At 40.6% G+C, this 115,657-nt stretch overlaps 1 protein-coding gene across 4 annotated transcripts; it reads left to right on the top strand.

The window, feature by feature from the left end:
* Positions 1-20,695: 20,695 nt before the first annotated feature.
* Positions 20,696-108,671, top strand: RAI14 (retinoic acid induced 14). Of its 4 annotated transcripts, none has more exons than XM_074932261.1 (18): positions 20,696-20,809; positions 30,698-30,789; positions 73,660-73,790; positions 88,995-89,083; positions 90,857-90,921; positions 93,513-93,570; positions 94,049-94,119; positions 95,561-95,667; positions 97,877-98,055; positions 98,727-98,755; positions 99,719-99,805; positions 100,465-100,551; positions 101,269-101,329; positions 101,675-101,793; positions 102,318-103,844; positions 104,624-104,773; positions 106,316-106,381; positions 106,640-108,671. In XM_074932261.1, exons 2-18 carry the CDS (start codon positions 30,754-30,756, stop codon positions 106,715-106,717), a joined length of 2,940 nt encoding a protein of 979 aa, XP_074788362.1. In that variant the 5' UTR covers positions 20,696-20,809; positions 30,698-30,753; the 3' UTR covers positions 106,718-108,671. The 4 variants fall into 4 exon arrangements, with proteins under 4 accessions (XP_074788362.1, XP_074788363.1, XP_074788365.1 ...); XM_074932262.1 differs by having other exon boundaries at positions 101,272-101,329; XM_074932264.1 differs by lacking the exon at positions 99,719-99,805.
* The last annotated feature ends 6,986 nt before the right edge of the window (positions 108,672-115,657 follow it).

A 115,657-nucleotide genomic window follows, 5' to 3' on the forward strand; every position in this document is an offset into this window, starting at 1 on the left:
AAAGTTGCCCAGCTGAAATGCTTTGAAAATAATTGAAACATGCCCGAGGTCAGAGTGTTGGTGAGAATCCAGGTTTCTGATTCTGGCTCCTCTCTAATTTAAACCCTCTATTTGATGAATTTACTCAGAATAACAAAGGCTGAATGCTAAAAGGGCCTGTGGTCATGCCTGGAAAGCAAAATATTTTTTTTTCCAAACCGTGAAGAGTTTATATTCATCATACTAAGAATTTAGACTGACTTCTATCATTTTTAAGTACTACCATGTCAAGGAAACGGGACAAGCTGAGTATTCTACTGTATCTCTAATAAAAGATATCTGACAACTGAAAATCAGCTTAAACAGGGATTATCTAACTGTAATATTCCCAGTTAATAGTAAGTACATTCACATTAGACAGCTAATGGTTTTAAAGAACAACTCGCTTGCACACCCACACAGAACTAAGCAGTGTTTTGGCACACTTTCTGGCATGTCTGCAGTTTTGCCAGGGCTGCGCTGACAATGAGTTTCCCAGTTCACAAACGCATGGTGCCTGACTGAAGCAATGCACGACGAGCTGACCTGCCATGTGAACTTTTCATGGTTGTTTCTGTGATGTCTGGACCCTGTGGAATGTGAAAGTTTCCTGTTTCACCAGTGTAACATGACTTGCATTTTGGGTAGAGAAAGACATAAACATAACTAGATGGCTGGCAGCTAAAATTCGCTTTGAAAATGCAGTCAAGCTCTGTGCCTTTCATTTCTATTTTATTTGGGATGGATTAATCTGATATTGTTAGAGACTAACTTGCCTATTGCCTTAAGAATTTGGGATTTTTCCAGCACACCATTTATATGTTGTATGTGCCTGTCTGTCCAGAGTAAGGGTGAAACAAAAATTGTATGAGTTTCACAAGTCAAGCACTCTTGACTGTGCATGATCAGAAGATGCAGTGTGTCATCTAGCTTCTTTCTGGCTTTGCTTCCAAGTAGCAAGACTTACAGCTTTTAAATACCCACAAGCAGCAGGCTTTCGTAATGCAAAAAACATGTGTATTTCCCAGTTGAGGGTGATGAGGTGAAAACAATAATTCTGCTTCCAAAGCAGCCTCATCCTCTATCAATGCTGCTGTTATTTGTGGCGAGGCCAAACTGAATCAATGTAAGGCCAATACATTATTGATCACCTTCTGGGTAGGCTTGACAACATGCAGAGCCTCAGGGGCTGTAGGAAAAGAAAACAGAGATTGACAAAGGGCAAGGTCTGTAGCTGAAGGTCAGCAATTCCCTCCTGTAATTAGACAGACACACACATACTTGATTTTGCTAGAAACTACAGACAAGTAATTCCCTTTTCGCCCACCTCTCGCATGGTACGATAGGAGATGCAGACTCCTCGTGTCACTGGCTTTTATGTTTCTCGCAATATGAGGACGCTGGTACTTGTCAGGACTCTAAAAGTGGTTCTTCATGGCAGGTTTCTGGAACGAAATCAGGATTTACTGTTCTGTCCATGATGAGGGGAGGAGTATCACAGACAGATCGATTTCAGTGTGTCAGGAATTTCTGTCTGTGGAGCCTGTGATTACTTTGAATGGACAGAGAGGCGTTTCTAAACTGTTTTTCCAGAACATCAAGGAAGGACTTAAAAACTAATACGCACAATGAGAATATACCAATTTATCTTCAGTCTCTTGCAAAGCACTCATAGGTGAGTTCTAGAAGCCAGCCTGTGAGACTGCTTGACAGCTGGTGCCAGGCATGTGCATTGACACCCACGAAACCCAGAATTACTTTCTTTAATTTTTAATGCTTTTGTTGCATAATACTTTCTCTTCTTATGGTACTATGTTCAGTAGAAATGCCATGTGTACTGTTTTATTTAATCTTTAAAGTCTGTTTTCTCCTTTCCATTTGTCAATTCTGCACATGTATTATGTCTGAAGCCCCTTTATTTTAATGCTGACTGTTAGTAACAGATCAGCTCCAGCTTGCTGTTTGATTTGGGAATCTGTACAGTTACTGACTATGGCCAAGATTATTTGCTCAAGCAGTTATCAAGAAACACTTATTGGTAAAAAGGCACTAAAATCTTTTGACCTCATTAAGTATACTATACAGGAGTGTATTTAAGAAAAAAAAAACAACAGATAAAACCAGGGCAGAAACTAGTTGCTGTGAAAAGTCTGTATGAGTGAGCTGCCTCAGCTGCAGATTTCTACCCAAAAGATGGACGTGTCCTTTATAGCCTAACTTCTGGGGGAATCTTATGCACTCACTCTGCATCCACACTGGGTATAAGGATCAGTGGGGAAACCCAGCAATGGGCATTAACCACACCTTGAAAAAAAACCCCTAGAGGCTCGTGGGATGTTTGCATTAGTAAACTAACCACAGCGAAAGCACAGACCTGAGCACTGGACCGAAATCTTGTTTTGCTTCAGTGTTTGCATGGCTTCAGCCTGCATTAACAAAGGTCTATGTCAGACTGTGCTCACCCTTACGCCGGTGTCTGAGCAGTGACCACTCCTAACAGGCAGCTTGGCCATGAGCTCTTTCAGGCACAGCCCCTGATAGGCGTGCAGTGACTACAGGGTGCTCTGTAAAGTCACAGACAGCTCAAGGGAATGGAAAAAAGTGAAGGATGTGTAAAAATGGTAGGAATGCACGGTTATGTGGATCTAACCTTTTTTTCTGTAGTTGTATTATTAAGAACACCTCCAACAAGAGGGAATGCCAGAAACCAGAGGAAAAGGGACAGTGTGTAAGAAAATATACAAAGAAGGGACAAGGAACCAAAAAGAAAAGTCATGAAACATGATTAGGGAGCAAAAGGAGACAAATTTTGAAAGGGACCATTTGGAAAACAGAACAACAACAAAATAAAGAAAATAATTCTGAATCTGTGTTCAGTGCACACATGAGCTGAGATGTCACATATTCGAAAGATTATTATTTGTTCTTTCACACCCAAAAACAATCTCCCACACCCACTTTATAATATATTCTCAATGTTAGCTGGATACAGTTATACTCACAAACAGGCTGCAATAAATTTCAGGTATGCACATAAGAGAAAAATATTTGCTTTAAATATTCTGATTTTTCTGACCTGCTTAAATGTTAGGGAGGTTAAAAAGTATTAACAGAAAGCTACATATTTTCAACCTTCTTCACACCCTTCCTTTGCCTCAAAATTTGTGCTACAAATTTTCATTTGCAGTTGATTATGCTTTGTTCATAAACCAGACATACGCACAGCTCAAAAATACACATGGACATCAATTTTTAAGGCAGAATTACCCATCTTTCCCACTTTTCCTCAAAGGCATGGCCAGTATAGACTCTTCATTGCACACTCCACCCAGCACATGGGCCCACAGCTCACAGCTTCCCCAGCGGAGCTGATACAATTGCTTGGGAAGCCAAGCTCTACACATTTTTGCAGTGTTTATGGAAACGATCTAGGTAAAATCTTCCCTGCTTTTCAAAGGCAGAACACTTTTTCAGTCCAACATGGAAGTTTTACTGGAGTATGACCTTTGCGTTTTTATAACTGATCCAGATCAGGGTAGTGTGACAGATGCACTCAACCTCCCCTTTTCTTTAAGGATTCTTTAATGATTCTAAATTGCTCATTCCTGACAGGTTATCATTAGCTTAAGGGTTTCCAAACATGCTATCCCAACCCTCCTGCTTCTCTCAGGCCACTAGCAGACTGCAAAACCTTGTAACAGCCACAGAGGGATCTTTTACTTGAGGCTGTGCAGGAGAATTTTCCATTGCAGCTTCTAGCTCATATTGCACCCATTTTGCTTATCTACCCAGGATGAAGACTAGGAAATCCCAGTCTCGACCTAAGTTCCTAAGGAACTTCTTTTTGTTGACAGAAAAATAAATCACACTTGAGTGATGTCTTTACAGCAATAAGAGAGGTTTTCCAGGATTATCTGTTGTTACTTGCACGTTTTTATTATTGCTTTTAAAAACATTTACAGAGCATTCAGACCATAATCGCAGTTACCAAGTATTCCTATCTCCCAGATTGTTACTCCTCAGAGACAGAGGTGGCTGGGCTTGGAGGGATAGAGGCAGATACTGCTTAGTGAAAAGAAGTTTTGTACCTCAGAGCAAAGTTAATCACAGCACCTGAATAGCAATGATTTTTATAAGAGACCTGGATAGGAACATGAAGTTTCTGTGCAAAATCTGCTTTGGAAACATCAGAGTTTATAAATACAAAACAAGGTTATCATGCTCAGAGTTACAGTTCCTCACACACTTTTTCCTCCTATTAAAAATGGTTCTTGATATAAATCCTGTTCAAAGGTACAAGTGAATCAAGCAAAGAACATTATTCTCCTACCATTGAAAAAATGCTGTATCTTTTAGAGTTGTTTGCAAACAAACAAACAAACAAAAGATAAAAATCTACAGAAAAAAAATTAAAGATGGATGAATTTTTATGGTTGTAAGTGGCCACTGTGAGCATTTAGTCTCATCACAGGTGAAGCCTGCATCACGGAATTTCACTCAGTTTTACCCAGTCCAGTAACTTGCAAGAGCTAAAGCTCATCTCCTGGAAATTTATACATCCATTCTTGAAAATTCCTTCCTGAATTTGTGCTGAATTCCAGGTGCCAACAACCACTTTCTTCTAATGCTCCATTGCATCAGTCTGAGATATTTATGTAATTTACAGCTACTCAGAGGTCCCCTTTCATTGGCAGAGCAATGTAAAGAAGGTTTACTATGAATGCATAAATAACTAAAATTGCAAGTATACATGAGGTCAGCTATAGCTACCTAATGAGCTGATGAAGAAGCCCAGCAGCAAACTGTTCTGTTCAGCCCTGGAAAACGTGCCCACTTTGGCCTGATAGATGGTGGAAAATTATCATCAGCTTTAGGATTTTGTTCACATTTTTTTGACCTTCAGGGCATGCTGAAGCGCCCTTCTGCTTTCCTAGGTAATTAATGGGGGGAGCAAGGAGATCTGGGCTCCAGGAAGGTTGTACACTCTGGAAAGGTAGTATGGTTTGAGCAGTGATAGCTTGTGTAATTGATAGACAGTTTTCTTTTTTTCTGGCTGTCTGTTTTACAATATAACATACTTAATGTAGAAGTACTCAGACTTCAGTATAAATCTAGATATAGTAATTAAAACATCATCTTTAAAAAGATCGATCCATGATCAGAGGCCTTAGAAAAACTGAATCTCATCACTAAGGCTGCCCTCTCTGACACATACCTGGGAAACAAAAGATTTATGGAGGGAGAGAGAATGGGGGAGGAGAGAAACAGTGTTAAAACAAGAGTGGGAAAAACAGAGGCAAATAGAGGGGAGTGAACCATGCAGGGAAAAGAAAACACAGGTCATGGAAGAGAGCAAAGGGATAAAGGGTAGCTGTAAAGGAAGAAATCCAGGCAAAGAGAGCAAATGGGCCGGAGTCTGAAAGACAAAAGGTGTGGGGGAGGGTGAAGGGGAGAAGGAACTAGAGGAACCTATTTCATCAATTATTGTCATTATTAATGGAAATTATTTTTAAAACCTGATGGATGCAAGGTCCTCACAAAAATTTACACATGTAGCATGGGAAGGTTTTGAATGCAGGGCATTTCTCTACATGCATGACTATGAAACCCAGATTGTCCTCTGATCAGTGAAAGGAACTGTCAGAGTTAATGGCTGGTCTTGGCACTAGTAATGATTTCCTGCACACTTGATTTATAACCCTAAGGAGATAGTCTGTGAAAGAATCTTATACACTGAATTTCCAGTTTAATAGACACTGCACCAATATTCAAAAGAATCATTTCATGTTCTTAATATACTCTTCTTTTTTTATGAATTTCATCTCATCTCATCTCAGAGCCATAAAACCTTAGGATATAGTCCTACTGATTAAAATGTAAATGAAACATAAATTGATCTTATTGATTAGCTGATCTAGAGTCTCAGCCTGCCGCTGCCTGGAGATTTGATAAGAAGCGCTCTCTTTTGCACATCTTCAGATCACTTTTGTAGCAGGGAAAGGAAAAGCTTAGACTGATACATTTTATGAAATAAAAAGCTTGAAGAATATGACTATGTGTTGGAATGCTTTCAGCTAGACGTAATACACATATTGCTACAGGTCTATAGCAGTATTTATGTTTTTATGCATTTCATCCCTTTCTTATATCTGTAATCTGTTTTACTTTACTAGAACTATTTGCGTGAGAAGAAGCTATCTGAGTAAGTAAATGTTTCCAGGATTGGCCCCTAACTGCTTTTAGTATGGTTATCAACACTGGCCATCTGTGTTTTTTCATTTTAATTCCATAAATGAATGCTTGCCCTTTGAGAATTTCAAGGACCAGGAAGTAGCAATAAACTTCCAGCTCCAGACTGAATACTCCAACAATTATTAGTTGATGGGATATGCAGTAAAAAGAATTATTTTTGACAGTGCAATTTATAAGCATAATTTCCTTTTGCTAACAAGTATTATAACATTTCTGTGTGAAGATGTGGCTGGCTTGTTTAACCAGTTTTGAGCTAGTCTTTTGTGATGCAGCCTAACCGAAAGAGCAAGTACATAATGAGGTAAGTAGCTCTGTGTTAGTAGTACATCCTGATTTTGGATTATTGGGGTTTCCACTTCATTTTATTTTGTTTTAGAGACTGTAAATTCCAAGATTTTATTCTGAAGGTGGTAAGGAGAATTAAAAACCCACAACCAATGAAAAGAAGTGGTTCAATCTGCCACCTATAATGGTATGACTGGAACGCTGGTAAAGGATATAGTCATGATCTTATGATTCAGCACTTACTCAGCTTTTGTTAACACTCCCATAATTAGTTTTAATAATGAGATAATAGCTAAGAATCCAATCTCTATACTGGTTTAGTGTTACTGGTAGCTGTAACCATGTAAATGGAAATAGATCTGGCTCCAGGACCAGGTACCTACTTAGTGTTAGCTGAAGGAAAGAATAGAGCATATGGATAGATTCTTATTTGCCCTATGGCAAGTAAAACAGTGAAAATGTAATTAGATCCTCTTTAAAGGAATAAATGACCTAAAGCACCCTTATAGATGTAGTTGGGAAGGCAAGCTATTGTATGAAATTAAATTCGCACAAAATTAAGATTCGTAATTTTTCACAACATTCTTGACTAATAAACACCCTCATCAAGAAATAAAAAAGTTGATGTTAATAAATGAAATTCCCATGTACAGCATGAAGCCCACAAAGCAGAACTCTGTGCTAATGTTCCTACACGGAGACTGAGCACAAACTGACAATAAACTGAAGGGAAGAGAATGTTCTCTAACCACGAAGAAGAGGAAGAAGTGAAAAAACAAAACAAAAATAAAAACAAAAACAAAAGCATAAAGAATAATAACATGTATTATTTTTCTTACTGAATTCAGGTATTAGTTGCAACATAGTTAAGGATTTTTTAAAAATAAATGATACTGTTAGCTCAATTATGCCTTTTATGAGGAACACGACATTCTTTGCTAACCTTCTGGACTAGTGAAGCATGAAGCCATTCCTGAAGGACAAATGCTTCTTTGGATACCAGTTGTATATGACAATAAATGCTACTTCATAGATTAAATTCTGCTAAATACTGATGGCAATCTCACTGCATCATGAAGTGAACTGAGGCTTAAAGGCCTATTGGCATGGCATGAATTCAATTTAATTTGAAACAGTTTTCATACACGGATACACATCATGCAATCCTAGCCCCTCACATGCAGAGAGGGGATTTGGGCAGGCATTTGCTATTGTGTAGCAACATAAAGGGACTGTCCTGCTTCTGGTTCCTAAATCAAGTTAAAGTAAACAAATTTAAAATAAGTCAGGAAGCTTTGACTGTGCCTACATTAATATTTTAGTTTGGTCTTGAGAGTGAATCTCCCATCATGTTGGTTTGAGTTGCAGAGCAACTTCAGTGCACATGAATTAGCTTCAGAAGAAGCTCCATCCCAGATACCCATTAAACATGCTCCAACACCTTGGGGAGTTCGGGGTATATGGGTCTAATTCAATGATTTGTAGTTTGTATGTCTTTGAACCACCTGTGCTGGGGACATTTTGCTCAGGGGACAAGACTGAATGTTGTCTGAAAGAAAAACTCCAACTCGCATGTTTGCCTTTGTTTGGAGCCTAAGCTCCAAATGGCTTGCTAAAGCAGGCATAGGCCGGTTTTGTCCTGGCTTGGGAGATGTCTCTCACTGAGCCCTTCTATTCACTTGTATAATATTCATTCCTCACTGAAGAAAAAAATTCTGATTTGATATATTCTGAAGGATGGCAGGTGGGATGGTCAGGTTCCTGGAACTGAGAGTAGAGCCTTGAGAAGGAATGATGCTGAGAAAGAGAGGAGAAGGAAAGTTCAAAAACTGCATGAAAGCTCTGCCAGAAATAAAAACAAAAATGAAATTCAAAGGCAAGACTGCCATTCCCAAGGGAATTTCTCATTCCATGAATTACATTAAGGACTCTAAAGCAAGTGGACCTATTTCCTTTCTTCAGAAAATGCAGTGTTGCAAACATATCTTTCAAAGCACTGAATATGTTGAAGGATAAGACAGTACCAGAGACTGTCTTCTTCACCAGGCAGCATCTCACTGCAAACACCTTACCATCTCATTGCAACTTCTGAAGAATACATTTTCCAGATACAATCACTGTGAACGTGCTTGCAATTTCATTCTGCGTACTGCTTCATATACAAACCAGACTTACAAGAGCCAGAGAAGCAGAGCAAAACATACCACAGAATCATAGAATGGTTTGGATTGGAAGGGACCTTAAAGATCATGCAGTTCCACCCCCCCTGCCATGGGCAGGGACACCTTCCACTAGCCCAGGTTGCTCAAAGCCCCGTCCAGCCTGGCCTTGAACACTGCCAGGGAGGGGGCAGCCACAGCTTCTGTGGGAAACCTGTGCCAGGGCCTCACCACCCACACTGTAAAGGATTGCTTCCTTACATCTAACCTAAATCTACCTACCCTCTTTCAGTTGAAAAACATTACCCTTCATCGTATCCCTACACCCCCTGGTAAAGAGTCCCTCCCCATCTTTCCTGTAGCCCCTTTAAGTACTAGAAGGCCGTTATAAGGTCTCCCCAGAGCCTTCTCCAGGCTGGACAACCCCAACTCTCTCAGCCTGCCTTCATAGGGACAGCACCCTGATCATCCTCATGGCCTCCCTCTGGACCTCCTCCGGACATGCCAGGGCCATGTCTTTCTTACACTGGGGGCACCAGAGCTGCCTGTAGTACTCCAGGTGGAGGCTCACAAGAGTGGAGTAGAGGGGAAGAATCCCCTCCCTCACCCTGCTGGTCACACTTCTCTTGATGCAGCCCAGGACACGGTTGGCTTTCTGGGCTGTGAGCACACATGGCTGGCTCACAGTGAGGTTTTCATCCACCAATACCTTCTCATCAGGGCTGCTCTCAATTGACACATCCCCCAGCCTGTATTTGTGCTTGGGATTGCCCTGATACATGTGCAGGACCTTGCACTTGGCCTTGTTCAGTTTCATGAGGTTTGCACGGGCCCACCTCTACAGCCTGTCCAGGTCCCTCTGGATGGCACATCCTTCCCTCCAGTGTGTTAACGGCACCACACAGCTTGGTGTTGGAAAATTTTCTGAGGGTGCACTCAATCCCACTGTCCATGTTGCCAGGAAAGATGTCAAATATCACCGGTCCCAATATAAACCCCTGAGGAATGCCACTTGTCACTCTCTCCACTTGGACATTGAGCTGTTGACTGCAACTCTTTGAGTGGGACCATCCAGCCAATTCCTTATCCACTCACTGAGTGGTTCATCTGTCAAACCCATGTCTCTCCAATTTCTCTCCAATTTAGAGACAAGGATGTCACACAGGCAGTGTCAAAGGCTTTGCACATGTCCAGGTAGATGACATCAGTTGCTCTTCCCTTATCCACAAGTGCTGTAACCCTGTCATAGAAGGCCACCAAATTCATCAGGCACGATTTTCCCTTAGTGAAGCCATGTTGGCTGTCACCAATAACCTCCTTATTTTCCATGGGCACTAGTGTAGTTTCCAGGAGGATCTGATCCATGATCTTGCCAGGCACAGAGGTGAGAGTGACTGATCTGTAGTTCCCTAGGTCTTCCTTTTTTCCCTTTTTAAAAACGGGGATTATTTTTCCCCCTTTCCAGTCAGTGGGAACTTCACTGGAGTGCCACGACTCCTTAAATATGATGGATAGTGGGTTAGCCATTTCATCCGACAGTTCCCTCAGGACCCACAGATGCATCTCATTGGGTCTCACGGACCTTCGGATTCTTTAGATGGTCTCGAACCTGATCTCCTCTGGTGGATAGTTCTTCATTCTCCCAGTCCTCATTTTTGCCTTCTGCAACTTGGGCAGTGTGGCTGGAGCACTTGCCAGTGAAGACTGAGACAAAAAAGTCATTGAGTACCTCAGCTTTCTCCATGTCATGGGTAACCAGGTCTTCAGTTACCTTCAAGAGGGGGCCCATATTTTCCCTAGTCTTCCTTTTATCACTGATGTACCTATAGAAGCTTTTCTCGTTGCCCTTGACGTCCCTGGTCAGATCTAATTCTATCAGAGCTTTGGCTTTCCTAACTTGATCCATAGCTGCTTGGACAATTTCTCTGTATTCCTCCCAGGCTACCTGTCCTTGTTTCCACCCTCTGTAGGCTTCCTTTTTGTGTTTGAATTTGACCAGAAGCTCCTTGCTCATCCATGCAGAGCTCCTGGCATTTCTGCCTGACTTCCTCTTTGTCAGGATGCATCACTCCTGATCTTGGAGGAGGTGATCCTTGAATATTAACCAGCTTTCTTGGGCCCCTCTTCCCTCCAGGGCTTTATCCCATAGTAGTCTGCCAAGCAGATTCCTGGAGAGGCCAAAGTCTGCTCTCCTGTAGTCCAGGGTAGTGAACTTGCTGTGCACCTTCCTCGCTGTCCTGAGGATCTTGCACTCCACCATTTCACAGTCACTGCAGCCAAGGCTGTCCTTGAGCTTTGCACTCCCCACCAGCCCCTCCTTGTTGGTGAGAACAAGGTCCAACATAGCGCCTATCCTTCTTGGCTCCGCTATCATGTGGAGGTAACATCAGCACATTCCTCCTGGATTTCTTATGCCCTGTTGTGTTTTCCCTCCAACAGGTACTGGGGTGGCTGAAGTCCCCCATGAGGACCAGGCCTGTGAACATGAGGCTGCTCCTATCCATCTATAGAGGCCTTCATCCACTTGGTCTTCCTGGTTGGGTGGCCTGTAGCAGACCCTCACTATAACATCTCCTGTCCCTGCCTTCCCTTTAATCCTGACCCATCAGCTCTCGGTCGGCTCCTCACCCATCCCCAGGCAGAGCTCCCTGCACTCCAGCTGTCACTGACATCGAGGGTGACACCCCCTCCTCGTCTCCCCTGCCTGTCCTTCCTAAACAGCCTGTATCCCTCCTTCCAACACTACAGTCATAGGAGCTGTCCCACAATATCCCCATGATGCCAATAAGATCGAAGCCCTGCAGATGTACACACAACTTGAATTCCTCTTGTTTATTCTCCATGCTACACGCATTTGCAGAGGGGCATTTGAATTTACTCACAATGAAGCTGACTTACTGGCTGGAGTGGCTGGATTCTAGAATAAAATACCAAGGTTGAATTTAAGAGTGATTTAGTGAAATTATAAAAGTGATATGCTTTGAGATTAAATTAAAATTGTTGGAGATTTAATGAAATCCAAAGAGGTATATGAAACTTATTCCAAAAGTCAGAATAGCAGAATGTAAGACTTTTGTCCAGCATGAAATAAATTCTGGATAGAGAACAAATATGGGCCCAAGTAATGACAGAAAATACAAATATATCCACATGCAAAGGTTTTATCATCATCTCATCATTTAAAAAATTTACAATTAATAACTTTAATATACCATTTAGCAATCTGGTTCAATTATGAGGCTAACCTCATGGATAGCTCCATAGAGAATTATGCTGTTGTAGAGTTTGGAAGGCAAAATTTGGCTCACTTGATCAAAGGGGGAAGGTGACCTAGTCTTTTTTGATACAATGGCAGAAAATGATGGTTTACAAGACATTCTGTGAGCCTTTGTATACACAAATGTTCTCAAGACTCTTTTTTTCTTTGAATTTTCTAAGCAAAAACCTCTTGGTTTCACAAATGGTTGCAGAAACAAATGCTGAGAAAAGGCAATAAAAATTATTTTAAGGTACTTGGTATTTACTTCATTCCAACAAGCACCAACTATCTAATGTTCAAAGAAAAAATGTTTGCTGTATCCATCTGTCTCTACTCTTCAGTATCCATTTGCAGCTATACTTTTGCTATTCAACTACTTAAAATGGAATTGACAACATCCTTACTGCAAATATGTAGGCACCGTTTATTTGCAAAACAGATTTGTGTTTTAAAATGGCAAAGTAAAATAAAATGGCAAGCAAGGACCCAAGTAAACAATTCTATCTTAATTACTTTCTGTGCTTTATTATTACATTTTATTTAAATCGTTCCATTCCTTCCAGTAATAACTTCAACCTGAGGCTACATTTTCTTGGCTTTTATTTTCAAATGCACTTAAAAGTTGATTAATAAAGTGTATCCATATCTCTCAGTAGTTGTGTTCTTCTTTCCAGGGCAACAGAAGGAAGTAACTAGCGACTGACTAGAAACAAATGTTCACTTTTTATATTTAATGATCTTTATTAAACCTGAAAGCTAAAGGAACTGGAAGAAGCACCAGACTGTCAGCCAGGCTCTTGCTCTCATGTCCTGCAAGAACAGACTCCTGTGCCCAGGACAAAAGCTAACAGGCTCCAGAGTCAGGCTCCATATTTCCTCAGAGGTTGGTACCACCAGACCCTTTGTAAGATCAGATGTTTCTCCATAAGTTGGCACTCTTGCAAAAAAGGTGTTCTATTCTCCTTCCTTGGACAGCTGTTTAAACTCAAGAAAAGTTTGAAACTGAAAGAACTGGCATGAGCAAATTGAAATCTGTACTTTCTGTTTATTGAAAGACAACAATAAGATGCTCCAAGATGTTGCTGATCCCAAATGGAAGTTGTAGGTGAGTCTTACTTCTAGGAACTCTGCATACCACCAGTTATAGCAGGTCATGGTTTCAAGGTAATTATTAGTGGACTTGTGCATAGCTAGGCACCTCTCAGCACAAACATGATCTGCCTTAAATCTGAGCACATCTAACTTGGCATCAGATCAGCACAGCCAGCACACTGATGTGCACACAGAGTGCATTGCTGGGTATCTCTTGTATTCCACTATCCACTTAGCTGACTAATGCACTCTGGAAAGGGTCCAAGCCTGTAGTGGGTTGCTGCCTGCCCCCACCCCCATCATGACCATTCATTTTGTTGAGTCCTTTCGCATTCTTTCCACTTCCAAATTCTCACTAGCTGTGAAGAAAATGGTTGCTGCTTGAGTGTTTTCACTCTCAGGTGCCAGGTCTCTCCTCCTTACCAGATAGAGTCTTATTTGGTAGGAGAGTGTTGGTGATAGCCTGACCCAGCTGTCTGCCCCAGCTCTCCACCTGGAAGGTGGTGAGAAGCAGAGGAATGAGTCCTAGTGGTTCCTACAGAATAAAGGCTCATGGTATGCTTGGTGTAATTGGAAAGCAGCAGAGGGGCTTGTGGTGAGAGCATGTTGGGACTTCTGTTGCACTGTTTCTCTGACTGGGGGAGAAGGGTGAGATTTGGCCTAGACTCAGTCAGGGACACATGAATCCTCAACTGGTCATGAAGGATGGAACAAATTGTGGGAAGGAGAAGGGGGGATCTCCCTGTTGGTGACCACTGACCTTTTGATACAACCTTCACACAGGATGATGTGATCTTGTGAGTCATTCCATGGCAGCAAAATTATTTCTTCCCTCAAGGCCAGAGGAACCTGCTAAACAGATGGATTGAGGCTACTTTGGTGGTAGTCAAAGAAATGTCTGATACTGAACATTCAAGCAAAAGAGCAAGTGCTCTGTAAAGCTGTGAGAATGGTGGACATTTCAGCCATGGAATTGTACAGATACATGATACTTCTTTTGGAAAAAATTCTACTGGATGGAAGAAATAATTTTACACAAATCACATTGAAAATGTATAAATGATTTCTGTTGAGTGGAGTGAATTTATACTGGTTCCCCCCTCTGGAGAATGTGGCTTTGGCTTTTTTTAGCCTTGATAATGCCAAACCCAGATCTCATCACTTCATGAAACTCTGCTCTTGGGTCCATATTTATAATCTTCTATGTACAGTTGCATTCCTCTGTGATGTTTTGGTTTGTCATTATCTCTAAGAACTGGTACAGCATATAAAAAATTTACTCTCACTCCTTTGTTTGCTACATATTTGGTGGTAATTAGGTGCTTCATTTGTAGAAGTCCTTATGCAAAGCCTCTCTGCTGGAGCAGGATTGCACAAGATTTATATCTGGTTTTGCTCAAAGTGCAGAAATCTCCAAGGTCTCCACATGAAATCGCAGAGTCTTAACCTTGGATCCCATCCCACTTTCCAACCCATTGATGTTTTTTCTAGTTATCCAGGATAAATGCAATAGCCATCTCTGAGAAGTAAAAAGGAAGGTCTGACACTCATTTACACCAACCCCAGCAGAGGCAAGGGGCTTTACATGCAAGTATGAATCAGACCCACACAAACTGATTATACTGATAGAGCAGAAAGAAATCTTGGATTTTCCTTTCCTTTTTTTTTTTTTTTTTTTTAACAGGTTTTGATTTATACATACAAAAGAAAGATTGTAAGGCCACAAAATAAATGAAGAATCATAGAGGAAAAAATACGGTCTGAAAGTCTCTGTATCAGAGGAAGCATTCAAAAAAAAAAAAAAAAGAAACAAAACAAAACAGATGACTGACATAGTGAGATGTGGTTCTTCTGGAGATGTAAGGAAAGTTCTTTTTCAAAAGCTGGAAGAGTGACAATAAAGACAGAATGCATATGGGATTTTGCACCTCCACAACAAAATCATCAGCAGAAACTGCCATGGGAATACAGCGTGGGACAGAACTGAAGTTTTAGCCTGCAGATGCCAAGTACTTGAACAAATCTAGTAAGGGACAAAGGCAAAAAAATATAAGCAGTTTGAAATGCCATTTGCAAGGTGCTTGGTTTCTCTGTAATGCAAATAGTCATATAAAATATGCAGGAATGTGGATTTCTTCGGTTTGAATGGGAAGAGGAAATTGATTTACAAATTCTGAATGGAATAGAAACCTTAGAGCAAGGATAGAGACAAAGCAACTGCCTGCACGGTGTGGAGTAAATATGGCATGTTACTGCCTCTTTCTGTGGGAACTGCTTGTGCTATAACAACACAATCAAGGTGCTCTCCTGTGTAACAGCATACTGGGAATTTTACTGTTTAGTGATCCTCAGTTTAGTATAATCTTCTTCTGGGTTGTTCTTGGGCAACTGGCCTTTCAGGACTTTCAGTGGTGTTCCTTCAAAGAGCCCTTTATATTTGTGGAGGGGTGAAAGCCAGCTCTCCGCAAGGTGTGCTCTGCCTGGCCTCTGGTAGTCCGGTGGTTTCGCCAGACGTTCCCACCAGGCTTTTGTGAAGTCTCGACCCTCAAGCTTGCAAGGAAATCTCTAGCTGGGAAGCAAGGGATTTGCTCATGAGTGATCTTAGTCCCCAGCTGTATCTGTGGAGCCGAGTGGAGAAAAAATCTTCCCCTCACTTGTGGAAGAGTGGAGGAAAGTTGGCAAGCCAAAATGCACAGAATTCCCATGGCCCCATGCGGGAGTGATTGTGCAGGTGAGATTGAAGAACCCTTGTTAGAAAAAACAGGGCAGAGGATGATACACAAAACCAGCACATTCGTGGCATAGACACCTGAAATATGCCCTGTTGATTCTGGGATACATTTTTAACAAAGCTTTGTTCTTTGCTTCCAAAGATCTTGTTGCCTGTTTGGACAGTTGCCTTTCTGCTTGCTGAGCTTTTCTGTAAGAAATGAAGCACTTTTTCTTTTTTAAATTATTCACATAGATGTGCTGCCATTTCAGGCACAATCTGTTTGTCTAAGGAGTGCATAATCCTCTTTTGTTTTTTCCATGGACTTGTGCTTTTAAAATAATTCAGGAATTAAATATGTTATGGAATAATTCTGAGGATGAGTCTCTGTGGGAAAGCCGCATTAGATCATCAAGCCCACTTCCTTGCAGCTCCAAGCTGTGGTCCCCACAGGGAAGATGTACAAGATAAATTTATTTTACACTGGATGTTAGTGAAAAGGCCAAGAAATTATTGTTCTCCTAGTCAAACTTACAGAAAGCACATTCATATCAAAGACACTAACATGTAAGCATAGATTTCCATAATAATGTGAGAAAGTGAAGAAAAAAAGAGGATTTTTAGTCTTTGTGGTTAAGAAGGATTGCATTAATTTCTTTTGTATATCTCAGTGGCTACAAACTAAAATGAAAAATATATCCAGATGCAGATAATGTTCTTCCTCTCATAGGGAGAGAAGAGTTCTGGGAGACTGTTCTCTTTCCTAACTGGAACTGATCTTTTCAGTCCCACTCAGGCTCCCCAAGGTCTATCTGATCTCTGCTGTGAAACCCTTGAAGGAATTAGCAACAGTGACACAGGCAGTCTGGCCTCCTCCTTTGGCTCCTGATTTCTGCTCCTATGGCAGAGGAGGAATGTTCAGATTTACGAGGCCCAGTTGAAGGCATCCTGGCCTCACGGTGCCTCTTGCGGCCGTGGCAAAGCAGGGCCCTGTGGCACAGGAAAAATTGCAAGAGCAAAGCAACTGAATTTCTCTGGACCTTTCCTAGAAATGCCATCTGGGTCATACAAATTATAGGCTGTGACTCTATGCAGAAAGTGTGAAGAGTAGAACGTAGATGTAAAAACCATGAAGAAAAAGGAAGGTTGATGGAGGCTGAGGAAATATCCATCTAGCAAGTGAAAGTTGAAATAATATAGACAATTCCCTGCAACTATTACTAGATTTTTTCCTTCAGCCCTTGAAAGATTAATTCAAAGTAAAAGAAATCCCTAGGTAGACTTTCCTCTCTCTCAAAATTTTGTCAGTTAATAACCCTGTTTGAGCAGCTCCAGTTGTGACTTTCTTTAATTTTTAGTGTTTTCCTGTGTTGACCTTGTCAGGCTCATTGCTGTTGCTACACAAACAGCAAAGAAACACTAAAGGAGAAAAATTCCCAACCAAGTTTTCTGAAACATGTCATATTGTGAAGAGGCATCAAGTACCTCCTTTCTGTGTTAACAAGTTATTAAAAAAAGAAAGCGCTTTGGTGGGAGCAGATATAAATGACACTTTTTAACTCTCTCACTTGTTACCACAGAGATTCCTGCATTTATGGGGGACATCTGTTTCAAAGAGTGAAAAAAAGCGCATTTTACTGTAGTCAAAGAACAGCCAGGGAACAAAATCATGTCTCAAAATCTAAAATCATACTTTCTTTAAATTGTCCTTCAGCAAAAAATAACAGGCAGGATTAGCAAAACAAACTATATTCTGATTGGAAATAATAAGACCAGAACAAGACCAGCAAGGGGAGAGAAAATGTGGCACTTACAGCTCATAGAACAGGTTTAAGACGCTTGAAGGATTGCAGGGAAGTAATTAGCCAGCTCAGGAGTGTGATTTCCTTTGCAAATAATTTCTAAGTGGAGATGTGACCAGTGTTTTATGTTCTGCAGAGGGCAGTAGCTAGGAGCAGCAAAAAAATTTTAACTACTAGCCAGAAGCAGCAGAAAAATATTAACAATGCCAAGTAAGCTAAATGGCAGATGCTATCAAGACAGTGCCACAGAGTGATAAGGTGTGATTAAAGACATCTTTAAGCCACTTCCAGGCTTCTCCCTTCTGGAGAAGTAGCTAGTACAGGTGACGCACAGTGCAAATGCTAACCACCCCCTGACCGATGCCTGAGAAGCCATCCACCCCCAGCCAGCTCACCCCAGTTTATGTACTGAGCGTGATACTTTATGGTACGGAATATCCCTTTGGCTAGTTCAGGTCAGCTGTCCTGGCCATGCTCCCTCCTGGCTTCTTGTACATCTGCTCAATGGCAGAGCATGGGAGACTGAAAAATCCGTGACTGAGGATAAGCACTACTTAACAACTGAAACATCAGTGTGTTATCAACACTATTCTCACACTCAGCCCAAACCAGAGCACTGTATTAGTTACTAGGAATAAAATTAACTCTGTCCCAGGACGAAACCAGGACAAAAGGCATGGGTGTTTTCATTACATCTTCACCGTGGGCAGCTGCTCAAAGTCAGAACTGGCTGCAATACCCCAGCTTTTCTGCGAGACTGAAAAGAGGATATTCTCTTCCTCTCCCATCCTTGCCTTATGCCTGTTGTACAAAGGATTGGAGGGTCATGGGAAGGGCAACACACTGCTGATGTGCCAATACTTAGATTTTGAGAGAAGCTGCTTGTGTATGATGTACTCCACCTTCTGCCTCTTGCAGATTAGATTCTCTCCATGTTCTGAACAACTTCTGTTAGTTCACGCTAAGCATTTAACAAAACCCTCAAGGAGTTGTTCTCACCCCATAGATAGACAGTAGAGTCACTGGTGGAAAAACATGACTATTGCAGAGTCCCACAGCACTCTTGAGGGCAAAATTTGAAATAGAGCTGAGATCTCCTGACTTCCAATCTTGTGCTCTGCCTGCAAGAGGCTTCAGCCACAGAGTTATGCAGAAGTGTTCTGACTGAGTGTTGATGCCCTGCTCTTGAAGAGGGACCCAAAAGGGGGCCCAGGAAAGAACAAAGTGCAGTTTTCCATGCAAAGAGACTAACCTAGAGGGCAGTCAGGTTCTGTCAGACAGATCGGTTTGGTTTAATGCATTTAAGCTAGCTGCCACTACAAACCCCAAAGCCTTTAACCTGGCCCACACTTTACCAGATGATGAACAATACTTCTCTGGGAACTAGGAAATATGGTATTTCCCAGTTCTCAAGAACTTAATATTTTATACCATAGCCAAAAGGCACTATTTATTATTCATGCGGCATTATATGGGACCATCCCATGCAAACATACACAAACCTCATCTTTATGATATGCTGGCATTGAGAATGGAAATAAAAATCCTACATGGTCAGGTATTCAAAATTAAAGAGGTAGTACTCACATAAAAATCATTTTCATGTTAGTCACATGCGATTACACGGAATTTTGCTGGTATTGGAAGAAGTGGGCAAGATACTTTCTGAACATATTGTACGCATGAATTTGGCTTTTAAAACTAACTGGAATTAAGAATAATTGCATAATAATTGCAACATATTTTGTAGCTGCTTAGCTAGCATTTCTGGGGAAGTTTAATTTTCTTATTTTTATTGTTTTTTGTGCAAATTAAATTCTCAACATTAACTATATTAGATTAACATTGGTGCGCGTGGTTTTTATAAGGAAAAAAGAGAGGAAACAGTTCTGGCATGATTATGGCTGCTCTCAGAGGTAAAACACATGCAAAACAAATTGACCAACCTAAGGACTGCAGATTAGCAGAGGAAAGTACGCTTCTGGTGATAATCAAGTGTATTTGTTTAATAACAATACTTGCCACTACTACAGTAATGACCTAAAGTTTTGAAGTACTCGTTTCCTCCCTGTACTGTTTGCCACTTTAGAAGGTGTGGATATGGTTGAGAGCAGAGAAGATAAGAGCAATCCCAGAGATGAAAGGAGACCTTCTCTGGTCGGGAATGTGGTTGTGGTGAGTGGGACCAGCAGATGGGCATAGCACAATGGGAAGATGACTAGCAACAAGGGCAGGACTCGTGGTGGGATGATAGGCAGAGGCTCACCAACTCACTGGACAGTTGGTCGATGAAGTGTCCAGAGTTCTTTGTGCAGGTGAAGGCAACTGCGATCTTTTTGGTGAGATGCTGAGGTGATTTGCTATCAGCTTGCTGGAAGACTCGAGAAAGGGCACTCTGGAGGTTGTCTTTGAGAAGAGGGGTTTGGCCTACACAGAAAAGAGACTTCTGGAGCACATCCAGTGAAGCAGTACCTTGGCACGGCTATAAAGACCACTTGTGATTTTTTTCTGGCCTCTCAGCTCCTGTGTCACCAAACACTACACCACTCATTAAATCTGGATAATTAAACAAGTGCCCCACTTCTCTTTCTCCTGAAGCAGTCCTTCCCACCTAGGGGTGTCCGAGCAAGTGGAATTCAACGCGTGGGGACGTCTCTCACACACTTGAAGAACTCGACATATTTTCTTGGTTCCCTCCCCCCCCTCCCTCAGCTTCCCCCAGTGGTGGAAGGGACTTGGCACCCACCTCCCGCCGTACCCTCCTCCTCACACACACACACACACACACAAGCGAGCGACGGGGGGGCTCCTGGAAGCATCTCCCCCCTCACCATCACTCCGGGTGACAACACCCCCAACCTCTCCCCATCCCTTCCTCGCAGCATGTCGCTCCTCGGAGGGGGAAGCCTCGGCAGGCGGGGGGTGTGTGTGTGGGGGGGGGGGTGTTGCGCGGGGCTGCGGCCCCCCCGCGGGGAAAGGGAGGGGCGGGGAGGGGGCAAAGCCCCCTCCCCGCCCCTCCCTTTCCCCGCGGGGGGCCGCAGCCCCGCGGTCACGTGGCCGCGGAGTGATGTCACGCCCCCCCTTCCCGCCCTATCCGCGCGGAGCGGCCGAGTGTCCCGGGGCAGGCGGTGCCACCGCTCCGCCCTTCAGCGGCGACGCGGTTCGGTGCGCGGTTGCCGGCGGCGGCGAAGGAGGAGGAGACGATCGTAGCGGGACGCTGTTCCTCCATGAGGTGAGGGCGTCTCGGCGGGGAGAAAGGCGGGAGGTTGCGTGCACGCAGGCACGGCGGCGGGCGGTGTGAATAGGGGCTTTGTGTGCGGTGCCCACCTGCCCCCCGCCGCCGGCCGCGGGAGGTTGATGCCGGCGTTGTTGCCGCCGCCGGCGGAGCCTGAGGGGAGAAACCCCCTCCGCGGGGCGCAACAGGAGGAAACTTCTTCCTTCTGCCGGAGGGAGACTGGAAGCAGCGAGGGAAGGGAGCGCAGCCCGCGAGTCGTTGCCGCTTGGCTGTTTATTGACTTACTTTATAGTTTTACGATTTTTTTTTTTTTTTGGTTGTTGTTTGTTTCCTCTCGGTGCGTGGCGGGGGGTGACAGCTGCTTGCGGCGGTGAGCGGGAGCACCTCGGTGCCGTCAGGCCGGCGCTGGCTCACCGCCCCGCACCCCTACCCGCCCCTCGGTAGGGGTCTCCGCGGGTCCCGCAGCCCCTCGCCGCTTCGGGCAGGGGGTCGCCCGGCCCCTGACAGCGCGGGTCCGGCTGAACCCTGGGGGCAGCGGTGCCGCCTCCTCGCCCCCTTCTCCCGGGGGACCCTGACAAGGAATTAAATCCGCCCCCGGGGGAGGGCCCTCCTCCCCTCGGATTGCATCGCTCCCATGAAGAAGGTGGCCCCCAGGACGGCGCTGTCTCGGTGCGCTTGTGGGGCGATTTCTCTCCGGGGTTTGGGTGGGATCTCGGGGAAAGGGGGGCTGGCTACCGGGCTGCCCCGGGGGGCGGCGGTTGGGCCGGGCTCCGGCGCGTCCCCCCGCACCGCTGCCGGCCGCGTCCCCCCCTGCCCCGCGGGCACGCACCGCGGCTACGCCCGCCTCTGGCAGCGGGGGCTTAACAGATCAGTATTCCTTGTAGCTGTTAAAAAACCAAATAATTAAATAGCCAGCTTTAGGAATCGCATCAAGTTTAACCAGGAACCTGTGCATCTAACTTCCCACAGAGCACACGAAAGACATTGCTTTCCCTTGCACAGCGTTTGGCAGCACAAGCCTTCTGCAGTCTGCTCTTGCCGCTTGTGACATTCTTAATTTTCTCCCTATGAAAAGACTAGTTAAATTCTGCTTTATCAGCATTGCAGGATCTTAAGAAATTCTTCCGTTTGTTTCTATAGTGAGTGTGAGCATGCTTATTACAGAACTGGTATAAAACTCTTGCAGTCTAGTGGAGTGAGTGCCACTTTGGTAGAAGCTGAAGTTTTTCGGCTTTGTTTTTGTTTTGTTTTTGTCCCAGCGGGTTGCAGATTAGTGTGTTATTTTAAAAAAAAAAAAAATCATATTCTGAAAGCTACACATACATCATTTTAGAAAGGCCTTCTAATGTCCTAGATTAACTAGGAGTAAATGAATTTAGTAAATATCTGTCAATGACCCGCTTGGCGCTTGTTTTAGGACACTCATGGAAAACTGTCAATGAGATTTTATTTACTAATAGAAGAATTACATAACGGCTGTATGAACCAGAGGGAAAGCATTTGAGTGGAACAAGGCTTGATATGAGCTCAGGGTTCTCTTGAGTTAAAGCCAAGCTCAGTGCCAAGAAGTCACTATGCAGTAGCAGACGCCCGCCCTTCCAGTCTCTAAAAATATTGGCCCTGTGCTGTTCTCTTCCCTTTTCCAAGAGTGCATCTGCTAGCAAAGCTATAAAATGCTACCTCTTCCCCTCTCCTTCCCTCAGCCAAGATGGGCAACGTGAAATGGGAAGGAGACTAGGAGGGAGGCTGCTGGTCTCATGAAGCGATTTAAGCATTTCACAAGGCAGTTCACTCACTTGCCTCATCTCTTTTTTTTTTTCTTTTTTTTTTTTTTTTTCCTTTTTATGTGTTTCCCACTATGTTACTTTTCTTCTCCCTCTCTCTGAGAAGGATTTTGTGCTTCTCTTGAGGGAGAAGCAGTGCCTGGAGAGACATGAAAGCTAAATTCTTTTGTGAGATGTTGGCAATTTCTGAATCCTACTGCAGCAATACCCTAATCACATTTGGTTTTAGAGCTGATTGTGGGCTGGTTCTTTTTGCACAGGGATAGTTTTTGAAATAACCACAGAGAAAAAAAACCAAAACCAAACAACAATCAAAACAAAGCACAACAAGGAAAACTAGAACAAATCAGTTCAAACCTTTAGTGCCTTGCTTAGTGGCAGAGGTAGTAGACTACTGAAAATCCCAAGATGGGACCATAGCAATCAATAACGTCTTCTGGAGTTACAGATTCAAGTACCTTGCTCTCCTGCTGTGTGCATACTTCCTTCGTGTCTGAGAAGTTTATTCTCTTGCCTACATTCCTTGGAGTTGCTGTCTAGGTGCATGTGAATGCACACAGGTGATAACTCTACGTTTGCGGTGGCTGGGGACTTGTTTTCAGAGTTGTCATTGCTTACATTTTGAGGGTCATCGAATAATGCACTTGTAGGGTATAGAGGAAGTAGTGCAAAGAGCTGTAATTCAGGTAGTAGATTGGAGAGAGTTTATCACTGTCAAACTGCCAGAGGCAAATGCAAATCTGGTGAAGTGTGGAAGCAGCTGAAGATCTCCACTGGCACTTAGGACGAGCTACCAGTCCAGGTACTTGCCAAAGACTGCTGGAGTGCAAGCACACACCAGTGAAAGAAAGCATCCTCCCCTTGTGTTGAGGTCTAGAACAGGATAGCCAGTAATGCCTGGAGGTGATGATGGTGGTTGCTGTGATGAACTTGAGAACACCTCTGGAGGAGAGAGTCTCCAGCCTAATGGTTAGTGCATTTGCCGGGGAAGTGTTAGATCTTGGCTTAAGTCCTTCCTCTGCAGATAGATCTTGCATTTTGGATGAATGCTGTAATAACTTACATATATTTTCTAAAGCTGCCATAGTCTCCTTTTGGTTTTGTGCCTGAAAGCCATTGCTAGTATTCAAAATACTGTAAAACTGTAAAAGATTAGTGTTTTTTTTCAACTGAATCTGTAGAGGGGATGGGTAAAGTGGAGAGACAAGTTTGTTCAGTCATTACAGTAGAAAAAGCATTTGTACACTGGTCTGTCTATGACTTTATAACTTCATTAGCTGAGGATGTTCCACTTCTCCTCTCATGACTGCTGACACACGGGGAGCTACTGTTGGTTATTGCAGATGTCTGGATTCCCAAAGGCACTGGGACACCGTAAAGTGTCTTTGGGGAGTTTGACACTTGAATGCTTTGAGGACCTTGTTTACAAGGACTTTGTTGAGACACCAGCATGATAACTCTAAGGGCTTGGTTGGGACACCAGCCTAATAACTCTAAGGGGCTTATAGGGGTTCATAGGTCTCTGAAGGCTTGGACAAGTATCTCAAACACTAGATCTTCTCCAGTATTTGTATGGCACCTGCTGCTATTGAATATGTTTCAACAACCTGAATAAAATCAGATAAAAATCACTTGATTATCACTTAAGATGCAGGTGTTGATCTTGCTGATGTTCTGCTAGTTGATAGCATTGATAGTCTTCCAGGACAGAAAATATCTGAATTCCTAGTACTTTTTTTTTGAGGGGTGAAAACACACCTAACTCTCTTTTCATTATTTGGTAATGTGTAAAAAGGTACTGCATTTTCATCAGCTAAAATGTTTTCCCTACCCAAGAACTTGGAAGCTGAATAAGGAAGTTGTGTTATCATCAGAGTCTCTGAAGGTATTTCTAGACTACAGGAGTTTCTACACTACTGACGCAGATCCCCTTTGAGTAGTTTAAAGGCAGAGTTTATGGGAGTGAGGCTTGGAGAGTGCCTTAGGCAAATTAAATTGATGTTCCTGTCTTCCTAACTCCTGCCTGATAGGTAAAAGTTCTGCCTTAGGCTATTTCAGAATGTTCATCCATAAAGTATTGGATATGTCTCTTCATAGATTTAACGTTGCATCTGTACAGATGGTCGTGTTTGGCCATTCTGAAGAGCATCTAGTGGAACAGTTGATACAGAATATTAGGAAGGCAGTTAAGTATAAACAAGTACTAGCTGGTGTTATCCATGCGGGTTTTTCATTTAAGAACTGGCATTTCACAAGTGGGACTCTGCGTCATTTTTCTCTATTTCTAGTTGTAGCTGGATGTATCAGTTCCAATCTAGCCCTGTTGGACTAAGGAATGAATATGGAAAAGTCTTCAGGACTGCAGCATATCTTCTGTATGATCAAACCAGAGAATATGGCCTCAAAAATTGAGGGGCACACAAGGGTGGAGGGGCTTTTTGTTTTAGAGACAGGAAAATTGAAAGCAGAGAAAGACAGCAGTATGTCCCAGCTCATGCAGCAAGTCTTGTCTGTCTTACTGTGCTCTTCAGTGAGCTGAATGTGTGTTGACAGACACTTCTAGACAAAAGAACTGGAGTAAGAACAGAGTAAAGTTGTATGTAACGAGTGAATGACAAATTTGCCCCGACTTTGCTTGAGCTAGGATTTTGCCTGGAGTGCTGTCTAATATGCCAAGTAAACAAATCAGGGCAATGTCACATTTTGCTTTTTCTCCAGTCTTCTCCTGTAAGTCGCTGTGTCTAAGGCTTTGTTGATGCACGCTCTCTCCTATCTGTCTAGAACTGATTTTGAAAACGCGGTTTAACAAGCTGAACATATCCCCACATTGACAGTCTTGCCTGGATTTGTACTGGCTGTATAACATTCAGCTCATGGTATGAGCTGAATCCATTAAAGATGGAGTTTAACATTTGCAAGTTCTGAATATCAAAAGGAAGTTTAAGAATAGGGAGTTGATGCAAAGCATTCTGGAGGGAGGAGCAATAGCTGTAGATTTGTTAGTGATGCAATATCTATGGAGCTCTAACTTTTGGGCTGAAATGCTTGAATTTGTACAGTTCAGCACATCCTTGCCAGTGATTTGTGAACGGATGGAGGGATTGTACTGTTACCCAATGGCCTTGCTATCTCTGATGTCTGATTCTGTTTAGAGTGGGATTAACTGTGTATAAATCACTCCCACTCTTGTGTAGTGCTTGGGCTTCTCAGTGCATTTTTCAGTGTGTTTTCATTAGTAAGTAATAGATTAACCAAGCCAAGAATTATTTGTCTTTATAGGTGACATTAAGTTTAAAAAAATTCTGTTCCATTTGTCTTTTCCTATGATAGGAAGATGGGTTACTCAAGATGGAAAAACTGAGCTGTGCTGATAAAGAGTAGGGAAATGTTCCTATTGCTTTTGGTCACATCATACATGCTTGGTCGCGCGGGCCTGAGCAATAGAGAGAAGAATATGCTCAGCTGGATGGAAATGAGAAGGTAGTCAGAGATAAAGTATTGGGTAGATTTTTTTTTTTTTTTTTTTTAGGACAGCATGGGCTTGCTGCATTTATGTGCAAACAACCAAAGAGGCTGGGCAATGGCTAATGCCTCCAGGTGGTCCTGTGGTTTTGGCAGTGCTAAGGAGAGGCCCAGGTTTGGGCATGTTCTTGGTATTGGATAGGTCAGGAGACCTCAGGCATGTGAAGCTTTTGAGAAGTTGGTTACTGAAGATGGGCAGCAGAAGAGATGCTGGTAGTGTGGATGCCTCTGGCTGTTGGCAGTGCTGGCTGCTGCAAAGGCTTGTGCTTCTGGGTCAGAGCACAGCTTGTGATTTAGAAAGTGGTCATCCAGAGAATAAATGGTGGTGGTGTGCTCTAGGAGAAGACACTTATGTGGCCCCTTATTTTCCACTGTGAGTGTAGGTGTAATCATACAAAGGAAGATGTAAGCATGTCAGCAGTGGTATTCTTCCAGACTCTTTTTTTTTTTTTTCTCTTTATGTTGCCAGAAATTGCATGGAGTCTCTAGTTCTTTTCTGTAACCTCATAAAGTTACAACAAATTTTTGACGTATTTTTGGGAGGGGAAGGGGAAACGAGTTGACAACATGAATTGTGCTTTGCTGCAGAAGAGCATTGTCTGAGATGGAGGCTTCTCAGGGTGTTCTGAAAGATGTGCAAGATTTTTGACACCTAAATTAATGGAATTCATCACTTACCAGTAAAGGTTAACTGTCACTGGCATGAATAGTGTGCATAGTGTATTGTTTTACTTAGTAAAACTAAGGCTGTTTTACTGTTGCATCACTGGATCTTCGGTCATTCAAGGAATTAACTGATGTTGTTTGAAAGGCCTTGCTCCGCTTTTAATGCAATTTAATGAAAGGAAAAAATATGTCAGTATTGTTGTTTACTGTGGTTTGCACAAATCTCACTGTAAATCAGTGGGCAACATTATCCTAATCTGTTTCCTGTGTTTAAACCTGAAGATTGTATTGTGTATTAAAACACAGTTTCAATGGAATTATTGAGGTTGAAGATTACCACCACTTAAGTGTCTCTTGTTCTAACTAGATAGGTTTACCACCAATCTGAAGATGTTTTCAGTGGCTTGTATTCCTGAAAGCTATTTCTTAACATTAAGCTGAAGGAGGATGAGGTAGAGAACTAGCTGTTTAAATTTTGGAGCTAATGTTTAAAAGCATGTGATTAGCATAGCTTTTAGAATCCCTGGAGTTAAGCTCTTCTCTGGTGCTAACTTGCTGCGGCTACAAAATGACAGCGCTCAGTGTTTATTATCACATTTGTTCTGAAAGTGGAGAAATGCCACTATTAGCAGAGATTGCTTCTTGTTAATACCTGTGATATATTGCAGGAATACAGTTTTGAAGTGCCTTAATGCTCCCTAGTGAATTTCTATTAGTTGTTTCCTATCTTGTAAAACAGGAGTGTATTAATGACACTTCCTTTATCCCCCTCTATGGCAAATGAACAGTTGTCATAGAGCTCTGCTGAATCAGGATGCTGACCTCTTTTTGCATCAGTTCCAATAATTACACCGTTTGAGAGGTGACTTCCTCATTTAAACAGTGCCAAGAAAAGGCAGCCCTCACCGCTTCGTGGGTTTTTATCTCTACAGCTGAAGGATTATGGGCATTATGATACACTAGCTGTAATCTTAATGTTTGTGTTTAACTATCTCTTATGAAAAAAAATACAGATGTGACACACACTAAACTTGGGAATGCTGGTTTTGTGTGCTTGTGCATGCTTTTTTAATTATGCTGAGGACTTCAGTTTCCCATTCAGTGTATAAAACGCGCTTACGCAAGAGGTGAAGTATCCTGTGGGAAAAATAAGTTGGCTTCTAATAGAAACACAGCTCACCTCCCTTCTTCCTTCCTCAAAAGGGGAAAAAGTAGCATATTAGGAGTGCTTGTAGATCTTGTTAATTAGGTTCCTCACAGAGGAGAGTGCAGCTTTGCTGCTGTTCTGTGCACATACCTACAAGGAGGTGTCATCTCTCTCTTAGCCCTGTAGTTGAGTACTTTATTTTTCATGGGAGCTATAACAAATCTTTTGTTTGTGGGAGCCAAAAATGCTGAGGGGGTGGTAAGGGGAAAGACAGTCTATAGCACACAATTCTTTGGCAATCTATGTGAGGAAAGATTTCTTATTTTCAGTTTCCCATGCACAAGATTTCTTTATATTTTATTAACTGATGTGATTAAACTGTATACCTTTTTTTTAATGTCAAATATCTTTTAAAATAAAAAAGTTAAGTTTTTATTGTTAAGTTTTGGATTTTGTGGGATATTGTATGATGTTTCTCAGCTTTTAAAGTTCCTTTAAATTGTGGTTTTGTTTTGGTTTTCCCAAAAGTATTTAAAAGAGTTTGGGTTTTTGTCCTCCATTTTCTTTCTTTTTTTTTTTTTTTTTTTTCTGGCCTGGTATGTAAGGGCCAGATAAGTGTAATGTTATTTGTCTTGTCTGTACCCTGGCACTGCTGATCTTTGCAATGCTCGTTGTCCTTGGTGTTGCTAGAGAATGATTTAGGAGATTATTGGGCTCTTGCTGAGGTTCAGGCTCTTTTCCAGTGCAGGTTATGACAGCTGTTGTGCAATTTAAACACTTTCTCCAAAGTTTGAGTAGGTGTAGCAGAAATAAAGTGGTATGCTTCTCTAAGAGCAATTCCTTCATTTTGATTGTTCAAAACTTGCTTTTTAAAATTTTTTTGTTACTAATTTGCAAATACTCCATTCAGCCCAGGAAGAAGGTAAGAAATTGTCATTTAAGACAGGGAGTAAAAAGCTTCTGGGATTTCTTTTCTTCTTTTTTTTTTTTTTTTGTCTTTTCCTTTGCATGCTAAGGGATTAGACAAAATGCCACAAGCCATTCTGCTTGAGATGAAAAGCGAGAACTTAGAATGAAACCCCTTGTTCATATACCTGAAAGCAGTCAGGAATCTGATATGACTTCAGAATGACTGTTTAATTAGATTTAGAGTCATTTAATTAGATTTAATGATATTTTAACAGCCTACAGAATTACCCCATCCAGTTTACCGACTGGAGGTGTGTGTTCTGTGGGAAATATTTGTGTGTATGTAGTATATGGGATTTTTTGTTTGTTTGGGGTTTTTTTTAAGAAATGTGCTTGTGTTTGTCTTGAATGGCTGTCAGATAAATACAGGGTTGAACTAAATGACGTGTTTACTTAGCACTAATTGCTACTCCTGAATGTTACTTCGTGTTGTATTTTTTGGAAGCATTCATACATATTCTACCAAGCATATACTGCATAGTTGCATTTTAAAACGTGCGGTAGAGTGAACATGTATAACATAGATATTTGCTTCATAATAATGATTTTCTCTTCTGAAACGATTGAATCTCACTTATTAAACTGTAATCTACTGTTTCTGAAGAGTGATGTGAAACATTAGTGACCCTGCATGACCTATTTGAATTTATTCTCCAGTCCTCATTTCAGTTATTTATTTATCTGGCTAAACTTGTGATATTTTTTCTCCTTTTTTTTCTAGGGTGGAGGGAGGAAGTTTATACAGCTGAACATCCTTTACTTTAAACTGTTCCTTCAGAAGGAATTTGTATAGCAGCTAAAACTTGTAGATGAGAGTGACTGGCTATTCCAGTGAGCATACTGTAAAACTAGAAATCTGGAACATTTTTGCATAGATGGCTTTGGCCAGTTCAGGTGTATGTTGTTCTTTCATTATGTTTTTCTGCTGTGCTCTAGGAAAAAACACATTGCCATGCTACTTCAACATGCTGTTCGCTGTTACATTTGTCTGGTATATTGAAGCTTTCTGTAGGAGACTTTGCCCTGGGCACTGACTCCCTGCTCCCCTGTGAGAGCTTGCAGCTTGTCTGCAATGTTAGTTGTATATGTTTGTGCAACTGCTGCTTTTCTTCACTTGAAAAGAAGTTGGAACATGACTGTTTGTGATAGTTCACTGTCAAATTAAAACCAGCGATGACTTCAAGAATACACATACAGCTTCTGATGGGGAAGAGTATAAAACAATTCTTCTAGTGATAACCTCATTCTTGCTCAAATGGTTCTATGTGCTATGTTGTGTTGAGCTGTCCTAGTATGTGTCATGCATGGTTTAAATGTAATTTTGACTTTGGTTAGTTGTTAGACTTGTACATACGTAGTGGTGGGACTTCTGCTTCCCAGTGTAGACCCACGGTTGTAGGATAGTGAAGTTTTAATTAATGATTTTGCATACTTTTTTCTGCTTTTCACACTTTAGAAACAGCCGCCCTGATGGTAATGTTAAAATAGGTGGTGTATGAAGTGCTACGTGTATGAATGTGTTGGTGATCTAATTATGTTGAGAGGTAGCTTGTACAATATGATACACACTTGAGTTTTTGGTAAGGATTTGTTCTGTTCTGCTGTGGTCAGATTTAGGCTTGCTTTTAAATTTGGATAAACAGAAAGTTTCCCTTAGCTGGCTGTTAATCTTTTTTTAGAGCTTGAGGGCTAAATCCTCAAAGGGTGATATAGGTATGCAAATTCAATTCAGACTTGGCTGCCACTGAACTGAATGGTATCAAGTTGGAATCTTATTTTTCTTTCTTTTTTGTTTAGATATTGAAGAAGGATAAAAAGCTCCTTAAAGGTTTGGAAGGTTGAATGTGATCAGCATGAAGAGCTTAAAAGCAAAGTTCAGGAAGAGTGACGTAAGTATTTCTGCTCAGTTTGACTGCTGGTTTCCATGCTGGAAACAAATTCTTCACTCCCACCTTGATAAGGTTGTAGGTTAATGAATTACAGAAAAGTTTTTTCCAAGCAACAGCTGAGTATGGTATGGAGTAGGCTGTTTCTATTTGGAGTGCAATTGTCTGTTATGCAAATTAATAGCATTTCACTACCTTGTTCTCCATGACTGAATCATGCTCATGTGTGGCGTCTGCAGAACTTCCATTAGATTGTGCTGGTGCCCAGACTGAAACTTTGTTCTAGGTATAGGGTTAAGCCTAGTAAGGATTTTACTACCCAATCATATTTCTGTCTAAGCATAATACCATTCTTATCAGTGTGGTGGTTGAGCACTTAACAAAAGGTCTCCTCAGTCTGTGATAGGATTGCTTTGTCAGTAAGAATACAGGAACCAGCTATGCAATTACGGCAGCTGTGGCTTGTCAATTCTAGTGTGAGAGGAGAGGTGAATATGAGGCTTGAGCAGTAAGGATGATGGACATAAATATGGAGTCCCTACAGGAGACTCTTCAGAACTGCATTTAGAGAGGCATTAGGCTGCACGTCATACGTTGCCTCTTGCTAGCAGTAGTAGTATAAGTGGAGACCGAGGCTTGAACTTGTATAGTAAGCATACTTCCCTCGAAGCAGCAGAACTGTTGTAGTCTTGTCCTGTTCTTGTCTGTCTTTTCGTACTACTCATTGCAGCTTTTTGTAATGCATTCATCTTAATGCTTATTTGATATTACAGTGAGCAGTCAGTGAAATAGGTGACTTTGTGTTTAACTGACTTTCCAGATTTCCAGTGTGGAATTCATGACAAATCTCCATGATCTGTATGTTCCACCCTTCATTCTGAATTTTTGCCCTGTTTTGAAAGAAGTGATATGTTGTTGTTTGTCATGGCCAGATTTGCACCGGGTCCCGGAGCAGCAATATTTGGTGAAGATGATTTAGGTTTGAAAATGGAGCTTCTTCAAAAGTTTTGATGTTTGGGAATAAAATAACACGCTGCATTCAGGAGTAGTACAGGCTATGCTTTCTTGGTCTCATGGCACACCATTAGAATGGTGTCTTTAGCGGGCTTGTAATGCACTTCAGTAGCTGTGAAGTAGGTAGAGATGCTGTTATGGTGTAATCTGCAGATGTGCTGGTTACTGCTTAGAAAGTCTTTTGAGCTACAGGTTTAACATTTGGTGCAGCTGCTGTACTGGCTTCCTAGCAGCAGCACTGGTGGATGTCCCTTGGGTTTAGCAAGAGCTTTTGAAAAAGACTACCTCTACAAATGAGGTATAATTGTATATTATTGACGTAATATAAATATGTCAACCAACCTTTGGGAACAAAGGGAAACTTTTTAAACTATTTAAGCAGTGTTTGGCTTTTGCTAGTCACCAGGCTGAATCAGCAAGTGGCACAGTGTCTTGTGCCACTTCAAACAAATAAAAATAATGTCATAAGGCTCTGGTGTCTCATCTAACTGAATATGCCATTCAGTTTAGAACTGCTAGAATTTTGGGATCAGATATTGTTGCTCCTGTTGCAGCGAATAGCAGAAACTGCTATTTTGAGTTCACCTACACCAGTAAAACTTTTTATAGGCATCTGCTTGGGTAATGAGAACAGTCCCTTGGCTATATGAACACACTTGCTATTATGGAAGTTAGGTGTGCCTGTATGTTGGGATGACTTCATTCACACTTTTATGCCTGTTGGCTGGGCTGCTGCTCTAGAGCAAAGGCTAAGTGACATGAGTGATGCAACTGGATCTTGCTGTAGCTAGTCCACCCACTGTTATAAATTGCACTGGTTCACTTATTCTGTACTTATCTATGCTTGATAACTCGCTCACGCCTCTCCCCCAAACTAAGTGGAGTCTGAAAGTAATTGCTGTTTTGATACTACTGCTGTCTACTGGCTGGAGACAAAGTTGACCACAAAGAATTTTTCAGATACCTAAAATTTAGATATGCAGCTCTAAGAGCACAGCAGTCTAAATCCATGACAGTCTGGTTTCCTCTGTTTTGAAGCCAAACCTTAAGGGCATAATTCAAAACAGCCAACAGGAGCTGTTCTATATTTTGTGCAGGATAAGCAAGCAGAATTATCCTTCTCCTTAGTTTCCAGAAGCTACCATTAGCTATAATTTGTGAGGAGGGGGAAGAGGAGGTGGTTTTAATTGGAATTAGTCTTATTTGTATCTCAATTTATAAGATGTGGTAACTGCTTTTGAATTGGGGATAAGGGTAGAGTCAGTAAGGATGGAAGGACTCATCCCACCTTCGTTGTAATTCTTTCTGGAGGAAGTCTTTAATGTCTTATTTTATAGAACTGAAGGTGTCTTGGACTAAAGAATGATACCCTTCTCTTTAGCCTCACTGTTAGCATAAAAAACCAGGAAGAGGCGGAGGAGTAGGAATAAGTCTTCAAGGTGTATGTGAGAAATAGGAATTACACAAACACTTCTCCAGTAGTAAGGCTGATAACAAAACCGTATGCTGGAATGAAGACTGTGTAGGAAACAAAACCGTATGCTGGAATGAAGACTGTGTAGGAAACTTCACTGGTGTATTAAACCTCTCTAGGCTGTTCTGGAGTGGCTGAATTGAAAGTAGGCACAACTGGTGATATTTGTGTATATGTCTCTGTCCTTGCTGCAGGGCTTTGCTTTGGTGCTGTAGCTACACCAGTCTTACAGCTTGCAAAGGAGTTGTCCCTGTTCCCTCTTCTTTCATCTCTGTCCTTCTGGTTTTAAGGGTATCTGACCCTGCAGTGAGCCAATTCAGGGACATAAAATGATGGAAGATCACCCTTTGTGGGGTGAGTTTTAGCTGATTAACTCACTGCTCTGTCTCACTGTAGGGTCAACCCTGAGATGAATGGTGAAAGTAGGAGGAGCAGGAGGACATCCCTTTCTGCAGCTGTTTCTTGGCTTAGCTGCACTGTCAAATCACACCCTGAATTTATTGACCTAAAAAGCACAGGGATGGGCACACCAGCAAAATTGTTTCAGGAACACACAAGTTAATAAGACTCCTAATTCTGATATTTAGCAGAACTGATACAGTCCACAGCTGAGAGATGGAAGTATAACTCTTCTTAGATGGGAGAGTGATTCCTCACTTCATGCTTTTGCTGCTCAGCTCCCCTGTACCTCACTTGATTCACTCTCTGTGTGCACAAGCAGCTCCATTAACTGGAGAATCTTTTTTCCTTGACATACTTAACTGCTGTGAAATCCTTCCTGAGGGTGACTGTTGCCATGTGAACATGTGTATTTGGTGTGGAGGAATGAGATTTATCGCTTTGTCATAAATGAGTATTGTCAAAGAGTGATGTGTAGTTACAGGAGGATCCTTGTAGACCATAAATCTGTGAACAGGATGCCTAGGTGGGAACAAATGCTGAGATTGGAAGCTAAGTAGTGCACGCTTCAAGAGTCTGTAGACAAAGCAAGAGAAACTTGAGCTTAGGTCTTGACAAAAACTAGTCTCTTGATGTATTTTCTCCCTTTTTCTTCACCTCTTGTTCCTCATTATCAAACTCAAAACCTATTACTAGTAACACCTAGAAGCTGACAGCCTAAAAGGATGACAGTTTTAGTTGTTGCAAGAGACTATTACATGTAACACTTGAAAGAGTTGGTGTGGTAGTATCAGAAGCTATCACTTCAGAGCTTGAATTTGTTTATAGACTGTCTGTAGTTTATTCACGATAGAGAATGAACATATCCACCCAGTAAGACAGAAGTTCTTCACTGTTTCTGCTTGGAAAATCAGGGTTTGAAAGAATCCAATTAAAACAAAACCAGTGCTACTCATGTCTGATTAGGTTTCTTACTAGTATTTGAGATTGGACTGTTTTTTGTAATAACTAGTCAGTTTGTGGCCTGACTTCAAAAACATCTAGAATCTCAGGCAGATGAGGGCTGAGTGCATTTTCAAATGTGCAGAGATACTAAACCTGTCTAAACATGTTTTGTCTGCTTCTTAAATATGACAAGATACTCATCAACATTTTTAGGCACCTACACACATTTAAATATCTAGCTCTTTGATACTAAGATGTTGTAGGAACTTAGGTGATGTTTAGGTAGATTTGGTTTTAACTCTGTTCTTGATTACTCTAGAAAAGGCATAATGTGTCAAGGCTGTGATGGGTTGGAGAAAACTGAAAAGTTTTGGAACTAATTTCTGCGAGTACTGAAGATCAGCTGAAAAACATGTCTTGCAATTTGACAATGGACAGATTTTATTTTAATTGTTAGCTTGTTGACTGGACAAGATGAAGATTAGAATTGATATTTGCATCCAAATATCTTCAGTACTGAATATTAGAAAACTAGAGTGTCTTTTAAAATTGAGAATTGACTGTGCAGTTCAGCGGCAAAAGTAACTATTGTCAGAAGCAGAGCCAAGACAGGCTGGGATTTCCCAATGCTAATTGCCAGCTCTAACTTCTGGTATTTCTGGAAATGCCTATTTGTTGTACGGTCATGCGGGGGTTGAAAAGTTTGCAGTTCTTGTGAAAATTCTGCTTTTTGGCCTGTGGTGTACTCATTGTTCTATAAATCTTAAAATGAGGCAGTTAGGTATGTTGTAGTATAAAATCTCAGTCTTAATCTAGACACTGTGCTAAGGCTTGGCACTACTTTTTAATGCCCAATGTTCTAGGTAGGCTCTCATTCAACAGTTTTTAAAGTATGAAAAGATACATGGGGGTCTGGAACAGAAAGATTGCTGGGACACATTCCATTGAAATCACTGTGTTCCCATGTGCTTTGGACTGAATGTGTGGGAGAACAAAACTTGGGTGGGGCAACTTTAAAAATAATAAAGCAAGATCTCCTTTAAACAGCCCTTAAATTCTTTTATCCACTAAAAACTACAATTAACCTAAAAAGGAGCATGGGGTTGTTGAAAATTGCACTATCCACTCAGTGTACGTGTACTACTTTCTTTCAGGGTGATTGTGACAAAAAAACCCACATAGAGAGTTCACTCTGGCTAAAATGTGAAATAGCAGTGTTGTCTGACATCTTTAACTATTTAGAAAATGAACTACTGAAGCTTCCTTTTATTTAGGTGTCCTTCTCTTATTGGGTGTTGAATTAAATTGGCCTGAAACACATCACCATGATTGCAGCTTTCCCTCCGTTTACTGTGTTCTTCAGTAATAATTTTGTGATTCCCCTATACAGTGTGTAGGGGAGGACTTGTTCTCTGGAATGTATAGATTGTCCTCAATCACCTCTTCTTGAGTAAACAGGATTTAGCCGCCTCTCCTTCTTGAAACAAGTGCCATGGCTCCTGATTTTTCCTCCCTCTGTCAGGAGTCAAGGATTCTAACTCCATCCCATTTTCTGCTCCAGAGCTATTTGACTTAATGCCTCGAGTTCTGGACAACGTAAGGCTCAGCTCTAGTCAGCTTGCTCTTCCAGACAAAGCTTAAATGTTTTGTGCAGGAAGGAAGTTAAAAATATTGAGTCCTATAGTAGTACATAGAGTAAGACCTGCTGCCAGTTGTGGTTAGTTCAGTGTGAACCTCTTGCCACCAAGCAGTGTCTTTTCTTTGTTATTGACAATAGGAGTGTGTTCAGAGTACTTGTAGAATTACCTTATTGAATGAACGATAATTCTTGTGCACTTGAGCACTCTGAGGGAGTCAATATCAGCCCATATATAGCATCTCTTAATATGGGGGAAGGAAAATCTAATAGAGGCAAGTGAAGACCGATAGATAAGGGTGGGGGAAAAAAGAAAGGAGAAAGAGCAGGTCTGAAAGGGAGGGGAGAGGAGGGACAGTTGAAGCTGTAGTGTTAGAGTTACTATTTTGGTAACTCTTCTGTGAGAAGGAATAACTTGTGGGATGCCTGCTGATCGGCTCTCTGTGGGTGGGAAAGTACATAGATTTGGCAGTGTTTGAGGCAAAATAACTTGCAGATATTCTAGAAACCTGCAGCATCTCCAGATGGTTGGGACAGAAAGGAAAGGGAATAGGTTAAATGAGAACTGTGCTGTGGTGTTCGGAATTATAGTAGAGAAACCTGGGTTTGGAGTTGGCTTACTTTGAATAAACACATAGTTATTTCCTAAACCAGGATTACAGTCTGGAGTATAGCAGAGAACATCTTGGTTGGGTTCCCAGCCAGTCTTCGTCAGTTTGTACTAAAATGTCATTGTCAGTTATAAATTAATGATTTCTTTGTCTGGTTCTAGTCCCATGTCTGTTAAGTGTGCAGTGTTCATCCAGAGATTGGGTTGATCATGGACAGTTGCAGTCCTTATCAGCCAGTCTTATAATGTAGTTGCCCAGCAAGTTCAATGCTATTAAACCCTTGTGTTTGAAGTCAGAAGAAGCTTTGGGGATGAATCAGTGTCAGGGCAAACCTACAGGGCTGACCTCACTCACCCATTTGCAGTTTCTCTGTCCTGTTGGTAGCATGCTGTGCTCATCTGGGCTGTGCTTTCCACACCTGTGTTTGTCCCAGAATCACTGCCCTAAGGAAATGACATGCAGCTCCTGCACTGATTTCCTTTTGACTTCCATCTCCACCCATGCTTGTGCCCCAAATTAGGTGAAGAATAATATCTCCCATTATTATTGGCCCTAGAGCCATATTCTTACCAACACAGAATGACATGGGACTAATGATTCTTCTGTAAATATAGGTTGGGAAAAAGGAAAGGTGACTCCTTTTCCCAGGTGGTGCCTGCCTAGACCTGTCAACTTTGTTATTCCAGACTCCTTGCTTGCTTATCCACCTAGAACTGGAGTAAGGGTTGGAGGCTTTGTGAAAGGAAACATCGATTAGTCACTGGTTGGCCACAAACACTGGTCTGCCCTGCCAGCCTGAGTGGTGCCTGGCAAGCTGAACACTTTGCATCTGTGTTCTGATCATGCCAAGATGGCTGGTTTGGCCATCTTTATGTGATCCTTCATTAAAAGGAATGTATGTAAAACATTTGCAATGATGAAGACAAACCCTCCCATTACAAAATTGTTTTAAATGGAGATAAACCCTGTAGTGTTACAGGCAGCAATATATAAAATTGTAGCAGATAAGTGCAGAAACACCACAATTTGAAGCTAGCCAGTTTGTTGACAGTTCATTACTAAATCAAATACCAGCATTAAGCAGCATGAAGTGGGGGTGGTTAGGAAGAAGAAAGGCAAATTGGCATATTCCAACTGGAAAAAGTATTTTTAAATATACTGGTAACAAGAAAGGAATCTTTGTGTAGAAACATGTCTTTTGTGTCGCTTTAAACAGAGCACAAAAGTTCAAAGGCCTGAGTTTGGAAGAGTTGGAAAAAAGCAATTGTAATTTTTTCATTTATTTGTTTATCTTTAGTAAGATTTAAATGTAAAGTAAAATAAATTAAAAATATGATAAAAGAACAGTCTGTGTGTTCTTACTGTAGTACACTATATCCTCTCTCTTTTTGGCACTACTTGTGTCTAATCTGATTAAAAAAAATAAAATAATTCTGTCCAGCCTTCAGAGTTGTCAGTTAAAACTCATTTAAAGAAGAGGATTTAATGAGTGGTCCAGTTGTGTGTTTGAAGACTGTTGTCTTGGCTTTACTAAGAACAAAAACCGATTTGCTGTGTATAGGTGCTCTAGTATTATCTAAATAATATAACACTATATGTTTTATTTTATTGGAGATTTGGGGCTTTTCATCCTATGCTTATATTTTGGGAGCCTATACGAGCAGACAATAAATGTTGAGGAGTTAATTAAGCTGAAATAGATGTATTGTTTGTCTTATTCCAGCAATATTTTCTAGTCCTGTTCGGCAATTGCCCAGCATTGGTGTCCTTGCTAATACATTAGTAGTGTAGCTGCCTGGACTTGTGTGGGTATTCTGACATGTGAAAAGCTTTTTAATGAGCTATTTTTCCTACTTCTGGACCTAATCTGTCTAGAAGTAGCTGCAACCTTAAGCTTTTAAAAATACTATTAACTTTGTGCCAGTGAAAGGTGTTGTAGTTGAATGTCTTAGCTACAGCTGCAGGATGTCTTAGTTTCCTAGACTTGCAGCTTGTATTCACATGTATTCTTACCACAGGTACTCTACTTTGCTTGTATTTTGCTTGTTACATGGACTTCATACTTTACCTTGAAGTATTTCGAAGTAGGAACCTCTTTCAGTGGTATTCTGGTGCGATGCCTAACACTGGTGCTACTTTATACGATTTGGATTTTGAGAGGTGACATGATACAACTAGCAAAGCATAATCTGAAACTCAAGCTACTCTACAGCTGTCTGAGGAGTCTCATTCCCAAGATATGCTGCGTATCTCAGATGAAATAAACAGTTAACTGTCCAGAGCACTTGCATTGACTTGATGATGATGATGATAGAAGCGAAGGTGTTTTAATAACTTTGCAAATTCTGTGGTTATCACTGCATATGCATGTGACCGACATACCTAGTCTGCTCTGTTCACAGGTGCATACCTCTTTTCTTTCATCTTTACTACTTTGCTCTGTGTGGTGGAAACCTCTTAGGAATCTTGCAAACTTGGGTAACCTGTGTGCTTGTCCAGAGACTGAAACAGTGCCCTTTGAAGTCAGAAGAAAGACTTCAATCTCCTCCACTGAGCTTGGAATCAAGAACCAAATCCAAAATGCTGGCTCCATGGAAGCATATGGCAAGGCTCCAGTGAGGCATGGATTTCCCCTGAATCTAACATAGAAATACAAGTGGCTATTGAGGATGCTCACATTGGCAGGGTATCCCATAGTGGCTTCTTTTTAGGGTCTAGAGTGTGTTGGGTTTTTGTTGTGATTTCTTCCCCCCTTTTTTTTTTTGCTTTGGGGGGGAGGGTCATTGCTTATGATATAATGTGATTCTGTTCAGTACAAACAATGGCAGCCCCTCAGTGACCTTCCCCTTTGGATGTGTACTTCAGGTCTGTAATTTATAGATGTACAGGAAGACTTAAGTGAAATGCACCACTTGTGAACTTGGCGATCTTCCAGGAAGTAAGCAACAGCATGAGCTCATGGAGTGTTAGTGAATGCACTGCTTGTGAGCAATTTTATTGCACAACACAGCTGCAGAAAAATTACTGCATTTTGAGAGCAGAGGAAGCTCCCTCATGCACACTTTATTAATGATTAAGAAAAGGTATGTGGTAGGTCAGTGAGGAGAAGCTAGTGCACTGTTAGATTCATGTCTTTAGTTGTTTTGCCTTCATTGCTTCTTGTAAACATGCACAAAATGGGGAAATACATTATGTAGTAATCGAATCAGATTTGAAATTATAGATCTGTATACAACCCTTGTAATGGGAGATGAGGGGATTGGGTTGAAGGCAGTGATTTGTAAATACAGGTATAAAAGCTGTTTGTTAGTAATAAATGTGTGCTTGATTCGGACACTGATTCTTAAAGGCTGTTGTAATGCCATATAATTATAGAATGGTTTGGGTTGGAGGGGACCTTTAAAGGTCATCTAGTCCAACCCCTCTGCACTGAGCAGGGACATCTTCAACTAGATCAGGTTGCTCAGCGCCCTGTCCAACCTGGCTTTGAATGTTTCCAGGAACACGGTGTCTACCATATCTCTGGCCAACCTATTTCTGTGTTTCACCACCCTAATCCTAAAAAATATCTTCCTTATATCTAGTCTAAATCTACCCTCTTTTAGTTTAAAACCATTACCCCTTGTCCTGTTGCAGCAGGGCCTACTAAAAAGTTCTCCCCATCTTTCTTGTAAACCCCCTTTAAGTACTGGAAGGCCGTTATAAGGTCTCCCCAGAGCCTTCTCTTCTCCAGGCTGAACAACCCCAACTCTCTCAGCCTGTCTTCACGGGAGAGGTGTTCCAGCCCTCTGATCACTGCTGTGGCCCTCCTCCAGACCTGCTCAAGTAGAGTCCATGTCTGTCTTGAGTTGGGGCCCCAGAGCTGGACACAGCATTGTAGGTGGGGTTTTATGAGAGCAGAGTAGAGGGGCAGAATCCCCTCCCTTGAGCTGCTGGTCATGTTTCTCTTGATGCAGCCCAGGATGTGGTTGGCTTTCTGGGCTGTGAACACACATTGCTGGCTCATGTCCAGATTTTCATCCACCAGTTACCCCCAAGTCGTTTTCTGCAGAGCTGCTCTCAATCCCTTCATCCTCCAGCCTGCATTGATACTGGGGCTTGCCTCAGCCCATGTGCAGGACCTTGCACTTGGTCTTGTTGAACCTCCTGAGGTTCACAAGGGCCCACTTCTCCAGCCTGTCCAGGTCCCTCTGGATGGCACATCCCTTCCCTCCAGAGTGTCAACCATACCACTCAGCTCGGTGTCATCTGCGATTTGCTAAGAGTGCACTCGATCCCACTGTCTGTGTTATTGATGAAAATATTAAACAGTCCTGGTCCCAGTGCGGACTCCTGAGAGACATCACTTGTCACAGATCTCCATCCAGACTTTGAGCTGTTGACTACTACTCTCTGGATGTGACCATCCAACCAATTCCTGATCCACTGCATAGTCCATCAAATCCATATCTCTCCCCAGTTTAGAGAGAAGGATGTTGTGGGGGCCCATGTGTTGACCATGTTATTTCTATGTGTTTATCAGGAAGCTGGACACTTCTCTCTAATTCTTCTGGCTGTGCCTAAGGGAACCTGAACAGCATATCATGTGCTTATGCCTTATGTAGTTGTTTGAGAAGGACTGCAAGTTCTAGGTGTCTTGGAGTGTGTTAACTGAATTTACCGGCACAGTAGTAGCATACTTAAGGGTGGGTTATTTGTGGATTTCTTGTTGCCTACCCAGTTATGTTTCTGTCCCACTTCTCCTCGTACAAACAGCCTGTTGCTGTCTATGTTAGCTGCATTTGCCTCACAACTGTCTCCCATCATGTGTCAAAGTGTGGTAAGTACAACAGGCAGCCAGTGTGCATCCTTGTTGTTATGCTGGAGTAGGTCTTGCAAACAGGGCTTTGCATGTTAAGTACTGTACAACAAGAAGCTGCACTAGGTTTCGTCTTGGGCAGCAATTTTTTTCCAGTAGTGAATACCACTTCTTAATGCATATGTTGTTTGCTTGTAAACTTGAAGTTGCTCAGGGTGTTTTGGTTTTGTTATTCGTAGTGTATGTTCCTTGTTTGCAAGCCAGGTCTCGCTTCAGCTGGATTGCTGTGCTGGTTATTTAGCATGTTGTGCTCTCGAGAGGAGCGTTGTGTTATGCGTGTGTTTGTGAGGACCATCAGCTCAGATTAATGTTAGAGCAAAAAATTCTTGAAAATTTCCTGTTGTGGTGCACTTCAGCTATCTCCGTTTACTCAGATGATGGTAAGATGCATGAGACCAGATGAAGGCTGGGTTGTTTTTTTTAGTGTTTGTGAGTAACGTTGTTTTCCTTAGAGGATTGTTTGAGAGAGAAAGTAATTTGTATTTATATTGTTTGTTAAACTGTGATGTAGTGAATGGGACATGGCAAACATGAGCAGTGTGGGGGGAAAATTGCTGCAGGTAAATTTCCTCAGGCCTGTTGAAGAGTGACCATCAGTTTCTGTTATATTGACTAGGACTGTGGGATAACGTATGGTACGTTTTTCTCATTTTTAAATGTAAATTCTTGCTCAGTCATTACATATTAGTTGGCAAACACTAAACTTTATTATTTTTTAATTTAGGCTAGCTGGGGGAACATGGGATTATCCTCTGGCCATAGAAACTTGTTTCCATGCTCTTCTGATTCACTTCATTGCACAGCTTGGGACAAATAAGTAGCTGTGGCTGTTGTTTCAGCCTGTAAAATACATAGTATCCAGTTTTTGTACCTGTGCAGTGTTGTTGAAGGGAAGGCACCAAATCCAATCTGAGATGTTCTGATATGAAATGGAAGAACATTAAGTAAGTGTTCTTCAGGGACCAGGAAGGCGAGTTTAAGTTAACGTGTAGCTGAAATGTACTTGGCATTTTTTAGTGTTTTTCTTCTGGTAGCATAAGAATGTAATTGTTCTGCCATGCTGTACTTTTTCCCAATCCCTACAAGGGAGTTTCTGTGCCTGGAATTTAGATTTATAATCTGCCTTTTTTTTTTTTTTTTCCCTCTAATGTATCCTGGTACTTTTAGATTAAGGTCAAGTCACTTTATAATTTATTCTTGAAATGCTATGTTGCCTGTTTCCTGCAATGGTGAGTTGGGTTATGTCCACCTATAAACCAACAGAAAGAAGCCTGCTATCCAGAAATTATATATAAATATTACTTAATGACAGATTTCTTCCTGCTCTTCTGCAGTGGCAATTCTTGCACTCATTCCCCTCTTCTGTCTCCTGGATTGCTCTCATAGGTTTAATGACTGCATTTAAGGCAGCATTTTAATTTTCTTAGATTTACGTTTCTGTGTTTAACAGTAAGTTTTGTGTTTTCTTTGGTCTGTAAATAACCCATATAGTGCTTAGTAGCTTCAGTTTTATGAATGTAGGATTGCATTAGCTCTCTGTACATACAGCAAACACAATTATGAAAATATGTTCTTTGATATAAGAAAAAACAATTAACCATTGTTAAGTAGCTTGTACTTGCACTGAAGGTGGCTGTAAACAAACTTAGTATGGTCTCATTTAGGAGGAGGGGAGCAGATACTGTAAATCTCTCCATTGGAGTTGACTTCAGCTGCTAGTTGAACAGCATAACTGCCAAGCTAGTGCAATAAAGGAAGGAAAGGTTAGAAGATGGGAATAAGGGCTCAACCCGTCCTCTCTCAGTGCAAGTTTCTGTAATCTTGTGCAGGGGCTTGTTAGCCCACATCATCTTCAAAACAAGGGAGAGGTGTGTAAGAATATTTACATGGGGTGATTGTGGTGGATAGAAAAGTAATTCCACAGTGCTCCGATACTGCAGAAGCATGGGGGCTGTGTAAATTCCCTTAAGGGGAGACAACCAGCATCTACCATGCCCAGTTTAATTTCTTTCTCAGCTCTACATAGCTTGAGACTCCTCAGACTGTTCTGACCTTGGTATGTCTGCTGGCTGTTGTTGTAAACTTCCATCTCTTCAGTTTCCTGCTGTTTAATATATGTAGGTAGTTCGCTGAGGTGCTGCTGTTGCATGCTGGTGGAGATTTGACCTTCCTTGCAGGACACTTGAGTTTGTCCCAGATGTGTGCAATAGGACTGCATGAGGTTTGCATGGACACTTCTGTCAGTAAGATTGAGGAGTGATTTTTAAATATGGAAGCCACAAGTGGCCCTGAGGATAGTCCCCCTCAATGATCTTTTCTGAAAAGTAGAGGCCTATGTTCCTGGTGATAAGGTACTCAGGACCTTGTAGGACCAGTTCTTTTATGTTTTAATACCTCGGTTGTTTTCAGTAGGATTGCTCCCAGTTTTTGTCAATGCATGATCACAGTCTGACTGAGAACATGCTGCCGCCTCTTCTGTTTCCAGTGTGCGGGGGATTTTGGATGAATTGTCAGTTTTCACACACAGCTGAAATGCATCTTCTTTTCAAGTATGTTTGAGTAATCCATAGTGATTAAGCAAAACAAGTAGGAAAGAATGTGATCTTGCTATATGCCATGATTGTAATGACCCCCTCTTTGAAATAAATCAGTTGTTTGTCAGAAGACTCATGTCTGCATAAGCACACGGCATTGCTGCAGACAGGAAGTGCCCTAGTCTGTTGACCTTGTCTCCCAGGGAAAATCAGAGCTCTCATTAAATTAAAAACAAAACCAACAGAAAACCCCCCCAAACCCGAACTTGTCCTAGTGGAAGACAAAGGCAATAATATGTATAACAACTTTTTTTTTTTTTTTTTTTTTTTTTATAATTTATGAATGTGCAATCTGATATTTAAGTTGCTTTTAAAACTTCTTTAAATGCAGCTGAAAAGAGTGAGGTCAGATGTATTTTGTTAGGGCTATATTACACTCTACAAGGGTGAACAGGAAATGGTTTAAAGGAATGCCAAGAAGCCCCTATTCCCTAACCAATTCTCTTGTCTTCTTTCAGCCAGCTTTATTTCACATTGCATGCTTCAGCTGCTTGTGAGCATTTCTGGGTTGAGAATAAGGGAAGGTTTTAGTGTGTTTTTAAGTTACATCATCCAAGTTACTTTGCCTGCAATTTAAAGAAGAAAACTGACTGGATTTTACATACAACTATATACAGACCAGGTGTGGGGAAACAGGTTTTGCTATATGCATCTCTGATCTGTTAGAAGTGGTGGAAGTGCTACCTTATTAACACTAGAAATGGTGATAGTTTAATGTGACAAGAATATTCATGGCAATTTTCAATCATTACCACTGTTTCCAGGAATTTGCAATTTGAATTTATGCAGTACAACCCTCTTTTATTCACTTTATTCCATGGATTCTAACTTTTCTGTTTCTAGCTAGGTTTTTCTTCAAAGCAGCCTTTTTTTTTCTTCGAGTCTCCTGCTGCAAAAGGAAGTAAGTGTAGAAAATAGAAATAAGCAACTTAAATATTATCAAATCCATGCTTTTACAAACTATTAAAAACAAATAAAAATGAACAAAACCCCCAAATCTGGATTTTTATTAAGTGTTTCTGCATAGTACACTCAGTGAAATATTAAGACTATGTTTATATCTCCTTGCTGGTTTTGCTTGTCACCTTGAATGTCCAGTTAAGAAACACAAAGGAACATCTCCTTGTGGAAAAGAGAAATCAAAAATAGATATTCTGAAGAGGTGGCGGGGGAATAGCTTGCTTTCTGGAGGTGCAGTGGTGGTAGGGAGGTACACACCACAATCTTGGAGTTCCTGTTAGACATGGGCGAGGATTACTTGCTAGAGCAAGTCACCTCTTTCTGAAGCTTTGAACAGGTTTAGTGAACTCTGTCTTAACACCTGGCTTCTAGTCTGAATGCTTGTAAACCTTTTCATACCCAATATGGCTGTTACTAGTGCTGTATATGTTGGTCATACCTATTGTCTAGTTAATAAGGCAAATCTTGCAAATGTTCCCTATGTTTGCCAGAGTGCTGCCACACTGAACATGCAAGGCTAAACCAGCAGTGTACTACATTCCTTCATAGAGTGTGTGATTGTGAATTTTTAAGTCTCTTCATGAGTCATTTCAAACACACACGCATAAGTGTAAGTTCCAAAACTAACCTACTAATCTTAAAATATCCTTAAATAGTCACATTAGCCATTATCCTGGACTCTTTCAAACTTGGATATCAGCTCAGGATGTCTAAAGTATGACAAAACTAGATAAGCTGACTAGTAGTATTAGTACACATTCAGGAGTTTAGACTTACTGATGTTTGGCTTCTGTCTTACTCAGAGGATACAGACAGATATAACTTCTGCAACTTTCGAACAAAGTGATTTGACTTTCCAGAGTTCAGCAGCCTTGCTGATTGCCTAGCTTAGACAATCTTGTACAGCAATGTTTACAGAAGTTAGAAATATTTGCACAACACTAATTATTAAAGAGAGGACTAGGAGCTCTGGTTATGAAATCCAACACCTATAACAATAATTAACACTGAATGGTTGGGTGGAAGGCATGTAATGCTAAGAATCTACAATTAGGACCAAGTGCCTGCTACATGACATCAAAACCTTGGTTATTGAATACTGTAACTCATTAGGCATGTGGGCAGGACCTTATAATGAAATTAGAGGGTCTTCTCTAGTTTTTCAGACACTCATAATTCTCGACTTAATTGGTTTTCCATGCAATTAATCCTTATCAAATGTGTGATTTGTTGCAGCTTTGGTAAGGGGAGACTCGAAATTATAGAACTTAACGGTGTTACGCCCCTCTTCTCCACCTGCATTTCTGTTCGGTTTTCTGTTTGTTCCTGGGCTGTTTTGGTAGGGGAAGACATTAAGAGAGGAGACATCCTACCATTTTTCTTTCTACTTCAGGACTACTCTGGCAAAGTCATCTTGAGACCATAGCTGGATCTTTAACACTGCTTGTCTCCTGCAGAGGTGGGGAGGTCACTTCTGTCTTTCTTTGTGGGAAAAGGGTTGGGACATTCAAGATTGTCTACCACTGCTGAGCCCTGGAGAAAAGTTCTTGGTTGGAAGCAAAAGAAAAAAAAACACAAAGGAAAAGAAAATATGTCTATTGACATGAAGCCTCAGTTTTATTTGAAATAGAAAAATAGGAGCTTACACTGACATGATTCATCATCCGTGTTCTGTTCCTTGTTTTCTCTTTAGCTGATAGTGGGTGGAGTTACGAAGTATTTCAAGCTAAACTAACTTCAGAAGACACTAACTTGGAAGAGAGTTACCATCAGCCTGGGCCTCCATTGTCCTACTGCAGCTTTGAGGATGTTTTTGGCATTTCTTCATGTGGCTTTTTCACACTGCCCTTGAGGCATTGTGCTTACCAATAGATCTTAGTTGTTGTTGTTACTGCTATAATGAAAAGCATCACTGAGAAGCTGTTTCTTCTTCTCTCTTTCCATATCCCTTTGCTGTTCCCTGCAAGCTTGTTATGTGTCTGTACCATAGAAAGCTAGTGCTGGGCCAGGAGCTTGCTATGATTAGGGCTATTCCCTCTTCTTGCTCTTGCAGCTTGAGGGGTTCTTCTCTTAGAAAGTTTCATTCTAAAATGAAAGCCACATTTCTCTCTCATAAAATACCAAATGCAGGGATCATACCTAAAAGAGCCACCGTGCTTGTTTGTGGAGTAGTGGGTAAACATAATTTGTGCTATGCAGACTTGCTGAACATGAATAAATTCCAATCACCCAAGTTGATGAAAGACACACATTATCTGTTGCTGGCAAGAATTATATTGCATCTAATTAGGCCCAACTTTAGAACATAGCATTTCATGAGCAAAGTTAATTACAATGTTCTTAGTCTTTGTTACAAGAAAGCCTAGTGTTGGGGAAAATCAGCAGTTGACGTTAATTTGTGTTCTCTTACTTAATGCTTAACTGTCTCAGTCTTTCAGTATGCGAGCTTGCCAGACTTGCCCCGCACTGCAGTTGCTGGGGAGAACATAATTTCAGCTGATGAGAACGACAGGGAAAGAATCTTATTTCTAGTAGTGGAAGGCAGTGTGGTTAACTCTGTAGTGTTCACACAGTTCTTCATCTTCAGTGACTCAATAGATAGAGTGTTTTTATGGGAGTTAATCAACAGATTTTTTTGTATGCAAGATGATGGGGTGGAGTTACTGTGATTGCTGTTAAAAGTACCAAACACATTCCTTCTGGGTCTCCCTTACTTTCCTCCTGATCCCCCAAATTAAACTTCCTTTCCTAGTAAGAAGTCTACCTGATTTATGTTATAAATATGACTACATATTCTGTAAAAGTTACAAGAAAATAAAGTGACTCTCTTAAGAAACATCATATAAGCATTTTGCAATGTTTCTTGAGATTGGGCAGTCAGTCAGATTTCACAAGATCCTTTGTGAGCAGCAGAACTAAGGAAGTCTGGCATCTCTGGTTGTTTTGTACTCCTTCTCCACCTTATCACAGTACCTGCGGTTTTCCCACTCTGGCCTTCTGTGTCTGCCCTTTCTGCTCTTTTGACATATGGGTATTGGCAGTTCTCTCCCATGTCCCCCATGTGCCTGCCAGGCATCAGGCAGTGTGTGCTGGGCTGTTCCAGACTGCTAAAGCAGGTAGTGTAGTTAGCTGTTTGGCATTTGACAGATCAAACAAACCAGCTAAGCTCATGCTGCAGCCTTTGGTGGAAGCATTGTATTATTCTTGTCGACATAATCGCTGTTTTTCATGAAACTTGCATGAGCTTATTTATCTTGGAGACTGCTTCCTAGCTTTCAGTAATCTTAAAGTAGTGTACTGGTATAGAATGGTTGCATAAACCTCTTGGTGAGGTGGTGGGAAGGAACTGACACCAAATGAAAAGCTGTTTTAAAAGAAATAATTCTGGAACAAGAACAGGACCCTCAAACCTGTATTGCTGAGTTTGCTAAAACTAGCCTTACCAAGGGCTGTGGGTTTCTTTGACACTTGGTCATGAATACGAGTAGTGCTAACAGAAAGCTACCAGCTGCAAACAGTTTTTAAAGCTGACAATTTATATTCAGGAATAGGGATGCCTATGCTAAATAAACTTATTAGGAGATCTAATTCCACTCTGTAAAATAGGTGGAACTCTAAAAGTAGTGTCACATTGAACTTATTTAATAAAGCTACTTAATGTGGCTGTTCTGGAGACTGTCTTTATTTCAATAAGCATCTGGCTATAATTGCAATTTGAGAATAATCAAGGGTAGATTGTTTTCTCTAGTGCTTTGTGCAATGGCACTTTTAACTGTGACTGAGGCCCTGAAGTGTTAGGATAATTTGAACTCTTGACAGGCATCTAACTGCACAGTTTCTTGTAAGACAAGTAGATATCAACCTTTTGCTACATTGCAATAGTTTTTTTCCTACCTGACATCATGCATGTGTTGATGGGTGTAACCCCTGCCCAAAGGGTACAGTCATATTATGTCACTGTCATTGTTTTGAGAACTTAAATGGTAAATCTTGCTTGCTATTTCTTGCTACTTTTGATGCAGACAAGAAATGAAAAATTGAGAATAGGGCATTCTGTCATTATCATAATCCTGCTTCGTTATAAATATTATGTAAATTTTTTTGCTTCATCCTTCAGGGATGGAGATTATTGACTCTTAGGTCTGAAGATGCAAGTATCTCACATATGCAACAGTCTGGGCAGCATTCAGGAATGCTGTCTGCCTGGTGTCTATTCTGTCTGGGTTTCTGCCTCCTCCAACTTGTCAGAGCAGCAGAGGTTTTAGGGGGAAATGTGTTGAGCGCTTTGCCTAAAAGCACGCAGTAATTAGATAGTTTACATGCAAAATGTGCATGTTCTGTATGGGAGATAGGTGTAGCATTCTTGCTGAGTTCCTCAGGAGCTTTTTCCATGAGCCTGTTACCTAAACAAGATGCTGTAATCTAGTGAACAGTCAGGATGTGCTACTTTATTAGCAAGTCTATCAGACAGATTCCTGCATCTTAGACAACTACAAGTGAGGAATGGACAAATTGATTCTCTTGAATAGTGTGAGATGATCCGTCTTTGAGTGTGCACTTCTTGGTGATCTTGTTTCCCTTCCCTTGGCTTCCCATCCATCTTCTGTGAAGACCAGCAAGCAAGATGATCCACTACAGGGTATTGATATTGTACAGATGTACAATGTATTGTGCAGTGACTTTCATAATCTTTGTCTCTTAAGCACAGACGTGAATCTAAGTGCAAAAAAAGGTTGTTTAAAGCAGACAGACCAAAACAGTGGTGGGACTAGGTGCAAAGAGATTTTTCACTCTTCTTTGAGGAGGTGTTGGGACTTGCACCAAAATGTTTCAAACCACAGTCTGCATAGCTCTGAGGAATAGAATACAGTGTTGCGATACCATCTCATTTGAGCTGTACTGTTTCTACTTGTGTTTCAATAGTGCAGTTGTTTTGTGAGCCTGGGATGCCCTCTGGAATGATGCAGAGCAGGTGATTGCCTATGGAGTCCGCTGTGGCACTGCAAAGGCTATGGCAGGAAAGTATGCTCTAAAGCAAATATTGAAAACTTGCATTCAGTGATGAAAACAGAATGCAATGCTGCCATTTGTAAAACACAAGCAGTGGCCTCTTCATTAGTAAAATGCCTGATGCAGGGCACTACAAAGACCTTACTGCACAGACTTCTTTTTCCTTCATTACTGGAAAGCTGGGTTGGGTTTGCAAGAAAAAGCTCTGGTTCCCATTTTCATCTGAAATATGAACTCTGCTTTACATTCCTGACCCGTAACAGAGCTATTCCAAAAACATGCTTTTTCTCCACCAAAGCAGCATGTGTTGAATTATAATGGCCCATCCTGCAATGTAGACATTTTAATTTTCAACAGGCATGAACTTCTGCAAGAGGGTGAAAGTTCGGGGGGAGGGGGGAGGCTAACTCAGAAAATATGAACAGAAATACACTTCTTTCCCAACCCTCTGTTCTTCAGAGCATTTTCACTAAAAGAAATTAAAACCAGAAAGAATTTTAAAACGATTTTTATCTTGAGAAGAACTTGATGCCTTTTTGAGGTTTTGGAATGTAAGGAATGAATTAAAAGCCATCTTATGTCTGTGTATAACTTCGTAGTATTTAGATGGTGGAGGAAAAATGCACCTTTGTCTGAGGGCTAAAAATAGGTCTGTAATTATGTATAATATGCAAAGATAACTGTCTGTCTTGTTTAGCCTTGGCATTTTGGTCTTAGAGGAAGGGGAGCCTTCTGGCAGCCAGTGCTTTCCATTGAAAACACCGAAATTCTTCATGCCTTGTAAAGCATGTTGTCTGCAAGTTGTATGCATGTTGTTGAGCTGGTTAATTTTGGCTCCTGCTGTATCTGTTGGTCACTACTCATCTGGCTCTGTTCCAAGCAGAAGCTGAGTAGTTTGTCCAATGGGATATGAAGTTTTTGCTGGGATTCAGTCTGGTTGCAGCTTTCTGTAGCTCAGGGATTGAGCAGCCTAGGAGGCAGCTGCTCTAGTAATAAATGTACGAATTGTGCTGTATTTCTGGAAAAGACTTAAGGATGGAGAGTTTGAGGGGGAAGTTGGATGTGACTATCTGAAGAGCTTAAATTGTGATGATGGATTGCCTATGGTAGAGTGCTAGAATCCTCTACTTGACTTCCTCAGAAAGGAACATCCACATCTGTTTTTTGGTTTTCTTTTGTGATCTGTTTTTTGGTTTTCTTTTGTGATCTGTTTTTTGGTTTTCTTTTGTGATCTGTTTTTTGGTTTTCTTTTGTGATCTGTTTTTTGGTTTTCTTTTGTGATCTGTTTTTTGGTTTTCTTTTGTGATCTGTTTTTTGGTTTTCTTTTGTGATCTGTTTTTTGGTTTTCTTTTGTGATCTGTTTTTTGGTTTTTTGTTGGTTTTTTTTTTTGTTTTTTTTTCAAAAGCACATGCACCTTGATATACGCGTTACTGAAGTAATGCTATGTGCCATTAAAGCAGTAGAGGTGGTGTGTACCACTTCTTGTACGTCCTCAGTCAGTCTTAGGAAGCAGGAGGATGTTGTGTATACTAACGTAACAGGAAGCACATCTCTGTTGAAAGGATCTAGAAGTCCTGTTTGACAATGCCTTGTGCAGAATTAAAGTGAGGCAGTGGAGCTGTCTGTTTTCCCAGAGTCTGATTTATGCAGGAATTCACTTTTGACAGAATTTGGTGGTAAAGATTACTTTGCTTTAGAAAAAGAAAAAAGTGCAAGTGCCTTGTCTGATTTGATTTGTGAGTAGGTGAGCTGTATAGATGCAGTGAGGAAAATCAGAAACTTAAATTTGGATCAGTGTTTGTGTCTGTTCAGCACAAATGCTGAAATAGGAGGAAACTGTAAAATCAATGTAATGAATTCTAAACAACTGATGCCTTACTTGTCCTGACCAGCCTGTAATTTCTGTTGACCTTGTCAATTACTTTGGTTTATTGATCATCTGTGAGATGTATAGAGATGCTTGTATCTTAATGCTGGGTGAAATTTGTGCTCAGTCTCCCTGTGGCAGTTTCAAAATACATACGTGAAAGTGTGTTGGTTTTCTTCTCTCTTTTTAATTCAGTGGTTATAAATTTTCCCTTTCTTATCAGTGTTCATAGAGTGACCATGAAGTGAATGCTTTGAAAAGTTAAACTTTTTGAAAATTTAATCTTTTTACCTTTTTAAAGACTGCTTGTGGCTGACCCAGCTGTATGGAATACAGGTAAATACAGTTAATCCAGCTAAGTCTAGTTGATTGAGGAACAGATCACTATGATAAAATGCTCCATCCTCCCACTTAAACAGTTAAGGAAACTGGAATGCTTTAACCATGTAAATCAGATATAAGTGTACTCTTTGAATGGATTCTTTGCCTTTTTTTATTTTTTTTCAGCTGTTCGTGCAAGAAATGCCCTTTTGTGCTGTCTTCAGAAACAGAACAAAAGTAATCTTGAATATGGTGCATCGTCATACATGTGTTGAGCTCCTTTTCCGTAGCTCTCTCCAGTTCTTATGTGACTGTATTTATTGCAGGGCTCCACAGCGTATTTCTGAGATACAGATGATTTCAGGCTCAGTTTTGAAGGAGCAATTTCAAGATGAGTCTGCTGTTCTATTTTAAAAATAAACCTATTTGTTCCAGCATGTGTCCCTTAATACCAACTCTTTTTCTGTCCCAGAGATTGTTTTAAACTAATGAAATAACTGGTACATTTTATACATTTGGTGGGGAGAAGCTGTACTTAGATGAATGTTTTCAGTATGATACATACTTGTTATCTGTACAATCCCTAAGAAAAGCAAGCAAACAAAAAAAGCCTTTGTGTGCAGCAGGCTCCTATCACACCATGGTGTTAATACTCCCATATATACTGGGATCTGGACACAATTATTTTCTCCTTCATGTTGAAATTCAGCTATGCTGGGAGGGTAGTTTAACTAAGTACTAACTAGTTTGATGGTGGTTATCTTTTGTGGCCTTGTGTTTTGCTCAAAGGGGTAGAAATTGAGGGACTGTATCCAACAGAGATACATTTTGGTAAAATACTTCTTGTGAGTTCTTCCAGTGCTGTCTGGGAGTGGTCTCCAAGGTAACCAGGCGTTTCCTGGCATAAGTCAGTAGCTCTGTCTAAAATAAGTACTGGTAGTGGCTGCCTTGGTGCAGTAGCAAGAAATGCATCATTTTTTTCTTAGACACAAATAATTAGTTCTCTGCTTATGGACCAGTGTTTTATTTAGACATCATCCATCTGAGACAGGATCTGTCACCTCTCTGACAGGGTTTAGAGTTCATTCCCAAGCTTCCAGGATCGTAAGAGACCACATCTTGAAGTGTGCTCAACTTCTGGGCTTGAGAATAAATCCTTCTGTCCTCATCTCCCCAGTGATTTCTTCTTCAGCCAGCTAAAAAATGGTATTGACTTACTCTGGTGGGAGGTACATATGCAACCACTGAAATATATAATGAAACCTGAGGTCTTACATGCTCCTTTTTTTTTTTTTTTGTCAGACTAAATAAATATTTTTTAAACACAATAATTTTTGATGGCTTAAAAATAATAAAAATGTTGCACTACAACACTTAATTTTTCTAGGTCTATTGACGTGTGGATTTTTTTCAATGTCCTTTTACTATGTGTTGCAGTCTCGTGCAAGCAACATATGGATCATAAACAGCACAGTACATTATTTTGGACTTTACACTGAAATTGTATTGTTTCTGTTTGCAAAATATGATGTCTCTTAAAATAGCAGTGGCATGACTAGTTATAGTGCTTGCAGTAACACCGAGCATGTATAGTGTGTCAGGATGTATGGAGTGTGTTGATAAAGCTCAGTTAGACTGGCTGTCATCCACTTTCCACTTCAGTTTTCCTGTTTGATGTTAAATGTTTGGAAAACTTTTTGCATAGGCATAGAAAAAAAACCATGACGCATTCTAAATTAAAACAAAACTAAGGAAGTGACTAGGTACCCATGAAGCTCAATATTAATTTAAAACTCCTAATTTATTTCCAAATAATGTAATATCCTCAAAATGTTTTTCATTTGCCAAAATGTTTGCTGCCTTCATTTAAAAAACAACAAAAAAACCCAAACCCAAAGAACTCAAAAAAACCCCAACAACCCCACACCAAAGCAAAACCCCAAAACAAAACTAAATTGGAATGATGGAATTCTCCTTGCCCTCATGTATGCCTGATATTGATTCTTTGTTTTAATTTCCAGTGCGAAAAGCTAGCTATTTTTAATGTGCCATGGAGGCTGCAGGTAACCTTCCAGCAATTGTGAAGCCTTGGCCCAGTGTTTCATGTCTCGTGCCGTCTGCAGCATTTGCACTAATCCAAAGTGTCACTGGAGATGGCCAGCCTGTAGTGAGAAAACAGCCCAGTTTTGCAAAGGGGAGAGCATAGTAAAACCAGTTCAGTGGCTGGGGAGGCATTCAGCAAGCAGCCTGAGGCAACGTGTTGTGTCAGGGGCTGAGTACAAAGCCTTGGACAGCTGCAGCACAGAGGTTTAATTTATAGTGACGTTGTAGAGTTTGTGCCAAAACTTTCCTCACTCCTAAGGAAACCCTTTCCAGTGCTTAATCTTTCAGCCTTGTAGAGGTCTCTGGAACTGCCGAAGAGCACTTTGGGTTGGTTTTTTTTTTTCTCAAATGGCTATCGATGTTCTGTGGTGAGATTATGGAGGACCTGTCTGTTCACACTTCACTGTAATTTCTGTAGTCACTACAGTAATATTACTCCCATGTTTTGCTAACAGCATTATCTTCACTGTAACCTTTCCTGAAAAAGTAATAGGAGGTTGATTTCACTTTCTTAACTGTGTCAGTCTCTTCCTGTTCAATTCGTCTACTAGGCCAAAATCTTTAAAATTTCTCAGTAGTAATTGCAGGGCTGTTATTAAATAGTATGTGGCATTTTCCAATTAGAAGTCCTTAACTTTTTTTTAGTACAGTGAAGTTTTTTAGAAGGATAAAACAAAATTGATACATGGTAATTGATACTTCCAACAGTTTAAAAACATTTTTTTGACTAGCATGCAGGCCAAGTTCTTGGGAATTTGTTTTTCAAATCTGTATTTAGGTACATAAAAAGTTATTTAAATTTAAAATGACTGATTCAACAAATAGTTTGACATTTCTACAGTGGGATGTGCATGGCACAAAATATACTTAATTAAGAGAAAATAGTCCACTGAAGTTGTATCTTTTCACTGTAAAGATGTGTCCTCAGCCTCTGTCAGAATGACTGTTTTATCCATCCTTAGGTTTTTATTCAAACCCTGAATTAAAGTCTGGCTGTAGCCTGTCCTTGGTTTAGACTTCAACCCTTGACTCAAGTTATCATTAAAATCTCTTGCCAGAAGATTATAGGACTTAGTGGCTGAAGTATAAGACAACCATACAATCAAAAGTATTCAGCTTTCTGCCTGAGTGGTTTAAGGCAGCATAGCCAAATCTGGTGGCTTTAAACCATTTTTGTTCTTCAGTCATCTAAAAAATGTTGGGCTGGTGATACAGGGCTGGCCTGTTGAATTCAGGATTACTGCCTTGCTTTTCTTAATTGTCTTTGTATTCTTGAGAAGGAGATAAGAGATTGCTAGCATCCTATAGCATACAGGTTGCTTGAGTGCAAGGGTTCCTTTCTTAGGACTATGCTTGTTGATGAAACACAGATGAGGGGTAGCAATGCTGGTTTTTTCTTTCTACTTTCCATCTCACTGTTGAAGAAAAGCCGTGTCATCATGTGTGGTTAGCTGCTTTTTTAGGGCAGTGTTTCTAGTGTGACCTGGTCCTGCTGCCTATCAGGCTGTACGGGTGGGCACCAGTATGTCATTGACTTTTGTTCTGCAGAGCAGGAGAGGGAATGGGAACTGTGGTGGGGGGAAAAAAAAAAAAAAAGTAACAGTACTGAACAGATTTCTGTTAAGAACAGAACAAGTATTGCTGGTTCAGATTGTCTCTTACTTCCAGTAGTGCCTGTCAGTGCATATCTATGGATGAGCAAGCACGGAGACAGTGTGTATGACACTTCTCCATAATCCTTTCCTAGCTGCTGAGTATTTTCAGCTCAAGAAGTTTCCTGAATGTGGCAATTCATTCCCTGTGGTTTGACTGAATCTCTCTTCCAAATCTGTAGTGAATCTTTCTACCTAATATATGATCAGTCCCTCCTTGAACCCCTGTAAATGTAGTACATCTGCAACATCCTTTGAAAGGACTTCCACTATTGATTTTGTTTGGTTTTGACATGGTTTCACTTTCACATGATGGTCCTTCACTGTGTTGGAAAAGACACTGAACAGTTGATCCCTGTCCACCTTCTCCGTATTACTGTTTTTTATTGACTTTGTATCCCCCTTAACTTGGCTCTCTTGAGGTACCCTAGCATATTTATTCTTCAGACAGATGCTATTTTGGATCATCTTTGCACTTCCAAAGCTTTTCCAGCTCTAATGCCATTTTAGAGAAAGAGATCAATAGTGCACATTAGTGTACAGCTTGTATAGTCCATAGTTATTCTCTTTTCTTCCTTGTGCCTTACCTGATTATTCCTAACACTTTGATTTCATAGGGATTGGACTGGGAGTTGGGAAACATGGATGCTTTCCTGGCTCACATGTGTAGTCACTTGGCTTCTTGGTTTCTGCTGCTTCTCTAACCTTTTATGTTGGTGTGGTTAAGTGTGTACACTGTTAAGGAAAAGGATACTCAGCGTATGCTCTTTTAGTGGCTGCCAGTGCCCTGTCTCTGTTGTGGAGCAAGGTATTATTACATAGTGGGGAACTGGAATATGGTGAGTTTAGAAAGGCTTTGGAGTAATTATAGCTCAGTCAGTCCCCAGTAATTTTCCCTTGCTAGTTTTGTCACTAAGAGAAATGAAACTATTGCTGCTCGTCATTTTCCTTTTGCTGAAATCAGTCTATTTTTCTGGTAGCCTAACTTGAGTTGTGGGTGGATTTAAACTGCCTACAATAAAAAGTGGGGGGTTTATAGAACTGTTAGACATTGCATGCTTAGTTAGGGTGTTTGTGCATACCTTCTTAAATGGTGTCCCGAATATAATGAGGACCACAGTGATAACAATGTACTGAATGGTTACCACTAATTCAAGTGATTATGTGAACTATTTGAATAACTGGGGTACTGACAACTTCTGTTGTGCATATTTGGGTAACTAATGAATTGAAGAGTATTTTACCTGTTACAGTTGATGGCTCCGATTTCCCTTCTCAGAATTTTTTTTCATTCAACCTTTACATAATGCAAAAAATATTCTTTGCTGCTTAGGGTATGTGTATTCTTTGTCCTCCACAGATATTTTTAAAAGGGAGACTTCTTTTGATTTGCAAATAGTCATTTAAACTCCTTTTTCTAAAATTTTCATGTTAATTAAGTGTGGAGTAGTAATAAACTACAGATTGCTTTCAGAGTTTATAAAGGCAAGCTTTTTTAAAGCTGCATTGCTGCAGAAAGGTGTAACAAGTCAGTAGTTCATTATACCTATTTAGCTGAGCAGTGTTTGTAACAATAATGGTTGATGCATTAATGGAGATTTTAAGACCAATACCCATTTATTTTCCAAGAGACAGCTTAAAAATATTTATCTTGGAGACTTCTAAAAAACCCTGCTTATTTGTGTAATACCTTTCTTAAATAGCTAGCCAGATGGATCCAGGGAATGCTAGTGCATGTCACATATGTCTAACGCCTTGCCTCCTCCGGGGACCAAACTATATTACATCATATTTTATGATTACAAGACAGAATTCTAGTGGAACTTGGCCATATGGTTGAGTCATCTGTTCTCTTCAGTTTTGGAAGGATTATACTAGCATCTTCAAAAGACTGTTAAATTTATTGGCTTTTTTAACCCATAAAATTTGGAAACCTTCTGCTGTCTCTGGCAATGAAAACTACCCCGTTTTTGGCTTATTACTTATGTAATCCTTTGCAGTTATTAACTGGATCTGTTAAAGATGCCATTACAGTATGCAAAAAAATGCCTGTATGTTATTTTGGGTTTCCTGTCTCATGAGATGGAAGGGAACCCCACAGATACGTGATGTGAATTCGTCAAAGAAACCAAATAAACAACAAACACACACTCTTTGCATTTTTGTCATGACTCTTAGTCCTTATCTCTTCTTCCTTGAAGACTTAACCTGTTACAAATCCTTGCTGTCCCTTTCTCACTCCACCCTTTCACATAAGTTATTGAATAGCATGTTTTGAAAAGGACAAGAATTGCCTCTCCGCTGCCCTGGCCATCTGCTCCTGGGAACAGTCTGAATTCAGCAGTTATGCATTCATAGTTATTGCATTAGATGCACTCCACAGAATCCAGCATAGCCTCGGTGTACAGTCTCAAATCTTTGAAATGCATGTAGAGTAAAAATTATTACTACTGTTACCAAAAGACTCATATTATTACTAGACATTTCTCTCTCATGTCGGCCCCTCCGTGGACTCTGGCAAAGAAGTTACGGCTGTAATAGGGATGTTTTTGATGATGGGAAATGGGCTGGTAGCACACCAGGCCCACTTACTTTATGTGGGTTTGTGTAGTCTGTCTCCAAAGAGACTCTGGGCACTGTAGTGCCCTTCAGGATTGTATGATTTGTGCATCTTTTCATTGTACATTTTTGATTTGCAGTGGCCTTCTACTGGGAAGGTGAAAATCTTTAGATTGTTGAGCTGCTGAGTTCTCTTGTTATAGGAAATATGTGTGGATCTTGTGAAGAAATCAGAATATAAGCTAGGTAACCTGAAGTAGGGTTTCTCAATGTAGCAGCAGTAGTATTCTTCAGAGGGGGATTGAGACTACAACAAACCAACCACTGGCAGCGCTTATCTCTGATAAGAGAAGAGTAACTTGATGATTGTGGCATGCAAATACAGTCCAGTCTAGAAGTAATTAATAGGAGCCAAGTCAATCTTTAAAAACAAAAATAAATTAAGAAATGTCTGTTTGTTACTTCTGTCATCTTGTGTGAATGAATACTCATAGCACATTTGTTGAGGTGCAGGGTATCCAAATTAGCAAGAGCACTGCAGTGATAGCACTTAGCGCTCTAGTAAATCACACATGGATAAGAATATTCACATGAGAATGGGATGGTTAATTTTGTGTAGTCTGGTCCACTAATACTGAGCTGAAGTGGTTGTGCCAGACGGCAGATAGCTCAATCGCTGTTCAAACTAGCTTGGGGCAGCCGGATCTGAGTTTCTACAGGCTGCCTGGAGGGTAATGTGACAGCTGTGGCCCTGATCAGATGAAAAGTGAGGCCATCCATGCCTGCTGAACAGAAAATCTGCATAAGGGCTGTACATGTTGTTATTCATCCCTGTAAAGAAATGGAGCTCCTTCTGCAGATGAGGCCTAAAAGAAAGAACCAGGTGAGTGCCTGCTTGCTCTTTCTCTCCTTTTACTTAAGGCTTGCCACATGTGGGGCAGTTGATGTTCTGCAGAGAGTCAGATGCATAAAAGACTTGTCTGATTCTCAGTGCATGTGATGTGGGGGATAAACAATGTGGGAACATGTGGTCGTGTGAAATCTCACATGCTTTTCTCTGGCTGCTGAAGTGGGTTTTATTTTTATGCAAAACAATTGCTTGCTTTCCCAATTTCTTAAATCCAACTGGGAATGTATCTTAGGTATAACTTTCCTATGACTCTTGGATTATCCTTCATTGCACCCATAGAAGTAAAAGCAGCTAAACTTAGCTTGCTGCTTTAATATTTGATTTTTGGAGACTGACAAATATTGGATCTAGGGGTCAATCCATGGCACAAACATCTGTCAGTGGCCTCATGAAGATCAGGCAGATAGTGAAACTTTTTTGCCTTCTTTTGTAGTCATGAAGTACTTTTGGAGATTGAGTTGAGCCCTTGAAGACTCCAAGCAAAATAATTTCTTGGAATAGGGATTTGTCTCTATGTATGCACTGTGTTTTGTTTGGCTTTGTCATGGGGTTTCAGAGTAGAAGACTATAACCCTGTAACAGTGGATATGTCCTTTACAAGAATGACATTCAGCTATAAATAAACTGGTTTTCTACTCTGAGTAGTTTTGAGATTTTAATACATACTTTGTTACAAATTTTGAAACTGTATTGCTTCCTACAGTGGCATTCTAGTAGGTATATATTTTAAAAGCAACCATCTAAGATGTTTTCTGGCTTTTGTGGAGAATATTAAGATGGTGGAGCTTTGTCAAGTAATCTGCTTTAGTCTTGCTAGTAGAGGGGGAAAAGAGGAAATGGCTTTCACTGACTTGTGATATCATGTAGGTACTTGTAATATAAAAATAAGGTGCCGTGGTGGCTGGTATCTTACATTTCACAACATTAGTAATACAGATCAATCAAAGTAATTCTGGACTCTGTGCGATTCTACATTTCTGCAGTGGTGTTTTGTTTGTTTGTTTTTTTGTCTGCAGACTTCATAATTAGCCTTTGTGTCTCTGTTCCCATTTGCAGAATAATGGGGAGGAAAAAAGGGCAGCAGCTCTAAATGAAAACCAGCTTACTATGCAGAATTGGCAAAGATAAGCAACATTTGGAGAGGCTTAGCAGTAGACAGGAGGAAAGATGGAGCCTTGGGTCTGAAGTGCCAGTCCTAGTAAGTGAGGTAGTGTTGCAGTTGAGTGGGTTCCTGCACAGTGGATGTCCATTTGCTCATCTGGAAGCAAGAAGGTCCATCAAGTACCTCTGTTCACTGACTAAATTTACTAGTCAACGGAAACCAGAGGGTGTTACTAAAAATGTAGTCAGCTTACATACTCATACCAAGAAATAAGTGGTGCTGAATTGAAAAACAATCCACTAAGGAAGTGGTATGTGTATGGCATTGGATGTTGAAAGCTAACAGGCTGTTCCTGTCACTGTCTCTAACCAGAGAGTTCAGTTGTATGCCCTAGTCATTAGGCACACTCTGATCTTCACAGACCATTGTGTTGAACTAAGTATTGAGAAATGCAAGATAGTCAACACAATAGCTGAATAAACAAACTTTGCTTGCATAGTTGGCATTGTCCCTGTATCTTACAGCCTGCTTACCACTAAAATATACTTACCGGATAAAAGGTGAAACTAGATTGTCAAGCCAATTTCACTTTAAATCTCATGAATTCTCTTTTTCCTAACTGACTGTGAAGCAGTTGTGCAACAGAAATCTTGGAAACTTGGAAAACCTTGCGTGCCTTGCTATTTGACATTGATACATACCTAAAATCTGTTGATTCAGTAGTTCTTCAGTCTTAAAACTTTGTTAGAAAGCATTCTTTTCCATGTATCTCATGCTGATGATCAGTTTTTTATTTATATTTTAAAGTGTGTTTTATTTTTAAGTGTAAGGAAAACCTGAGGATTCTTGGTGGTCCTTGGATAACTATTTGAGAAGCTTGGGTTTTTAAAAGTCTTTTTGACACCCCGTGGATTTTTTTGAAGGCAGGAGCTGCCACATGTCCAGCAGTAAACAGTAGTCCATTAGATGTATTTTAGTAAATTTCAAGATGAGAAAAACAGTCATCTGAGTTCATTGTAGCTCAAACCTTTAGAACTATAAGAAAAAGCAGAACAATGGGAGATAGTAACTTCAAACAGGATTGATATAACATTTTTATTTTTGAAAAGTCCCATGTGTTTTTTTCCTGTGTTAAGATAAACATTGTTTCATTTATACAAATATACACAATTAATTCTTGGCTTTACTTTCTTCTGTCTTAATTGAGAATGATCGGTAGCATGTGGTGTGGTTACTGCTACATCCTTTGCTATCTGAAAGTAAAGATAAATCTCCAGTTGCTGTATTGGTGATGTGTGAGGTGATAAAAAAAATGGGCAGTAGCTGGACTTACTGCCAGTGCTCTGGCTGTATGTTACTAATTATTTAGATGCAGTTTTTCTTATTTTGTTCTAATGCCTTGCATGTTGTGGTCTTTTTGCTCATCACTTTTCCTTTATCTCCACTGGAATGAAATTGGTTACATACAAACACCAGTAATTGCTTAAAAGAAAACAGAGGCCCTGATGTACCTAGATGTGATGTTAACATGAAATCTCACTGTTCCTCAGATGCAAAGATTGATTTATTTTGTCTTGTTAAAAGGCTTAAAAGTAGTATCTGAAGGAAAAATACATTGTGGCCTTTGCTAGAAAGTGAAATGAGCAGCATGTGTGAGCTGTGTGCCTCCCAACACACAGAGAACACCACATGCCTCTGAGCTTGCTAGATATGGGCCAACTGTGCTCCTCAGTTGAGTGGACTGTGTCACATTCTCTTGGCCTCCTTTGCAGATTTCTGGGCTCAGGCTCTTCACTTTCTTATTCTTACGGAAGTGAAATCTTGCAGAAGAATCTATGAAGATGGCACTTATCTATGCTTTACTGACTGAACAGGTTCCCTATGCTGACCTTACAGCTACTCTACAATTAAAACCTGACTGCAACTGTGAAATCAAACACAGGTTTGTAGAAAACAAAACCAGAAACAACCGCAAAAAATAAAATAAAACAAAACCAACAAAATATTGCACCAAACCCCCAAGAAACTTACTAACAAGAATCACAAGCATCTCAGCAAAACAGCAAAATCTTAAATGCATTTCTTTCCATTTTCATTTCCCTCTTGAGTGTTCTTGCACCACCTCTCATAACCTGATGAAAATTCTAATCATTATTTAAGCAAAGACCACACTAACTTTTTTCTGTAACTTCCCCTCCGCAAACTTGCAGTCTCAGATGACCATTTAAGTCAGGTCATCCTTCCCCTTCTCTGCTGGTGAAAGATTCTTTCATTTCACAGTTTGTAGTCCCCTTTTGCCAGGAAAGTTTCTGGGCAGCCTCACTGGCTGATGGAAGCACCCCGCTGAGTGACTTGATGTTCAGTTGCATTATTCTGGGGTTCAGCATGAAAAAACGGTTTGCTTGGATAATAATCACTTCTTTATCCACAGAAGCTACCCAATGAATGGGTAATTATCAAGGTTTACTGACAATCCACCGTTAGCCTTTTGTTACCATTCCTTGTTCATTCACTCCACCTGCTTCCTGCCTTCCCCATGGTGCTTTTTATCCCCGGTTCAAATGGAATTCATGGTCTGACACAAATACAGTCTCTGGTGTCAAACAGGCATCATGCACTTCATGCAGACAGTTACCCCAACTAGGCACAGTAGCTCAAGCAAGAGGAGGGCAATGGATTAATACTTCTGATTGCAAAATGTTCACAGGTTACTTGCTTTTGCTGATGCTCTCTTTCCAGCTTTATTGAAGTGCTTGTGTAAGCTGCAAATGTTTTGTCATCTTATGTAAATATAATTAATACTATTAGTTGTCAGTCACCTAAAATAGGGAACATGGATGGCCAAGTGAAGCTGAAAAAGACTATTTCTGTTGTAGCAGTTAATGACATTTAGATAATATCACTGTGAATTATTTCAAAGCCATTGTCACACTGCTTTTTTGACAACTTAAAGGTCAAGACCTTACTTGTGGTGAAGTTAATGAACATAGCATCTTTTGGCATGGCCTTCAGGGTGCTCCCTCAGTGGAGTGTGGTGCAACAGAGGTCAGCTTGCAATGCCACTGGTGCTATATATGAGCCATGGGCAGACTTTGAAAGGTACAGGAAAGAGCTGGAGCTGCAGCAATTGAAAGGGGTCTGGGAGGCAGCAGCTTCTGGCATCTGCTAATCTCTGAATGTCCTGGGAGCTGCTGCCGCAGACTTGAATAAACTGTCGTTGATAAACTCAACAACATCTGCCCCTCTGCAAGGGAGATTTCCACTCCCACTACACAAGTTTGCTACTGGCAAATACAATGTCTAAAGTGGGGATGGAGGGCAGGGAAAGGTGTAGGCTACTCACCCACATACCACTGCCTCCTAGGTTATAATGTTTTCAGATAAGCCATTCTTTTGAGAAAAGCCATTGTCTCTTAATTTTGAGGCATGTTTGTCTAGTGAATGCATTCCCTACAATAGGATTGTTCTTGTTTTTAAGACTCTCTTGGGAAGTCCAGTACATGTGGACTTCCGTGGATGACCTTGTGATGCAGTGGCATTCAGTGTCTTTGCCATGCAATTGTTTGTGACGCCAGTTTTTAAGTATTCCTTTCCTTTTCAGACAGTGAGTTGCTGAGTTTGAAATTATCAGGAATTTCAGTTTGCTTCTCAGTTTCCCTGCAGTTCTGATTTCAGTGGAGATAACATAACTCTGTCTCCAGTAGGTTTGCAACAATGCAAGGTCACTTAAATCATCTCCTGTAGGCTGCATGCCAAAGATAAAGAAACAAAGTTGTTGTCCAGTTAATGTTTGCTCAGGTCTTTGCACATTGAAAACACTGTGTACAAGTGCTAATTAGAACTGTCACCTCTTGTTATATATTGTTATTTCTTGTGTGACATTTACTGGTAATTTCAAAGGCAACCGAGGCTTAGTATCCTGATGTGGTGGTGATGAAAAAAGAATGGGTACATCTTTTAAACATATTTTTTAATTCTTGAGCTTTTCTTCTGGAAAGGAGAATGTTCTCTTTGTGACAGAGAAGACTGTGTAAAATAGGTAGTGCAAACTTTAACTATAAAAAGTAGGCTTTGATATGAATATTTATCTTTGGACTCAAAACAATCTATCAGCTTGTCAACACAGTGTGTGATCCTAATGATGAAAAATTTTTACTGGGCAGTTTCAGCCCCGAGAGTATGATAACTACTTTATTAGTATCTTGCAACCATAGAATTATCATTAGGTTTGCATAGGAAATATCTTGTGCATAGAGGAAGCTTAGGAGACACACGGTCAGCAACTGTGAGTACAATTACTGTCAGTAACTGCTGCCAAAGCGTGTGTCTGTGACTGGTGGAGCTGCAGTTTTGAGAGTTCAACCTGTCCTGATGGTGATCATTGAAGGCGTGAGCACTCTGCATTTGACTTGAGTATAGTGCCCTTTTTAATCACTAATCATAAACTGAGGGTGTAAATCAAGTCTGGTCTCCACTGCCTTCTGCCTCACTCCATTAACCTTGACCACAGTGCCCTGTGCAGGAGTGGCTTTCCAGCCTAAGCATGGCTATAGCTCTTTTCTGCCAACTTCTTTTTCAGGTTCCTAAATGTTTAAATATGGAAAACACTTAACTGTTGCCACAGAGATGCTTCTGAGTGAGGCCATACACACAGTTCCCTATCTGAAAAAATGAAAAATAAGACTAAAGAGCATGCTTGAGAGGGATGTTAAATTTCAGTCAGAAATTTCAACCCAGCTCTGCTAAATCACCTGATGTTTGAGTTTTGGCTTACCATGCTTTCAACTGTCACTGTGTTGTATTTGTGTTTCTTTGCTTCAGCATGGCAGGTGATTGTTGCTATTAGGGTTTATTAGGGATGATGGATTATCTGATCCCCTGCATAGTTATACTACTGTTATCATGAAAAGATTGACTGTTTTTAAGCGTGACTGAAAATTCCTTGTTCTATCCAAAAATTTGCACTTGTTGAGTTTTGATCAGCTTTACTTTGTATCTTCATATGTAATGGTTATTATTGCTACCTAAACTGAACCGTATACAAATGCTTTAAAAAAACAACCACACAACAAACCAACACACACCCCCTCCACGCTGCCCCCCAAACCTGGAAGAAGTACTGAGTGGAGTACTCATTCTGTTGCTGAAGTGTGTGTTTCATCAGCTGAGTTTTGCATATGTTCACAAACCATTGTTATTGCAGTATGTCAATTGTTTGAAGGAAGGCTGTTTGGCTGGTGGCCTACAGAAGCAGGAGAGTAGAAATAAAGAAACCTCATGTATGCAGTCTTTTCCAGGATCAGATTCATCCAAATTCATTATGTTCGTGTGTTTACATTTACAGTGATCTGCTCAGGTTATTTTCATGCTACATGCATAGCACCATGTGTCATGTTGTACTACTGAGTTGGCTAACTTGCATATTTGCAACACCCTTAAAACAAGCAAAAGCCCCAAAACCTTAATTGCTGATGAAAAGTAACTCCTCCTCTACTGCTTTCATCTGATGTTTTTGTTGCTCTGATGCTATAGTAGATTTCCCTGGAGACCCTACTGCTACTCTTTGTTAACCTTCAGTCTGTTGTGCCCTACATGGGTTTACTCAGGCTGTTACCTGTCTGGGCATCTCTGACATAAAAGGAGACATTAATTTATACTACCTGAAAGAACAGTAGTAACAGGACTGAAACTTCCCAAGGGCTATTTGGTGGATGATGCCCTGTTACTTGAATGAAATGTGAAAGTTGAGTCAGTGGGTGTTGATGAAAGTAAGGGGAGAGTGCTGGGGAGCCTTATGGTAGAGGTTGGCAGGATGTGGCACTGGGGCAGCTGAGGAAGGGTCCTTATAGAAATGTTTGGGCAGCCTGGAGAAGTGGAATGGGATGGTTTGTGGGGTTTGATATAGCAGTTTTTTGAGTTTAAGTTATACTAGCCACCTCAGTCCTTCCAGTACTTGTGACAGAAGAGAGCATCTCTCCCGTGCATGTTTTCCAGGAGAAACAAATGCTGGTGCTGCATGATAAATGACAGTGCAAGGTAGCTTTTACACTGAATAATATCACCCATAGCTTGGAGTACCCATGTTTTGCCTCATGCCAGCAGATGTTACCTCCCAGGTCTTTGGTGCCAAGTATGCCTTGTGGGGTCAAAACCAGGCTAATATTACAAGACATTCAGAAATTATATGTAATGCAACAGTCACTGCCTCTATTCAGAGATCTGTATTTTCTGATCTGCTCTGGGCAGCAGTGGCTGTGCGATTTTTGATCCATGAGGTACTGTGAGAGCCCTACTAACTTAAATGCCTCCTGTTTGCTTGCCAAGTCCTGGGTACAGTGTCCTTCTGAGTGTCATATGTATTCTCTCTCCTAGATTTTTTAAATTTTTTTTTTTTCCCCCTGAGGAGGATGGTTAGTAGGACTACAATTCCCCAGTCGAATGGATGTTTTTGAGAGTCCATTGCATACCATTTATTTTATTAGCTGTACCTTTAACTTCTGGAATGCATTGTACAATGCTGCTGTTTTGAACACAGTGGGGAAGAAAAAAACCAGTTCAATCCTATCAGAGGAATACTTGAGCAACAGTTGATGCCTGCAGAGTTGTTTCTTCTGTGTGGACAGATTTATCCCTGATTTCATTCTAAAATTGAATGAGGTCTATCAATAGATTTATATAACTTGCATTATAGTTAAATATGTATACTTTTTAGAGATCTTGAATATTTCAACTACGAGACATTTATTGGTGCCCTAGAATGGAATCTTCATTGCTTTAAAGAAAAGATGCATAACTTTTGTACAGGCAATATAGCATGATGTTTTTTAAGCATCTTACATAGGACACAGCTATTTTAGTTAATAAATGAGCATAACTGTGCTACACAATTATGAAGGGAAACTGCAAGTAGCCCTTGGTTTTCCAAGAGCAAAACAAAATTGCTGGTACAGGAGTGTTCAAGATGTTATAGCATCAGTAAGGAAGTCTGAAAATATGCATTTGCAACTAATGTAAGTGGATGTGGCAGTCTCTAAAATTACTCATTCCTTTAACAACTCTGAGTCAGTGCTTAGAAGAGGAGACACTAATTAGATGTAGAAACGAAAACAAGGGTCTAAAATGGGTACCTCATACAGATCGTCCTAGCCTAGCTTTCAGCCTCTAGCACTTTAACCAGGAAAAAGAATTTTCACACCAGCTTTATGTGAAAATAAGGAAAGGTACATTGATAGCCTTTTCTTGACACTGAGATGAATCTGATAGAACTGAGTGTTTTCAGAGACCATGTGAAAGACTGTGTTACTTAACATTTTGTCCAAGTTCGTTCTGTTTAGTTCTTAAATATGAGGGAATCTGTTTAGCTGTACAAATAAGTAGGAAGCAATTGTTTAAAACGAAGCATTGTTAAATATTTCTTTAATTGTGTTTGTGTGAGTGTGTATTTTTTGTTACCAAAAAGGTTACAGATGATAACTACAGTAAAGATGAATTAAAGACTCTGTTCTTGTAAGAGACTAATACGGTATGTCGAAATGCTTTACCACTAGCCTGAACATGGCATCATTCTGCAACATCAGGATCACTTGCAAGATACTCTGGGCTTCCCCATTTAATAGATATATATCCACACTAGATAAATATTGAGGGGTAATTTGGGAATTAGTTTCTCTTGGGTCGGAGATGTTAATAATAGTGTAATTCATAAACAAGGATATAGTTATCACAGAAGTTTCTCAAAGGGGATAGTGGATTGTATGTCAATGATGTTTCAATTTAATAGCTGAATATGGAAGGAATCTTCATGAAACTGTTTCTTGAAGATGTGGCCATTTTTGTACTGAAAAGCTGAATGCTCTTCTGAAAGCTGTTCTGCCAAGGATTTTCAACAGGCCTTAATATTTTCCTGTAGTTTATTCTATTTCATGTTTCAGAAGTCAACTGAAACAGTTATTTCAGGTCATGAGAAAATCTTAAATTAGGTGTTGTATTTCTTTTTCAAAGTACAGGTTAGTATTGGGTAAGACGTGGGTGTGAGGGGTGTGTCAGTTATGTTATCTGCTATCTCCTTTCTTTTTGAAGAGTTAAAACAAAAAATGCACACACATTAAAAAAGTGCAGGAGTTAGGTGCTACTAATGCTTTACAGTCATCTTGGTGATTTGTGGGTAAGGGTGATTCATCAAATATCCTATATTTAAATATCTTACACAACTGAATAATAAAAACCACAGAAACAGGACAAACTCCAAAAGGCATAGTATGCTGTCAGGCAAACAGCATTAACTTTAAAGGATTTTATTTACAAGTAAGATACAGTTTTTTAACATCTGCTTTTAATAGTAGGCTCCCTTTAAAGAATGAAATCTCTCAAATGAAGAATATGCAATGAGTTTCCTTTTACGTGGAGTCTGCTGCTTGGCTGGCCATTCATTGTCATGGAGTCTAAATATTGCTAGGGGAAGCAATTTTTTTTTCTTATTTAATTAATGCTTTAGAGTCTACAGAGGTTTATTCTAGCATTATAAGAATAAAGAATATAACCTGCTTGATGTGCATTTACCCACCAGTTGTACCACTGCCATAACAGACTGCGATTGTTCTTTGTCTTATGCATGCCACTTCCTCTGACAGAGCTGCCATTCATACTGTTGGTTCCAGGTGGTGGTCTTTAAACTCCTGTCTGCTCTACTGCTCAGACTGCACTCTTTCTAATGTTTTTTTGATTTGTTTTTTGAAAAATAGTAACCTGGAACACTTTCCTCCTGTTACAGTTTTCAGGGTGTGCACAGCTTGTGAAGGTCATATCACTTTTCCTCACAAGTCCAGACAGAGAAACATTGAATTTGGGGGCAAAAAAGTCAGTGTAGAGCATCAGGACAAAGTGATTTTTTTTTTTAAGTTGACTGTTTTCAAGGAGTGTGTTAATATGAATTTAGTCATTCTGAAAGTTGTGTAGAAATCAAGTGCTAATGAATAGGCAGTCAGTCATGCTGGAGATGAGCTGACTGATGATGTAAAGAGAAGGCCTGTTGAGGAGACTGAACCCTGTTGTTGGTCCAGACTAAAAGCCGTGGATGCAACTTTCACTCTTTTTCCAGAGCTCGTTTTGCTGTGATCACAGGGGATACAGAAGGTAAACTGTCCTCTGTTTTTCTAATATCTTGCTAGCTCCAGCTTGGAAGTCTGGTAGAGGAAATAGGCCATGTCCTGAAAGTTCAAAGGGGGAGGGAGAACCATCATATTAGGAAGTAATATCCTTTCCCTGATTCAGGTGACGAGAAGGAGAAAAAGTGGATTGTTTGGAAAGATTTAAATGTAGGGTGGTTGTCTTTTCTTTCAGCAGCACTAGGGATGTGCCATCTATCTTAGTGGTCGATTTGTTTGTTTTAAATACAAACATGGGGGATAAAAGCTCAGTAAAGCTAGTTACAGTCTGCAAAGGGCAGTCTCTTAACCTGTTTGCTAACGCATTCTTCTCCATTCAGATAGCGCCAGAGTGCAGGCCAGTCATGTCCACTTGGAGAGGCATCCAGTACACCTGGAATCAATTGCCCCAGGGGTGAAACCACAGCTCCACTATTTGCCATGGACTGGTCCATACTGCAGTGAAGAAAGGTGGGGCTCCAGAACACCTGCAGTACATTGATGACATCATTGTATGGGAGACACAGCCGAGGAGGTCTTTGAGAAAGGGAAGAAGATAACTGAAATCCTCCTGAAGGCCGGCTTTGCCATTAAGCAAAAGAAAGTTAAGGGGCATGCAAGGGAAATTCAATTCCTAGGAATAAAATAGCAAGATGGGCGTCACCACATCCCAATGGAGGTGATAAACAAGATAACAGCCATGGCCCCACCAGCCTCTAAAAAGGAGACTCAGTCTTTCCTGGGCGCTGCAGGGTTCTGGAGGATGCACATCCCAAACTACAGCCTGATTGTGAGCCCTCTCTACCATGTAACCCGTAAGAAGAACGATTTTGAATGGGGCCCTGAGCAACAACAATCCTTTGAGCAGATTAAACGGGAGATTGCCCAAGCAGTAGCCCTCGGGCCAGTCCGGGAAGGGCAGGAGGTTAAGAACATGCTCTACACCGCAGCCGGGGAGAATGGCCCTACCTGGAGCCTCTGGCAGAGAGCACCTGGGGAAACCCGAGGCCGACCTCTAGGCTTTTGGAGCCGGGGATACAAAGGTTCTGAAGCTAATTACACACCAACTGAGAAGGAGATACTGGCAGCGTACAAAGGAGTTTGGGCTGCCTCGGAAGTGGTCGACACTGAAACACAGCTCCTCCTGGCACCCCAACTGCCGGTGCTGGGGTGGATGTTCAAAGGAAAGGCCTCCTCCACACATCATGCAACAGAGGCCACGTGGAGTAAATGGTTACGTTGATAACACAACGGGCTCGAATAGGGAACCCCAGCCACCCAGGGATACTAGAGGTGATTACGAACTGGCCAGAGAGCAAAGATTCCGGGATGTCACCAGAACAGGAGGTGATGCGTGCTAAGGAGGCCCCACCATATAACGAGCTGCCGGATGAGGAGAAGCGATATGCCCTGTTCACTGATGGGTCTTGTCGTATTGTAGGACAACATCGACGATGGAAGGCTGCTGTGTGGAGTCCCACATGACGGGTCACTGAAGCTGCTGAGGGCCAGGGTGAATCCAGCCAGTTTGCAGAGGTGAAAGCCGTCCAGCTTGCTTTGGACATTGCTGAGCGGGAAAAGTGGCCGAGGCTCTACCTCTACACCGACTCATGGGCAGTGGTGGATACCCTGTGGAAATGGTTGCAGCAATGGAAACAGAGCAGCTGGCAACATAGAGGTAAAACCGTCTGGGCTGCTGAAGTATGGCAGAACATTGCAGCCCGTGTGGAAAACCTCGTTGTGAAGGTGCGCCATGTGGATGCCCATGTACCCAAGAGTCGGGCCACTGATGAACATCGACACAACCAGCAGGCAGACCAAGCTGCTAAGATTAGAGTGGCTCAGGTGGACTTGGACTGGCAGCGCAAAGGTGAACTGTTCATAGCTTGGTGGGCCCATGAGACCCTGGGCCACCAAGGTAGAGATGCAACATACAGGTGGGCTCGAGATCGAGGGGTGGACCTCACCATTGACACCATTGCAGAGATCATCCATGGATGTGAGACGCGTGCTGCAATCAAACATGCCAAGCGGGTGAAGCCCCAGCAAAATGGAGAGCGATGGCTGAAATATAGATATGGAGAGGCCTGGCAGATCGACTACATCACACTGCCACAGACCCGCCACAGGAAGCGCCACGTGCTCACAGTGGTGGAAGTAACCACTGGATGGTTGGAAGCTTACCCAGTGCCCCACGCCGCCGCCCGAAACACCATCCTGGGCCTTGAAACCCAAGTCCTGTGGCGACACGGCACCCCAGAGAGAATTGAGTCAGACAATGGGACCCACTTCCGAAACAACCTCATAAATGCCTGGGCACAAGAGCACGGCATCGAGTGGGTCTACCATATCCCCTACCACACACCAGCCTCTGGGAAGATCGAGCGCTACAATGGACTGTTAAAAACCACATTGAAAGCACTGGGAGGTGGGACCTTCAAAGACTGGGACACGCATCTAGCAAAGGCCACCTGGCTAGTCAACACAAGAGGATCTGCCAGTCAAGCTGGCCCGGCTCAGTCAAAATCTCCACATGCTGTAGATGGGGATAAAGTCCCTGTGGTGTGCATGAGGAATATATTGGGAAAAATGGTCTGGTTTAGTCCTACACCAGGCAAAGCTAAAGGCAAACCCATCAACGGGATTGCTTTTGCCCAAGGACCGGGGTGTACCTGGTGGGTGATGCAGGACAATGGAGAGGTCGATGCGTACCACAGGGGGACTTGATTCTGGGTGAGAACATGCCATAAATTATGCTGTGCCTTTGTAAATTGTTATTTTGTTATTGTTAACTGCTAAATGGCAGCTGGACATGACGCAGATGGTATAGAATAAAGGGGTGGATTATGTCCTGGTTCAACTAGGATAGGGTTAAGTTTTCCCAGCAGAGAGAGAGGGGGAAGGGATCTCCAGCTGGGTTATTCGTACCATGATGACGTCAGGTCCGGGCACAGGATCACGGGAACTTTTTCCTTTGTGGCTTTGGTGTCGGGGAGCATCGCAAGCGAGCTGTCTGTATCCATTGCGGTATTTCTCTGTATATCTTTTGTCTTGTTTACTGTTATTACTGTTTATTGTTGTTATCACTGCTACTGTTGTTGTTCAGATCGTTTATCACACTGTTGTATTAAATTTCTTCTTATTTTAACCCGGGGTTTGTGCCCTACTTGTGTCTGAGGGTGGGGGAGGGACAACGGCAATGTGGTCTCCGGTCCCGGCAGGGCCTAAACCAACATACTGTTACTCTCTACAAAGTTTGAACTGGGAAAAGCCTTAAATATGGAAAGTTTTGGCTGGCCTGCGTTGTTAGGGTGGGGTGTGAATCATTGCTTATCCGCATGATGTATGTGATGAAGGTCTGATGGGGCCAGTGCAGCTCAAAAATAGAAACCAGGACTGGACAAATGAAAGAGAACTTTTAAAAATACAGTAAGAACAAATGGATTTTTTTCCTGCATTAATATTCTACAGAATTTCCATGTTAGTGGTCATCTCCAGTGATTGCTTAGGCCCTGGTTTGAGCCATGAAGTCCTTGGGAACCTGTACTGCACAGCTTGCAGATTACTTTAATGCAGCTTTCGTTGTACTATTTCTTTGGGTTGGGCTTTTGTTTCAGCTTTTAGTGGTGATACTTGTGTTTAGGAGCATTCAGGAAAGCCTGGACACAGTGCTGGTACTAATAATATTTCTCCCTTCTTTTTATTTTATTCCAGAACAATGAGTGGAATAAGAATGATGATCGGCTGCTGCAGGCAGTGGAGAATGGCGATCCTGAGAAAGTGGCTTCATTGCTGGGTAAAAAGGGAGCCAGTGCCACGAAACAAGATAGTGAGGGCAAAACTGCGTAAGTCCAACTTAAACTTGTGATTTAAGCCCAAGGGAGGGGGAAAAAACAGCCTTGGATGTGCTAGTTACATGAATTAAGAACCAGAGACGATCCTGAAAAATGAAGTTTTCATTTTCATCTGAAGCACAGTACATTCTGGAAAGCTCCCTTCTGGTAATCTATATTTGTAATTCTACATTTAAAATGCCATTTCAGAATCCCAAACCCACTAAGGTAACTTCGAGGTAACTCGAAGCTGGATTGCTGGGTGGATTGGGGCCATTTTAGGACAGGGTATTTTGGGACTCAGAAATTTCATGGCACACTCCAGATTGCACACTCCAAAAGGCATTAATCTTTGGGCCTATTTTTTCCCATGGACATTAGTTTAATGACATAGAAATTAAGATAAATTTTCTTTCTAATGGGTTAGAAGTGAAACTATGATTGAGTTTTAAAATCTTGCAGATGTTAATGGTTCGTGCAACTGTTCCTAGTTTTGATTGAAGTTTGGCACTGAAAGTTTTGTGTGAATGAGATTCCTTTTGCAGTCTCAATGTATTTCATATATAGCATTTTCTTCTATTCTTTCTCTTGTTCTCCTGTGAACATTTTGAATTGTGGAAGATAAAAGATTCCACTAAGAAAATTACAGCCAAGAGATTACTCTTCTTAAACTTTCTTTCTTATGACATGGAAAGGTAATTAAATGCATAAAGGTGAAATAGGCATCCTATGACAGAACCAAAGCATTCATAAAATTCTGGCTAGATGGGGAGAGAGGAAGACGGTTTCCAGTCTTAGGAGCAGCAGCACAAAGCAGTTTATACCAAATAATAAGTTCTAATGAATTACCTCTGGGTTACATTTACTGAGTCATGCTCTGCTTCTTATGTTTCGTACATCTGCTCTATTTCTGTTCTGCATCTAAGGAAACTGAATGATGGCAATGACTCATGATGACCTGCAACTTCTTACTGCAGAAGTCCAAGTCCTCTAATTACTTCAAGTGGGTTTTCTCCACACCTTAATATGTTTTTAATTTTAAAAAGTTCCATTTACATGTTTTTCTTTTGAACATAATCAAAGCATGACTTCCATTGAATCTTCTGAATTACAGCTCTGTTCAGCATCTCATGTTTTCACAGTCAACGTAAGCTCGAGTCCTAAGCTGCACTGTATCCAGTGTAACACCTAGTTTGCAAGTTTCATGTATAATGTGATAACAATGAATTTTTCTAGGAAACCAATCAAGACTGAAATTATCAGTGAGTACATAGAAGTCTCTTAACTCTAAGAAATAGGATTGTTGTAACTGTAGGGATCTGGTGCAATGATTCTCAGCTTTACAGGGATGCACTACAAAATTCCCCTTTTTTCCTCATTATTTGCAATTACAAAGAAGTTGATGACCATATATTTACATTAATGATGCTGTTACTAATAATGCAGATACAAGTACTTCTTTTAATTGCTTGGAACAAATGTGAATTAATGCTATGAAGGTCTCTGCTTCTGCTTGTTCCGTATGCTCATTTAATTGTTACTTACTTTTTTAGTTATTTCTGTGTAGTGGTTTAAAAGAAAGCTTGAGAGAGAACAAAGAAAATGGTAGTGCTGTGATACAGAAATACAGTGTGTCAACTCTCATTCTGTTTCCAGTGCTTTGGGAAACTTAGCAGACCTGCTCAGGTTATTTCTGTCTCAGTTTTGAAAGATAGAGACTGACAGGTGTAGGGACAGTGACACTGATCTGGAAAGACATAGCTACCAAAGAGTATCGTGACCCAGAAATGTTCTCCAGTGTGGCTTATTAATATGGGTGGTGTTTTTTCCCACTTGAGAGTCTTCTTTTAGTGTGTGCAAAATGAAGTACAGTCATCTTTTCTTTATAGGTAGGCTTCTTTCTCCTATGTTTAGTGTGATGCCGTGGCTCCATTCCTGCACAGTGATTCTGGGTGCCTAACATAACTGTTTTGCCCTGTCTCAGAAGCTCTGCTTAGAGGCATAGACATGGCTGCAGCCCAGCAGTTCTGAGTTCCGTCCCACAGAAGCAGGGTGCTAGTTTGTCAGCTACCGCATCTGTAACATGAGAGACTCATGCAGGAGAAGCACAATCTGAAGAGGTCTTTTTGGGACACCTGGCCACCATTTGTGCTTAGATTTCACTGGTTACATTTTAGAAAGTGCCATGTGGGAAGCAAGCTCTTTGGATGAGTGGTCTATTGATCGCTGTGAGTATATATTGATGCATTTGTTTACATAATTGGGCTGAAGGTGACTGACTAGAAGAATATAATGGATTCAATTACATAACAGCGTGCATAATGTGATTAAAGACTTTGGAATGTGCTTGAAAGCAAAAAAGGAGAAACAATTGCATGTTACTGTACAGGTTTGTTAGGTCTGTCATTGTCTCTTCCCTTGAGGTGAGACAAGTTTCTTTTAAGATCTTTTTCATTCTTTTAAATAACCCTACAAACAAAATTCTTGATACTGTATCTTTAAGTGTAGCAGTATAGTGCATTATTTTAAACAGGAGGTGGAGAGGACTTTAATTTTTCATGCTTAAAGAGGTACTTCTAAATTTTTGGTTTATAATCAACTGGCTTCGTAATTTAAAATGCTTGAACTGAGAGGAACAGAGACCAGAACAGTGAGTACCGTATGCATCATTCCACCAAGTCCTGCTATGATGTGTTTCAGCTCTGGCTCAGTTTTGGACATAACCACCTACATTTCATCTGTGTCTTCTTTTACCTCTATCCTATAGGTCCTTTTCTTTGTGGCTTGCCTGCATGCAGTAAAATAGAGATGCTTAAATTAACAAGGTTTAGGTACCAGTAGATTTATTAGAGGTAATATGTACAGACTTTCACCAGGAGATTTAACTCTCCAGCAGTACCTCTTTTAAAAAGTATTTAAAAATATCTTCAGAGTAATTAAATGAGTTTCTTAAGACTTGCCTGACTTTCCATACCATCACCCTGCCTCTGACTCAGTCCTTTCTGTAAACAAAAAATCAGTTTTAAGGCTATGGAGCAAATCCACCTTTGGTGTAAGCTGACATAGCCCCATTGTTGCTCCCACTTAACACAGCACAGACTATTGCCAAGCACACTTGTAATAGAGTCTATCTGGAAATCTGACTCTGCCATTGTAGTCTTATTCTGCCAGATAGGGTTTTTCTGTCTGGCTTCCTTAAACAACAAAATGGTGATTTCCAGTTTGGAATTTGATCACTTAAATCCCACTTAAACTAACAAAAAATGGTTTTAAAAGAAAGCCTTTTCAGGAGGGGATAGGATTCATTCACGGACTGCACTTTCCACAGAGCAAGGGTTCAAATGGGCTGTTATTTAAAGAAGCTGCCGCTAAAACTTAAGCGGGGTGCAGGGCGGGTGGGGGGAGAATTTTGGAAAGTATTTATAATGTATATATGGCAGCACTTCCTTGTCCTAAAGTTATTTTGTCTGTGTGCCAGTCCATCACTGCCATGTTTGCATGTTTCTGCAGCGTACTGAACTAGAATTAAATGCTTATGGCTATTAAATGAAACAGTAGGTCTCTGTAAATTTTTTCAACTGCAATTGAATCAGCTGTTGTTTAATAAAATGAGTCTGACAATGATACAAAAAAGCTTTAGAAACTTCCACAGATTCACTCTTGAAAGACTCTTTCACAAAAATCTTGTCAATAGCAGTAAGTAGAAATGATATATTTTCATTTGAATGTTAATGCCTTGGAGGCTGAACCAAAAATAAATTTTGGAGCATATTCTAACTGCAAGTCCTTTATATTTATCATGTACATAGTATTAATTTTATTTGTTCTGGATCTTATTATATAAGAAAGTGGAGCGAGTAGCATGAAGGACATCACTGTTCAAAAAGTAAATCAGATTTTAATTACTCTTGAGAGAGTCCTTTTATGTTATAATACTTATCTTAAAGGAAGCTATTGGAAGAAATACAGACTGGCTAAATTTATTACACTGTTCTAGTTGAGGAAAAAAAAAAACAACATAGAAAATGGTTTAGAAAGCTGATGTTCAAAATTGGAGGTCAGGTGAGCCCAATGCCTATGAAATGATAGAATAATTGTTATTATCCTCTCTTGTTTATAAGTTGCTATAAAAAATACTCTAGGAGACCTTTGAAATTCAGTCAGTCTCTATATTGTTTTCTTGTGCGTGTGTTGGGGGTCTTCAGTCTAACACCATGTTCTAGAAGCTGTTTCTTTTGTACAGGCTGTGTCATCTCTTAAAGTTGCTTAAACACGTAAGTAGAAAAGCATACTAGCATACTGTCTTTTGAAAATTGTACCAGGGTGGGAGCTGCAAGAAAGGTCTAGGGCCTGAGGATTGTCACCTCTCCAGGAATGGAGTTCGTGGATGTTCCAGTGACCTGATACGATCCCTGACAGAAAATATTTTTTAGTTTACTTTTATAACAATATTTAATTTATGATGTTCCAGATGGTCACAATAATGTCTCGTTTTCAGGGCATGGACAAAATAAAGAAGACCACAGTGACCTGATCTCTACCTGTGTTTTATCTTTAGCCAACAGATGGCTGAAATCTGGTTCTTATTCCAAATTTTCTTGTAAAGTTTATTGCCATGGGAGATTTGGGTGTAAAAACTTTTGTCTCTTCAAAACTTTACTGAAGTTATTTTCAGGTTCAAATCCTGATTGTTCCTTTTTGTTCTCCCTCTCCCCTGAAGCATTGTTATGAATATAATTCAATTAAGATGTTGAAATTAAGTTTCCTGAAAAATTGCTTTCTACTTTAGACTCTTAGAGATGTTAATGAAACATCTGGGCTTGATTGGGTGAAGCTGTCCTCTGCCAGGATACTAAATTGGGCTTATTAACTGTTATGTTCGGAATCAGCCAATTGTTAATGTATAGTGAGAGGAAATGCTCTTATCTCCGTAGCGAGAAGCAGTACTCAACTTTGGTTTTATAATTTGGCAATACATGAAAAAATCCACATTTCATAAGAAACATTACTGTATTGACAATCATGTAGCCATTTGTTCCTGGCTCTTGATTGAAACTGTAGATCATTTCTGATGATTTTGAGTACGTGACCCCTCACACTTGGAGACGTCACGATCCAATTTTTGTTCTTAGCTATACTTTTGACAGGACTTTAAATCAATAACATTCAGGTTCTATCATATACTTCTTTGAAGCAATTTTTCTGTAAGGCCTTTTAGTATTTTTATACCTTCATGTTAAAAAAAGAAAGTGAAGAGGCCATCTTCTGAAGAGACAGAAATTAATGCTCTTCAGTTTTATTTCAATTATGAAGATCCTAAACATCACTTCTGAAAAAATTTTACTTTTTACTTTCTTTAGTGATTTGTTATATTGCAAAACAAGCAAATTCCACTTATTTAAAGAACAAATTCACTATTTCATACAAAGTTCTTTGAGGACTGTGAAACATCCCAACAGGTTTTGCATCTTACATGCACAGGACTTCCTGCAGATGATAGCTAGAGTTCAACAGTCTGTAATTTCTTCTAGAAGCCAGTTTGCATCTTCTGTTTTGTATTTGCTTTTTCACACATGCTTATAGGATTACTATTCTTAATAAATTATTGCATTGCATTATCTGTTAGCAAGACTGTAATCTGAGAAGAAAGCAAGTAATCTTCTGAAGGTCCCTCATGCACACGTTCAGCTAGCACATGAGCCCCCTGTTCCTGCTCATGGGTAGGATCAGCCAAACCTGTAATGCATCATCAGACAGCTGCTGGAATTCCCTGGCAGGTCTGTTTGCAGAGTTGCCAGATACCCAGATTTTACCAGATCTGGCCAGGTTTCAAAAAGTTTGTCGGTTGCTTGCATCAGAGCATAGCCTAGATGGTTGGGAGTTTTTGTATGCCTGGCTTGAAACAGCTGCAGCTTGGCTCACATAGAGGCAGAACCCAGGGCCTTGCTTGTGTGTGTGGAGCGCTGTGGTTGTTCCTTCCACTCCTCTAATCTGAGCTGGCAGGAGAGCACAAGCGAAGCCCTGTCCCTCATGGGTTGGGCCAGAACCAGGGTCATTAAGGCTGCAGGGTACAGAGCTAAGGCTGTAGTTGTTTTTCAGATTTGTACCTACATAATGGGCTGCAGTTGTTTTATATGTTTTTCAAAGACTTATGCAACCAAATGAACTGTATGTGTAGATTTTAATTACACCAGCTGGCTGCTACTGGTTTAAAAATGTACTCTAATCTAGGAAGGGAAAGGCAACAGACAGCCGAAACAGAGCAGCGTGCTAATGTTGGATTTATTTCCATTTTTTAGCTTCAAAGTGTGGTCTAAGGCAATAGACTGTGCTGCTGGCTGCTTACTTATAAGGCTTATATATCACTTTGCATTTTCTGCTAACCTGCTTTACAGGTGCATTCCGTGTTTAGGGAAGTACTAACTGGAAAATGTAGGAAAGCTCTGAAACTGCCTTTTCCTCAAGTCTGTGTTCTAGTCCCTACTCCTCTTCAGAAATGTGGAATCTTAAAAGCTTTAGTAGTATAGTTATTCTGAAATGCAAAGTAAAAATATATTGCTGTTGGAGAACGGCTTACAGAGAGCAAGGCCATGGGTCTCTGCAGGAGCTGATTGCAGCCATCTGAGGTAAACAAAGGAAAAAACCCAGGGTACAGTTATGCCTAACAAAGGACTGTTATGTTAACAAAGAGAGAAACTGAGGTACATTATGACCTTGTATATGATAAAGGAACGGCCCTGGGAGAAAAAACAGGTTCAGAAGAGGGAAGATGTTGTGACATATCTGAAATGCCACAAGGGGCTGGGACATTATAATGTAGCCTTTTACAGGTATCCAATAGATTTGTGAGTAGTATGCATGATTATTGTAGAGTGCTTATATAAGGTGTGATTTCTTTCAATAAGGTTGAAGCTTGCTCTATCATTCACATTGAATCGGCCGCTTGCTTCCTCCGCCCGCCGCATATTGCCATAATAATTTAAAGAGTTTACAAAAACAGATGTTAAGAGCTCATCTTAACCGGTGGTCTCTGAAGAATGTGTTACTGGTAGATTAATTACTATAAGTGCATATTATTGCACTTGGTTTGCAATTCCTCTGTGAAATAAGAGAAGTTCACTTTATACAGTTTAATAAAAAAAAAAAATCCAAATAGTTCTGTTGCTTTAAATCTGAAGAGGTTCAAGTATTGTAAGTGTAAAAAGCACAGAAACTTCAAACACAGCTCATAACCTTGAGCTATCCTTTGTCAGTGTTCCTCATGTTGCATAAGGATATCCATGGTCTTTAGTTCTTGAAGCACTATATGTAGTTCTTAAGCCTTGAAATATTTTCCTTATATTAACTTTTACTCAGTTGTTCTTAGACTTTCCAGCCTTTTCCTGGACTCTTGTTATGCTAATATGGTTTGGGATTTCCTTGCTCTAATTTCATAACTTTTCATGTACTAAGGTGTTTATTAGCATTTGCTGGCCCATAGGCAACAATGCCAAATGGATTGTATTGGAGAATGAAGGTCAAGGGAGATGCCAGTCACTGCTCTCATTGTTGGGCTTAATTTTAACTTTGAACAATATTCTGGCCTTGCAAGAAAACACAGCGGGTGGCTAGCTGGTTTTACCTAACTCAGGAATGAAGTTATGTTCATCCGTGCTCATCCGTGGCATCCTCAGGAATTTCACCCTATGATAAAAAGATGTTTTGCCAGAAGGCATATATATTGAGAAGCTGACTGTGCACCCTTTTAGACTTTAGATGTGGGATGTGTTTTTAAAGAAACTATCAGAAGGAATCTTCCCTACAGCTCTGCCTTCCTCCATTCCTCTGGACTTGGTTTTAGAGGTACAGGCAACACTGTTCTTATTTCTAGGCTCTTTAAACTTTTTGAGGCTTCATTGTTTGTCGTACTTTGTCAGTTTTCCTTCCCTACTACACCAAAAATAAAAGTAGTATTTCAAGACTTCAGACTTTCTGTCAACACCTAGGAGTGCCCTGAAGCTCATACTTGGCAGAGTCTGTATTGCAATTTGCTGACGTTAGTTATTGAGGGACTTTTAAAAATGGGCACTCTGCAGGAAACTTCATATGATAAATCTAAATTGTGAGCACTTATGTTTACAATTAATGGTACATAGAAGAAAAGTCTGTATGTTTCAGACTTGAAGTGGGAGTTTGTGTTAATGTAGTAATAGAGTTTGCCAAAGAAAACTGTGTATGAAAATGGAACTGCTGGAACACAACCTGAGAATGAAAAATAGAAAGCTTCTGGGGATCCCAGAAATCTCTCTGAAGAGCAGCTGGGTGGATATTTTTGCCGAGTTTGAAGGCTAAAATCAGGAGTCTGTAACTTGCCAGCTCCTGTGTTGCATGATGCAATTGCTTCTTTCCTATTAAGAAAACAGCCGTTCAGCAGGCTTGCGTTTTATTAATGTCCTATATCTCGAGGTGTGTATGATTGAAACAAGACTTTTTATGCTATGAGGCAAAGCTGGAAACTTTATATGAAAACTGTGTTTGGTTTTGGGGTTTTTTTGAAAGCTATTCCAGAATATATACTAATGCAAAAGTGGCATGTGAGGTTTCTGCCAGAGGGTTTTGTGTGTATTGGGGGAGGGCAGATGCCATCTGATGTTTAAATAGAAGACAGGAGAACACAGGCTGTGTGCATTGCTTCACTTTGCAGTGGCTGGTGCTAAGGGGGAGAGAGAGGGGAAGAAATCTCCCACAGCTCCTAGTAAATCCATACCTGCCTATGTCAACTTCTTAAAATCTTACCTGCCTGCACTCCAGAATATGTTAGTAGCGACTAATTGATTGAAAGTCTTAAAACTCAGAATACTTAATTTTCTCACTTCATAATGGCTCCAACTCTGTCTTGAAAATAGAATGTATTTCCTGCAACATTTTCCTAAGCTGTTTTTTGCACTCATGTATGTGACAGGATCATGACATGGACTGACAACATTTAATAAAAAGCCACATTTGTTACATTTACTCTTTTATTTGTTTGTTTGTTTATTTTAAAAGATCTAAAGAACTAGTAAGTATTGATAGTGATACCAGTAGATGTCTGATTTTCCCTGAAGGCAGTCTGATTTGCCAGACATCTGATGGTTCCTCCATAATTAAATGACTGGCTGTTCCTAAGACTCATATCTTCTCAAATGAGTGACACTTTTGATAATGTTTCCAGGAATAAGTATTATGTGGCTTTGACAGGGAAACATTCACGGTTTAATCTTAGTTTTAAGGTTTAATGTGAAATTCTATATCCCATTCCGTCCTTTGCAGTGGTAGGATGCATACAGCTGTGACTGTGTGATGAAACAGTGGAAGGCAGCTTTGGTTTTCAACTGGTTTTGTTCCCTGTATCAGCTCAGCAGCCACACAGGTACCTACCTACATGTGCTGGTGCAGGGAGAAAACAGAACCAAGCAGACACTGCTCACAGAAGCATTTTCTTGTTGGGACACAGAGTTAGTACTTTGCTGAGAGCCATGCTATGTTGGCAGAGGAAGGCAGAAAACACCTCCAGTTTCAGGACCATTCTGGGATTTCCTAGTCTTTAAATCTGAAGGTAATAATTTTTCTATGAATTAGGTTCAGGATGTGTCAAAAATTTGTTTTGTTTAAAAGGCTTCCTTCATCATAGTTATGCTGATAAGATCTCAGACCATTCACAGAAAAGTAAATTGTGTTCTTCTCTAATTACTGGTCATCATGCTACACGGGAGAGTAGACCACACTGGGCTGTGTCCTGAGTGGCAGCAGGCACTTCCTTCATGCACAGAATGTGCTGCTCCAGTGGAACTCACAGCCCTTTCTCCTCCAGGTCAGGTTTCGGGCACTCTAGCACTTCTGCCACTCAGCCTGTGATGGAAGAGTATCAAAAGCCATATGTCATGTAATGTCTTTATTTTTGCTGTTGTCATTGAAGTGAGAATTGAGGCTTTGTTACAATAATAGACACTGTAAGCTAAATGCTGCCTCTAAAGGGTGTAAAAGTCAGTTTAGAAAATCAGCCAGGTTATCAGTGGGTCTCTTTCTGACTGAGGTAGCTGGCAGATTGCTTGCCAGTCTTATCTGGTAGCAGCAAAGCTTGAATATCTTCCATTTCTATATATTTTTCAGTTGGCATTACAAAGACTCCAAGCAGCTCTGTATCTTTATTTTATTAATCTTGTTTGTTTGTGTGAAGGTATTGGTCAGTCGAGAAACTATAAATTATCAAACAATTGGCAGACAAGTCAGACATACTTAAAAGTCAACACAGAGTTGACATAGATTAGAAAATGAAGAATAATGATCTACTTTGGGGAGGGATGTTTTTGCTCAAAATAAACCTTGACAAGGAGTGTATGTGAGTTCATAGTGTATTTCATTCTTGCACTTAAAATATTTTCAGAACACTGAGATTAAAATGGCAGAGAACAATAGTATTATATGCTTCCATACAAGTTGACTTTGTTCCATGTTTGTCATAATAGAAAATAGAAAATGCAATATTCACTCAGCATCCATAATTCAACCATGTTCTTTATTTGCTTTGGATTTTGTTAAGTAATGTGTCAGTCTACTTTCAGGCCCTAGAGAAAATCTGTGTTAGAGGATGCTAATTCTGCCCTGAAAAAAAACGTCTGGAGCGTGACCTTGCCAAACAGAGGTGGAGCCCCCTGACTGGGTGTAATTTTTCTGCTCTTTATTCTGTTTTTCTTTGCACAGATGAAAATTTCCTAGTTAGAAGGTTACTGTCTTAAATTAAGACTTCATATTTATTTTTTCTTATTTTATCATTTCCCACTCTACTTTTGTGGCATTTTCCCTAGATATATGGACCACCCAGTTGTTTTAAGCCAGCTGTCAAAATAATATTCAGTAAGAGGATTGTGTTCAGTTTTGCAGGATGTAGCTGTGCAAATGGTTAAGCAGAGAATCTGGATATGGCAAACCCATGTCTTATTGCTAACCACCTTAGCAAGCTCAGTTAGCTCCATTTTTACAAGTCTAACCTCTAAATATGGATTAATTTTGTTAGTCAACCTGTGGTGAAATGGTTTGTAAAGAAATGTTTTATGTGAGCTAAGTAGTAAAAATTGTAGACTTTTTCTGTTTGAGTTAGACTGTCTGGCATTTACATAATTTTTGGAAACACTCATTCTTTGCCTTTTAGCAAAGACCAGCTTTATCTGAACTCTTGTGTTCTGTCTGTCAGACTGATTCAAGAAGTATCCATTTCCTTGCTAGCTTGACTTTACAACCAAAATGTGGTTCTGCCCTGAAGAAGGAATGGGCTTGTTTAGGACAATTGTGAGTACTTTATCAGTTAACATCTATCTGTAAGAAATCTGCTGTTTAAAACTAGTTCAGAGATATCATACACAGCTGTCCACTCTGTTCAGACACCAATCATTCATAAAAAGCATCTCTCAGTGCATTTGAAAATGTTATTTGAGTAACGTTTCTGGTCAGGAAGTTTGAGGTCCTGACAGGACTTTGAGGTGATAGTCTTTTCTCCAATTGACCCAGAACGTGATGAACTTCTGCTGTGCGTTTGCTCTTACTCTGAAGGCCTGTTTGCTCCAAATCAGTTTCCTCCCAAATACATAGTTTTTTACTTTTATCTTTTGAAGGACTGAGTAGTTATGAGACCTGTACGTTCCCAGTAAGAAAAGGCAGTGTCAACCAACTGATCTTTATCAGCCACTTAAGAGGTGGATCTCAGATACTGAGTTGCTTCATTTCTGGATCCATTGAGAAAACCACTGGGACGGGTAGCTGCTCCTCTGCTGTACTGAAAGGTCTGGAGACAATCATAAAAGACCATCCCACCCCTCAGGAAGAACAGAAATGTTTTACAGCAATAAAAGAAATCTATCGCAAATCAGTTCAGGCTGGGGTATGAAGATGTGGATTGGAGCGGTGGTAACAGGCTTATGTATTGTGAAGATAAAATGAACTGTGTTGTAATAGAATTTTAGGCTGAATGAGAGTCTAACCCTCAGTGTGGCCCTTGCTCCAAATCAAGCCTTACATGTTTGTTTTTGTTTGCCTAAGACATTGCACAACCAGGAAGTGGGAGGAAAAGTTGTTTGCTTTCATATCAAGGGAAGTTTATTCGTGAAAGCTGCAAGTAAAATGCACTGCTGCTTAAGGATTCCAGATGGTGAGAACTCTGATGTTTGGAAACCTGCAGTTTTTACCTCAAATATTTTAGTAAAGTTTATGTAGCTGGTAAAGAATTATTTTGTACTGAAATTAATGTCTACAGTCATCTTTGTTTCAAGAGCCTCAGCTGCTACACAGGAGCCCTCAGTATCTATGACTAAAGTGGAGATGAGAGTTTGGTTTGGGTTTGGGGTTTTTTTAAGTACAAGAACCCCCCCCGAGGTGCTATTAACTTCAGAATCACTTAGAATTACTTCTCAAGGTGAAGTTTTTGCCCAGTGCTCTGTAAATACTCTTAAATATGACTGTAATAGCTTAATCCCAGCCCAGATTCTTCTCTCTCTCTTGAGCAGAGCCTATTTCCTGATAAGATGGTTCAGTTTACTAAACCAGCATGTAACTTACCATGTGCCCCATTCCCCTCCCAGTTGCTTTTAGATTAGTAAGAAAAAACATTTCTCTACAGGGTTATGTGAGAGGTCGTAGCAGTACAAGAATGTAGGGAGGGGACACACAGCAAGCAATTGGGAGGAAGCTGTAGCAGCCCGGTGCTATTTGGCTTAGGACACTGTATAAATGACTGAGAGTTAAACTTTATCATCACAGAATCATCTAGGTTGGAAGGACCTTGAAGATCATCCTCCCTTTTCATGGGAGTCTCCACATAGTTTCTATATTTTTTCTCACATTAGATCTTTAGATTCTTCATACATATTCTCTCATCTTTCAACACCACCTGTCCCGCTTAGCAATGATGTTTCTTTCAACCTACCAATTTGGGAGAAGCAATACTTTTAATCAGGCCTTTCTTACTTGAAAATATTTTTGGCTGCGTGAAACAAAGCATCTGCATGTGTGATGATTTGTTGAGAACTGCCATGAGAATTGTTTACAGTGGTGGGTGGTGGGACTGATCTGTTCATGGGTGTGTAGCCTGAAAGGGGTTAAGTTTTTCTTCTCTCTGATACTTTCTTTGCAGTCTGATTTTACCTAAATATACCTTCTTTTACATTTGCATATTCATGTTGCATTTGGCACCATCCTACACAGTCTGTCCATAAAACCTCAGTGTCCCAGATTTAGCCAAGTTTTTATTATTCGGGTATTTATTATTATTATGAATATTGTCAAATGTAAGTGAGGCATGTGCATGCTTCACAGCCTTCTTAATATTTAAGTGGCTTCAATTCTACTGTGTGTCTACACAGATGTATCTGAATGTTTCAGTATTTGTTGATATGTTGCGCCAGCTAAATTAGAGGTGTTGGAATTCGTCAGACTCCTTTTGTGTCCCTCCCCCAGCCATTTTTCCAGAGCTTGAGAAAGCTCTTCTAAAGAAGAATGTTTACACAACTTTGCATTGGTCACCAAGTACATGAAGTTTTGATTTTGAATGACTAGAGAAGAATCAGCAGCAATGTTTTTTATGCTCTTGGAAGTGTTAACTCTTCAGTTTGTTTATGGCAGTGGTAAGACTGAGGACGAGCACACAGGATATTTTTATATTTGCAGAGAATGGTTCAAAGCTTAGGCGCTGCCTGTCTGCCATTTGCAATCACCAGCAGCCATTGTGAAAGGACTGCTTCTTGCTGTACTTGATAGAGGACTCTGTTCCAGATTAACTCTCCACCCTTTGCCAGACCTCATCTGGAGGTTTCTTACTCTGCTAAGGCTTAGAGAAATGCAGTGTTGCAGTTCACATGCAATGTGCCAGTATATCAGTTTCTTTCCTGCCTGTTACTCCCAGTTTCCCTGGTTAGCAGACTGAACTATCTGTGTTAGTTTTAACATTTAAAGGAATCGTTATAAATGTAAACTCTTAAATTCAGTAGTTGGTGTGGCTACATGATTTGTGATGTTCTCTTTAGATTCCAGGGGAAAATCCCCTTAACACAGGGGTATATGATGTTAAAAATCAATATCTCCTTTAAAAGCTCTTAGAAAACACCCTGCCTTTTTCAGTTTGGGACATGTTGATGAAGGTTCTAAATATTCACATGCAATTTAATAGTAATTGGAAGTGTTTTGCCTTGAATTTGTTTTTTACATTACTCCCACTGGAAAACAGCTCTGCATATCAAGCTGATGTTAGCAGGACCCATGGGGAAGCAATATGTATGCCTGTACTGTGCCCATATCTTGAGACTTGCCAATGTTGGCATGATATGCATCGGGAGGATATAAACTTATCTGTTTTCAGAAAGTTTTTCTTCACTTTTGCCTCCCAGCAAAATTAAGTTGGCACCATGTGTATAAAACTGCTTCTGTGAATCCTGAGGTGCCAAGGATGTCAGTCAGGAACCTTCAGCTGTAAAAAGGCCTGAATTCAGTGTAACTTCTTTGGTTTGTTCTGTAACTACATCTTTGGTAATTCATGCAGTTAAGTGCGTCCTGCCATAATGTGATTGGTAACCTCTGCAATTTAGCACTGTTCAAACAAGCAGGTGCTTGAGGTGAAAAGCGAAGCAAAAAGTTGAAAAAATACATCTCTAGCATAGTCTCACAAATATTGAATAGCTTTGATTTCTGCAGGTGAAATGCACAAACAGCAGGATTCTTTTTCCCCCTCTGTATGGAAGAAAGATGAGCTCTGTAAGGAATGGTACAGAAACACAACTTGATTTAGTTTAATTTAGGAGCTGAATCACCTTTTAGAGGAACTGAATTTTGTCCACTGAAAGGGGAAATTGGATTGACTAGAATGACTAGAGCAAAGTCAGTCACTGTGAATGTTTTCTTCATTAATTCCTGAAGCCTAGGCTTTCCATGGGGATATATTACATCACTAGGGACATAGAAATTGAGTGGGACTAGATGCACATAAGGTATATGGCATGGGTTAATGAGACAACAGCCTGTGTAAAAGTACAACTACAAAAACTTTTTGATGTGCCTTCTCACTTTCAGAGCTATTATCTTCTTGTGAGGCAGTGGAGGGATGCCAAAAGATGTAAGGACAGGGAGGGGAGAACTTGCCAGTACTTGGTTTGTGAATGAAAGAGAAAGGAGGTCTTAATAAAAGAAAAGTGACATTTAAATGCTCTCTTCCAGTTTTCACCTGGCAGCCACCAAAGGCCATGCAGAGTGCCTCAGGATTATGGTGACACATGGCGCAGATGTGACAGCCCAAGATGGTGCAGGTATGCCTCTTTGAATCTACTCATGCAGCATAATACAGTCACATTGCTTATATTGTTCTTAATGTGCAGAGTGCAACTGTAAATTTGACAACACTTCTTTTCTACACACACCATGTAGGAAAAGCAGTTGTAACACTTACAGGTTTAGTCATACTTGCATTTTTCTGCACATAGAATTCAAATTCTAAAGCCCTTGAAAACTTTTGCCCTAATAGTATAAATGCCAACTTATGGTTGTACATTTAGTGTACTCCAGATGCAGAATAGTTGCTTGATTTTATTTTTTGTTAGCTTTATTTTGAAGTTAAAAAAATAATCTCCCCCCAGCTCTTCTTGTTAACTTCTTTCAAGGCTTTTTATAGGTTAAATCGAGATCTTTGGTGTTGCTTTTATGTGTATCCAAGCGATTAACCCCATTAATTGTACAGGAGTTGCAGTAAGACATTTCCTCAGGATTATGACATAGTGAAAAGAGCTGATACAGGCCATAACAGAGCTGAGAGCTGTTAAGTATGCTGTTTCAGCCCTCAGAAGTCCTATGCCTTAATTACTACTCCACTAGGAGAATGATGGGAGCTGAATTTGAAACTGGCAAACTACTCTTAATAGATTTCAGTTGACATATCTGTGGAGTCTGTGCCCAGCATTTTCTCTCCCTAGCTGAGTCACCTGAGTGAGCTGTCAGCGTTCGGTTTCTCTAGTAATGATCTGTAAATGTTGCGCCCAAGGGTTCTGTTTTGGCCACTGATTACAGTCTGAGTGAATTTGTTATACATGGAAATGATTTGCCTCTATAAGGAAGTGTCTGTGATACTGGAAGAAGCGTTTAGATTATGCACAATGATAAGAGAATATACGTACCTGGTGCAGACTATTATTTAGAATTCATACTTCATCTTGCCTCAGGATTTATTAGTTGTTTGGATAATAGGAGGTTGCCTGCTCTCACCTGAGAATGTTGACCCAGTATTCATTAGGGAAAATCTTGTCTGTAATAGTCACATTATTTACAGTGAGATTCTGCTGTCACCAGTGGCTCTGTCCGAGTACTAAATCTTGGCTCCTCCTCTTCTTAGTTACATGGATAATTTGTTCTTTTGCTATCTTGGCCTCTTTAATTTTTCAGATGTTGTGTAGGATGAAACTAGAGGAAAGACTGCAGTCTTTCATCATAAATCCATAGTCAGTAAATCATTGTATTGCATAGCTAAATATAAACTCACAGATGCTAAATAAATTAACAGAAATGGGAATAATGAGATGCAAACCAAAGTAGACGTGTTCTGAGTCCCCTTCTGTGTGCAGTCCACAGATGATACAAAATTGTAGTGGTATCTGGTGATTTTGGCTGGTTTTGCTCTCAGTGCTGAGTTCCTTTTTTATTGCCAAATGGAAGAAATCATGAAGACACTTGACAGACATCTCTCTGCAAGGGAGGCTGAGTAATATAGGAAAATTGTTTTTTAAGAAACAAAACATAACTTCGCAATCTTAGACTTACTTCTGCCAAGGTATAGTCTGACACAGTGTTTGTGTCATTCCTTTATATGAAGCTAGACATTAAGATTATTCTGTTACCTGCCTGAACAACAGTCTGTTGTAAACACATTCTGTTTGATGTAGGTTTTTGTCTTATTTTCTCTATCCTTACTTCTCATGTGTCATGACAAGAACAAGACAGATAATTCAAAATGTTGCCTTTGTTGTGGAGAAGTTTATGCCTGGTTTTTGGTGTGATTGAATACTTAATTTGCTATGCTTTTATTCATTTAGGGCACAGTGCTTTACATCTTGCAGCAAAGAACAGCCACCCAGATTGCATTAAGAGGTTACTTCAGGTAAAGTAAAAAGTTAAATAATTTTTTTTTTAAGTTTTCCTTTTGTTCCTCTACATTGGTTCCACTAGACATTGACGCATTTGCTGCTAGTAATCTGCATCATATCATGTTCCTATACTGTTGTCCTATCTCCTTGCGATCAGGAGAGGTGCTTGAGTTTAAAGACCTTTTGGGCACTATGAATGGATGATAGAAAACAGGGTCGTATCTACCCTGAGTGGTCCACAAATACAGTTTTCCATGTGCAGGTGATTTGACATAGCAAGTTTGGATTTCAAGCAGGTTGCATCTTCTAATTTGCTGTGTTTTGTCTGTGTGGTTGGATGTAGATAGGTTAAGAGGTATAGGGGAAAAGGATTTTTCACTTCTGGGGGGATTTTGATATAGCTCCACTGCAGTACTTTCTGGCTGTGGCTGACCATAGAAATGTCTGTCAAGTTTAAAGTCAAAGGGAGAAGAAACCAAAGTAATTTAGATGCTAAAATATGGAAAAAATTTAATCCTCAGTAAAATGAGGCAAAGGACAGTTAGAAAGGGAATATAAAGAATGGGGAAACAAAAACAAAAGTGAAGACGAAGATTCTTGTGATGTTGAGGCTGAAGATGTGCATTAGTAAGCAGCAAGAGACATTCTCTACCTCAGCCCCGTTTCAGAGAGCCAGGTGAGTTTTGGTGGAGGTGATCAGAGTAATGGGACAGATTTTTAGGAGTTTGGAGTTATCAGTAAGACTGTGGCTCAGACTACAGATGAAATAATAAATAATGACCCTGCTTGAGCACAGAAAGAGAACAGATCCCATATCCCAAACCTCTAAATTGCTTTTCCTTGGTTACCTCAGGGCTCTACAGTCATCCCATGACTGACCCCTGTTAATGTCTTTGACAATATTGGGTCCAGTTTCACTGATTCCCACCTCCATACTTGTTGCAAGCTGATTCCCCTGTTCCTCCACACCTGGAAAGGGTTATCGTTAATCATTGTGGCTCCCCTCTTGGGGATTTCATTGCAAATAGCTACTTCTAACGCAAATCCATTTACAGCATAAACAGTGACATCAAGCTGTTACTGATGGTATCGCATGCAGCAGCATGATCAACTCATAGATCATGCTCCTGCATGATACACATCAACTCATACAATAGATGAGTATTTATACCGAATAGCTGCTGCCCATTCACTTACCAGTTACAACTGTAGAGTGCTTTTGTTGATATCTTGCTAATCTTATTTAAATATGGAGATTTCTAAATATGTTCGTAAGTGCAAAGCCATTGGTAATATATTTCAATAATATATGCTGCTAGGATTGCTTTCTTGCTTCTGTGGACCAGCTTGGTGATATAAAGTGTACATATGAGGAATGTCTAGTCCTGACACGCTGGAGTTGAAGAAAGACAGACTAAATAATTGTTTTACACAGGCAGAATCTTAACATTTTTGTTACAGAATGTGGTAATCAATGTGAACTTGTTTTTGAAGAAAATCATAGAAATGTTGGAGGCAGTGATACATTTGAAAGTCAAAAGCTCTAATGTTGGTTTTTTAGAAGCCCATTATTTCAGGATCATATCTTCTTGTGTCCAGAGAAGAGCAGTGAAGCTGGTGAAAGGTCTAGAGAACAAGTCTTGTGAGGAGCAGCTGAGGGAACTGGGGTTTATCCTGGAGAAACCAGAGACTGAGAGGAGACCTCATTGCTCTCTACAGCTACCTGAAAGGAGGTTGTAGTGAGATGGGTGTCAGTCTCTTCCCACCTAACAAGCAATAGGACAAGAGGAAATGGCCTCAAGCTGCACTAGGGGAGGTTTAGATTGGATATTAGGAAAAATTTGTACCCTAAATGGGCTATCAAGCATTGGAATAGGCTGCCCAGGGAAGTGATTGAGTCACCATTGCTGAAGGTATTTAAGAGGTGTGTAGATGTGTCACATAGGGACATGGTTTAGTGGTGGACTTGAGAGCGCCAAGTTTATGGATGGACTTGGTGGTCTTGAAGGTCTTTTCCAACCTAAATGATTCTCTGATTCTCTTCCTTTGCTGTAAACTAAACCTAAAATTTTCTGTACCAAAGCAAGTCTTGATAAAGATTTGAAGTCGTATTTTTTTTATTCATTATTTTGTAGTCTAGATTGATCTGTAGTAGTTGGTGGCTTATAATACCACAAAATATAACCAAGTTGTTGATGCTTTAGTTTTTACAAATGCAAATGAAGCCTTATTGCCTTTGAGGGAACTAATTGCCTTAGGTTATGGTTGCTTTAACTCTTACTGTAATGTAAAAAAATACAAAGCTTTTCTGAGATGAGAGTTTCTTTCTTTTTTCTATTTCCTGATTTAAATTGTTCCAAAACTGTAATTATTTTTTTTTTAATATCTCTCTCACATGAGTTTTTCCAGTGGCTTCAGTATAAACTGAAAGGAGAAGATCAGACTGGTAGAGGGAAGGGCTGTGCCTTCAGTACTGTCTTCTGGAGTAGTTCATAAAACTTTTCTCAGAGATGTTCAGCACTCTGTCCTTAGCCTAAAACATGTTTTACTTTCTGGGTGTTTCTCTAATTGCTCTCTTTCCCCTTCTTCTTATTGAACTGTGCAGAGTAAATGTCCAGCAGACAGCACTGACAATTCTGGGAAAACAGCTTTACATTATGCAGGTAACTTCTTTGTTGAAAGCTTGTACTATCTATTTTGTTGTGCTTGATATTCCTAGCTCCTCAGTCTGGTGGAGCTTTTTAGGTTCTAACTACATAACTCTAGTGAGTCCACCTGATGGTTTACAGATTGTGGGTATTTTTTTAGATAAATACTGTGAGTGCTGAATTTCAGTTAATTACAGTTAACAAACTTGACTTGCACACTTGCAAGTGCAGAGCTATTGGAATACTTAAGGTTAGGTTTGTTTTTATTTAATTCTTCGAAGATTGTATCTTCTTATGCTAACTTGGATCATTAATATTGGTTGTATTTCTTTTTAGTCCTTCTCTCCTTCCTTCTTAAAGCAGAGAAATACAATTTGATTTGTTTTTGTTGAACCCCACTGTAATGCTTAAGTATTGCAAGTGGAAATGCGGAACACAAATCGTGAAAATGGGGTTTAATGGACCTTCATGCTTGTCTTTTTTTTTTTTTTAGCTGCATGTGGTTGCCTTCAGGCAGTTCAGCTTCTGTGCGAACACAAATGTCCAATTAACGTCAAAGATTTGGTATGTACCTCTTCTCCCGTCATGTACTTAAGATACTTAAGCTCTTTTACCACCCTCCACTCCAGCCAATCTCAGGTGCAGCAGTTCAAAGCAATACTATGCTTGTATTTCTTCTTGGATTTCTCTGTTGGAGGGAGTTCATTTTGCAAATTGCCATAGCAGAGGTGGGGAAGTACATCACAGTCTCATACAGTAGTGGCATGATATGCTGCTTGTTAAATTGAGGCATTGGTGTAAGTAGCTAGAATCAATGCTGACACATTCAAAACATGATAAAAATCTTTCCATTGACTCTAGTAGGCTTTGGAAAAGGCCTGTTAGGTGGTCAAGTGCTGTCAAATGCTCACAAGCCCAACCAAAGTATGTTAAGTCTGAAGGAAAAAATTGTACTTGCTGTAGTCTGAAGGCTCAGGGACACTATATTCATTATTATGAAATGTTTGCAAACAATCAGGTCTATTTTGGGGAATGATGCAACTGCCTGATAGAAAACCTTCTGATGAAAAAGGGAGGGGGCCTGACAGAAATTAGGTGCAAAATGGAAAAAGAAAAAAAAAAAAGAAAGGGGGGGGGATATAAAAATATTTAAACTTGTTCGTTAGTTTTCAACTTCTCTCTGTCTCCTTTTCACCTGGTCTTTCTAATAAAAAAAATCTGTTACAGAGGTTAGACCTAAAATTTAAGCAGATGCATTTTAAAGGCAGAAAAGGCTTGTTCAGTCTTAAGACTGTAGGAGCATCTTAAAAATGTCCTCATCTTTTGTCCTGGTTGATCATAGGAAAGAGGGAGGGAGCCAGAGCAACCTCAGAGGTGCATGACAAAATGATAACAAGCAATGGTCAGAATTTGGGCAGTGGATCCAGTTGAAAATTTCAGTTAGGTACTAGAAAAAACATAATCTGACCATGAAGGTGTTAAAACACTGGAACTGGTACCCAGAGACTTCATGGTGTATCTGCCTTTGGAGATGCTTAAAACTTGACTGGATGTCTCTGAGCAATGTACTGTAACCTGAAGTTTGCCTAGCTTTGGATTGAGAGCAAAGGGGGAGAAACCCCAAGATGACCTCTGAAGGTGTCTTCCAACTGGCGTTATTCTGTGATTATATGAAATGTGGTTTTGCCTTGTACTTAGTTAAAATTACCACTTTTGTTGTGGAGCGACTTAAAGGTATTGTGTAGTTCCAAAACCATCATGTTATAGCATTAAGCAAACAGAAAAGAGAGTACAAAGCAAAAAGCACTCCTACTCCTAATGCTTTGCATCCCCAGTAGTCAAGAAAGGAATTACAGTAAACCCAGCTATATTTATGATTCACGAGAAAAATGTGCTGATAGCGCCTTGTTTGTGCTATATAGAAGTTCATAGCTGACCTTTAAATCTCAGTGATATTTATAGGTGGATGGATAATTGTTCATAGCTTCTTTAAATGCATTCCTAGGATGGGAACATACCTCTGCTGCTTGCAATACAAAATGGTCATACGGAAGTCTGCAAATACCTTCTGGATCATGGAGCAGACATCAACACCAGGGATAAAAATGGAAGGTACAGCAGGTTAACATGTTAATTCTTCCCCAAGGCTGACTGTCAGATGAAGCTTTCTTCTCAAATCCTTCCCAAAATAGTTGTTGTTAGGTGAAATAATGCCTTCTGTACTGGACAGCATATCCTGATATTTTGAGAAAGCTTACAGAATTCTGCCTAAAGGGAAAAGTGCAACAGAAAAAACTATGTAACTATAAAATTAGATGTGCCTGTAAGATTTCCCTTAAGCTACCAGAGCATTTTTAAAGAAATCAAGAATCTGATTGATAGCACTTGCCCACACATCACTTCGTACATGTCACAGTTTTAAATGCTGCTCTCTTCTTGGCATGAGTTAGTTTCTCCAACTTAAATCCTAAAAGTTTTACTTAGCAGTGACATATGAGGAAGGCTCTTTTTTCTACCATAATGTAGCCACAGCAGCAAGAGAAGAGTACCATAAAGCTATCTAATGGAGATGCTGTTGTCTTAGAGATTTGTTGCATTAATAGATAGTGGATGTGCAGAAAATGGATTTTAAAAAACAACATCCTTGTAGTGAAACATGCACTTGTTTTTATGATACTGATGAAGATCAAGAGTCTTTGAAAATTGTGGACTGTTTTATAAACAGTTGGTTAAACTGTGAAGGTAGAGCAGGATGCTGAGAAGACTTGGCACTTACACCTGATAGCAATCTTGATTATCATATGTGATACAATGCTCATACTGTTCTTTGACAGCACCTGGGAGGACAAGACTGGGCCCTAACTTGGTTTTTATCAGTCCAGAGTTTATTAGTGCACTCTTTGTTTTAAGCTGCCTAAAGAAAACTTCTTAGTTGTCTTGGTTGGTTTGAATAGCCTTTTGGTGCTTTGAACCAAGGTATTGCCTGCTCTGGGACCTCTGCCCTCCCCTCACTCTCTTACTGTTTAATCAACAGAGAGCATTAAGAGTTTCTAGTTTAACTGGATGAAGGCATTTCTGTCATAGATATAGCCTTATATTTTTGTATTTTTTAAGAAAGTACTGTGTGTAGATGCAAGAAAATCATACAACATGAATATATCATTTCACTTCCTTCTTTCCTTCTGGTGGAGTGTAACAACTCTTGCATCTCGTGTTCACAAAAGTGGTTAAGTTTTTAATGAAAAAGGAAAATCCTTTTTGGGAGAGGAAGGGGATAACCTTTGAAAATGGTATATCCAATTTCCTATCTTGTCCAGACTGAGTTAATTATTTTGGTAATCTAAAGCCGTCCCTGTGACTCTGGAGGTGTTATTCAAGTTACTACTCAGCAGTACTTTTTAGCACAGCACTGCAACAGCCATCATTTTTCTGGGGCTTACCCATTACAGGCAGTATATTTAGTTCATCAATGAAGTGATTGTCTAAATATGTTGCAAATATCACTGTAGTAACTTTTCAGTCTCGTATCTGTGCTGTGCAGTGTGTTTGCCAGCGAACATGGCCAAACTATTAGGCATGTTTTCATGCTGAGAAGGGAGAATTATGCCTAAGCAAGAAAGCAACATTAAAGCATGCTTGAAATGTGGGTTTTTCTGTGTGTTCCTAATTATTCTGTACATCTCTTGTGACACCTTCAAGTAATTGTGAAAAACAAATACAACCTGTTAGGAGAACACTCTCTGTGTGCTGCCCTTACTCTAGGATCTGACACTGTTAAGCTGTCTGATGTCGGAGAGGGAATTGATTGTGCTCTAATGGACTTCTTTTTTTTTAAACTGAACAGGTGAGGAGTTGAGGTCAAACCCATCTCTTAGTCTCACTGAAGAGCTTTGAGATTGTCTGGCTTTTTGTTTGAAATCTGTTTGTCTGTTTTGTCTTTAAAGCAACATGTGAAGGAGAGCAGCAATGAAATAAATGCTTTCATGTTGTACCACGACTTGCAGAGCTGTAATTGGAGTGTGGCAGTAAGGTTTGGTAGTCTGACTTTATCCTGCAGTCATTTCTATTTATGTCTTTTCTCCTGACCTCAGTAACCCTTTTTAGAAATCCAAAGAATGTCAATTCCCCGCTGAGGAGTATGGGGAAGAAGAGGAGGGGCAGGAGAAGCAACAGTTATATGTATGTGTCAATACACATGTTGATAAAACCTTGCACTTTATTGCACAATAACTGTCTCACTTTTTTCCTAAAAAACCGAGCTGCTGCTCAAAGAGTACAGCATTGACACTTACTCTGTGTGTGTTTTGTTTGTTTTGTCCAGAACTGCTCTGATGATGGCTTGTGAAGTGGGCAGCCTTAACATGGTGGAAGCCTTCCTTAGGAAAGGTGCAGATGTCAGTTTAGTAGATGTCTTTGGACAGAATGCCCTGCATTACTCCAAGCTCTCTGAGAATACAGGGATCCAGAATCTCCTATCATCAAAGTTATCTCAGGATATGGGTATGTAAGAGATGCCGATCTACAGTTTTATCACTTCTGGAACTGGCCTATGTGTATATTTAGCAATGAACAAATTTACTTCATAAGGTAGGCTGAAAAGTTTCAAAAGCCATCTTCAAGGTGTTCTGGGTGAGGCTTCCCAAAAGCAGGAAAATGTGGTCTTTGCCATAGATGGTAATATTTAGCATGGCATAAAGCACCGAGCAGGGCAAAAAGAGGCGTTTTTGGAAAATAAAAGGTAAGCTGATGTAGCAGCATCATGAAATGTAGCTTACAATTTTGAATAGATCCTTTTTTATTATGTGGAGGAGTAAGTTAAACGTACAGCTTCTCAGTAGAGGAGTTGGAGGAGGTACTAATGCATGCAGAGGGTTTTATGGTCAAGCGAAGATGGATTTCTAAAGTAGGAAGCCAATGTGCAAGAATGGTGTGAGATTATAGTAGGATAAGAATTGTCGCAATCCTCTGAATTTTATCTCAATATAAAACCCAAAAAGCAGCAGAGAAAGGATTCAAATGGAATTTAAAAATTAAAGTATATTTCTCAGATTTCAGACAGGAATTCAAAACACAAAGTAGTTATGGTGTGAGAAGTAGAGCTGAGAGAGGGGTTAGGAATGACAGACAACTTTGATAGCTGTTCTTAATTGCACGTCTTTTCTGCTTCACAGATACAAAGTCAACAACAAAAGCAAAGCAGGTATTTTTCCTTTTGGTTTTAAAAATACTTGGGCTATATAGACTTGTAAATTAAGAAAAAAACAGTAATTGATGTGACTAGAAGCACTAGTAAATGTCACTGTGAGATGGGCTGCTGTTAACTACTCTGTAATCCGAAAGGGTTTTGTTGCGTATTTAAGAAATGTGTTTCAGGAACATCCCTTTTAGACTTAGCTTCTCTCTGTAACAGCAGCCACCACCCTCATTGAGAAAAGGAAAGGAGGGGGGGGGTATGTATGTGCACACGTGTGCTGGGAAGATATTCCACTTGTCTCATGTGTAACGCAGGAGCTTGGTTTTTGGCTCTCTATCTCTTTAAACTGTGGAGAAGATGATCTGGTAAAGTTCCCTGTTTCCAAAACATAAAACTGAGGATAATCCCTAGTTACATCTTACTGGAGACCCCCATCTCTGAGAATCCCAGCAGATTTAGGCAATTAAATTAGTTTCTTACATTTTTTATTTAGTATCCTATCTTGGAGTGCAAATAGACCTTGTAGACCTGCTGGTGGCTGGAAAGTGGACGATGATGCAGTGCATTGGTTCATTCCTTCTCTGAGTAGAGAGGTGGGAGCTTAGGCAGAAGTTGGTGGAGAGGAAACATGGTAGCCTTTAAGAATGGCATGACTGGACTATGTATGAATGGAAGTATTTAAGATCACTAGTGCTAAACCTATTGTTAGCTTCTGCTTTTTCACTAAATCTTTTGTTTTCACTGAAGCATGGATTACAAGAGGGCAGATTCTTATTGTCAGGCATGTTTAATATCTTTATGTTAATAGAGATGTAGTCTTTACATAGAAAAAAAAAAGACACTGCATGAGCTGCTAAAGTTGATATTAATGTGGGGTTATTTTTTTTTTTTTTTTTCAATAAAACAACTTGCTCGGACTTTACTAACCAAACTAACAAACCTACCTTTTCTGGCTGGTGAAACTTTCAGCATGACCAAGGCTCTAAATTAAGTTCAGAAAGAAGTGGAACTCCAAAAAAACGCAAAGCCCCACCTCCTCCTATCAGTCCTATTCAGGTAAAGAAAAGACCAATTTTGAGATGCTTTTAGGGGGTGAAAAGCATTTTGAACATTATGTGATTAGTGTGGGCTGGATTTATTCTGTCACTCTAATTTTTATAAGTCTGTCTTACCATGAGTGCTTTTCCTGACATTAGGATAACACCATAAAAGCACATGTTGGTTAGGTTAATTACTCAAGATGGCTTGAAATACAGCATGGCCTAAGATATAACTGTATGAATTTCACTGTACAATTGCTTCTTCCACCTAAAGTTGAAGGTCCTCTTTTTTTTTTTCCCCCTAACATTCATAAGTAAATAATTATGTATATTTTAATAATAAATATATATGTACACATTATTATATGCATATATACACATGAAAGTAAAATATTTAGATATAGAGTATCAAAATGCAGTTTAACAGTTAGGTTTAATGTTAAACTGGAATGTTACCTGTATAACAGCTACACTGCGTATATAATACCGACTCAGAGCACTGAATAATTAGACCTGCTCTTTGAAACTAACCTAGAGGTGTGACTTATGTTAGTGCAGGGAAAAGTATTCTTTAATTTCTCTGTGTGTGTATATATTTATATACAGGCACATGTTAGAGAGAGAGTTATATGTAAACATATATGTACATACCTATTTATATAAAATCTTTTACAGCTTGGTGATTTGTCCTCTCCACACTCATCAACTTCAACTCCCATGACTGGAAAAGGGCAGGCTTTCTTTGCTGATCAAGTGTGCAAGGTATCAGGTTCTTATTGTTCTTATGAAGCTTAGGGAAGGAAAATGTAATATCTTAATAATCTATTTTGCTTAATAATCTACTTTGCTGACTGCAGAGTCTCTTGTGAATTAATTAGCTGAGTTTTAGGAACAAAAAGCAATGCAAATCTATCTTTGATGTAATTTATAAAGTAAGTGAGGATTACTTTAATGTTTACCGAATATGTAAATATAATTAGTTATAAATTAGTATTTAGGAATATGGTTATGAAAGTAAATATTAATGCTGTGAAAGCTCATTACCTATTACAAGTGAAGTGCACAGCATGGTACAATGCAAAAAGTCAAAACTCTTTCACCAAAAGACAACAGGGAAGTGGTTGAGTGTGCTCTGTCTGATCTTTACCATATGGTATTGAATACTTTTTGGTTTTTTTTAAATACGTGACAATACATTGCTATTATTTATCACAGAGGCTGCAGCCTTACAAACTATCTATGGGATAGCTTCCCATATTTCATAAATATTTGATGAAAATTGGGCAATAGAACTTGAATGGCTTTAGCAGATTTTGAAATACTGACCACATGCTACAATTAAACAAGACCCCAGAAATAAAAGAAACCCACTTTGCCAGGCTTTTATCCAGCAAGATCTATACTGTCTATACTTCTCTTTAGTGAACTGTCCAACTTTACATCTGCTTTCTTCGAAAGTGTTTTCTTTTGATGTCTCAGCAGGAAGAGTTCAGCTCCTCACATCACGATAATAAAGACAGGCTGAGTGACAGCACAACAGGTATACAATAATACTGAATCCTTATTTTCATATTTGATTAGGTCTTCTAGGTGGTGTGAAATGTTGAAATCTGGTCAGAAATCCTCTGTACCTTTCCACTTAGAACGTGAGCCACAATAAGTATTGACAGTAATGTTTTGTAATTTCACTAGCAGCTCCCCACCAAAACCTGCTGCTGTTGGGTGATCTGACACGTTTTTGGGGAAAGAGTTTCTAGGAACAGTTTGCTTGCTCACTATACTTAGTGGTCATGGGAACAAACAGTTTAATTTGAGAGGTTAGAATAACTAGCTAGCATTCCCGTGTTTTGAAAGCTTTTGAATCTTGTTTTGGTTTTTTTGAAAGGTGCTGATAGTTTATTGGATGTGAGTTCTGAAGCTGACCAGCAAGATCTACTTCTGTTGATGCAAGCAAAAATTGCTTCTTTGACATTGCACAATAAGGAGCTGCAGGACAAATTACAGGTGGCATATTTTTGTGCTGTTCTAGTGCTCTCTTAATCTTCTAGCAGAACAAAGAGCGGCTTACTGTTTTAAAGATGTATTATGAAGATAATTTAATGAGCTTGGTGGTAAGATCATGGAAACACTCTGCCCCAAAGGATTAAATCAGTGTTTTGATCTTCTCACTTTTCCCATAAATTACTGAATAACTTGTTTATGATGATAACCACATTCTAAAAGATGTTGTTAACAGTTGTGTTAGCAGAATTTTGATTTGCATGCCTTTGATTATTAGCTTATGGAGATCAGCCCAGACTTTCAGAAGAACTTGGCACTTCCTGCCTTCTGTCACTGTAGATGACTGAATGGGAGCGGCTTTGAATTTTGGGTTTGAATAAATGGGAGGGATTTGAATTTTTCTAAAGCTTTTTTCTATGGTACTTTGATTGTCTGTTTCTGTAGGATGTGGCAAGATTTCCTATTCTAAAAAATATGATCATGTACTTGTTTCTATTGTGCAATTGTTCGGCTTTCTTTTTGCACAGGAAAGAACACCTAAAGAAGTGGATTCAACTGTAGAATCTTATCATTCAACTCAAACAGAGTTTGAGCAAAGAGCAGATAGACAAAATGAGTTCCTAGCTCAGGAGCTGAAGTCTACATTAAATGCCACCCAAATTCAAGAAAAGTTGACAAGCCCCAGTGAAGTAAAAATAAAGTACCTCCAGGAAGACTTAAAGGATGTGCAGAGGAAATTAGAGAATTCTGAAACCAAAAGAAAGCACGTAGAAGCTCAGGTCCAGTCTAGAGTCCCAGAAACAGATTGTTTAAATAGCACAGACATTTCAGAAAATGGTTCTGATCTCAAACCAAAGTTCCAGGAAACTCAGAACAGTTATGAGGAAGCTGTGAAAGAGGTTTTGAATGTACAAAAGCAAATGAAGCTGGGTCTTGTTTCCTCTGAAAGTGAAGAAACCAGTTCTGATCTGAGTAGGTTGAAAGTTACATGTGGAGAAGTTGAAATGCTTAAGCAAGAATTGAAGAGAGTGCTGGAGGAAAGCGAAAGGCAAAAAGAGAAAATGAGAGAGCTACAGAAAAAGTTTGAAGAAAGAGATCAGAATGTGGCAAGCAAATTGTCTGTGGAAGAGTGTGAGGAGATGAAGAATTCATATTGTTCAGTTATTGATAACATTAATCAAGAGAAAGCATTGTTGATTGAGAGGTACAGAGAAGGGCAAGAGGAAATTAAAAGGCTACAGGACAAGCTGACAAATCAGACGCAGTTGGAATCTAGTGCTGAAGCTGGAGAAATGAAAGATGCAATGCACAAGATGGTAGATGAGCTCAACAGACAACTTAGTGAATTGTCTCAGTTGTACAAAGAAGCACAAACAGAGCTTGAAGAATATAGGAAGAGAAAAACTCTAGATGATATAGCTTTGGACTACATTCCTAGAGATGAACACGAGAAACTGATGCAGGTAACAAATTCCTTGAAATACAAAGCAGAGAATGAGTTATCAGAAATGAAATCCCAATACACAAAAGTATTAGATGAAACAGAAGAACTAAAGCAACTGTTAGATGCTCAGAAACAAAACTCTTTGCCAATTACTGAACACCATCAGGTGATGAATGCACTCAGAAATACTGTAATGGAAATGGAGGAAGAAATAAATGAGCTTAAAGTACTGCTTACCAACAAGGAAAGCGAAGTAAGAAACTTACAGAAGGAATTACTGGAAGAAAAAGCTGCAATTAATGACGCAATGGTACCTAAGGCTACATATGAAAAGCTCCAGTCATCACTAGAGGGTGAAGTTAGTGTTTTGTCATCCAAGCTGAAGGATGTAATCCAAGAGAAGGACAATGTGTCCTTAGATGTTACGCAACTGAAAAATGAAGTTTTGCGCTTGAAAGAAGAGAAAGAAGGGATGCATACTCTGCTTGAAGCAAAGGAACAGGAGGTGACTGGTCTTCAGCAAAAGTACCATCAAGTTCAAGAAGATCTTCTTGAGATGAAAAGATATTCTGAAAGCTCATCAAAACTGGAAGAGGATAAAGATAAAAAGGTTAGTGTTTCACTGTAGTGGAGAGATGGTACATGAGTTCAGACTGCTAACATGTTGGATGGTGCATGGGATGATGTGTCAAGTGTCACAGAGTGGAGTAACTTTTGAGTGCATTTGTCCATCTAAAAATTCAGATATCAAGCAAGTTTTCAGTATGTTTAACTTCACAGTTGATTTCCCTCCCCTGCAGAGATATGCGTGATCTTTTCATTTACCTCTTTTAAGTTCTGTTTAGGTTGGGTTCACACTATTTGGGCAACTGAAGTTAAAGAAGTGGGATTTAAAGCAGGAAGAGATTCCAGAGGAGACAAGAAAACAAAAGATCAGAAATGACCAAAATTCGCTATTCTGATTTTACTATATTATCTCAACCTTAGCATGACTTGTCTGTTTTATCCTCTTCAGCTACCATATCTGTCACTACAACTTCCTTTATAAAAAGCTGTGTATTTTGCTAGCTCTGAATAGCTGGCCTGTGTTTGGTATGTTTCTGCCTCGTGTTCAGCAGCGGTATTTGTAAAGGTGGTAACTGAAATCCCTGTTTGCAAATATTGCTGGCTTTCAGAACAAGGAGTGCATTTTGAATTGTCTGGGCTAGGAAAGGGATAGAGAAGCATTGTAACCCTTTGCTTACATGTATCTGTTTGTCCGTTGAGTTTGTTTACATCTTGGTTTTCCTCACTTCTTAAATTTAAGTTACAAATAACCCCAAGGTGAGAGTCACAGGAATACAGTATGCCTTGCAGCTTTTCATGAAAGCCTCTTTTTTGTCTCCCTAGATCAATGAAATGACCAAGGAAGTTAGTAAATTAAAAGAAGCATTGAACAGCCTTTCTCAGCTTTCCTACTCGACCAGTGCTCCCAAAAGACAAAGCCAGCAGCTGGAAGCATTACAACAGCAAGTGAAGCAGTTGCAAAATCAACTGACGGTAAGTGTGGTATTTGTAAACCCACCATTATTCCCAGCTCTCTGAAGATACGCATGTCATTCTTCACTCTGCCTTATTTAAAATGGTGCACAGTAATGAGTACTAGGAAAGGAATTTTCATCCAGAAATTCTAAAATTTCTCTGTTTGAAACATTTAGGAATCTGCAAGTCACAAATTGCTCTTTAGAAATAGTCTAACTGAAGAAAGCTGTTTTCCCCCATATATTTTCTCAGATCAACAGTGGAGCAAAGTTTCTGTATTTGTAGTGAAATGCAGTGGCCAGCCCTGCTGCTGAGACCCTGATTTGTGGAAAATGTGGCCAGTGTGCAGTGCATTTGTGTGTTTTCTCAAGAACACTCATCATCTGAAGTTGCCTTGTTTTTTTTTCTTAAGCTAAAATAAATTCAACTTTCTGGAACAAAGTAGTCACTAAAGGCATGAAGTTTCAAATTGAGTAAATTCATCTGTTTACAGGGAGCACAGTTTATTCTCTGAAATTCTGAACTGCTTAAAGTTGTTATTTTAAAAATTATATTCTTTTGTGTATGAAAGGTCCAGTCTTCTAAGCTTGGTTGACTCATAATTGCTATTTCCAAGAGCTAGCCTGTCCCAAGGAGCACTTTAATTCACTACTGATGGTGAAAAGAAGGTACTGCCCACCACGGGCCTTTGTTGAGAGCTCTGTAGTAACCGAAAGGAGAATTCCCAGCCTGGCATGCTAAATGGCTTACCTGTTGTCTGCTTTCCTGCCTTGCCCAGTAGACAGAAAGAAGGGTCAATATGCTTATGGGCCAGAAAAATGACCTTGCAGTAGGGAGAAATAAGTAGGCAGACAGTTAAACACTGCATCCTGCCAGTGTAAAGGCCCAGACTGTTTCTTATCCCAGTCCATCATGTCTGAAAGGACTCCTCACCTCCCACTTTAAGGACCAGTAAAGCAGTGTCAGGTGCAAAGATACGCAACACATGAGGAAAGTGGGTTACGATTTAAAACAGGACAGAAGCATTCTTTCCTTTTTGTAGGCTAGCTTTCCTAACAGCTTCACGTTTATTTGCAAAGATGGCTTCTGGGATGTGGTATCTGTGATCATGAAGAAGGTTGGCTTTCCTTGTTTGAAGTACAGTAATTAACTAAGGATTTCATGGGTTAAGACCTTTTTTTCCCTGGGAAGGCATTAGCTGACAGATGGGTCACTGACTTCAGGGAAGAGTTCAGTTGCAGTTGAGGGTTGATTGGTGAGAATATTGTTGGCTTTCCTCAATTCTGATTGTTGATAAGCTCAGGAGTATGTGCTCATTCTGCATCTTTGCAGCTCAGCGCTTCTTAGAAGTGATGTAATCTCACCAGCTGTTTTGCTGGGATGGGTAGAATTATCTAGATTATGTTTTCAATGGCTAATGGCACAGTACTGTCTGAGCTGGTTTCCATGCATGCCTAAGACTATGGTTTGTAATTACCCAGAGCTCTCTAAATCTAGTTGGGGAGTTCTGAATTCAACAGTTCTGAATGCTCTGTGACTTTCTGCTTAACTATTTTCTAGGAGACAAAGAAACAACATCAGGAAGTTGTCTCAGTCTACAGGATGCATCTTCTCTATGCTGTGCAGGTATGGTTGCATATTGTCAGTTACACAGTGTCGGTATTTTAATGAAAGATGTTTCTTCTGCAAATTTAGCAAGAACTTTGCATGTTTTATCTCAGACATCTTACTGAAAAGGTATGACTGTTTAAGCACAAATTCAACACTGCTTCCTTTTAGGAAATTGATCTAATTACTCTATCTAAAAAATGGTTTGTAAATCTTCTTAAAGAGTAGAGAAAGGCTTGAATTCAATCATCTTTTCTTCTTTTTCCCCTTGTTTAGGGTCAAATGGATGAAGATGTCCAGAAAGTGCTTAAACAAATTTTATCTATGTGTAAAAGCCAATCACAGAAAAAGTAAACAAAAAAGCCAAGGAAAACTCCCCATTTTTATTAATCCTGTTATGGGTGTTTATCTAGATTTGCCTTAACATAAGATTTTAAATTGGCAATTTGCTGCTTTTGTGTTATTGTGCTGTTTGTGAGGTGGATTTGTTTGTCTGTCTCTACCACTTACCATGTGTATTTGCGTGTGCAGTAACTAAACACATGCCTGCTTTTCATATCCAAAATGCAAGTATGTTCTTCAGACTTTTACCTAGGCCACTCCATGTCATGTTTACCCTGAAAATACTTTCTAGCTTCCTCCAATAGTTGGGGATTAATCTAGAGGAAAGCAGTTGTGTTGCCTGGGTAAAGATGAAATTCTCCATAAGGTCTTCTGTACTGTTTATAAGCTGCAACTTGTTACTGGGGATTAATTTGGTTGCTTGATGTTGTAGCACTTGGATTCCTGACATTTTGCCATATACAGTCTTCGGCAGAGCAGAAGTAAGCCTTGCAGAAGTGAGCAGAAGTAGATATTTATGCTAAACCAGAACATCAAACAGCTACACTTCTTAGTGTAATATTATTTAAGATTAACACACCATGAGGTAGCTGTCCCAACCCATCCAATGCACTGAGTACACAAAACTCATACCATGCTTCACAGTTTCCTTTCATAACTGCCTGGTAGTGGAATAAAACTATTTCAAAAGGTAAAATCATTAGTTTATTGAAGTTCTGTACGAAGCAGTACAGAAACATAAATAACCCTTTATGATAGGTTTAGCTATCTATGCAAGTGTTGGCCATGAAGCTCAGGAACAAAACCAGAACATATACTTTAGACAAGGGATTCTAGTGAACACAGGATGTTTACAGTGAATGTCAATGCCTCATATTTCTTAACCTCACTTTTGTAAAGATCTTCTCTTCAGTATATTTTTATTGGCCCTCTACTGAATTTTTTTGTAACTAAACCATTTTTTCTACATAATGTTTGCATTAAGCTTATTAATAAATATTTTTAGGTAACCGTGTTTTAGAGAGTTTCTTTTTATACCCCCAGGTATTCAGTAATAGTGAAGCATAGTGAAGTGTTTTCAGTTTGTAAGAGATCTGTACGGAATAATAAACCTGTCTGTCAGTGTGGTCCAGAGCAGTGAAGTGTAAAATGCAATTCAGCCTGCTGTTCCAAAAAATGTAGAAATGATAGGTAGAGAACAGCAGAAGCTGTCAGAAATTTCTGCATGTTGTTTCTAGAGGCTAGGGGCATCAGTAAAGCCTTTATCAGCACTTTTAAATTTAAAGTCAAGTAAAAATGCTTGATGTGGCATAGTATGAACTATGGAAAAGTGTTTCTACGCACACACTGCACTTGAGCGTACAACCATTCTAACTAGCTTGCAGCTTCACTATGATGTTTTTTTTTAATTCCTGTTAGTGGATATGTCTCTAATAGAGAAATCTTCCAGAGCTATATAATCTATGAAGTTTATGTAGAGTCATAATATGACAAGAGTCAGCAGTGCCTCAGACTGACTGGACTCATAGTGCACTTATATCACATAATTCCTAACCCTGACAAAACTAAAATGGATTTTAAAAGCAAAAAGGAAGATCACACCTTTGCATCAGTTAGACCTTGGTGTTTCTCTTCTTGGGTGGTTTAACTAATGCCTGCTAACTTTGAACAGTATTTTTTAGTTAAATGGTTTTGAAAATGCTCCAAAGAAATGTGAAAAGACTTTTGCTGCAGCACTTCAGAGAGAACAACGAGATTTTAAGCATGCTATTGCCACAAAGTGTAAAACTTGATGAAACATTTTGTAGGTTGCCTGATGAATTTAGTCTTCTACTTTGTTTTAGTTTATATATTTATTACAGCTATCTTTGGGGATTATTGAAAATTACATACCACAGCATAGCAAGTTTCTTTATATGTAATTTACAAGAAGTTTCCTTCTGCAGCAAATAAACTATTTCCAATTTTTGCATCTTTGTTCTTTTTGTGTCTTCATTTACTTTTTGTACTGAGGGAAATCTCACTACACTGTTTTAACTTAGTGCAAATATCTTCTATACGTCATGCTTAGATAGCTGTCAAATATACTGAGTTTTCCTCCCTGAAATTGCAACTTGATTATTAACTTCCTTGAGCTGTCAGGTAGAAGAGAATCCACTCCAAACCCTGTACAACCAGTTCTACAGATTATGCCTTTTATCTGATAGATAAATTCAGAGCCATTCCTCACGTGGATGACCTGCTAGAGGTAATGCAGGTTTCCTGTTTGCCACTGGATGCATTCCAACTAAGTTTAAAACTACCTTAGAGCAGTAGCACAGATTGGTGAGGTCCCACAGTTTTTTAAAACTGTGGTTCTTTATCACTTAGCACTTCACGCACAGAACATATATATATGTGTATATGCGTATGGATACATATACTTTTTAAATTTAGCAATAGTTACACAGTCAGCCCCATTGCCTTTTATCATCTCTTCTACTCTGAGTTTCATTTGTGAAACTAATTTTTCAGTAACTTATTTGATAACACTGTCTTCCTATCTGAGGGTGAAACACACAAACAGCAGGAATTGCACCTCTTTTAATAACATCCTGTGGGGTCAAGTAGCTCTAGCCTCTTGAGAAAATTTCTGTAAGCTGCTCAGTACTGGGTTTCCTTTGAAAAAGGCTGCTGACAAACTGGTATGCAGAATCTGTTCATGGTGAGATCAGCTGGCAGGGAAGATCACATCTGCTTTGATGGCTTTTGTGCCGTCACAGGCAATGGGCCTGCTGCCAGGTATCTCTCGTCTGAATTGCCATTTGTTTTCCTTGTGGATGGCCAGGTTCCAGCTCTTGCATAACAGGGTTGGTTTTTTTAGGGGCAGACCTGTGGCAGTTCTGCATTTTGCCTTCGAAGTTGGTTGCTGGCACATGCTTCCCAAGCATCGCTGGTCTGGTTGTTTATTTCTGGTCTCCTGCATGGGCAGTCATGACAGCATGGGTCTTCTCCTGGGCAGCATTTTTATAGCCGATTTCTTCCCCTTCCCCACTAAGCATATGAGTACTGGGATTGAACAATGCTCCTATCAAATTCACAGACTGCAGTTCGCACACAACAGGTAATTTGGTCAGACTGCTCAGCTTGAGCACACTGGCTCTTCTCACCCATCCCATGCCCTGTCGCAGTAGACAGGAGTGGCAAATGGTGGTAGCAGACTTCAGAGGACTGAGTGGGTTGAAATTTGGGAGATGTCTGTTTAGGTCTGCATTAAGATCACTTCTTTTGTGTTCTTTTTCTCTCTTGGTGGAGAAAGGCAGTGCAAGTCCCTGTAAGCAGGTGTTGCCCTCATTATTTGTCATCTGGCTGCCACAGGCTCCCTCTTTTGCCAAGCTAGATGAGCATGAGAAGATGATGGAGAGTGAAGCGATTCTGCCCATTTCATCATCAATCAGGCAAGAGCTTCTTGGAGTGCGCCATGTGTCCTTGACGGACAGATCTTTTGGGTCCAGCAACATGTAGGGGCACATAGTCAATACTTGAACTCAAGCGTGGTTGACCCTCTGAGATGAGTCTGACTACCTGGGCATGCTCCACACCAGCAGGACAGCAGCACTCTTGTTCCTTTCCTCACTGTCAAGTCTGTGCGTGCTCCCAGTGTGGCTTGTGGCTATTTCCTGCTCACAGGTCCCTTATGCAGGAACAGGAAAGTGGTTCTTGGTCCCCGTGTACCTGGTTTTGGTATGTTTTAGTTTTTTTCTGCACAGTCCTACTGCTGGAGAATGGAGAGCATCAGTAACTGTCATTCCACAGAGGGTGGCTTTTCAGAGGAACAGGAGATTGAGAGTAAAATAAACAGTTGCCAGATGGCTTATTCAGGTACCTTAGGGGTAGAGAGATGCAGTAAGAAGCTATTATCTCCCCATGCTGGCTGAGGTGGGGGCTCACTGACGGCAGAAAGGCCTGCTGGTTTCCCTTCCACCACTCTTCAGGTCAGCTAGGTGACGATGTGCTACGTGTCAACACAAGACAGCAAAAGCCAAGGGAAGGCCATGCTGCTGTGTGCTGCAGTAAACTGCAGCACAGTAGTGCCCTAGGAGAAGCAACCAAGGAAGGGCCAGTGGAAAAGCTGGCTGGAAATCTCCTGGCAGATGCTACATCTCTGTAGAGCTGCAATTTAGTTTTGAAGCCCACTTCATGTTATGTGAGTTTTCCCAAGCGCTGGCTGGCTCCCTGCCTGTCTGGGGGAAGGAGGTAGGTGGTGTGTGACTTCACTGCTCTGAATGTTTCAGAGCTAAATAAATTACTGTTGCTATATGTATGTTGTGTTTATACCATAAAAGCTGCTCTCTGGGATGCTTTGGCAGTGTGGGGTACCAGCCTACAGTGTGCAGGAGGAGGGTAAGAGGCTGAGGCCCATGTGGGCCACTGGAGAAGCATTGCCTCGGGGCGGTGGAGCAGAGGGGTCCATGTGAGCCTCTGCCCATTGACCTGCCCCCAGGGACGTTCTGGCTTTGGTCAGGCCAACCCGAAGTGTCCTGAGGCTTTCTCCACACTGATGCCAGCTTTTATCTGAGCAAAAAGCAGATGCGAAAGGCTGAAGCAATCTTCCCTTAAACGCGGCAGAGACCCATATGCTGCAGGGGAGAACCTCTGGCTCAAGGAGTGTGGTCGGGCCTCCTAGTGTGGGACAGGTCAGGGAGCAGAGGCAGCCTCTTGGGGCTTCGGCTGTCTGTGGGGCCAGTGCCTCAGCCTGCCGCTGCGGGAGGTCTCGGGATCCAGGCTGCGAAGCAGCTGCACAGTGGGTCACAGTGCTCCATGTTGAATGAACACTTGGAAATGCTCCTGGAGGAGTTAGGTGTTGAGGTTTCAGGGCAGCAGTATAGACAGATGTGGTGTAACCCACCGCATATTCTGCACGCACAAGCAAAACAAATAGGAATTCTTTTAGGACAGATCAGTGGTTTAAATCCTCTATTCGCTGTGGTTTTGGTCTGCCACAGTGAGCACTAAAAGTGCTCTGAATTTAATGTCAAGCCACAGTTCAAGAGTTTGTCTGAGTACCTCGAAACCTTCATCTATAGCTCTGTAGCAATACTGTCTAGTTCAGCAAATGTAGGTCACTGGGGGTGCTCATGGGTGCAAGCCAACTCTCGCAAAATGTTTCTCGGAAGTGAAGTTTCCAAATGCTTTTCTTCATCCCTGCCTCCTCCTCCTCTATTTCGATCCTTCACTGATCCTTTTGAAAATAAGTAATGGAGATACTAAGTACAGACTAGAACCATACATTATTTTGGTTTTATGTCTGTGTTCTTCTCAGGGCAGTAACAAATTAATTCTCCTCATGTTAACAGTCATTTCTATAAACTTTCTTAGAATTACATACAGTGGTGAACTGCAGATGAAGTGAATTAAAATCTGTGATTTAATAAGTTTCTACTTTTTTGAGGAAGCCTAATACAACTTTTGTAGCTACACAATAGTCCTATCAACAAACTCTGCTGCTGGCAAGAAAGCCGTGTGCTTTTCTCAGCACTTACAAGTGTTGGCTTCCCCAGGCATAGATAGCATGTGACAAAATGGCTTCTAGGAGAAATGATGGCCTCTGTCTTGTTGGACCCAGTTATGGCATCCTGGAGTGGGGTGTCACCAACATAAAGCTTCTCCTGACGGTGGGTTTTGACCGTTTGCACAAGCAGTAGAGGGTTTGTGCTTTTAGTCCTGCAGAGGTCAGTCCCGCTGGTGGCTTCAGGAAGGTTTGTTCTGTGATACAACTTGTAGCTCCTGATGCACTTTATGGCAATGCATCAACTGCTGTTTACAAACCTTTGGCTTCCCTGACAGACTCTTATTTGATGAGTTTAACACAGGTATTTGCACAATCATCCATTTTTCAGTCTATGATTTTAAAAGCCTGCTTACATGCTGATCCGTCCAGATTCAGTGTTGGCACTCCTCGTACATTTCCCAACAGCCTGAAATGCTCAGACGGTTGGTAATGGGGCCTCCTACCAGCAGCTGGAGATTGGAAACAGGCGCATCTCGGTGACATCATCCCCTGCAAGGAGCTCGGGGCTGAAGCCCATCTCCCTGCATCCTGGTGGGCAGCTGTCTGGTCCTGCCTGCCCAGCCAGGCCCTGCGCACTCATGGTGTGCTGTTAACCCTGCCCAGGAGTGATGCTGCAGCTGACACCCTGTGTTGGTGGCTCTCAGGAGGCAAGCAGCACCTGCATCAAAACACAAATGTGCTTATATGGAAAGCTGTTGTTCTGGTGTGGTTGATCACTCTTCAGGATTAGCTAAAATGTTCCCTGGTGATGGGTGGGCTTGGACCTACAGCACTCTTCCTGCATCCCTTGTCCTAAAGCAGCAAACAGTCCTGCACCCTGCTACGTGCTTGGAAGCCCTGTCCACAAATGTTCGGACGCATTTGTTTCTCTGTAAGCACTTTGAGGCCCACCAGGAGGCATCCCCAAAGAAGAGACTGAGGAGCAAGAGAGGAGCTGGATTAAGCTGCATTTTCCAGACAAAAAAAAAAAAAAAAAAAAAAAGGGAGGGACAGAGAGCTAGACCGGCATTCCTTCCCCTCTGACCATCCCTTGCACCTGGAAAAGATTACAGTAATTGAAGACACAAAGCACAAAGATCTGCACTGACCTACTCATAGAAATATCTCCTCTGGGCTGTTGCTATTCAAAGTGCAGCTCCCAAAAAAGCAATGCTGCATTCAGCAGCTGGTGAGGCCACAGCTGGGTGTGAACACAGCTGGCCAGATGTTGCAGGCCTGGGTGCAGACATGCCCATGCAGATGTTGCAGAGCTGGGTGCCTGCTGGGAGGTCACAGTGGGTGGGTAGGGGGGTCTCTGTGCCCATGGGGAGGGCAGCGTGCTCTTCCTGCCTTGTCCCCAGCAGCACGTGCACAGAGGATTTGGGAGCAGGGGGTGTGAGCAGGACTTACCCCAAAGCCCTGTGCTGCCTGAGGGCAGCCACGTGGTACTCACAACGTTTCTAAAATTCCTGCCCTTGCTGCTATGTGAAGAAATCATGTCACCGTACAATGACTGGCAAGCAGTAGGCTGGCAAAGCTTCCTCCACAGATGCTTTGGCTGATGGGTCTCTGGCAGTATGCCCTCTTGCAAATATCTGCCTAACCAAAGCTATGCGTGGTTGCCCAGTCAGGGCTGTAGCACCGAAGAGCAGGGCATGAAACTACACCACCTGCCTTGGAGCAGCTCTGTGCAGCATGCACCTCTCTGGGAGCATTTCCAGAACCCTTGGTCACTTCCACAGTGTGGTGGTTTGAGGGGACCCACTTCCCCATGCTGCAAGCAGGTAACAGCCTGGGTTTACCCCAGCTCCTCTGGGACCTGTCTCATGCCTCTCTTTAGTTTATTAGGAGAGACAATGTCACCAACCAGCTGATGGCAACTTTTAAGAGAGACACAGCTCTCTGTGTTGAAGTAAACATCTTATTGTAAAACTACTGGGAGAAGAAACATGTTCTTAGTGATTCATCAGGCTACACCCATAAAAGTGGCTGGGAATATTCTTGGATGCTGGAATGAGCCCACCCCTATCATTACACTGCTTGGGATGGGCCCTGCCATGCTGTTGTCCCAGGCCAACCAGCAGTTTTTGCAAATAACTAACTGCCCAGCACTGCTCTGGATCAGCCCGCTCCTTCGTACAGGTGGACCTGCACCTTGCAAGGCAGTTTCCCCAGTGCAGGCCCTGGCTGAGCAGCGCCCCAGCCCCACTGAACCCAGGAACATCTCATGCAGTGTCTGTATGAGCAGGGGTAGTCTGGGAGGCGGCCCCCAAGGCCCTCAGCCACACTGCTGGGGTTCATGGGAGCAGCTTTGCACCTGAATGCTTGCTCCTCTGATTGCTGAGCTGTGTATGAAATCTTAAAGAGGCATCTGTCTTCTCGGACAGCTGTCTGGTTTTCAAGCAGAGGCACTGCAGTTTGGTGTTGCTGCAAAACCCCTGCAGCTACTGCCTGACTGGGTAGAGTTGCTCCATGCCTCCCTTAGCCTTGCAAATCCATCGCTGCACTCAGCACTTATGGTGTAAAATCCACACATATCTACAGATAGAGTTCTTATCTAATTAGATAAGTACAGGACATTTATTGAGCGCCCAGCTTTCTGCTAGCTTGCTCTTTTTTTGTCAACTCCATGGTCCCAGCTGAGCTCAAGGGTAGGAGACTGTTAACTTCTCCATGGAGAGCTTTCATCATCATCTCCTCCCTCAGCCTCATGCCAGGCGACTAGAAAAACCAACATCCCCTCCAGGCTCATCTGCAAGAGCCAGCCACCAAAGCAGCAAGTTCAATGTCGTTTTTGATCAGTGGCTGACTGGGGTTTTGATCTGCAGAATAAATGATTGGGCTCAGGGAGCTGGCAATGTGCTGTCCCAAACTCACCAAATGCTGATGCATGCTGTTGGTCTGAAGGGAGTGACATTCCCACCATCTCTCTGCCCTCACTGGGGGCAAAAGAGAAGCTTTTCCTGGACCTCCTGGATTTCTTTGTTGTGCAGTTCAGATCTTTCTAGACTTGCTTTGGGTGTATTTCTCCATGGAGGGCCAGGATACTTGCACAGAATGACATTCACATTTATGGTGGATATTCAAACCCACTTCTGAGAGCCTAGTGACTCCACAAAGAGATTAGAGCTGTGTGGGCGCGTGATAATGTTTCCCTGCAACATTCACTCCCTTCCAGAGCCCTTACAATATTAGATTTAGTAGTGCTAATGCAGTGTTAGTTGTTTGAGCCTGGCAAAGGAGAGCAGCAGGGTAGAACGAGGCTGAAGCAGCCTGTTGTGGCCTCGAGCTGCCATTTATACCTAAGCAGTCCTGCTGCCACCTCAGAATCATATAAAAATGAGTTTCTGCCTCATCAGGAAGGCATCAAGCCTCTACTCTGTAATATCTCCATTTTAAAAATAATTCTGTATTTGTTCAGT

This window comes from Athene noctua, chromosome Z (genome assembly GCF_965140245.1).
Source record: "Athene noctua chromosome Z, bAthNoc1.hap1.1, whole genome shotgun sequence".
Classification (NCBI taxonomy): domain Eukaryota; kingdom Metazoa; phylum Chordata; class Aves; order Strigiformes; family Strigidae; genus Athene; species Athene noctua.

Coding starts and splice junctions, on each gene's coding strand:
- RAI14 (XM_074932261.1), top strand. CDS start 30,754: ATGAAGAGCTTAAAAGCAAAGTTCAGGAAGAGTGAC. Junction 90,922..93,512: donor GCATTAAGAGGTTACTTCAG/GTAAAGTAAAAA, acceptor TGAACTGTGCAG/AGTAAATGTCCAGCAGACAG. Junction 101,794..102,317: donor AGCTGCAGGACAAATTACAG/GTGGCATATTTT, acceptor CTTTTTGCACAG/GAAAGAACACCTAAAGAAGT.